Here is a 144,179-nt window from a genome sequence, read left to right as displayed (position 1 = left end):
TAAAAGAATAAATGAATGTGTCAAATCGCAAAATAGATGTGTGCCATAACTGTCATTATGTATGAAAAATTGAAAACAAAATGCTCTTAAAACTTGTTCAATGTTAACCCCTTCAGCTCCGGAAAGTTTTATCCCCCTTCATGAACAGGCCATTTTTTGTAATACTACACTGCGTTACTTTAACTAACTGACAATTGCGCGGTCGTGCGACGCTGTACCCAAACAAAACTGATGTCCTTAGAGCTTTCTTTTGGTGGTATTTGATCACCTCTGGTTTTTATTTTCTGCAACATAAATAAAAAAAGACCAACAAATTTGAAAAAAAAAAAAACAATATTTTTAACTTTTTGGTATAAAAAAAATTCTTCATCAGTTTAGGCCAATGTGTATTCTGCTACATATTTTTGGTAACCCCCCCCCCCCAAATAAGTGTATATTGATTGGTTTGCACAAAATTTATAGCGTCTACAAAATAGGGGATAGATTTATGGCATTTTTATTTATTTATTTTTTACCAGTAATGGCGGCGATCAGCGATTGTTAAGTAAGCAACTAATTTTCTGACAGTGCCCCTCTCGAGACTAGACTCTGGATCCGACCTTGGAAAGAATGGGTTTCATTAGAAGCTGACTTAAGCCCCATTCCTCTTGCATATTCACCTTGGATCCCACGGAATAAATACCCACATATCTTAAAAAGACACCCCATAAAAGGAACCACTCTAGGGATATTAAATATTCTAGCTAAACAAAAAGACATCACCACACCTCCCAGTCTATTAACACCACTGAAGGACAATCCTGACTTTGCACCGGGTGAGCAAAACACAACTCTACAACAGAGTGCCCTCTGAAGACGGAATCCCGAAACGCGTCAGTGCATGACCACGCAAACTACCAGCTAGAGACAAGCAGCGTCATCCCGGGACTCATCGAGGTGGGCGGGCATTCTCAGTTCCGATCAGCGGTGAGCTGATGCTGTACAAGTCAAAGGTTTTTTTTACTTCTATTATGTAAGCGCAATTGCTTAAGGGGGGAATCTCTGTGGGTTTGTTATAAATAAACTGTTTTACACTATGGAAAGTGCTCCCCTTCTATTTTTTCTACATGTTAATACATGATCTTGACTGAGGAGGACTGAGGGAATCTGGAGGTGGAGGAGCTGATCCTTGAGAGAAAAGGAGCTGACAGGCTTGTCTTTATCTTACCTCTGGAGGACTGAGGGAATCTGGTGGTGGAGGAGCTGATCCTAGAGAGAAAAGGAGCTGACAGGCTTGTCTTTGTCTTACCTTTGGTAAGCTCACATCCATAAGGGTTTTTCACACGGTGATGTGGTGATGGTCTAGTTGCTGCACTCCAGAAGAAATATATTCTCTAATTATAATCACTGTCCTCTTCATGCAATGAACTATTCATGTTACGTTTGAGTCTATGCAGCTGGCATAATCAGTGTGTTTTACACTGCTCTGTGTTTTTTATGAACTATCTATTTGGCACTGTGGGTTCTCATACATAGCATTGGACTATATATATATATATATATATATATATATATATATATATATATACCTATAGATATATTTTTCATATGTTTTATGAACATCTACCTCATGTCTACTCTCACCTTCTTGTGAGTTTATATATTACACTGTTAAAGCTCAGTATTAGCGCTGTTAATACTTCCTTTTTATAAGAGAGTATATTGTGCTGTATCATTGTTTTCTTGTTTTTATAACAGCAGCTTTTAATTAGTTTAATTGGACTTTTTCCATCTTGGTTTACTCCATGAGCGCTTGGACCTGAGTTGCTTGACAACTCTGGTATTTGTGTTGTTCACAACTCTACAACCCCTAACTGACAGATCCCCCCTGCTTGCGGGAGACTGTTTCCAGGGAGACAAATTCAAAGATTGGCTATCTATTAAATCAGAGAGTAATCTACCTCTCCTACGTCAATGGACATACTTCCAGATTCGAAGCTACTTAAGCAAATTTAGACACTCTCGAGATATGATCAGACCTCTAACTGGCTTGGAATCGATCTGCCACAGCAAATCCCCACTGGATAGGGCCACTTCAGTTGCTTATACCTGGCTAAAAAATCTGAATGGTATGGAGGAGGATGCACATAGGAGGAGGTGGTCGGAGGACTTGGAGGTGGAGATATCAGAGAAACAATGGAGGTATGCATGCATAATGGCACATAAATGCTCCATGAACACAAAACAACAAGAAATGAGCTACAAATTGCTGATGCACTGGTACAACACACCTGACAGACTTCATAAATGGGATAACCAAAAATCAGAGATGTGCTGGAGATGTCAGCAAGAAATAGGCACTTTGACACACGTTTGGTGCCACTGCAATCTGATTAAAGGCTACTGGACTGACATCCGGAACTTAATCAAATTGATCACAGAAACTAAGCTGAATTTAAATGCAGCATGCTGCCTACTACATGTGACTAACTTCTCACTTAAAATATATAAGCATTCTCTGACCAAACACCTGCTTAATTCCCTTGCACTGGAATTCATCCAGGGTCCCCTCTATCTCAGAATGGTTGCTCAGAGTACGTGATGTTTGTGAGATGGAGGACACCCTGGCCCAGGAAAGGGGCAACGTGGAAAGATTCCATAAGACATGGCAACCATGGTTTAGCTTTAAATATTCTCAAACTTATGGGGAGGTCACGAATATCTACTCCCCATAATGATACCTATGATCTCTGATGCTGGAGTTCTCCTTCGGTCTCTGTGAAGACAACTAGAAACAAATCTAAGACTAATGCCCCGTACACACGGTCGGATTTTCCGATGGACAATGTCCGATCGGAGCGTGTTGTCGGAAATTCCGACCGTGTGTGGGCTCCATCGGACATTTTCCATCGGATTTTCCGACACACAAAGTTGGAGAGCAGGAGATAAAATTTTCCGACAACAAAATCCGATCGCGTCAATTCCGACCGTGTGTGGCCTGTTCCGAAGCACAAAGTTCCACGCATGCTCAGAAGAAATTCCGACACGGAACAGCTCGGTCTGGTAAAATTAGCGTTCGCAATGGATACAACACTTTCGTCACGCTGCAATGTTAAAAATGGTTTAATACAGCGCACTCTCTTCTTCTTTATAATGTGACAAGAATTAAGTAGTTTTGCTGCTCATATTCACACAGACTTCTCACAAAGTTTTATTTGTGTTTTTTTTAGTGAGATTCCCTGAATATATTGTTATTAGTTGTCACATCTGACAGTTTTATATTTTTGTTATTTTTTTTTTTTTGGATTTTCAGCCTTTTTTTTTGTTTTAATGTTTGGATTTTTTCCAAGGCTGATCTTTGTTCAATGTTATTTTTATTTTTACTCCAGAATATTTTTGTCTGTGTTTTGTGTGTCAAGTTACCCCAACACCATTGATATCTTTTATTATTTAATCTCAAGGAGATTGTTTGTTGTTGGTGTCCCTTGTTCATTTCACATTGTATATTTGAAATGTACCTGAATCCTCACAAACCAACTGTCATTTTTGAAGTAAAACACATAGGAGAGTATAATTCAAAACAAAAATCCTTTATTAAGGGATCAGAACCAAACAAAGAGGAAGGCAACACTGGATCAACATGAGAAATTAGCGAAGCCTGGGACCCCCACGGCAGACATCAATTCTTCAACATCAAAATTGGTGGCCTGAGGAGTCCATATCTAAGGGAGGGCAGTCTGGTCCAGAATTCGCAGAGATCCGGATAGCAGCAGCAGCCGACCAGACTGAACCCAGGGCAATCACTGTCTGGTCTTCCTTCCACGCTTCCTTCCGGGCTGTGGCTGTGCAGTTGGAGATGTGGCAGGAGGAGGAGTAGGACCTTGAGGAGGAGGAGGACTGGGGGGACCTGGAGGAGGACTGGGAGGACCTGGAGGAGAGGGAGGAGGAGGAGGAGGACCTGCAGGAGGAGGAGGAGGACCATCCCAAAGATGTGTGTGAGGTGTAATTTGGCCCCTCATACCTTTCTCCAGAGCCTCCGATATGAGGGCCTCACACAAGACTTTTTGGCCCTCCTCCATCCTCTGTATTTTATAGGCTATGAAGGCAGCAATGTTCTCCTGCATGGTGTGGGGTGCTCCCAGGACCTCTGTAGCCCTCCAAAAGAATGATATAGCAGCCTCCTCTAGAGTACTCCTCCTACTGCCACTTTCTGTTTTCAGGGGGGGTGGAGGGACCTTGATATCAGCCAGCTGGCTCGGCCCGGCCACCTCCTGGCTGAGACTTCCCTGTGTATGAAAAAGGGACATAGTTGTAATGTTTTGCATCATCAATCACAATCCTAAATTAGTACTCCCAACTAACATCTAGTTAACATCATTGATTGGACAAGCAGAAATATTTAGAGGAATGCTATACCTGGCTCAATCTGGGATCCTCCACATATCGCCTGGAAGGCCCAGGTTGGGCGTCAGAAGCCTCAGCCGGGGGGGAACGAAGCGTGGAAGGAAGACTGGAGAGGGATGACCTGGGTTCAGTCTGGCCTGCCAGAAAGTGCAGCCTGTCGTAGTACAACATCCTGGGGACATAGATGTCATCTGCTGCTCCGGATCTCTGCGAATCCTGGACTTTCTTGCGCTCCCTCAGATATGTGCTCCTCAGGCCACCAATGAAAATCTTTAAATAAGTGATGTCTGCCGTGGGGATCACCTGCTTCACAATTTCACACAATTGCTCCAGTGCTGCCTTCCTCTTTGCTTGGTTCTTGAAATGGGGGTGGGTAATCTCCCACAGACAGGGCAGCTCACTTAGCATCTCTACGAATACTGACATGAAGTCATTGTCTTTCATTAAGATATCCATGTTCACTGCAAAACACAACACAAGATAAAGCCTAATGTCAGACAAAACTCTCCTAATCTTGTTACAATATAGGCCTCAATCTAGAAGCAGTATAGGCACAAGTTTGTCTCTTACCTTCGTTCTTACGATCGGCGCTCCTCCAATGCTCCTTCCTCCGCTCACAGATCGTACGTAATACGCACGCGTGTTACGCTTTATACACACTGCGCATGCGTGTAACTCCGCCCGCCCCTGACGTTCTTTCTAGTCTATTCCCCGCCCCTTTTCGTTCAGCGCAGTGGGTGAAGAGCATGATGGCGGATTTAGAGCAGGTGTGTGCTAATTATAGCAACGAGGAGGAGGAGGAGGAAAGCCCGGATCCAGGCACGTCCTGATCCAGAAGGAGACGTTTTAAGGCCACAAATATGTCGTTTGGGGAGATGTTGGAGATGGTCGACATCATGAGGAAGTCCGACTATGACGGAAAATATGGGCCTTACCCCAACCCCAACATCTGAAAGGCCAAGATCATGGCGAAAGTGGTCAGGAGTCTTGAGAGGAATTTCGGGGTACGAAGATCGAAAGATCAGCTCAGGAAGCGGTGGTCGGACCTGAAGTTGAGAGAGCCAGAGCAGTACCGAAAGATCCGGAGAGTGCTTCAAAAAAGTAAGTAGTTGTGCTGTGTTCCTATTCTTTCTGTCTTTATTCCGTTCGTTCTGCTCCATATGCTTTTATTAATTGTAACGTTTAAAAGGGCAACTTTAATGTTCATGGGCCCATTATTCGTTCGTAGCAAACATTTTTCTTTCGGCCTCTAGAACACCATTGTTTAGGCCATATGCATTTTCACACATTTTTTGGGGCCTACTTGGATGCCAAATGTTTGTTTGTGTAGATGGGTTTGTTACTAGAATGAAATGCAAACTAGATTGTGTGTAAGGAGAGGACACTGAGCCGCTGTTTTCACATCTGGACACTGGAGCACTAGTGTGGGACCCCAGAACACCATTTTTATTAGGGGGGGCACACAGGTGCTCCAGTGTATACTATAGGGGGGGCTACATCTGTGAAGCTTGTACCAAACAGGTAAAGTATTGCAGCTTGACAAAGGCCAATAAAAAATATACATCTTGGAACTCTGCTAAAATAGACAATTGTACCCCACTTCCAAGCAATGTTTCCTATTTCTAGTTCTGCCATCAAATATCTGTGTGCTAAGTATACCATTTTTGTTTTACATAGGGGAGAAAAGACTCGGAGGACACCCCTCATCCCAGGAGAACACAGACCCCCCACCTCTGGAAGAAGGGGAAATACCGCAAACCCAAGAAGCTGAGCAGGAGGAAGAAGAAGATGTGGTGGAGATTGGCACCACAACAGGTGAGTGTCTGCGACCACAAGCTCAGGTAAAAGAGATGGATGGTGGCAGATTTTTGAGACCTTTTTTTTTGTTCTTTATCTCTTTGTAGGTGATCGTGATGTGAGGGAGAGAGAACGTTTCACATCTGAAAGTGCCCAGATACTGATCGGGGAGATCATGGGGTGTAATCTCGAATTGCACAACATACAGCAACAAATCAGTGATGTTATTAAAAAAAATAATAACATCATTGATGTTTTGGGGCGAATTTAAACCCCACAAAATCACCTGTTTTCTTGTGGTCCAATCTTGCAAAAATTTTTTCAATGTTTAGAAAAGCCAAATTTGGAGGATGCACACAGTGTGCCAACATGTGCTATCTGCCATCACGGGAGATCAATGGACGCGTTTTGGGGGTGCAACCCCTTCCTCAATTATAAAGTCGCGTTGAGGAAGGGCTTGCTCCCCCAAAACACGTCCCTTGATCCCCCCTGATGGCAGATAGCACATGTTGACATTCGTAAATTGGTGTGCATCTTCCAAATTTGGCTTTTCCAGGGGTGATTCCCCCCATCTGAACGCTATATCAAACCCAGTTCCTAAATACTGATGTCTGATATAGCCTTCAGGTTTTACCATATGTGAACTTTGTAAGTTCAAGTTTTTTGGCTTTCTTGTTGGTTTTACACAGGCCTGTTTTATCTGAAATGGATATTTCGATTTTTGATATTGCTACTGCAAAAATTGTTATACAACAAACATGTTGGTTTGTTTTAAAAACCTTTCGTAAATGCACATGTGATTGTGCAGGTATAAAAAAGTGGCTTACTCAAGAATGTGTGGATTATTGTGTCAACACTACAACACTTTTGGGGTGATGTAATTGCTGTTTTATGCAAAAATGGGGGTTATTTCCTAAGGGCAAATACACTTTGCACTACAAGTGCAGGTTCAGTGCAGTTGCAAGTGCACTTGTAGTGAAATGTGTTTTTGCATTTAGGAAGTACCAGTCAACACTGTTTTTTATAAGGTTACCCAATCACGACATTTTCTGCACTCAACACATTTCTGTCAGGGTCAGCTAAAACAAACACAAGCAGTAAATGTCCACAAAGAATTTCTTTTGGTTGTTTTTTATTTGAAAAAGGTTTCACAGATTGTCTGGCATATTGATAGCCCCCCTACCCGCAAAGAACTCCAGGTAGCGTAACCGGACATCACGGGCACTCAGGGAGGGCAAGCCAGGACGGCCACTTTCAAGCGCCGTCAGTGTTGATGGATTTGGGATTCCGGCCTCAGGCCCAACTGAGCCAGCATAGTTGGCTGAATGTTTTCTTAAAAAATTATGGAGAACACAGCAGGCAAGTATTATATGGTTCAGTTTATACTCCGCCATATGGATGGGTGTCAGAAATAATCGGAACCGGCTGGCCAGGATTCCAAATGTGTTCTCCACCACTCTTCGGGCTCTGGCCAGCCGGTAATTAAAAACCCTCTGTTCCGGGGTGAGGGTCCTCATCGGGAACGGCCGCATCAGGTGGTCCCCCAGCGCAAATGCTTCATCAGCAACGAACACAAATGGGAGACCTTCAACATTGTCCTCTGGAGGTGGCAAGTCCAGGCTGCCATTCTGGAGACGCCTGTAGAACTCCGTCTGGGCGATCACTCCACCATCGGACATCTGGCCATTCTTCCCCACGTCCACATACAAGAACTCGTAATTAGCCGACACCACCGCCAACATCACTATACTATTAAACCCCTTGTAATTATAATAGTACGACCCTGAGTTGGGTGGTGGGACGATGTGGACGTGTTTCCCATCAATTGCCCCTCCGCAGTTAGGAAAGTCCCACCGCTGGGCAAAGTGGGAGGCCACAGTCTGCCATTCCTGTGGCGTGGAAGGAAACTGTTGAGGAAAAAACAATAAACATTACTATTTTTTCACAGAAACATGGCAAGTAGATTAGACACAAACATTATGGGGCAACCTCCAGATAGCATTTATTAAGGGGAATTTAACAACAACAAAGTATAAGGTACACCTATCATATTCCCCCTCCCCCCCTCATGGGCCATTTCTAACATTATAGGGGGGGGAACTCTTGGACAGGTAACCCTCTTCACTTCATTGAGAGATGAATGCCTAAATAATGGGTATTACTTAGAACAGACCCTCCTTAGTTACACTATTGGCAGACCACTGGACAGGTAAGAAGTGTCATAATACAAAGATATAAATACACACTGTACACATTTGAGCACATTTGAACATTCTGCTATTACCTATCAAGATAATAATAGGATACAAGAACTTTAAACAGTATCATTGGAAAGTATACAGGCAGGCCCTTGCACTACATGCTTTGGGGAATTCATCCATAAATCTGACCAGTAAAGAGATGGGTATAGTGTGTATGGGATTGGCAAAGTCAGCAGATAGATGATTGAGGATAGAGAATTGGGATCAGCTGACTTAGCAGTTGGGGGAGGGAGGGTTACAAAAAATTTGGGGACACCACAAAAAAAAGCCTCTGCCACTCTGCCTGAATTTAAATAAAAAATAACATTTTAGGGGGTGTTTGGGGTAAAGCACTACTATAGAGCTGATAAAATACATTGTTAAGTGACTACATGAGGTGAATATAGGGCAGGAGACACCATGCTGGAGAGGTTATTGAAGGGCAAATATGTATGAAGGACATAAAATAATAATTACATAAAAATCCAGCATGCATGAGGACAAAGGGGACATTCACAGCATATTACAATCATGGTAATTAGGGAATGAGGAAAGAAATACAATATATTATCAAACATTCAATACAATAAAATGGGATATAAAAGGATAAAAATCTTACCTTCATATATTCCTTCTGCAGGACCTGGATGATGGCAGAACAGGTCTCTGGGATAATGATCCCCAGAGCCTGGGGGGAGATGCCTGTCGAGAACTTGAGGTCCTGCAGGCTTCTCCCTGTGGCCAAATACCGCAAGGTAGCGACCAACCTCTGCTCCGCAGTGATGGCTTACCTCATGCAGGTATCCTGCCTGCTAATATAGGGGGTCAGCGAAGCCAACAAACGGTGAAACACGGGGTCCGTCATCCTGAGAAAGTTCCTGAAATCATCAGGATTATTCTCACGGATCTCACGGAGCAAAGGCATATGACAGAACTGGTTACGCTGAAGCAACCAATTCTTGGTCCATGAACTCCTCCCCACCCTGTTCATGGACTGGACTTGTGTCAAGGTCAGGACCCCAACACCAAGCCCCCGCACAGCAGGAACTCTACGAGGAGTACGCATATGAAACATGGCTAGAAAACGGTCGGCTGCTCAGAACGAAGTAACAGATGGCACTGAAGAACAGCAAGGCCTGTGAAGAGCGACCTGAAAACCAGTAACGAACGAACAAGAATACAATGACTACTTAAAGTCACGCGGAACTTGCTTGCACGCACTGAAGAGCAGATACAAACCCACAAGCACAAACTGAATGGCAGAAAACGATCTGAAAGCCACGAGTCTGAAAAAGCGCGAATCGTCTCTCACCAAACTTTTACTAACACGAGATTAGCAAAAGGAGCCCAAAGGGTGCCGCGCTTGGTTCTGAACCGGCCTTTTCTAGTCTCGTCGTACGTGGTGTACGTGACCGCGTGGTTGTCGATCGGAAATTCCGACAACTTTGTGCGACCGTGTGTAGGCAAAACAAGTTTGAGCCAACATCCGTCGGAAAAAATCCTAGGATTTTGTTGTCGGAATGTCCGAACAAAGTCCGACCGTGTGTACGCCCTATTACACAATACTTCTTCATACCTTTCTACATTTCTTTTCCTTTCCTCGTCTCTCTCTTTACCTACACATCCAGCTATAAGTACTTCAGCAGATGTTAAGAATGTATACCATAAGATACCAGTACAGATACTCTGTAGTCTGTGTCGATGAATAATGTCAATTTAATGAAAAGTGGTCAAACGGATCTTTCATAAGTTTAAACTTGAATTTTATTGACCAAATACACTTAATGTAACCATAGTATAAGCTACACGATTGTAATTGCCTAACGTAAACCTCTGGACTATTTTATGCTTTTTTATGCTGTATTGGTAAAACATACGCAGTTGCATCTGCGATTTACAAAATATGCATGTTATGACCTTCATTTTCTCTTAATAAAACTTTGAATGAGAAAAAAAAAAAAATATCCCAAGCTTTGAACATCTCATGGAGCGCTGTCCAATCCATCATCCGAAAATGGAAAGAGTATGACACAACTATAAACCTACCAAGACATGGCCGTCCACCTAAACTGACAGGCCTGGCAAGGAGAGCATTAATCAGATAAGCAGCCAAGAGGCCCATGGTAACTCTGGAGGAGCTGCAGAGATCCACAGCTCAAGTGGGAGAATTTGTCCACAGGACAACTATTAGTCGTGCACTCCACAAATCTGGCCTTTATGGAAGAGTGGCAAGAAGAAAGCCATTGTTGAAAGAAAGCCATAAGAAGTCCTGTTTGCAGTTTTCGTGAAGCCATGTGGGAGACACAGCAAACATGTGGAAGAAGGTGCTCTGGTCAGATGAGATCAAAATTGAGCTTTTTGGCCTAAAAGCAAAACGCTATGTGTGGCAGAAAACTAACACTGCACTTCACACCATCCCCACCATGAAACATGGTGGTGGCAGCATCATGTTGTGGGGGTGCTTTTCTACAAGACCGGTAATAGACCCCAATTTTTTCAAAAAAGAGTACCTGTCACTACCTATTGCTATCATAGGGGATATTTACATTCCCTGAGATAACAATACAAATTATAAAAAAAAATGAAAGGAACAGTTTAAAAATATAATAAAAAAAGCAAAATAAATAATTAAAAAAAAAAGCACCCCTGTCCCCCCCCGTGCTCACACGCAAAGGTGAATGCAAGCGTCAGTCTGGTGTCATACGTAAACAGCAATTACACCATGCATGTGAGGTTTCACCGCAAAGGTCAGATCGAGGGCAGTCATTTTAGCAGTAGACTTTCTCTGTAGATCTAAAATGGTAACCTGTAAAGGCTTTTAAAGGCTTTTAAAAATATATGTAGTTTGTCCCCGCGCATGTTTGTGCGCAATTTTAAAGCATGTCGCGTTTGGTATCCATGTACTCGACATAAGATCATCTTTTTTATTTCATCAAACATTTGGGCAATATAGTGTGTTTTAGTGCAATAAAATTTAAAAAAGTGTGTTTTTTCCAAAAAAATTGCGTTTGAAAAATCGCTGCGCAAATACTGCGTGAAAAAAAAATTTGCAACACCCACCATTTTAATCTGTAGGGCAGTTGCTTAAAAAAATATATAATGTTTGGGGGTTCAAAGTAATTTTCTTGCAAAAAAAAATTTTTTTCATGTAAACTAAAAAAGCGTCAGAAAGGGCTTTGTTAGTGGTTAGAAGAGTGGGTGATGTGTGAAATAAGCTTCTAAATGTTGTGCATAGAATGCCAGGACAGTTCAAAACCCCCCCAAATGACCTCTTTTTCGAAAGTAGAAACCCCAAGCTATTTGCTGATAGGCATGTTGAGTCCATGGAATATTTTATATTTTGTCACAAGTTTCGGGAAAATTACACTTTATATTGTTCAAACATGGCATGGTTTTATGTGGAATTACACCCAAAAAATGCATTCCGCTGCTTCTCCTGAGTATGGGGATACCTCATGTGTGAGACTTTTTGGGAACCTAGCCGCGTACAGGACCCCAAAAACCAATCACCAGCTTCAGGATTTCGAAGGGTGTAAATTTTTGATTTTACTCCTCACTACCTATCACAGTTTTGAAGGCCATAAAATGCCAAGATAGCACAAACCTCCCCAAAATGACCCCATTTTGGAAAGTAGACACCCCAAGCTATTTGATGAGAGGCATGTTGAGTCCATGGAATATTTTATATTTTGCCACAAGTTGCGGGAAAATGATTTTTTTTTTTGCACAAAGTTGTCACTAAATGATCTATAGCTCAAACATGCCATGGGCATATGTGAAATTAAACCCCAAAATACATTCTGCTGATTTTCCTGAGTATGAGGATACCACATGTGTGAGACTTTTTTGGAGCCTAGCCGTGTACAGGACCCCGAAAACCAATCACCGCCTTCAGGCTTTCCAAGGACGTAAAATGGTGATTTTACTTCCTCACTACCTATCACAGTTACGGAGGCCCTGAAATGTCCAGATAGCACAACCCCCCCGCCCAAATGACCCCATTTTGGAAAGTAGACACCCCAAGGTATTTGCTAAGAGGCATGGTAAGTATTTTGCAAATCTCATTTATTTTTGAAAATGAAGAAAGAAACGAAAAATGTTCTTATTTTTTCTTTTTTCAATTTTCAAAACTTTGTGACAAAAAGTGAAATCTGCAAAATACACAACATGCCTCTCAGCAGATAGCTTGGGGTGTCTACTTTCAAAATGGGGTCATTTGGGGGGGTTTGTGCTAACTGGGCATTTCATGGCCTCCGAAAGGTGATAGGCAGTGAAGAGTGAAATCAAAAATGTACGCCCTTAGAAAGCCTGAAGGCGGTGATTGGTTTTCGGGGTCCTGTATGCGGTTAGACTGCCAAAAAGTTCCAAACGTGGTATCCTTGTACTCAGGAGAAGCAGCAGAATGTATTTTGGGGTGTAATTCCACATATAATCATGCCATGTTTGAACAATATATCACTTAGTGACAACGTTTTGTAAAAAAAAAAAAAAAAATTTTCCTGAAACTTGTGGCAAAATATAAAATATTCCATGGACTCAACATGCCTCTCAGCAAATAGTTTGAAGTGTCTTCTTTCCAAAATGGGGTCATTTGGGGGGTTTTGTGCTATCTTGTCATTTCATGGCCTCCGAAACTGTGACAGGTAGTGAGGAGTGAAATCAAAAATTTACACCCTTAGAAATTCTGAAGGGGGTGATTGGTTTTCGGGGTCCTGTACGCGGCCAGGCTCCCAAAAAGTCTCACACATGTGGTATCCCCATACTCAGGAGAAGCAGCAGAATGTATTTTGGGGTATAATTCCACATATAACCATGCCATGTGTGAGGATTATATCATTTAGTGACAACTTTGTGTAATTTTTTTTTTTTTTGTCATTTTTCAATCACTTGTGAGTCGTGACAAAATATAAAATATTCAATGGGCTCAACATACCTCTCAGCAATTTCCTTGGGGTGTCTACTTTCCAAGATTGGGTCATTTTGGGGGGGGGGGTTGTACTGCCCTGCCATTTTAGCACCTCAAGAAATGAGATAGGCAGTCATAAACTAAAAGCTGCGTAAATTCCAGAAAATGTACCCTAGTTTGTAGATGCTATAACTTTTGCGCAAACCAATAAATATATGTTCATTGACATTTTTTTACCAAAGACATGTGGCTGAATACATTTTGGCCTAAATGTATGACTAAAATTGAGTTTATTAAATTTTTTTTATAACAAAAAGTAGAAAATATCATTTTTTTTCAAAATTTTCGGTCTTTTTCCGTTTATATCGCAAAAAATAAAAATCGCAGAGGCAATCAAATACCATCAAAAGAAAGTTTGAAAATTTGTGGGAAAAAAGGACGCAAATCTCGTCTGGGTACAACATTGCATGACCGCGCAATTACCAGTTAAAGCAACACAGTGCCAAATTGTAAAAAGTCCTCCCGTCATTGAGCTGCCAAATCCTCTGGGGCTGAAGTGGTTAACATATATATATAAGGGATGTGCAGTCAGGGGAGGCAGGTGAGGCAGAGTCATGAACATAAAAAAAAAAAATCGAGCTTCGAGGGTCGTAGCTCGGTGATCTGAGGTCACAGAGACCCCACATTTACCTAAGTCCTACCCCACCACTGGTAAAAATGTAGGGATTCTACGACCTATGGTTACAGAGATGCGGAGCTCCTCTCGCAGTCTGTCATAAGCTCCATACAGAACAGCCAATTTAAATACAAGCTGGCACAATCTGTTTGCAGCAGACTGAGAGGTTGAGCTCACAGTGCCTCTCCTTACTTCTTGTCAGAGGCACTGAGCTCAGTGGACAGCTTGGAGTCTTGGACCAATGGTAAAGTACCATTAGCCCCAGCTGTCCAATAAAAATGCTGCAGTGGAGGCACGCCTCTCACTGCAGTGTCATGGAAGGGGAAATTTGTCTAAAAGACAAATGCTCCCTTCCAGCCCAGCGCTCTTAACTAGAAGGAAAAAACATGTGTTTATGGGTATAAGATTTACCCACCCAAGAGGGGGAATGAGAATCTGCTGCTGCTAAAATGGTACTGTTATAATCAAGCTAAATCATATAGCATTATAATATATGTTATAAGATGATCATTTATTATTTATTTATTTACTGTGAAATTACTTCAGTAATTTTTCCGTTAAGCCACCTGCTTGAGTACAGTTTTTGAAAATATAGTAAATTACCTTAAAAACAATATATAATAATTATTTGGATATTACTTATGGTAATTAACCCCTTGCCACTCAGGCCAATTCTGACACTTCTCCCCTACATGTAATAATCATAATCTTTTGACTAGAAAATTACTCAGAATCCCCAAACATTATGTATATTGTTTTAGCAGACACCCTAGGGAATAAAATGGTGGTTGTTGCAACTTTTTATGTTACATGGTATTTGCGCAGCAATTTTTCAAATGCATTTTTTTTTTGGAGATAAACTGTTTCATGAATATTTAAAAAAAAAAACACTAAAGATAACCCAATTTTTCTTTTTTTTTTTTTTTTTTTTGTATAATGTGAAAGATGATGTTACGCCAAGTAAAAAGATATCTAACATTTCACACTTTAAAATATCGTACACTCGTGGAATGGCACCAAACTTCACTACTTAAAAATTTCCAGTCTAGTGCTAGAATTATTGCTCTTGCTCTAATGATTGTGGCGTATGCGTAACCTATGTGTATCTGGCTCTGATACTAGTCAGTGCCTCACTAGCCACTGACCTCACTGCACATCCCTGATATATATTCACTAATTAGATCCTAACAGGGAGCAGTTGGGTGAGCGCTTCACAATACCTTTTTTTGCTTTTTCATATGTGGCAAAACATTCACTGCTGAGCAGCACCTCTCTAGATATATTTTTTGATTTTGTATTTTAAACTAATTTTACACATGTTCACGTTTATTGCACATAGCAAGTGCAGGTTACCTATAATTCACTGTATAACACACATACCTGCACTGTGTAATGGTTTTGCACAGGGCAGCCTGGACCCTCCTCTTTTTGGGTCCCTAGCTGGAGCTTCTGGCCCCTCCCTCCTGTTGAGTGCCCCTACAGCAAGCAGCTTGCTATGGGGGCACCTGAGCTAAGCTGCAGCTCCGTGTATCCATTCAGATACAGAACCGCAACCCGGCCCTGCCCCCCCTCTCCCGATTGGCTAACTGAGTTTGATTGACAGCAGCAGGAGCCAATGGTGATGGGGCCCTGGTAAGTATTAGGGGGGCTGGGGGCTGCTGCACACAGAAGGCTTTTTATCTTAATGCAAAGAATGCATTAAGATAAAAAAAACCTTCTGCCTTTACAGCCCCTTTAAGAACTATGCCTCTTTAAGGCAAGCCTAGTATTCAGCAAAGCTATTTAACCCTGAATCCTGCACTGGTCCTGTACTGTATGGTCTTCAGCCTTGTCCCTGTGATCTAGTCTTAATGCATATCTGTGGTCCTGTTACCAACCTGGCTTCCCCTCTGACCTTGCTCTTGGATCATTCTTACCGCCTCGCGTTTGCTGTCTGCCCCCCCACAACTGACCCCAGCCTGGACTGCTGACAATGCTTCTGCCTAGATACTCTGTACCTTGCTGCCTGATTGTACCTGACTCTGATTCTGTTTACGTCTTGATGTACGCTAGAGTTGGGCAAACAGTTTGAGCCAAGCAAACTTTCGGCCCAAACATCTCTGTTCGCTCGTTCAGCGAACACCCAAATTTGCAGGGTGCTTGGCAGGATGTTCGCTCGCTGAGCGCCCCACAATGCACTGCCCACTGCACAGTGCATTCTAAGCCCTGATTTTGCAAAGCTTTCCCCTACCCAGGCACAGTGCGGATCCGCAAATATTAACTACAGATGAGTCATCAGCTGTCAACGGGCTTCCCTGCTGACAGCTGAATAAAAACAAAAAAACATTGCTGGCAATAGAAAAATGTTTTAAAAAACGGCGTGGGGGGTCTCCCCCAATCCATACCAGGCTCTTTGGGTCTGGTATGGATTTTGAGGAGAACCCCACACCAAAGTAAAAAAAAATGGTGTAGGGTATCCCCCAAAATCCATACCAGATCCTCATTTGAGTATGCATCCTGGCGGGCCAGAAAAGGAGGGATGAGCGAGCACCCCCCCTCCTGAACCATACCAGGCTACATGCCCTCAACATTGGGGGTGCTTTGGGGCAGGGGGAGCTTTTCCCTACAACCCTGAGCTGTGCTTGTGGGGGTCTGCGGGCAGGGGATTTATCGGAACCTGGAAGCCCACTTTAACAGGGAGGTCCCAAGATCCCCCCCCTCCCATTTGAATGCGTATGGGGTACATTGTGCCCCTACCCATTCTCAAAAAAAGTTTTAAAAAGAAATAAAAACTCAGACACAGTTTTTGACAATTCTCTTCTTAAAAATAAAAAACAATGTCCCCCGATCGTCCATCATCAATCACAATTCCCGCCACCACCGCAGAACCCGAAAAAAGCTCCGCCCATGACAAGGGCTAACTGCCAACTGCAGGCTCCGCTGTTTGACAGTTCTTATGTAAGGGGCGGGGCCTCCTGGTAAAAATGGTACAAAGTAGTAAACGTAGTCAAAACATTGCCAGGGTACGGTAACCAAAGCGGGTAGTCAGAACAAGCCAGTAAATCAGGAAGCCAGAGATCAGCATAATCGGAGGCAGCAGACAGGATCAGGAACCAGAAGAAACATCAGCCAGGTAGGTCTTCAACAGGAACACAGCAGAGAGTCTCCAGATATGTTTGACCAAGGCGAAGGCACAGAAGGAATGAACCAGTTAAGTTTAAATAGACAGAAGGGGCTGGCTGATGAGCAGGAAATGATCACCAGGTGAGCCACTGTGGAACGATGAGTGCTGGCAATTACCCGACAACTGAGCAACGCTTAGCCCAGTCCGACGCCTTAAGAGTTTCCTTCACTGGAACTAAGGGGCCAAGCCCAACCCCACACCATAATCCCCCCTCCACCAAATGATTTGGACCAGTGCACAAGCTGCAAAGGTTGGACCAACTCAATATTGAACTCTACAGACTAAGACTGGGATGCCATCTCATGTGCGTGTAAAGGAAGGTGTCACGATACTTTTGGTAATATAGTGTATTTACAGTACTAACATGTAAGCCTTATTATAGGCTTACCTGTAGGTAAAACATAAACAAATGGATTAAGTAAGTTGCATCAGCTGACTCCTTGGCCACCCTGCTTTAGCAATTGCTAGTTACTACAGCAGCAACAACTCTGTCACATACCTGAAGGGAGCCTGAATTGACGAGGTCAGCCTCTCTTGTATCTCCAGCCCAGGACCCGCTGAGGATGGAACAGAAGGAGCCAAGGGCCAGGAGGAACATGAGTGCCTGCAGATGAAGACCCGGAGACCTGTTGCAGGAAGTCGCAGCTAGTCGCAGGACTGTAGTTGCGGAAGTGCCGAGCCAAGCAGGAGGCAGGAGCGAGGTCATAGGGAAAGCCGGGTTTGTTAACAGACAGGCAGCACAGTAACAGGACATCAGGCAAAGGCAAGATCAGATGAGGAACCAGGATCAGGATCCAGGAATCAAGTAAACACAGTCCAGAAGCAGGGTCAGTGGAGAGCTGGAATCAAAAGCCAGAGATCAGACAAGCAGGATCCAGAAGCAAGGTCAAACAGGAGCCAAGGTCAGTAACGGGTATTCAGACAGGAAATCACAGGTTCAGGGTATCAGGAGCACAGCTGAAAGACCAGTTAGCACAGAACAATGGTCAGGGGACTCCTTAAATAGGCTATCTGGTGCCAATTGGTACCAGGGACGAGCTCCTACGTGTGCACGCGGGTAGCCGCTCATGCGCATAAGCGCGCACGGGTGTTCGCATTTGCCCGTGCGTGTGCGCATACACTTGAATGCGTGCCAGACGATTACCACTGGTTCCCTTACAAACTCGGTCTCAATGATTGGAGCCCCCTACATGTGTATGGGTCGCCCCCCCATTGTGGTTGTCCTGTGGATAGACAACAGTGTATGTGCCTGGATATAAAACTGGTTAAAGAAGCACATCACGAGGGTGGTGATAAATAATGTATCGTCTGAATAGTCTGGGGTTGTAAGTGGAATACCCCAAGGCTCTGTACTGGCACCAGTTCTGCTTTAATTTGTTCATAAATTATATTGAAGTTGATAAATACTTTATTCTCTGTGTTTCCTGATAAAACAAAGCTAAGCAGGGTAATAACTTCACAGCGGGATCTTTACAGGAAGACCATGATAAAATAACAGGGGTGAGCAACTAGATAGCAATTGAGGTTTAATATTGAATAATGTTAGTTAATTCATTTGGGGGCTAAACATTTGAATGCAAATTGCTCGCTGGGGGGTGAACCTCTGGGGGAATCAAAGATGGAAAAGGATCTGGGAGTCCTAGTAGATCAAAGCAATATCATGCAATGCCAAGCTACAGCAAGCAAAGCTAACAGACTATTAGAATACATCAAAACGGGTAGCTATTTAAGAGATGAGACTATATTTTTACCGCTTTACAAAACTCTGGTTCGTCCACATCTCGAGTACGCTGTCCAGTTCTGGCCACCAGTCCTCAGAAAGGATTTCCTTGAACTGGAGTAAGTTCAGAGAAGGCAACAAAGCTGATATGGGCACTGGAAGACCTCACTTAGGAGTGACTACAATCATCAAACGCACTCTCTGGAGAAGAGACGCTTAAGAGGAGGTATGATTGCAATATACAAATATCTAAATGGTGGTTCCAGCATAGGGAGAAAGCTATTTGTTTCCAGATTACTTAAGAAGACACGCGGCCACTCAATGAAGTTGAATGAGAAGCAGTTTAATCTTAAACTGAGTAAAGGGTTATTTACTGTTAGAGCAGAAAGCATAATTCTACAGTTGGTGGTATTAGCAAGAAATTTTTAGATGGGCATCCTAATGAATGCAATACCCAGGGATATTTGAAATGGTAGTGACATAAACATACACACACACACACACACACACACACAAACACAGGATGAACTGTCTTTATTTAACCTTACCAACTATGTAACTATATAACATTTCTTAATGCATTTGGAAGCTGCAGTGCCTGAAATTTTTAGATGGGCATCCTAATGAATGCAATACCCAGGGATATTTGAAATGGTAGTGACATAAACATACACACACACACACACACACAAACACAGGATGAACTGTCTTTATTTAACCTTACCAACTATGTAACTATATAACATTTCTTAATGCATTTGGAAGCTGCAGTGCCTCTTCATGGCCCCGCTGTATAGTGTGGTCCTAAATCTAGTATACGAGAGCCTCAATTTTGAACATGGAAACTGATAAATTAAGGGCACATACATCTGAAGGGAGCCCAGTCTTCCTTAAATTGGGGCAGTCGACATTTTTGTTTAGCTGCTTGGCTGTGTCTGGTTTTAATACTTGTGAATCATGGATCCAGAACAATATGTAGTAAACAAAAGCCACCAAAAATTCTGAATTCCTTCTCTCTACACTTGTACAAAGGCATATACATTGTTAAAGAAAAAGCATAGCTATACAACTAGCAACCTATTAGGAAAAAAAAAAGAATTGGGACAAAAGTATCTTCTACCTTTTACAGCCATTTTTCTTTTTTTACCTATCCTTTGGTAATAAACAAAGGGTTAGGAATATTTAAACAATTCCCCAAAGCTTTGGTGGGCTATTGAAAATGCCACTGAATATAGGCTTGTTTAGAATCTACATAAAACAAGTTGGACTCTTGCACAAGAACAGAGTCCTAATAGCTCTGACAATTGGGTATAAACATATGATGGAAATTACATCATGCAGCTGCTGCACTGGCTTCCATCTATTGCCAGTGTTAGAATTCAGAATTGTGATCAGGAATAATGAAAAAACAGACAAGCTTCAGGTCATAAAGGAAATTCTTTTTCACTGAAATATATTCTTAAAACACTTTTTTGTTCCCAGTAGAGTTACAGGAAGATAATACAGGAAATTAATTAAAAAGCATATGAGATAATGGCATAAATATTTTAAATATTGAAATAAGCCAGAAGTCATATTGAAGTATTCATGGAAAATAGCCAACAGGATATTCTTGGATTGCAATTTATGCATCATGTTTTATGTAAAGCGCTGTCAGAATGCTAGATTTACAGGTTAGCAACAGATTGTTCATTTGAACACACTGTTCAGATAATCGTCAATTCATTTCTGTTCACTGTACAGAAAAAAAAAGCTGAAAACAGAGAATATCTGAGAAGTGATTTGTTTAAATGCAGGAGGCAATAATAATGGTATAATTAAAGCAGTTTAACTGCCTTTTTTTTTTGTCCATTCTGTGCTTGGAATTCAGAGTAACTTTTTTTTCCCTTGTACGCATAGGACCAAATCTGAAAGATCTGGAGAATACCATGAACTTTGAAGCCTATTTAAACTTGCAAAGTCAAATTAGGGAAAGCCTCACTATATGTGTGTTATGTGCCCCCATTCACAAGCATGGCTATTTTTTTTAAATATTTCTTTTCTTTCAGATGTTTCTCAGGAGGGAGTGTATTCCTGACTGCAAGATTTTTTTAATAATGCCTATCCCAAATCTGTCCTCATTACCATACAATGAAATAGCCCATCATTTACACCTTTAACCCTTTGGTAAATCTAATTACACATTTTAATGAAGATCTACCTGCACAATACAGACAGAGTGAATTATGACAAACACAGCTGCCCAGTCCCCTCATAAATAAAGAAAACTACCTAGGATTTTTCCTAGCAGAAGGGTCCAGAATAGAACATCTAAAAAAGGTAAGCTGTAATTATTAACAAAAAAATTAGGTTATTTTATTTTAATTGGAACATAAAACAATTATAAAGTAGGTGTTATCCCTAAGGACGTCAGGATGACAAAACATTTTGGGGCAGAGCTACAGGAAGTGACGTCATCCTGCACAGTACTCCTGGAAGTGACGCGGTACAGCACGTTACTGCATAATATAAGTGGGAATTTTTTTTCATATGTAGTTTTAAAGGGCAAGTTTTAAATAAAGATTTTACACTCCCCCCTTTCTTGTGGTATGAGTTAACTGGCTAAGGAGTGGAGGTGGTTTTGTATGTCTAAATCCTTGGGGATACAAGTTTTTAATGACCCACTGGATGCTAGGGGGTCATGGACATCTGGTAAGCTTTCCAGTGTGAAGGTGGAGGATCAGGTGGGTGTGGAGCACAGAGAGCAACAAAAGTGAATGTTGGAAGAGCACTTCTTGGATATCTTTTAAGCACAGACATAGTTTGAACGCTGTATGTATAGAGCGCTGTATGCATATGTAAAAATTGAGGTAATACACCTTTGTATGTTAAAATACAGCAGCTGATAATTGTATTTAGGATCCTAGCGTGGGTGCATTTGGAATATGTTATCCCAATTTGGACTCAAAAGTGGAAAGACTGAGCAGCTGGAGACAATAATAGTGCCTCTACAAGTGTGACTTGGTCTGCATAGTGATGATCTTCAGGTAATAAATTTGTGAAGAACATGCCGCTCTCTTTCTTTCGGTCAGAGATAGGGATGAGTGAAATTGAGAGTTTTCCATTTCCCATTATGGTGAAGAGCGTCAGAGTCAATAGAGGAGGCACATTGAAGATGTTTTTAGTAATTGTTAAAGTGGCAGCAAGCTTTTAATGGCTCCTGAGGGTTTCAAAAGCTCTTTTCAACTATCTTTGACCTGTTCCTGTGCCAGAAAAAATAGCTCTTCATTAGTCTCATTATTATTATTATTTTTGTAGAAAGAAAAAAACAGACGTTGAAAAAAAGTTAAAATAAAGCATAAATAAAACAAATAAAATAAAACATTTTAAGCCACGGAACACAAATAATGTTTAAATGCACAACAAAGAGAAAAATGCAAATAGAAAGAACACTTTATAAAATAAGATAAAATATTTAAAACAAAATGGACCCTAAATAAAAAAGTCTAGATTTTATTTTCAAGCAAATTTCACCCAATCATCTCAGTCAACGAGTTTGAGTGTTTCTGCTTCAGTGAAATTTTGCTGAAGAAGAAATTGCTATTCCTTAAACAAAACCTGTTTTGTCATGTTCACTCTGCTTATCTTAAGTCAGAGGATTAAATTTTTATGCTTTCCATTTTGCATCCATGATTCCTAAATCAGCTAAGGCATATTTTTTTGTATTTGCAGAAACTGTTCTTAGCCTTAAGATAGAAAACAAATGCAGCCACCATATCTAAGGACTGGCAATATGCAATGTATTACATTTTGTTTTTCAGTTCAGATATCCTTTAAATCACCTGACAGTCACATAAATTCTGTGCAAGAGGTTCAGAAGCAGAGATTTTTGTACTTTTTGAAGTGAGACATGTTGAAGGGTCTGGGCTAATAAATGATTGGATTGACTCAGTATTGTGGTTGATAGATGAAATAGCTGGATTTATTTGAAGAAAGAGCTTTGATACTTAAGTATTAATTTCACTACCCACAGGAACCAATTCACTCTGTTCAAGGTAAACTGGTACAAGACGGATTCTGACTGATTGATACACATTTTTTAAGCTTAAGAATTAGCACGTTAGAATAATGAAGAAAGACTGACAGAGTTCAAATGCAAATTTATTAATAGTGTGGAATTTAACCACGAGGTTTATTACAGTTAGCATGTATTAAGCATCCTTTTTAATGATTTTTCTATAATTTTGTGAGTTTGCTTCTTTTTTACATACAGTATAAAATTGCACATACAGTAACATGCTTAGTTGTAAACCGAAAATAAGAATTACTGAAAACCTAGCGAAGGGTTTAAAGGGATGAGCATGATCAAACAGCCAAAATATAAAGGTGTGAATCAATAAAAGAGATTTACATTTTTGCTGGTGTAGAAAGTACAAGTAAGGAGACTTCTATATTAATATATTTACATAAGTCTCTCCAAAAACACCAAGGATTTCTTGGTGAATGTCATTTTGCACAGAAGAGGTTCTAATTAAACTCTACAGCAGGGGTAGGCAACCTTCGACCCTTGAGCTGTGGTGAAACTACAAATCCCATCATGCCTCTGCCTCTAGGAGTCATGCCTGTGATTGTCAGGGTCTTGCAATGTCTCATGGGACTTGTAGTTTCACCACAGCTGGAGGGCTGAGGTTGTCTACCCCTGCTCTACACCCTCTGATGACTTATTACACCAACACATGGACAATTTTGATTGGGACTACTGGGCTTTATTTGCCCAGGGCTGATGCGGTAGGAGCTATGTACATTGAAACATAGGAACCACCACAAAGATAAAATAATTGGTGTTTCAAATTGAACCTCATTTGATATTTGAAATATTTTTCCCTACTTAAAGAAAAGAATAATAGTTCACTTCAGAGTCCCATGACACTCAGTTTCCTGCTCTTTTTACAGTAATGGAGCACCTGTGTGACCCCTATACTCATATTTTACAATTGAGCGTAATTTATTTCTTAACATAATAGTACTGGATTAGTTATTCAGAGGAGTGAGTCAGGAGTCAACCAGTGCCTTACTTCAAGAGACCTTTAGGGCCTCTATCATACAAATATACATCCAAAGCCACCAGCAATGACTATGACATTGAAGCTAACTGCATTGCTGATGTACAAATGATGCAGGAGATTAGCACATGGGAATTACACATGCCCAATGACATGATGGCTAGAAACCATTTCATGTTTTTTTTTTTTCTGGGGGGGTTGTGTAAATGCTAAAGAAGAGCATTTGACTTGGCAAATGAAAGAATGCTTTGCATTTTCTCAATGAATGCAAAGCATTCTCTGATTGGACAAGGTAGAGAGTTTGATGTCACTGCCCCCACCTCTCCATCTTCTTCAATCAGAGAGTGCTTTACATTGATTGAGAAAATGCAAAACAATCTCCGAATTTCACCCACGCTGAGTGGTCAACTTCCAGCGTCTGCTACAATGATTTCCAGCTTTTAGCAGGATCCCACAGGTATGGTATATAAATACATTGGTCCAAGCTGGACCAATGTAACTGTGTAAAAAATGCCATATCTGGACTTTCTTTCTAAAGCTTCCTGAGCCAACACAACTGAACTAATAGCCAATGCTATTAACTAATACTGATTTTTAAAATACATTGGATATAATTTATGGAATTGTCAGAGTGGATTTACCTCAGTCTCTGTTATCCCCACAGGGATCAATCTAACTACTGGTTAATGTACAATAAAGTGAAACATACTCTCTCAATCAGCATTAACAATTTTTAATCCTTATGCTACTCGCATTAGTAAATAGATAGGAAGTGTAATATATTTACTTGTTTTAAACTTTTTTTTTTTTTTTTTTTTACATTTTTTCAGCTGCTTCCTGAATTCTGGCCTAGGTCAAAATGATGTCATACATCCCAGGGGTCTTTATGGGAATTTTTTCTTTCATCTGGAGGAGAGAAGAAGGGGTTTTCTCAGCTGAGCATAGTCCCTGCTTGACTGAGCTAAGTGTAGATAGATTCCAGGAAGTAAATGATGCATGAATCATCTGCCTTTATTCAGGATGGCCATGGCTAGAAATGCTAGTGAGTATTTTATTAGAAAGTGATTTCTTAACAGGATAAAGCATAGAGACACAAATGGATGGGTGAGTTTGCTTTGAATATTAAAAGTGAATTAAATAGCATTTTCAGTTTGTGGTGCTCAGATAGAGAAAATTGAGTACTGTCCGTGATACTTTTTTTATTTGCACTAACATACAATTTTTCAGGACAAGCTTTCGGGGTATGTCCCCTTCTTCAAGGTCCAAGCAGTACTGATTCACAAATTTTTAAGCAGAATGTTAAAGAAAAAGAAGAAAAAAAAAAAAAAGAGAAAACCAAACACATACAAATCAATGGTAATAAAGATAGCAGCAGAGTTAGTGAGATAAGACAGAGGGAGAGCTAGGGGGGAATGCAGGGGGGGGGAATACTAATCACAGAGCGGTCGTAAAACTTTAGCATTATGTGTAAGGAAACCAATATCTAAATTCAGGCCATTATTCTTCGTGTCAAAAAGAAGTATCTTTCTTAGTTCAAACGTTTTCCTTTCCTGGATAGTTCTGAAATTCCCTTTAAGAACTAAGACATTGAGGTCTTCTATGGTGTGGTCCGATTGTGAGAAATGATGTCCCACAGGTGTGCATAAACTATCTTCTTTGTGTTCTTTGATGGTATGTCTGTGCAAATTCATCCTCGCTTGCAACTTCTGTCCTGTTTCACCAACATAAGATCCTTTGCTGCACCTTTTGCATTGGATGGACTATTCGAACACACATGTCAACTTCCTGGACACTACAGTATACATCAGGGATGACAAGCTACACACGTCAATATACAGAAAACCGACTGACCGATGCAGCTATCTTCATAGTTCCAGTTTTCACCCCCAACACACCAAACGGGCCATCATACACAGCCAGGCCATCAGATACCACCGAATTTGTTCAGACCCAGAAGACAGAGATAAACATCTCAGAACACTGGCAGACTCCTTCCATAAGAAAGGTTACAAAGACAAAACCATAAACAACAGCATAAACACAGCCTTGAAAACCCGAAGAGAAAATCTCCTCCAATACACAGAGAAAAAAACAAATAACCGAGTACCTCTAGTCACCACATACAATCCAGCACTTGAAGGGATCAAAAAGATAATCAAAGATTTACAACCCATTATAACAGAGGATGAAACTCTGAAAGGAATATTCCAACAACCCCCATTATTGGCTTTCAGACAACTACCCAACCTCAGACACAAACTAATCAGCAGGAAACTTCACTCTGATTATGAAGTCAAAAATAATGGTAGCAAACCCTGCAATAAAAAACGCTGCAAACTATGCAACCAGATAAATCTATCCAAAAGTGTTACACACACAAATGGGACCTTCAATATCATGGGATCTTACAGCTGTACCTCAAGTAATGTTGTGTAACTCATCCAATGCAAAAGGTGCAGCAAAGGATCTTATGTTGGTGAAACAGGACAGAAGTTGCAAGCGAGGATGAATTTGCACAGACATACCAACAAAGAACATAAAGAAGACAGTTTATGCACACCTGTGGGACATCATTTCTCACAATCGGACCACACCATAGAAGACCTCAATGTCTTAGTTCTTAAAGGGAATTTTAGAACTATCCAGGAAAGGAAAACGTTTGAACTAAGAATGATACTTCTTTTTGACACGAAGAATAATGGCCTGAATTTAGATATTGGCTTCCTTACACATTATGCTAAAGTTTTACGACCGCTCTGTGATTAGTATCCCCCCCCCTGCATTCCCCCCTAGCTCTCCCTCTGTCTTATCTCACTAACTCTGCTGCTATCTTTATTACCATTGATTTGTATGTGTTTGGTTTTCTCTTTTTTTTTTTTTTTTTTTTTTCTTCTTTTTCTTTAACATTCTGCTTAAAAATTTGTGAATCAGTACTGCTTGGACCTTGAAGAAGGGGACATACCCCGAAAGCTTGTCCTGAAAAATTGTATGTTAGTGCAAATAAAAAAAGTATCACGGACAGTACTCAATTTTCTCTGTCACAATTGCACTAATACGGCTACAACAAATCAAGTATGGTGCTCAGATAAAGTTACTTCTACTTTAAAGACATTTTGAAGATAGTTTTATCTGACTCTGTATTCTAGGAATGGAAAGGATAACATTTGCTTTGTCAACTCACTTGAAAATCTAGTGAGTCACCCAGTTTTTTGTCCTTCTCACCCTGTCAACTTGTGGGATATAAAAATGACTCTGGATTTCTTTGATTCTCCTGACCCAGCCCTCTTCCCTCTATGGCTTCCAGATCTCCTATATTGTAAAAAATAATCCTGGTGTGTAAATATATGTGTAGAATATGTGTATTTCCCTGTTTTGATTACTGTTTCTAAAATGCTGACACTTTTTACATGGCCATTATTTAGTATTACTTATGTTATCCACACTGGATATAATTCTCTGTTTTTTTGTTTTTTGTGTTTTAAATCTAAAAATGCCACAGTACTGCTTCAGATCTTCTGCATGCTGAGTGTAGTTCTCAGTATCTGAGAATATCTCTTTGTATGGATGCTGTTCTGTAGCATTACTATTTTTTTGCATGCTGGGTGTAATTTTCAGTATATGTTATTATTTTAGCATGCACACTACATGGTACCATGGTAAAGAGGACATTCCCCCTCTCCCGTTCTCTACAGAAAATTGCAATAATATATAATACTGTGTACATAAACAAGTACTGTTACCTACTGTATGTCCATGCTGCTTTTGTTTTATTATTGTGCCTTTTTTAGGCTGCATCTGGAAATCCTGTGTCTTTGCTTCCATCCTGCCATTTTGAAAATTGATATCATATTCTGTATGCGTGAGATGGAGTGCATAACGTCATGCACCTTGTCTTGCAAATGTGCCATATGATAATAACTTTGTCTGTTTAAAAAAAAAAGCCTTCCCCTGAGATCTTAAGGGATGCTGGGGGAAATGTTTTTTGTTAAAGGATAAGTAGGGACAAAGCTCCTTTGGCCATACTTCTCTGTGGGTCCCAGGAGTGCACATAGTTCTATACTTCTGTGACCCAGATTTAGCTGACAGAGGGTTATAGTCCGCTGTTGACTGAAATCATTCAGCCAGTCCAGGCTCTAGATGGAACCCAACTTTAATGTCGGGTTCCACCCACATGCCTAAACGGTCCCTGGCTGAGCCCCTCCGCGCATCGTTGAGAGCCTGAGCCAGCTGCTTCCACCTCTCCACAGCCCGGTGCTACAGTGAGTGCTGGAGGGGCAAAGCCAGTGGCTTTTCACTGCTCACTGAAGACCAAGAACAGAGCAATCAGCGGTCTTTGATTGCTCAGTCCTTGGTATAGAGGCAGCAGGGGACAGATGCAGTATTGGGCGAATGCTGCATCCACCTAGGTGAGTATGTACACTATATTACCAAAAGTATTGGGATGCCTGCCTTTACACGCACATGAACTTTAATGGCATCCCAGTCTTAGTCCGTAGGGTTCAATATTGAGTTGGCCCACCTTTTGCAGCTATAACAGCTTCAACTCTTCGGGAAGGTTGTCCCCAAGGTTTAGGAGTGTGCCTATGGGAATGTTTGACCATTCTATCAGAAGCACATTTTTGAGGTCAGGCACTGATGTGGACGAGAAGGCCTGGCTAGCAGTCTCCACTCTAAATCATCCCAAAGGTGTTCTATCGTGTTGAGGTCAGGACTCTGTGCAGGCCAGTCCAGCTCCTCCTCCCCAAACTCACTCGTCCATGTCTTTTACTGGCCCAAATCATTTGGTGGAGGGGGGGTTATGGTGTGGGGTTGTTTTTAAAGACATGGATGAGTGAGTTTTAGGTGGAGGAACTTGACTGGCCTGCACAGAGTCCTGACCTCAGCTCGAACTCAGCCATGAAAACATGAAAAACCACCTAGTTTACATCACTCTTGTACAAATGTACAGAGTGAAACTCTACGCGTTTCAAGATTGTGCGTCAATCCTCTTCATCAGGAGCAAGTGGTTAAAGAGTTTTATGATATCAATTATGTGTGTGGAAACAGATATTTTGAGTTCGAAGACATGGGGTAAAAAGCTAGACATAGAAGAGGAAATGGCTACGCTGAACTCCACGGTGTCCCCAAAGGGATAAAGGCAGGAATGGCCGGGCAACAATGGAAAGGGGAGCAAAAATAGGAAAAGAGGGATCAAGCCCAGTGCCAGAACGTCCGTAGCAGAGATGTGGATAGCCCAAATCTCACTTTAAAGAAAATAATGGACTGAACTTGAGACGTTCAAGTTGGACAGAGGGCAGGAAGAGGGAGGGAAGGGGAAAAGACACGCCCTAACCAAGGAATGAAGATGTAATGACTGATTTGATGATTTGTAGATGGCTGTCGCAGAGATACAATGACCAGTGGGAAAAAGCCCCCCAAAAAGGCGATATAATCACCCAAAACAAGAGATCTTAGAATAAGGGCATAAACCAAAGGTCTGGTTTGGGTGAAAAAATGGTCATCCGTGTCTCACCCTCAACATCGCAGCATGTTAGTGAGATGTGGTACATGGTGTCATGTGCTTCATCTTACGTGTGTGCAATGATGTCATCGACGCATGCGCTGTGAAGAAACGGACCTCTGTGCCGTTTCTTCACTCGCAAGTGCCGTGACTGATGGCTCCCGCGGGAGTGACATCATGCGGCTCCGGCCAGTCACAGAGTCGGAGTCCGCGGCACAGATGGAAGAGGGGCAAGCAGGCATGCGGCCACCAGCGGGGACAGTGCGGGCTTCGTTTGCAGGTAAGTGCCACATAATGGCACTTAATAATTCATACTAGCCCATTATGCTTTTACTTTGCAGGGGAAAAAAGAGGAAGCAAAACCCAACAGGGTTTACTTCCTCTTTAAGTCAAGTCAAACTGATTTCACATCTTCAAGCAGAATTTTAGTAAACGGGGGGAAATGTCAGCTTTCAGTTGATTTTTGGTATCTGTTCACTAAATGCACTGCACAACTTCTAATACCTGTTCAACATCCTTTTTTTACGGTCACCTTTATAAGTTCTCTTTTCACTGAATTTTCACTTTGCAAGGAATTTTCTTTTAGCTTAGTGAACAAGGTGAAGGTTTGCTTCCAACACCCAATCATGTGCAAGCAAAAATACAGAGAAAATGTATTCAAATAACATCATTAAAGTAAACTTTATGAAAAGTTTTTAAATGTTCTACAGTAGAGATACCAAAAATGTGCTGTTGGATTGAATCAGGATGCAAAGAGAAGACTTATGAAATGGTTCAGAGGGGGCAAAATGGCAGGCGGCCACATTAAGGTCTTGAGTCTTTGTGACAAGTTAAGTCTTGCAGCAGAGTAGGTGTAATATTACACAATGAACCTCAGTTATTCCGGTCACATCCAGAATCAAATTTATCAGAATGCAGCAGCTGGCTGTTCAAGCCTGCCCAGGCACACACAGCTCAGCCTAGTCTATAGCATCAAAGGAAATAGAAAAGTAATGAGCAGAATATTACTTCGACAGGGGCCATTATTTGTGAGTCACTCAGCTCCCATGCTTTTAGTTTACCTGATAAAATGAACCCTCAGTGATAATTTTTGGGGGAACATTGTTCAGATGTGAAAGTTTATAAATATTATGAATGATGTGGATTTAACTTTTGTAGTGTACTACGTATCAATTAAAGAAAATGTGTGCACTCTGCAGATTGTTCCACAGAGCATGTAACATCACCAGATGGCGTACTCGGTGAAAAAAAAAACATTGATGAATTACACACGCATGCCATCTAGTGGAACGTTACCAAATTACAGAAGCAAAAACTAGTTTCCTTTCATTTTATATTCATTTTTGGTATAAATTGTTTAACTTTATTGTTTATTGCAAGCTTTTACATTTACAAAACTCCTAATGTGTGTGGTGCCCTTAACATAACTAAAAAATAACAATAGGCAGACTTGAAATCTCACATAAATTGCATGGTTTTACTTGCATATACTTCAATAAGCAAGCACATTGTTTTTTGTCAAAGTGATTGTAAATGTATCTCTTGACAGAAGAGTGTGAATCATTCAGCCTATAAAAAAGTAGCTACTATTATTTTTAATGCACATAACTCATTTCGAATTGGAATTCTACTATCATTCTTGCATATTCCAATAAGGAAATTCTATGTGCTGTGCTTTAGTGTACCAGATACAGCATTTTAATACTATGCAACAATGAATATTAGAAATCACTAGTGATGGAAGAATTTCTCAACATACAAAAGTGTATCTTGGGATGTTTTAGATAAAGGTAATGGAGTTGATTTACTCCATGTAAAGAGACTATTTGCTTTAAGGGAAGTTGAGCCTAATGAACGAGGTGAAGCACTGTTGGCTTCCATCAATCCAATCAGGTGCAATTAAAAAATGCTGTTTTTTTTTTTTTTTTTTTTTATTATTATTCTTTGTTAGGTGAAGTTTCACCTTATTCACTAAGCTCTGGGGAAAACTCCCTTTGCAGAGTGCAACCTTCCTTGCAAAGTGAACAGTCTATTTACATGTAGTAAATTACCCCAATATCTTTGATTGTTCTTGTTTAAGAATTGCAAGATGGGAAGAGCAAGGGGTTCCTGTAACGCTTTGCAACTAATCACAATTTATCATTTAATAGTTAAGTGTTATCAAACAATTAAAAGCTGTTTTTAGTTGGTGCCTGTTACTGTTCACCACTGTTGCTTGCAACAATACAAGCAACATTGCAATTGTATGTGGGGGCCCTTCAGCCCCCACATCCAATCACTGGCTACACCTTGCTGCCTTAACCTCAACATTTCCAGAATTCGCCCCTTTCTGACTAACGACAACACAAAACAACTTATTCACTCCTTGGTTATTTCCCGCCTTGACTACTGTAATTCTCTCCTCAATGGCCTACCCTTACACAGGATATACCCCCTTCAGTCTATTATGAATGCTGCTGCTAGACTAACAGACACTACTAACCTATCTGTGACTGCTGCTTCTCTCTGCCAATCCCTTCACTGGCTTCCACTATCCCACCGTATAAAATTCTAAATCCTAACCACAACATACAAGGCCTTCCACAACCTTGCCCCCCAGCTACATCGCCAACCTCATGTGCAGATATCACCCAAAGCATCCTCTCCACTCCTCCCAAGACCTCCTGCTCTCTAGCTCCCTTATTACCTCTTCCCATGCTCACCTCCAGGACTTCTCCAGAGCCTCTCCCATCTGCTGGACCTCCCTGCCCTAGTATGTCTGGTCAGCCCCTACCCTGTCCTCCTTTAGGCAATCCCTGAAAACGCATTTATTCAGGGAAGACTATCCCACCTCCACCTATGAACTGTACTCGAGCCACCGCCATCAGATCATCCCCCGTAGAAATTAACTTTTGTACCATCTCCCCTTCCTTTAGATTGTAAGCTTGTGATCATGGTCCTCCCATCCTTTCTGTATTGAGCTGTATTGTATTTGTACTGCCACCCCCCCCCCCCCCACACACACACACATTGTAAAGCGTTGTACAAACTGTTCGCACTATATAAATCCTGTATAATAATAATAATAATAATAATATTTTAAAAGCCCTACTGCTGCATGGCAGCATCTTACCATAACACTTAGCTGTTGAAGATTTTGGGGGTTGTTAGGCTGTTCAGTTTGCAAGGGAAGATGCACTGTGCAAGAGAACGTTCTTCAGAGCTTAGTGAATGTGGTCATTTTTTACTTTGCAAAGGATACCAAATCATATGCAAGGACAATAAAAAAAAATTGCATGTATGCTTGCACATGATTGGAGAATGGACTTTAGCAGAGCTTCATCTCATCCATTGAGCTCTGGGGAAAATTCCCTTGCAAAATGCAACTTACCTTGCAATGTGAACTATCTACTTCCTAGTTTGGGTAAAGGTGCCAGGTGTGAAAAAAAAAGAAAAATTAATTTTTAATATTAATATTCAGTGACCTATAAATACGTGACTGGTAAACGGGCTGTTATTCACTTAGCGAAGTGATCCTGCCAGAAACATAGTGAGTGTTTCCTATTGGTAAATATGCTTTAATGTGCAAATCTCCAAGTGTATGCTAGATAACTAGCTACAAATTGCCCGTCCTATATATTAGTACTGGTATAGACCATAATAGAGCACATACCCTCAATTATGAAACGCAGCGCGCTGTTGCTGATTCCACAATCTTTTACCTAGCGTTTTTTGCTGAGTTAGCTGACACACTCTGTACTAGCTGCCCAATAACATTAGTGCCACTGTGTGCAGCCTGTGAGCTACAATTAGGCTATCCAGGATTTTAAAATATATATATTTTTTATACTTTATTTTTAAAAACTGCTATTGTTTGGATCAAGTTGTTGTGTCTTAAATAAAACCCAGCGTTTTTACTACACTATGGGAGCCTATATCTCTTCTTTCCCTCTGTGAGTAGCCAACCATAGAGATAACATCTACAGGAAGGTGAATTACCCCAGACCTTTGGATGAGTTCAGTGCAGCAACCTTGGTGGGCCTAAAGATAAGCGCAGTGCCCCCGTGGGGGCGAGGGGATCCGGTGAGTGGGGACACTTGAGGGGGAGCACGAAGTCACAAGTGGAATTGTCTGAACACCTACAGTCACTGAATTTTTTGAACATTCACAGTCACTGTGTTTATGTCAACGATTATGAATGGAAATTCAATTTACCTGATGAACTATTAGCTACACGCAGCAAGATTTGTTGGAATATTTGCACTTATTAATTTGGGATGTTAACCCCGAGGGGGGTTCCACATATGATTATGGACTATCACTAAGTCTTTATGTAAAAATATCTGTTTGTTTACATTATTTTTTGCACATGTGTTCACTGTATATATATTTCTTTTATGACTCATAATTGAGGGTATGTGCTCTATTATGGTCTATACCAGTACTAATATATAGGACGGGCAATTTGTAGCTAGTTATCTAGCATACACTTGGAGATTTGCACATTAAAGCATAATTACCAATAGGAAACACTCACTATGTTTCTGGCAGGATCACTTCGCTAAGTGAATAACAGCCCGTTTACCAGTCACGTATTTATAGGTCACTGAATATTAATATTAAAAATTAATTTTTCTTTTTTTCTCACACCTGGCACCTTTACTCAAACTAGGAAGCGCCACCACCCCTCTTTATTCATACAATCTGTGGTTATAGACCCCTTTGGGGGACTATATTAGGGGAGGCAGCATACCAAGACAGATCCGTAAGCGCGATCATTTATTCCCTTTATTTGAACTATCTACTTGCCTTTAGTAAATTGACCCCTTTCATTTTATATTGTTTCTTAGAGCTTTCCCTACAAGATTGATATATATGTGTGTATTGAATCACGGTTAGGGATGAGCCGAACACCCCCCTGTTCAGTTCACACCAGAACATGCGAACAGGAAAAAAGTTCGCTTGAACACGCGAACACCGTTAAAGTCTATGGGACACGAACATGAATAATCAAAAGTGCTAATTTTAAAGGCTTATATGCAAGTTATTGTCATAAAAAGTGTTTGGGGACCCGGGTCCTGTCCCAGGGGACATGGATCAATGCAAAAAAAAGTTTTAAAAACGTCCGTTTTTTCAGGAGCAGTGATTTTAATAATGCTTAAAGTCAAAAATAAAAGTGTAATATCCCTTTAAATTTCGTACCTGGGGGGTGTCTATAGTATGCCTGTAAAGGGGCGCATGTTTCCCGTGTTTAGAACAGTCTGACAGCAAAATGACATTTGGAAGGAAAAAAGTCATTTAAAACTACCCGCGGCTATTGCATTGCCGACAATACACATAGAAGTTCATTGATAAAAACGGCATGGGAATTCCCCACAGGGAAACCCCGAACCAAAATTTAAAAAAAAAAAATGACGTGGGAGTCCCCCTAAATTCCATACCAGGCCCTTCAGGTCTGGTATGGATATTAAGGGGAACCCCGGCCAAAATTTAAAAAAAAATGACGTGGGGTTCCCCCTAAATTCCATACCAGACCCTTCAGGTCTGGTATGGGTTTTAAGGGGAACCCCGCGCCAAAAAAAAAAAAAAAACGGCGTGGGGTCCCCCCAAAAATCCATACCAGACCCTTATCCGAGCATGCAACCTGGCAGGCCGCAGGAAAAGAGGGGGGTACGAGAGTGCGCCCCCCTTCCTGAACCGTACCAGGCCACATGCCCTCAACATTGGGAGGGTGCTTTGGGGTAGCCCCCCAAAACACCTTGTCCCCATGTTGATGAGGACAAGGGCCTCATCCCCACAACCCTGGCCGGTGGTTGTGGGGGTCTGCGGGCGGGGGGCTTATCCGAATCTGGAAGCCCCCTTTAACAAGGGGACCCCCAGATCCCGCCCCCCCCCGTGTGAAATGGTAAGGGGGTACTTACCCCTACCGTTTCACTAAAAAACTGTCAAAAATGTTAAAAATGACAAGAGACAGTTTTTGACAATTCCTTTATTTAAATGCTTCTTCTTTCTTCTATCTTCCTTCATCTTCTTCTTCTTCTGGTTCTTCTGGCTCTTCTGGTTCTTCCTCCGGCGTTCTCGTCCAGCATCTCCTCCACGGCGTCTTCTATCTTCTTCTCCTCGGGCCGCTCCGCACCCATGGCATGGGGGGAGGCTTCCGCTCTTCTCTTCATCTTCTTCTTCATCCTCTTCTCTTCTTCCTTCTTCTCTTCTTCTCTTCTTCATTTTCTTCTCCGGGCCGCTCCACACCCATGCTGGCATGGAGGGAGGCTCCCGCTGTGTGACGGCGTCTCCTCGTCTGACGGTTCTTAAATAACGGGGGCGGGGCCACCCGGTGACCCCGCCCCCCTCTGACGCACGGTGACTTGAAGAAGAAGATGAAGAGAAGAGCGGGAGCCTCCCCCCGTGCCATGGGTGCGGAGCGGCCCGAGGAGAAGAAGATAGAAGATGCCGCGGTGGAGATGCTGGACGAGAACGCCGGAGGAAGAACCAGAAGAGCCAGAAGAACCAGAAGAAGAAGAAGATGAAGGAAGATAGAAGAAAGAAGAAGCATTTAAATAAAGGAATTGTCAAAAACTGTCTCTTGTCATTTTTAACATTTTTGAGTTTTTTAGTGAAATGGTAGGGGTAAGTACCCCCTTACCATTTCACACGGGGGGGAGGGATCTGGGGGTCCCCTTGTTAAAGGGGGCTTCCAGATTCCGATAAGCCCCCCGCCCGCAGACCCCCACAACCACTGGCCAGGGTTGTGGGGATGAGGCCCTTGTCCTCATCAACATGGGGACAAGGTGTTTTGGGGGGCTACCCCAAAGCACCCTCCCAATGTTGAGGGCATGTTGCCTGGTACGGTTCAGGGGGGGGGCGCACTCTCATCCCCTCCTCTTTTCCTGCGGCCTGCCAGGTTGCGTGCTCAGATAAGGGTCTGGTATGGATTTTTGGGGGGGCCCCACGCCGTGTTTTTTTTTTTTTTTTTGGCACGGGGTTCCCCTTAAAATCCATACCAGACCTGAAGGGTCTGGTATGGAATTTAGGGGGAACCCCACGTCATTTTTCTTTTTTAATTTTGGCCGTGGTTCCCCTTAATATCCATACCAGACCTGAAGGGCCTGGTATGGAATTTAGGGGGACTCCCATGTCATTTTTTTTTTTTAATTTTGGTTCGGGGTCTCCCTGTGGGGAATTTCCATGCCGTTTTTATCAATGAACTTCTATGTGTATTGTCGGCAATGCAATAGCCGCGGGTAGTTTTAAATGGGTTTTTTCCTTCCAAATGTCATTTTGCTGTCAGACTGTTCTAAACACGGGAAACATGCGCCCCTTTACAGGCATACTATAGACACCCCCCAGGTACGAAATTTAAAGGGATATTACACTTTCATTGTTTGACTTTAAGCATTATTAAAATCACTGCTCCTGAAAAAACGGCCGTTTTTAAAACTTTTTTTTGCATTGATCCATGTCCCCTGGGGCAGGACCCGGGTCCCCAAACACTTTTTATGACAATAACTTGCATATAAGCCTTTAAAATTAGCACTTTTGATTTCTCCCATAGACTTTTAAAGGGTGTTCTGCAGCATTCGAATTTGCCGCGAACACCCCAAATTGTTCGCTGTTCGGTGAATTTGCGAACAGCTAATGTTTGAGTCGAACATGAGTTCGACTCGAACTCGAAGCTCATCCCTAATCACGGTGTATAGCCATAAATTAAAGCAGAAAGATTGGATAGCTTCGCCACATTAACACTCATAAACAATGATGGAGTCTTGTTCCCACTATTATTTTCAAGTCTCTGGTGAATTTTGTTCAAAAAAGAAAAGTCATGCTTAATATAGCACAAATTTGTTTATGCGCTAAAGTTGAAATATCGTATTTACTTGTGGGTAGTGTTGCAAGTGCAGTTGACTTTGTACAATAAATGCATGCATATTTCCCTAAACACCTCCATAAACTTGTTATTTTTACTTCTATTTTGTCTCATCTCCATCCACTGAAGACAGAAAAGCATTAAACCTGGGATTTTGCAAATAGTAATAACCAGAATTAAGGTTAATTTAAGCATCAGACCCTGAAGCCAGTCTGATGAAATGTGGTTCTAGGTGCTTCTGAACTGCTGGAAGTTTGCATTCCAATGGACTCTTATGGAGAAGAAAAGAAGCTTAGACCCAAACAGCAAAAGTTAAAGAGGCTCTATTGGCAACTGTACAAGTCAGTATGAATAAATTCACAACAAAATACAGTATGCAGTAACAGTATAAAAAAAAAAATCTGTGCCTATTAATGATAGGCAGTTCTCAAGAACTGGTCAAGTGATTTAGACTGAGAGGAGCATCCTGAGGTTCGATGAATCATTTTCTCAATTTTTGCTCCCGCTGAGTTGTGTGAGTGTGATTGATTTTTATACTAGTTTAGTACTGATTGAAAGTCAGTAGTGGGAAGCCATGTGTGCACTCTGTAAAAAACATTTATGTTTTACCAGGTACACTTTAAAAGTAATTTAGATAGGCAATTGAAAGCAATCATGTGCTTTACCTTGCTCCCCTACCACTTGAACAGGCATGAGCACAGTTCACTTTGAGCATTTGTACTCTATTTAAAACCTAATTATAATTTTGTTTGGAACGAAAAAAAAAAATACACAGACGAATTATAATAATAGAAATGTAGGCGGTACCATGTTATAATTTATGTTTAATAACACTTACATTACAGTACAAATTAAGATTGGTGAAACAAACCTGGTATAGAGGAACATGATTATTATGCAAAATTAATAAATGCATGGCTGAATAACAGAATTTTGTATTATAGTTCAGCTTAGAAGAAAAAAAAAACATTGAAAAAATACATGTATTAAATGTATGTATGTATGTTACATGGTATATGTTTGCACAAGAAATCAAAAATATGCTCTCTTTGGGTAAAAGAGAAATTTTGCTTCCACAGCTAGCTTAAACAAGTCATTTAGCTTTCAGACAGAGTATAATGTACATATTTACATTACATGGAGATCGTATAAATATACTGATGTAACCACAATAAATATCAATTAAGGAGTTTGTTACAACATGGGAAAATAACTGCACAATGCATACTTTCCTTGAATCCCCACCATAATACACTGTAACCTGATTGTAGAAAACATATTTTTGTAGTTAACATCAAGCCTGTTACTCAAAATATACAACTTTATGTCATACATCCACAGCAAATAAGGGGAGCCAATGACATCCCGTGACTTTAAGTGCTATACTTTCATTATTACCACTAGTTATTTATACAGCTAATATATATATGAAAATAAAAAGCACGCAGATTTATTTGAAACTAAAAGCCCAAACGCTATCAGGGCTAGTAAAATAAAAGTGCCCTAGTGGCTTTATATTTTGTACAGTACAATCGAGTGCATGTATATATCATTAAAATTATCCACTTTTTTGGGAAATCAGTAAAACAAAACATTTTAGGGTAGTCTTTGAGAAGCAAGAATGAGAAATAACCTACATAATGCTGCTTACAAAATAAGACTTTATTCAAACTTCTGACTTTTGGGATTGATTTACTAAAGAGAAATACGCTTTTCCAGGGAATCTGCCCCAGTACTTATTGAATGGGGCAAAGTCTCACTTTTCAAAAAATACTTAATCATGTACAAGGAAAATAAAAAAAAATGCATTTTCGCTTGCATATGATCAGATGATGGAAGTTGTAAAAAGCTTCATCTCATTCACAGCTCTGTTTTTAAATTCCCTTGCAAAGTGCAACTTTTCTTAAAAAGTGAACAGTCAATTGGCTTTAATAAATCAACCCCTCAGTATCTGCAGATGAATGCCAACTGTGGTTTCAAATTCATTTGTGACATGGTAAAAGATGACATATTTAACTGAGTTTGAAAGGGCATAGAGCAAGTACTTTTGTTGCTAACCCCATAACAGCAATGCCCTACTATTTCTAATTCTTACATGGTGAATGGGTTTAGTAGTGCAGGTCTTGCCTGATTACTTGATGTTAAAGACAGTGAAGGGAAAATACATGAAGGGTGACCCTATTTTTCTGCTGCCACTGAAATCTGCCACTTTAGGTTGTCTGCACTGCTTAGAAACAACATATGCATCATTGTCACCTTATCTTATGGTAAGAATGGCCTTGTATAAACCTCAGCACAGCATCAATGTATGAATGGAACCTAATATATTGAAAATACAAAATACATTTCAGAGAGACCTGTTCCATATACTATTGTGGCCAGCAGTCATCCTTCTATACCCTTCTTCAGTTATACCTAATACAAGGCTAATTCAGAAAAGAATTCCAGGTAAAAAACTGTTTTAGTGACTATACAGTATGGTTGGCATATCGTTGTATCATTATTGTCTGCTTTTTGCTCTTAGATAATGAGAAATGTTGCATACTTCATGTACAAAAGTCTTCCACTGACATTGGCTTTCTTAAGGAACAGTAGATACAGCTAGTCAATGTACACTATGGAGTTGATTTACTAAGTAGAGCATATTTACTTTGCAAAGCAAATTTTCAGTTTAGTGAATGAGGTAACGAGAAGTAAAAATTTACTTTGCAAACAATACTAAATTAATAAAACAGGATTTTTGATTAAACATGGTTGGATGGTTGAAGTCAACATAGCTTCACCTCATTAACTAAGTTAAGTGCAAATTCCTGTAGCTTACTGAACATGTTTTACTCCTTAGTATTTTAGTGACACTGGGGGTCTTACAGATGCTTCTCATTGCAAATCAATATACAGCTTTGACTTGCAAATGATGTTTAGCCTCTAGTTACTTTTGAAATGAATTCTTTTTAGCAAATATTAAAAAAAAAAGTCTAAATGCTCATAAGTTTATATGACTTTAACAGTGTTTTTTGCACTGATTGGAAATCAGTCCCAACAGTCTATAAAACACATTGCTACAATAATGTATATGTAGCTTTTCTATCTCAAACTGGTGGATGAATAAAGTCATACTTTAATTATAAACCAACTAAAACATTCTGTATCTCTCTGAGATACATTTAACCTAAGTGTCATATATCTATGTGTAATCTACTTATGTAACATGCAACAGTGCAGGTGTTAGTAAACAATGCATCTGTGGCGACTTTTATTTGTAGCTGTAATATTTAGCATTAAAAACGTAAGCACCTAACAAGTTACATTCTTCTACCATTGTTATTGCATGGTACTGTCCTGTGACAAACTGGAGTTTGCATAAAAAAAACTATTTGTAGTATGCTTATAAATGTGCCCTTTCTGAACTGGACATACATGAAGAATGGCAGAAGTATTAGCTTCAGCTATAGTATTTGGCGGCAAATAAAGTGTTGCTCTACTTAACAGAGCTACTTTTTGCTCTCACCAATATCTTTAGTTATACGCATCACTAGTCAAAAAATGACACTGACAACATAGACAGGAAGCCCCTATTATGGCATATTCATTTTGAATATTACCAGTTCTGAGACCTATTAAAAATTAGTAAATTTGTATTCATGGGTGTTATTAAAAGTTCCTTACATAAATAAACTTTTAATTGATGTTTAATCATTCTTTAATCTGAAAATGGGTTTAACAGTAATAATAATACATTTTGGATTTGAAAATTGGTAAATACGTAAGTGCTTATATCCACTTTGAAGCTATTTTGGCACACATAGAATTGTCCTGATATAACCTTTCTTCTGATGAACATCCACATACAATACATTCATAATAGGCCCAGTATGGTCATCATCATTAAATGAATTGAGTTTTTGGCAACCCTGAGCCACCATTTTTTTGCTTATATAAGCCGATTCTAGTCACATGTGAACACATTCAAAATAAAGGATAAAAACATTCCACTGTATCTTGATCACTTTGTGACCCTGACATGAATTTAAATAACACTGATGAGGGAGCCAAAAAAATGAACCAAAATATAATCACACAAAAATAGACTTTTCTTATTTAAAGATGTCAAAATAAGTCAGTTGCTTTGTAGCCCTGAGCTTCAGATGTCTAATCAAGTCAAAAAAGATTTAGTACTAATAAGATACTGAAAACATCCATAATTCATGATAATACTGTAGCTCACATACTAACCATTCATATGGCTTAAAGGAAATACAGGGACCAGCAACTTTACGTCTTTGTGCAATCATGTATCTGATTGAGCCATCTAGCTTTCACTTGCCCTTATTGGTTGATTGTATTAATAGTGTCAAGAAATATTCAATGTGTGTACAGACAATTGTCACAAACTTAGTTGTCACGTGATCTCAGGACAAAATTAGGCACAGAGAGGTAAGACACATACAGTAGTTAAGGTCCTAGAAAAGTTCTAAAGGCTAAAGCCAGATCCAGAACACAAAAGTCTTATGCCTTCCGGTAACAACCCACAATGCCCTTCACCCTCTCAAACTGTGTGTTCTCAGTCCTGAAACATTATTCAGCTGTCAGTGCTTCATAAGCATTAAAGCCAACCTCTTCATTGAAGAAGAGCTAGTGTGCATTGCCAAGGAAAAAGAATTGCGATTTTATCATCCCCATTATAAGTCTGATTCAGGCATGTCTGGCATATCTGCCATTAGATACCCAATGCCATAACGTCCATTTGGAGCAGTGTCCACTTTTAAAGTTGGTGATCCACTTTGCTTCCGGTAGATGCTATTTCCAATATTTGGAGATGGCATCTCGCTTTGAATCTTCTCATGGATTAGACTGGCATCGTCTTCTTCTATATTGGACAGTTCCTTGATAATGCGTCCTCTTTTATAGGAGACAGAGGCCAAGCTTCCAGTGGTATCATCGATGAGATTAAAGAATCGAACAATAAACACCAGGGGAACTGGCAGAAGAGCGACGACTATAAGTGACACACAAACAACAAGTCCCCAGGTTGGATAACTCAGGCGTTCTTCTGTAGCCTAAAACAGTAAAAAAAAAGAGCAGATTGTGAGGGAATTAGTTATCCATAGCATGTTTTGTATCATATTTTTCATTGTTTATAAAAATGTAAAAATGACCATAAAATTCATTGATGGCACCTGAAACAAACAGTATTCCTTACAACCAGTCAATATTCATGTAATTCATGAATTACAGTAATAGTAGGAGTATAGAAGTCCAACTGTTAAAAACTGTCCTGTAACAAGTATCAGGGCCGTTGAAAAACGTGTAAACCGAGATCCAATAATAATGTAGCTGTAGGCATTTCATATGTATCGCTATACAAACATCACTATTGTATTATAGTCCCTTGCGAGGTTTAGATTGCAGTAAAAGTGCTAAAGCAAAGCAAGCATAGAGCAGGTCTTTGTTACAGATGCAAGCTGCCTTTAATGCAGACAGCTCTTTGGAGTCCATCGTTACCTTTCTGCAGCAATCATCTTCATTTAGCAAGGAAGTGGGCATGGTCTCTACCTCTGCAATAGACTGCAAGTTAATCTGTGCACATCCCTGCCATTTACTGTATAGGCACATAAGTTGGAGATGTGTCAAACGCCTAAAAGGGTACGTGCTTGTAATGTCACTAGTGATTTAGATCAACACATTTTGAAATACCCCAAAAAATGCCACAACCTCATGCTACCTATCCTTGGCCAACCTCATGCTACCTATCCTTGGCTACCTATCCTAGGCCAACCTCATGCTACCTATCCTTGGCCCCAAAAAATGCCACAACCTCATGCTACCTATCCTTGGCACATTTAGTTGCAAACAGGTAATTTATCTATAATGCCGTGTACACACGATCAGAATTTCTGTCAGAAAAAACTTGGATGGTTTTACCGACGGAATTCCGCTCAAGCTTGCCTTGCATACACACGGTCACACAAAAGTTCTCTGAACTTTCGACCGTCAAGAACGCGGTGACGTACAACACTACGACGAGCCGAGAAAATTAAGTTCAATGCTTCCGAGCATGCCTCAAATTGTTTCCGAGCATGCGTGATTTTTTTGCGCGTCCGAATTGCATACAGACGAACTTCTCCCGACCGAAAAATAGAGAACATGCTCTCAATCTTTTGCTGGCTGGAATTCCGCTAGCAAAAGACCGATGGAGCATACACAAGGTCGCATTTTCCGTCAAAAAGCTCTCATCGGAGTTTGGCTGGCGGCATTTCCGATCATGTGTATGCGGCAAAAGGGTATGAAAAACCAAACCCTGCATGAAAAATGTCCCCCAAACAGGTATCTAATGGGAGCCTAGCATTTATTGCTAAAGGGGATCCCCCTCCCACTGATGTCCAAATAAGGTAGTTGGCATATTTCTCAGTAAAATCCTAATAAAAAGGAATGGTATCCTTTTTAAGGACAGTGATTTCAAATGATAAGCATCTTCCCTGGAAAACGAAAAAACGGGGGAGATTGTGATTTTATATGAGGAAATGACTGGTATGTTCATATACATTCATCCCTAGTACATACATGAGAAAAGAGGGAGAAAATTGTGGGACTTTATATGAAGCACACAGCTGGGAATGAACGAACCAATGATTATATAGTAATGCTTGTTTAATATTGCATAGGGGCACACATAACACATAGGAAAGTAATAATATAAAAATAATATATAATAATATATAATACATCTCAGTATAAAACATCTATAAAATTCATGACTTATCTTTATACTACGATTAGGTAAGAGTGGTTGAGATCCCTTGTTGTTCCCCTCTTTTTTTCCTTCCCTTTTTTCATTTACCATCTTACTATTCTGGCATTTATTTTATTTTATTATAGATATTTTCCATCTGCATCTGCTCTTGATGAGTGGCAAGTTGTCCACAAAATGCATTGAGCTTTCCTACGATGCTGTGTCACAGTAGTCATGTGCAACATTTTATGCAATATTTTTTATTATAATGAACTGTTCCCATCAATTATCATGTTTATATGCTACCATGCCTATTGACTCTGGGTACACATACCCTAGGCTCATTTCTATGTTATCACGGTGGAATACTTGTGTAATATATATATAAATTGTATAGATGTTTTATACTAAGATTTATTATATATTATTTTTTACTGTCCTATGTGTTATGTGTGCTCCTATGCAACATTAAACAAGCATTATTATATAATCATTGGTTCGTTCATTCCCAGCTGTGTGCTTCATATAAAGTCCCACAGTTTTTCCCCTCTTTTTTCCTTGGAAAACGGCTTCCCCTTGTGTGTGTGTGTGTGTGTGTGTGTGTGAGTGTGGGAAGGGACTGCATTCTCTTCACTGGAAGTGAACTAGTAGGTGGTCCCTGTATAGGGCACAATGACACAGCTAAATCTTCCTCCCTTCCTTTCTTCCTGGGAAACATGACCTCTAAGTGAATATGATAGATTCTGAGGTGATCTGACTCACACAAATTGATTTGCTCAATTGTACATTTGTAAGCAACCAATATCTCTTATAATGTGGGGGTATAATTTTCAGTAAACATGCACACAGGATATCAAACCTGATTGAGGTTCCATCCCTTCCCCACTGTACTAATATTTTTTATCCCTAATCATGTGATTTTTCCTCACTTCCTGTCTTGGTATTCACCTTGCCACAAGAGATGAAGGAAAACCATGCCCAATGGAGACACAGGCAGTAGTAAAAGCCTGAAAGTGAACCAAACTATCGGTATAAAAAACCTGCTGGAGCAAGTACTGTATATCTAAAGCCCATACTTTAGTTTTTAATGAAGTAAGCTAAGGTTAACAGCTCCTTTTTGCTGTCTATTACTTATTTAAGAGATTTCCTTCACATTCTGTTCCAAAGACACTACATAAAGTTAGGGGAAATCTCAAAGTAAAGTAAATTGCCTCTTTGACAGTTGTCACCAAAACATGTGTCCCCAGTGGAGGATTTCATATCACCTACCGTTCTAGTCATAATTGGAAAAATGTGGATTTCCTATCACTTTCTGTCTTGGTAGAGGTGATCAAGAAGACAAATAAAGGTGAAATACCCCTGTGGGGACACAGATGGCAATAAAATCCATAAAGGGTATCTAACCCTTCCTTACGCCATCCAAAACCTAAAGTTTGGGCTTTAGATACACTTTAATAAAGTTATGCAGATTGCAATGGATAGAGAAAAAGAATCCACAGCAACCAGTTAGCAGTTGGGTTAATGAACAGATTTCTGACCATTTTTTTATGGGTTTCTGCATATTGAAAACAATCATTACCCAGTGCACTAAACTAAACTTTGAATTTTGCACATTCTCACATTAGGAATACAAACTCTTCATTAAATAAGAACATTTCTTCGGTTTCCTGTTCATTTTTTTCACACTCTCAGATTTATTATTTCAGACATGTGCAATTATTTACACGTGTAGCCTGTGAATCACAATCACATTTTCATGGTGCACTGCTTACCTTTTCAGCAATCCATGCATAGTAACCTGGTGGGGTAATTCCCATTTGAACAATACTTGCTATAAGCAAAATAGATAACAGAATTGGAGAGATGTATTTCCACATATAATAATAGTATTTTAAGGGTGTGAATCCAAGCATATCCCTTAAATCATCCATGAATCTGAAAAGATAAAAATGATAAGGTTACATACAATTAAATAGAAACAAGGGACTAAGACTAAAGCTGGATACACACTATACAATTTTCTGTATATTTTTTCCTTCAGATTTACCAAAACCATATCATATGAGGTCAAACCATAAGAGTTTCAATTTGTATGCAATCAGACAGGTTCTTGCACTACATGGTTTTGGTAAATCTAAAGGAAATCAGACAACAAAAGTTGTATAGTGTGTATGGGGTCTTAGATAAAATGGTAAACACTGAATAAAGGCAAGCTGCAAGATAAAAAAAAAATCTATTTAGACAATAACCTGGAGACCTCTTATGGACAATCATGGCACAATACAACAAGAGATCACTATCAACTGTAATGTGGAACTGTATTTGCCATAAGGTACTCATGGGTCAGTGTAGTAAGGTCAAGCAGTCCAATAATAGCACATTTAGGCTCGGTTCACATAGGGGCGACTTGTCAGGCGACCTAGTCGCCTGACAAGTCGCCTCCCGTTCTGTGCTACGGAACTGTTCTAATAGGAGCGACGCAAGTCGCTCCGACTTAGAAAAAGGTTCCTGTACTACTTTGGGGGCGACTTGGGGCGACTTGCATAGACTTCTATACAGAAGTCGTTTTGCAAGTCGCCTCAGAAGTCGTTTGCAGGTCGCCTCGCTGAGGCGACCTGCAAGTCGTGCCGCCCCTGTGTGAACCGGCACTTATTCTTATCTGTGTATTAAATGTATCTGACAATCTCTGGTAACCTGCTGGATACTTACTTTTGTACTACAATTACATCTTTTGAAAATACTTTTACTTTGGTGACAGGGTCATTTTAAAGCCTGACCCCAAGATTGTATGTTTTTGTTGTTAAATATTCAGTGCAGCCCTTTTATCACTACTCACCCTATACACACTCCAGCACTGACCTCTTTGCTTGCTACAGGTCCTCTTCTGAGTTAAATGATGCCCAGTGTCATTCAACCAACTTCCTGTGAGCCTAGTCTGTCATGGACAGGCCTGAGGGTTCTTCTTCATGCAGCTTAAGTTCATAGGTAAATGCAGAAACACTGAAGACTGATTGTAGGCAGGTGCCTACTAGGGTACTACTTCTCATTTGCCATGTTTCTTATGTTTTGTACCTATTCGGTATTGTATACTGTAATTGTATCTTTTGTCTAGTACATTCTGGTTGTTAGGGTGGAGCTCTTGACAGCCTCGTCCCTGATGTTCATGGCCCTGCCAACTTTGGGTGGACAAAAATATCTGGAGAGGCAGGCCTTAAGGACATAAGGACAGTTGTTCTTTTAATGGACATTTACCAGTCAGTCTAATGCCGCGTACACACGAGCAGACTTTACGGCAGACTTTTTCCTGCAGACTTTACGATGGACTTTACGAATGAACGGACTTGCCTACACACAATCAACCAAAGTCCGATGGATTAGTACGTGATGATGTACGACCGGACTAAAACAAGCAGGTTCATAGCCAGTAGCCAATAGCTGCCCTAGCGTCGGTTTTGAAATGTTTCATTTCTAGGTCCATCGAGCTTTTGGGGAAAAAAGTCAGCTAGAGCCCACACACGATCGAATTGTCCGACGGACTCCGGTCCGCCGAACCAAGTATGCCGCAAATTTTGGTCGTGTGTGCGCGGCATAACTTTCCGGATATTAATGAACAGATGACGGAGAAGGGTATCAGGGGCACCAAGGGCAGCACCTCCAGTCTATGTTAAGAGTTGATGATCTACTCGATCTGCATTGTATGAAGAATTCTCCAGAAAAAGTATTAAGTTAAAGTAAAGTCTTTGCCTGGTCTGAGTCTCTAAAGGGGAATGTAATGTCAATAAGTAGTGTTTTTTGGTGTATTCCATCAACATTATACTGAGGGAAAAGGTCACATTAACCCTCTGGATTAGGGAAGGAGAACTCTGTAACAGGAATGTATAGCTAAGTTAACCCTTGTGGGTGGTGTCATAGCGGAAGACATTCAGAAAATATGACTACAGAGACGATAGCAGACAGTCTGTAGGAAAGCAGGTGACTTCATTGGGGTCACGGAGGGCCCTGATACCGAAGAAACCAGTTTTTTTGAGTTTCTTTACTCAACAGCATAGATCCTAACCTGGGGTCAGCTGCAGTAAGGGGCCTTCTTAGAGACCTCGCCTAAGAGTCACGGGTGGGATGCTTTAACCAGTTCCCTACCGCGGTATAGTATAATGACGGCAGCAGCAGGAACCCTTCAGACCTCCGGGCGGGCATCATATGACATCCTCGGCTTCCCGGCAATGTGTGCCGCGCTCGCCGCATCACTGGGGACCGGGTGCGCATGCCCCGCGGCCGCGATGTCTGCCAGGCACCCGCGATTGCTCATCACAGAGCAGGGACGTGGATCTGTGTGTTTAACCACACAGATCCATGTCCTGTCAGGGGAGAGGAGAACTGATCGTATGTTCCTTGTACAGAGGAACACCGATCGGTCTCCTCCCCTCATCAGTCCCCTCCCCCCACAGTTAGAATCACTCCCTAGGACACACATTTAACCCCTTCAGCGCCCCCTAGTGTTAACCCCTTCCCTGCCAGTCACATTTATACAGTAATCAGTGCATTTTCTTTATAGACATGTGCGGCATCAATAAATTTGTTTTGTTTCATTCCGTTTCATATTAGAATTCGTATTTTGTAATTCGTGTCCGAAATTTTGTACGAAATAGGAATTTTTGTTAGATTCATTAACTTTTCGTAACAATTACGAATGTTCGTTATGATGAATTTAAAATTATGAGGAGCTCCCACCATCCCTTTGCTGTGCTGACTTCCTGGGGTTTTAACTTTTAGGTTCCTTAACTTTTCGTAAAAATTACGAATGTCCGTTATAAAGAATTTATCATTATGAGGGGCTCCCACCATCCCTGTGCTGTGCTGACTTCCTGGGTTTTTAACTTTTAGGTTCGTTAACTTTTCGTAACAATTATGAATGTTCGTTATGATGAATTTATCATTATGAGGGGCTCCCACCATCCCTGTGCTGTGCTGACTTCCTGGGTTTTTAACTTTTAGGTTCGTTAACTTTTCGTAACAATTACGAATGTTCGTTATGATGAATTTATCATTATGAGGGGCTCCCACCATCCCTGTGCTGTGCTGACTTCCTGGGTTTTTAACTTTTAGGTTCCTTAACTTTTCGTAACAATTACGAATGTTCGTTATGATGAATTTATCATTATGAGGGGCTCCCACTATCCCTGTGCTGTGCTGACTTCCTGGGTTTTTAACTTTTAGGTTGGTTAACTTTTTGTAACAATTACGAATGTTCGTTAGGAACATGGATCCAAAATTCGTAAACAAAATTTCGTATTTCGTACAGAATTCGGAAGCATAGTATTTCGGATCCTCCCGAATGTACGAATTTACGGAAATTTGTACGACACTAATTGCACATGTCTATTTTTATAGCACTGGTCGCTTTATAAATGTCAATGGTCCCAAAATAGTGTCAAAAGTGTCTCATCTGTCCGCCGCAATGTCATAGTCATGATAAAAAATAAGAGATTGCCGCCATTAGTAGTAAAAAAAAAAAAAATATTAATAAAAATGACAAATCTATCCCCTATTTTGTAGACGCTATAACTTTTGTGCAAACCAATCAATATACGCTTATTGGGATTTTTTTTTTACCAAAAATATGTAGGAGAATACATATCGGCCTAAACTGAGGAAGAAAATTGTTTTTTTAAAAAAGAATTGGGATATTTATTATAGCAAAAAGTAATAAATATTGTGTTTTTTTTCAAAATTGTCACTCTTTTTTTGTTTATAGCGCAAAAAATAAAAACCACAGAGGTGATCAAATACCACCAAAAGAAAGCTCTATTTGTGGGGAAAAAATGATCAAAATTTAATTTGGGTACAATGACCGCACAATTGTCATTCAAAGTGTAACTGCGCTGAAAGCTGAAAATTGGCCTGGGCACGAAGGGAGTGAAAATGCTCTGCATTGAAGTGGTTAAGGAGAAGTACAGTGTTAAGCCTCGTACACACGATCAGATTTTCCACAGACAAGGCCTCGGACTTTTGTCTGAAGGGTGTTGTCCAAAAACTTGTCTTGCATACAAATGGCAAGCAATTGTCAGCCAACAAACACGAACATAGTGACGTATTAGACGAACTACGAGACTACAGAGAGGAAGTTCAATTGTACTGCGTCACCCTTTGGGCTCCTTTTGCTAATTTTGTGTTAGTTTAAGTTTGGTGAGTGTTGATTCGCGCTTTTCATATTGCGCTTTTCAGTACGTTTCTGAACGGCTGTTGTATCTTTGATCTTAAAAACTATGGGATAATAGTGTTGTGGCAACTTGCCCCCCCCCCCAAAAAAAAAAAAAAGCATAATACTATTCTTGATGTCAGTAGAAAAAAAAAAAGCCTTTGAAAATACGTTTGGCAGAACTCCATCTGTATTACCAGCAAAGCAGCTTCATTATTATCACATTAAAGAAGAAGAGAATTGTGCGCTGCATTTCTAGATTTCATAATTTACCACGTCACAAATGTTAATTCTCTATTACTAACACTAGTTTACAAGACTAACCGCGTGTGGTTCGTCCTTGCTTCCGAGCATGTGTGTTTGTACTTTGGACTTTTGTCCGACGGACTTGTCTAGACACGCTCGGAAAATCCGACAAGAGACATTTGTCCGCGGAAAATTTATAATCTTGCCATCCAACATTTGTCCATGGAAAGTTGGCCAACAATTGTCTGATGGAGCATACAAAGGGTCGGATTTTCCACCAACAGCCTGTCATCACACAATTCCCGTCGGAAAATCCGATTGTGTGTACGAGGCTTTAGCTTCCTGGTAATAGGGTCAATCAATGGTGCATTACAGTGTATTCCATCAACATTATTCTGGAGGAAAAGATCACATTAACCCTCTGGGTTAGGGAAGGAGAACTTTGTAGCATGAATATATGCCTAAGTTAACCCTTGTGGGTGGTGTCATAGCTGAAGACATTCAGAAAATATGAATACAGAGAAGATAGTAGACAGCCTGTAGGGAAGCAGGTGACATGGCAGAGAACCCTGATAGTGAAGGGACCAAGGTGTTTAAGATTTCTTCCCTCAACAGCATGTATCCCATCCTGGGATTATCTGCGGTACGGAGCCTTCATAGGGACTTGACCTAAGATTCCCAGGTGGGATGCCTCAAGGAGAACTAGCTATCTGGTAGACCTAATGGCAAATCCTATCAATTGTGGAGAAAAGTGGGTATCAGTAGCATCACTAAGGAAAGTGATTAATAATAAACTGATGACATGTTCTACATTACCATCTCATAATACTACATGTTCAAGTTTCAGGCAAAGAGGAAGATGCTCGCCTGCAATGTCACACAGAAAATGGCATGTGAGGATGTGACAGAGTGTTTGTATACAATTTCTCTCTTGGCCCCAATGGGGCGGAAGATCTCAATAGTGCCTGTTAACATGCTGGTAAAAAGGAGAAGCCCAAAGAAAAGAAAGAAGACCCTTCTTGCCATGAAAGATGACGCCAAGAATTTAGGTACTGTATGTATGCCAGCATTTTTTTATTATTTACTGTGGGGAAATGGGTACTGGGGGGTACCAGAAGTTGCACTATTTGTGCATAAATCAACTATATGTACATCTGCGTTGAACAATACGATTTTCAAAGTACAACATTTATTATAATCATTACTTCAAATATTGTATAGCTAGACATGCAAATAGTTTAGCTTCAACTATAATATATTCTCTTACTTTATTGTGCATTTGAGAAGATGCTTCAGAACAGAGAATGCAGTTTTTATATCATAGATTTGAATCCTCAAAAGAAACATGCCATACAGGTACCTTATTACAGATACTTATCTAGCAACATCAATTTATGCAATGCTTTAATATATATATATATATATATATATATATATATATATATATATATATACAGTATATATACAGTATATATATTGTACATTCACATGAGACTCAAGGAGCTTACAATCTAACGTCCCTAACTCATATTCATACATACACTTACTAGGGCCAACTTAGACAGGAGCAAATTAACCTACCCGCATGTCTTTGGAGTGTGGGAGGAAACAGAAATACCCAAAGGAAACCCACACAAGCACACAGGGAAACATACAAACTCCAGACAGGAAGTGTGGTGATTGGGATTCAAATGGACAACTCTAGTGCTGCTAGGCGAATGTGATCACCACTTAGCCACTGTGCTGCCCAACTTCTATTTTTTTCCAGGTCTACCTGATGACTTCTGATCTATAAAACTCTGCTTGCTATTTCATAGATCAGCAGTATTAGCAGGAGCAATTGATCATAACAAATTTAAGAAAAAATACTGCTAGTCAAAAGATTTCAGCACTTACTTGTCAATTCCATATACCCAGGAAATAGTGATATTCTCCAAGATGACCACAACAAGAAGGGGCAAAGTAGCAGAGTAATCATCAAACATAGTAACAAAGTAGTTTCCTGACCGCTGCACAAAGAGGAGGCCAATGCAGAATGCAAGCAGGCAACATCCAACTTAAGGAAGACAAAAAAGCATAAGCATTAAAATCAAATCTACTGGCGTTGTACTATATGAATCCAACTGTTTGCAGTTTAGTGTTATCTTGAATGTTAAACCTAACATGTATGAGAGTTGGATACATAGCAATTGAAATCATATTACCAATAGTGTGATCATTGCAAATAAATATGTAGTGTTTGTGTAAGTACCTAAAAATAACGTCTTAGCAATGATGAGAGATGGGAAGATTACAATATAGTTTGGCCACACAAGAGTGAACTTTTTCTATTCATCTCTCTTCTGGAAAGCAATTAAATATATAAGGTTTTAGTATCAAGTACAGCCATTTTATTTTGGACATATTTTGGAAAATATTAGAAACCATTTTGGATTTTTAGTGTTATCAAGGAGTTCGTTAGAGAGATTTCTCCTCATTAACTGTCACGCCAGACAGGAACTGAGGAATAAACTGCAAAAGGGACACAGACATGGTTTCTAGATTTCCCAGACTCTACAGATGTCACTCCCTGTATGGTGACAATGTTGTCATCATGACGGTAAGGGTAAATCTCTCTACTAGTGCCCACTTTCCCTCTTTTCCCCACTCTATGCAAAATAAAAAAAGTTTGGGCTGAACAAATATCACAATTTTGACAGGGCACAGCCACAGTCACAGCATGACTGTATTGTAGTGTGTGTGTGTGTATGGACCCTAATAAACGGATAATATGTATGTAAACAGTGATTTTAATAACATCTTAAGTGTATGCTTTGGGATATACATGTGTTCAGTAGTAAACCACTTACACACACTCACAAAATGAAGGTGAACTTACCAGTGAGAGGCTCCTTTCTTATTTTAAATGTGTCCACTAAGGGAGTTGTAATTCCTTCAATTGTTCCAAACATGCTGCCAAGTCCCAAATTTACTAACATGAGGAAAAACATCACTGACCAAAATGGGGATGCTGGAAAATGTGTCATAGCTTCGGTAAATGCAATAAAAGCCAAACCAGTCCCTTGGACAGACTGTAGAGAAAAGAAGGTATTAAGATGGAATATGTTATCCAGTAATTCACAAGTTATGTTGCCAATCAAGTCAAGTAATCTGCACAGAATTCCAATCAAATTCCAATAATCCCCATATGCTAAATATGTTATTTTAACTTTATAATTTAAACTTTGAACATATGAAAATGTTCTCATAAAATGTTCATAAACATGATTAGTACATTTAAAAGTATTAAGTGGATTTTTAAAAACTGTTGGTGTAAGAACCTGATTTCAACTTGGTATCAGCCTTTTCCAATCACTTGTACAGCAGAAATGCCAAAACAAACCCTGCAGCGCTCACACAAAGCCTAAACACAGCAACCAATTAAAAGCAACAGGTATATAAAGTGGCAAGGAAATGTATGTGATCCTGTGAACCCCTTTGAAATTAACTGGTTTTCTTCAGTAATTTGCCGTAAAATATAATCTTATCCTCAGCTGAGTCACAACAATAGACAAACACAATGTGCTTAAGCTGATAAATTAATTACTTCAACGAAATGCAAATTGGAGTCAGTAGTTTGCACGCCTGGGGTCCAATTAATAAAATGAGTCTGGGGGTGTGGTTTAGGGCTACTTTGATTGATAAAACCAGTTAATTCCAAAGGGTCACATACTTTTTCTTGCCAAAGTGTCCTCAGGATATGGTGTGCAGCTTAGGCAGTTTGGGCATCATATCCTGAGGCTATACTTGTCAAACTCCAGAAGGATGCTGCAAGCGGCAACATACAGTGAGTGTTTGATACATTGTCAAAGATTGAATCCAGTTGCGTTTAACTAGTTACTATGTTTAGGCTTTGTATGAGCAATGCAGTATTTATTTTGATAAATCTTTTTTACATTGTCTGTGTGAGGATCCAGGCTGCTTTATGCCTAACGGCTCCACAGACCTGTTAATCATTTGTTGTCTCTGCTATTGCGGTTGTACAAGAAATTGATAGTATCTTGTACACCAGAGATCAGAGTGGAAGAAGGAGAAGCAGCAAAAGGAACCAATGAAGTGTGTTGCAGTGCTCATGTGTTAACAAGGAACATGCTGGTAGTGGGAGGAAGCACGCTGACAGAGAAATTCATGAATCATGGCTGTGGGGTAGGTTGTCAGCCTGGCCTTTCTGTCAAGCATGGTACATTTCTATCAAGGAATAAATGGATAAAAATACAAGGCATCTGGCAAGTAAAACAGCTCTCATATATGTGTTTCATCTACCTATTTAAATTGTCAGAAATTGTTCTAACATTATTCAAACAACTTTGCAGTCAGCCATGATACCCTCTCCTGAGAGACATCTAAAAGTGCTGTGATATGCAAATGTTCTCAAGGTTTACATATAAGGGCATTGGTGTTTCTGAGGAGTGACAGGTTGTTTGTGATGACATCCCATCTCATTCCGTTGGTGCTGTGTTATTTCCTCTGAGTGTCACATGTGTTTTCACCATTATGCTGGCTTATTTGGTAAGCCCCATCTGCTTTCACTAAGGTGGTGGGTTGTGAAGAAATTCCCCTTCTCTCTTTTGGAATTTGCATGCCATTGGACTCTTTTTTTGGGTTTTCTTATGAATGTTTCTGTATATACAGTATCTCACACAAGTAAGTACACCCCTCACATTTATGTAAATATTGTATTATATCTTTTCATGTGACAACACTGAAGAAATGACACTTTGCTGCAATGTAAAGTAGTGAGTGTACAGCTTGTATAACAGTGTAATTAATGTCATTAATGTCTAAACTGCTGGCAACAAAAGTGAGTACACCCCTAAGTGAAAATGTCAAAATTGGGCCCAAAGTGTCAATATTTTGTATGCTAATTTGTAGTCCTGTGAGCCTCCAGGTAATTGACCAAATCTGGGCTCCAAAATAGTATATCTTTGCAAATGATCAGCTGCTAACGTTACGCATGTCTCATAACCATGCAAAATAGTTAAACCAAATTGTACACATGCTGCGCTTATCAAAATAAAAAATAAGAAATTTCCACTAAAATATTAATAAAGTGATATTGTGCTTAACATATACAAAATCTATTAATACTGTAACTATTAATACTATACGTTAATGTGCAATAAATTTCAATGAATGAATAAATAGGTAAAAGTGCTCCAATAAGCCTATGTATTGCAAATTTTCCACAAAGCTTGTGCAATTTTCAAACATTAATAGATAATTCAACACAAACATCCATGCGATTTGGTGTTGCATCCAAGCATATCAGTACTGCATCTATGCAATATGGTGTTAGTGCAATGTTCGAACAATAAAAAGTTAAAAAATACAAAAAACGCATCCATGCGATTTGGTGCTACATCCATGTGATTCTATTCAATTCAGTGCTGTGTTGCTGTGCAATGATTAAATTAACAGTCCGATTTAGTGTTGCATCCATGCATTTCAGTGCTGCATCTATGCAATATGGTGTTAGTGCAATGTTCAAACAATAAAAAGTTAAAAAATACAAAAAAACGCATCCATGCGATTTGGTGTTGTATCCATGTGATTCTATGCAATTCAGTGCTGTGTTGCTGTGCAATGATCAAGTTAACAGTCCACAGATCTTCCACAATCCATTCATGTGTTATGGTGAACACAAACTAAAGTGCTGTGCGCTCATACAAGTGCTCCCTCCCAGGTGATAGCCCCTCACCTTAGGGCGTGCGACCTTGCAATTAAGCTTGGTCAGAATGCGCCTTAGAACCTCTCTGGGTTCGATGTTATATGCAGGGTCCTGGATAGATTTACACTGGTGCCTCTGTTCCTCACAGCAGTCCCGTTTGTACCTCAATATATCAACACAAAAAGGACTTCATGGTGCAGTATGTACTAAATTTATTAAAATCATAAACAAATCCCACAATGGGTACTCACAGTAACAAGGCGCTTAAGGGCGCCACACTAAAACAGCAGAGACGAACGGGCAACAGCGGCCGGTATGGGGTGGCGTGCTAATCTGTCCCAACAGAATGTGTGTATAACTTTCCGTCATGTCCCCTTCCCCTACGCGTGTTCGATACAAGGGGTATTTCGTATCTTCATCAGGGGGTGATGCAAGGTCGCACGCCCTAAGGTGACAGGCTATCACCTGGGGGGGAGCACTTGTATGAGCGCACAGCACTTTAGTTTGTGTTCACCATAACACATGAATGGATTGTGGAAGATCTGTGGACTGTTAATTTGATCATTGCACAGCAACACAGCACTGAATTGCATAGAATCACATGGATGCAACACCAAATCGCATGGATGCTTTTTTTGTATTTTTTTAACTTTTTATTGTTTGAACATTGCACTAACACCATATTGCATAGATGCAACACTGAAATGCATGGATGCAACACTAAATCGGACTGTTAATTTAATCATTGCACAGCAACACAGCACTGAATTGAATAGAATCACATGGATGTAGCACCAAATCGCATGGATGCGTTTTTTGTATTTTTTAACTTTTTATTCGAACATTGCACTAACACCATATTGCATAGATGCAGTACTGATATGCTTGGATGCAACACTAAATCGCATGGATGTTTGTGTTGAATTATCTATTAATGTTTGAAAATTGCACAAGCTTTGTGGAATATTTGCAATACATAGGCTTATTGGAGCACTTTTACTTATTTATTCATTCATTGAAATGTATTGCACATTAACGTATAGTATAGTATTAATAGTTATTAATAGATTTTGTATATGTTAAGCACAATATCACTTTATTAATATTTTAGTGGAAATTTCTTATTTTTTATTTTGATAAGCGCAGCGTGTGTACAATTTGGTTTGTCAATATTTTGTGTGGCCACCATTTTTTTCCAGCACTGCCTTAACCCTTTTGAGCATGGAGTTCACCAGAGCTTCACGGGTTGCCACTGGTGTCCTCTTCCACTCCTCCATGACGACATCACAGAGCTCCTTCACCTTCCGTTTGAGGATGCCCCACAGATTCTTAATAGGGCTGGTTTAGGTCTGGAGACAAGCTCAACTTTACCCTCACCTTCTTTAGCAAGGCAGTGGTTGTCTTGGAGGTGTGTTTGAGGTTGTTATGTTGGAATACTGTCCTGCAGCCCAGTCTCCGAAGGGAGGGAATCATGCTCTGCTTCAGTATGTCAGAGTACATGTTGGCATTCATGGTTCCCTCAATGAACTGTAGCTCCCCAGTGCAGGAAGCACTCAGGCAGCCCCAGACCATAACACTCCCACCACCATGCTTGACTGTAGGCAAGACACACTTGTCTTTGTACTCCTCACCTGGTTGTCGTCACACACGCTTGACACCATCTGAACCACATAAGTTTATCTTGGTCTCATCAGACCACAGGACATGAATCCAGTAATCCATGTCCATAGTCTTCTTGTCGTCAGCAAACTGTTTGCGGGCTTTCTTGCGCATCATCTTTAAAAGAGGCTTCCTTCTGGGATGACAGCCATGCAGACCAATTTGATGCAGCGTGCGGTGTACTGTCTGAGCACTGACAGGCTAACCCCCCCACCCCTTGAACCTTTGCAGCAATACTGGCAGCACTCATATGTCTATTTCCCAAAGACAACTTCTGGATATGACGCTGAGCATGTGCACTCAACTTCTTTGGTCGACCATAATGAGGCCGGTTCTGAGTGGAACCTGTCCTGTTAAACTGCTGTATGGTCTTGACCACCCTGCTGCAGCTCAGTTTCAGGGTCTTGGCAATCTTCTTATAGCCTAGCCATCTTTATGTAGAGCAACAATTCTTTTTTTCAGATCCTCAGAGAGTTCTTTGCCATGAGGTACCATGTTGAACTTCAAGTGACCAGTATGAGAGAGTGAGAGTGATAACACCAAATTTAACACACCTGCTGCCCATTCATACCTAAGACTGTGTAACACTAATGAGTCAGATGACACCGGGGAGGGAAAATGGCTAATTGGGCCCAATTTTGGACATTTTCACTTAGGTGTGTACTCACTTTTGTTGCCAGCAGTTTAGACATGTGTTATTTTGAGGGGACAGCAAATTTACACTGTTATACAAGCTGTACACTCACTACTTTACATTGTAGCAGTGTCATTTCTTAAGTGTTGTAAAGATATAATAAAATATTTACAAAAATGTGAGGGGTGTACTCACTTTTGTGAGATACTGTATATGAAGTGTCACTTTTCATTTATTTATTTATTCATTGCACATGTTAATATGAATTCACCTAATTATTACATATTGAAGTATACACTTTGAGCACTTTATTTTATTAATTTGCACCATTTATTGTATCATGTTGCAGGATTTATTGTAACATTGGATATAGCGCTACACTGTTTGTAAATTGTATGTGCTTTGTATTTGAGTATCTTGTTAGCTGCTTACTATATATTTTTTAGAGCACATTTGGGCCCTAGCACAAATTTCTTTGCTTCTTTATGTAAAATATATTATTCCCATCAGTAACTAACTCCCTTTACCCTTTACCTTGCACCACTTTCCAACAAACATCATCACATTTTCAGCTAATAGTCTTTGAAGAAAACTGAAATCTAAGTATCTACTCGAGTTTAATGATTAAGGAATAAACACAAAATACAAGCAAAGAAAGACAGAAATAGTATTAATGATGGCTTGAATAAGTCTTACCTTGTTTAGTTCATCTTCTATCTGACAAGCAGCCAGTCCAAGGTCATTAAATTCTTCTTCCTTAACCTTCTTAACGATGTCATAAACTAGCTGGTAATCTTGCACTGTGATTCTTGAGAAATTGACATGGTGAGGTATAATATCCCAACTGACATTTCCAGCTTCTAAAAGTCTGACCACCTTCCCAGCATTTCTGCAATAAGAAAGTATTCAAGGGAGAGTTTTAAAAATGATTTGTGCAAGTTAACATTAAAATAACTAAGATCTGGGAATCTTACTCTGTAATACAGCTCTCATTCATAATGTTTGCTTTAAATCCTAACACAGCAAATACGACCAATGTTGCCAAAACCGAAGTGAAAAAGTTGATAAATGAAACCAGAACAGCATCAAAATGACAGTTGTTGTCTCGCTTGTTGTAGCTGGAGAAGGCAATGACCCCACCGAATCCAAGCCCCAGAGCAAAAAACACCTGTGTCGCAGCTTCTCTCCAAACCTTTGGCTCCAGCATTATTTCAAGCTGCAATCAGACATAATAAATACAATAATAAAATGTTAGCTGTATTTATTAAGAATATTGACAATGCAGGTCTGAACTGGCAATCTGACAGCTCTGATATTGGCTAGAAGGCCCACTGTGTTTGATTATAGATTTACTATCAAAGCTTGTACACTCCCCTGACTGAGCTAGCCCTTTTATTAATAAAAGGTCAACATAATTTGCAATATTTTACATTTAGCCCTTAGTATTGTAATTTGAAAGCCGTTGAGCCATTAAATAAAAAAAATAAAGAAATACAAATTTAATTGTAAAAAAGCTTGATCGCACACAACATTGGATGTTTTTTAACTTCCAGGTAACCAATGCTTTCAAGACATGTATTCATATTCACAGCAAACTTTTCACTGTATTATCTGATAGCCCTACACAGCTCTGTAGGAAAATGGCCAACACATAAATAATCAGCTAACTGCAGTTTTCGTACCTGGAATTGAAGCTACATCTGGTAAAGATGTTATTTCTGAAATAGGTTTTCAAGTAACTGTATTTTACATTTTAATTTTAATTAAGAATCATGAGAAGTTGTGCCATATTAGCACATCTCCACTCCTATTAGCATTGCTGAGTAACTCAACAGGATTGATTTACTAAAGGCAAATAGACTGTGCATTTTGCAAGTGCAGCTGCACTAATCAAAGTGCAGTTGCACTCATTTTAAATGTAATGTCGTAAAGTTTCACTTAGTAAAGAATACACAATCGGGGAAAAGGAAAATTAGAAAATAACCTCCCTGGCGGTATGATTATGTCAGATTTTTGATGCTGAAAGTGGTACATTGTTCTGCATAGAAATTTGGCGTTTTATATTGTAGGGCTGTAATTCTTAGGAACAACTCACTTAAATTTGTCCCAATAATAGTCTAGTAGACATTCCGGGTATGATAAAGTTTGAAACATGAAATCATCAATTATAATATAATTAATAACTATAAATAATTATAACAAATAATAATATAATAGTAATAAAATGTATTCAATAATGTAATCAAATCAAAAACACTGAAATTTGCTCAGTTGCAGAATTGTCGCTGACGTTACTTTCAGTGTTTGATGATGAATTTCCCCACAAATCACTATCGCTCAATTCTGCAAGTGATTTTAATTTACTATCGCTGTTTTCTAGCTGGTCTAAAACTGCTTTTGACGTAAAGGGACGCTTTTTGGTTGCTATGGACATTCTCAAGTTTCCAGGCAGAAAGAACAGTATATATAATATAAAACTGCATGCAGGGCACTGGACAAAGCACTAGGGACAAAAGAGATAAGAAATAATTTGATACAGTAAGGTAATCTGTAAGATTACAGTGTACTGTATGTGTAAAGTGTTTTTCACTTTTTGAATTTGGCGCTGGGCTCCGTCCCTGTCCATCGTGACGCTCGCAGGGAATGGAGCCCCTGATAGATCGAGCAGAGGACACAGGTCGCACACATAGCAAGGAGACATTGCAGGATCCTGAGGACAAAGTAAGTAGCTTTGCCTGGATCCTGCGATGCAATCCTGAGTGTGGCTCGGGGTTACCGCTTTTGGTAATGAGAATTCACCCCGAGCCACACTCGGGAATACCACCAGGGAGGTTAAAAAAATGTATTAAAATACTTTTTTTCTTACGCATGATTGGATGATGGAACTCAGCAGAGCTTTACCACATTTACTAAGCTCTAGGGAAAATAAGTGCAATTGCACTTGCAAAGTGCATAGTATATTTGCCTTAAGTAAATCCACCCCAATGTGTTAATCCAGTTTTAAATTGTGTGCAAATATTGTTAAATGAAATATAAAAATGTATACAGATATCAATTTATAAATGGGTAGATGTAAATGAATCTACAGTCATACAAGGCAGACATGCAATTCAAATTTACAACACAAGATGGCATTATATGCATCTCTCAGATGACTTTACCGTTAGAGTAGTAGAAATACCATAACAACATCAATCTGTATGGTAGCTGAGCAAAGAGCTAAGCGGTCATGTCAGCTGTCTCTAGAAACTACCCAGATGTTAGCATTAGAAGCACTAAAAGATTATTTGATTGATTTGCGTGAATCAATAAACATAGATTTTTTTTTCTCATTAAAGAATAAGTTCATCCAAAGTTGTCATTTATGTTACAAGCTGATTCTGGAGAGCCAAATCACACCTTGTATTCTTATATTCCTTTAGGACTCCCTGTCATAGAGTTTTGCTCTTTTCGCAGACAACATTTTTGTATTGTCCAGCACTAGGGTCATCAGTACGAATCCCAAACCACAGAACTAGCTGACTGGAGTTTACATGCTCTGTTTGTGCCTGCGTAGGTTTTCTCCGGGCACTCACATTTCTTCCCACACTCCAAAAACAAGCTGGTAGGTTAATCTTCTGTCTAAATTGGCCCTAGTATAGGTATGCGTGAATGAGAGTTAGGGACCTTAGATTGTAAGCTCCTTGAGGGCAGAGACTGATCTAAATGCACATTATATATATAAAGAGCTGCATAAATTGTCAGCCTTATATAAGTGCCTGTAATAAACAAATAAATAAATAATCATGTAAAAATCCAATATAGTGATAAAAAGTCCTGAAAATGACCTAAACAATTCCCTCGGCGATATATAAAACTATATGTTGTTTCAAAAAATGTAACAATTAGCTTTAATTGGACTAACACTGAAATTATAAAGGTTATATTAGTAAAATAAGAGAGGCAGTTAACGTTATTATCATGCAAAATAATGTAAGAAGGGTGTCCATAGCAACAAGAGTGTTGTTTTCACTTTTCTAATGCAGCTGGGGAAAGAAGAAATAAGCTAATATCCACATATATCCTTACATTCACTTTTATATAATATGCCTAGATAAAAATTGTTAATATATGGAATAATATTTCCATGGGTTCCAAAAGAAAGAAATACAGACTTGACATACACTATATTACCAAAAGTATTGTGACACCTGCCTTTACACGCACATAAACTTTAATAACATCCCAGTCTAATGCCCTGTAGACACGATCGGACATTGATCAGACATTCCAACAACAAAATCCATGGATTTTTTCAGACAGATGTTGGCTCAAACTTGTTTTGCATACACATGGTCGCACAAAGTGGCCGGAAAATCCGATCGTAAAACACGTACGTTGGGACTATAAACGAGGCAGTAGCCAATAGCTTTTGTCTCTTAATTTATTCTGAGCATGCGTGGCACTTTGTGCGTCGGAATTGTCCACACACGGTCGGAATTTACGCAAACAGATTTTGTTGTGGGAAAATTTTATAGCAAGCTCTCAAACTTTGTGTGTCAGAAATTCCGATGGAAAACGTCTGATGGAGCCCACACACGGTCAGAATTTCCGACAACAAGCTCCGATCGCACATATTCCGTCGGAAAGTCTGACCGTGTGTACAGTCCATAGGGTTCAATATTGAGTTGGCCCACTCTTTACAGCTATAACAGCTTCAACTCTTCTGCGAAGGCTGTCCACAAGGTTTAGGAGTGTGTCTATGGGAATGTTTGACCATTCTTCCAGCACATTTGTAAGGTCGGGCACTGATGTGGACGAGAAGGCCTGGCTCGCAGTCTCTGCTCTAATTCATTCCAAAGGTGTTCTATAGGTTTAAGGTCAGAACTCTGCAGGCCAGTCAATTTCCTCCACCCCAAACTCACCATGTCCATGTCCATGTCTTTATGTTTACTTGTCTACTAGTTTGTGCACTGGTGTGCAGTCATGTTGGAACAGGAAGGGACCATCCCCAAACTGTTCCCACAAAGTTGGGAGCATGAAATTGTCCAAAATGTCTTGGAATGCTGACGCCTTAAGAGTTCCCTTCACTGAAACTAAGGGGCCAAGCCCAACCCCTGAAAAACAACCCCACACCATAATCCCCCCTCCACCAAATGATTTGGACCAGTGCACAAAACAAGGTTCATAAAGACATGGATGAGCGAGTTTGGGGTGGAGGAACTTGACTGTGCGTGTAAAGGCAGGTGTTTAATTAAAAATAAAAAAACAATGTCACCCCGATGTAGATCCCTCGCCAATCATTCCTCCCGCCGCACTACGCCAGTACTAGGGGTGGGCGGGAGGGGCATCTGCCCTGAGCGAAATGATTTAACGTGAGAAGAGGGGGCAGTTTGCCGGGGACAACCGTTCCAAGGATACAATATGCTGCCAAATGTAACACAGGCAGAGAGCAGCTTTGTCCTTGCATGTAGATCATAGTACTACACCCGCCCGCCTACCTGCACAGTGCACTGTACTAGTTCTATCCTTCAGTAACAGTAGACTGAAGCAGGCGGGGCACGTGAGGTTGGGAAGGCATTAGCTATCAGTGCTTACAGATTCAGTCTACATGCATACAACTTTCCCTCTCCTAGACAGCAGCTTCTCTCCTCCCTCTTCATTCATTTCTTTATCTCCTGCTTTATCTCTAACTGTCCCAATGTCTGCAGGAGATCCCCACCTTCTCCCATCCTGTACCCCAAATCCTCCTGTTCCTCTCCCTGCTCTATACAATCTCAGAGCCTATTCCTCCCTCTGTATAGTGACCCCCCCTGTGCCCTTCCCTCGGACCCCCTCCTTTCTACCTGCACAGCCAAGCTGAGTGGTGTTCTCTTCTCTGTCTCTGTGCTGCTGAGGGTAACAGGAAACAGTAACATACTTTCAGGCTTCATATAACTGTTAATTGCTGTTATATCGGATTCTATTTTTAGTAAGGGCCCATTCACAAGGGGTGCAAACAATGTGTCTCCTATGCAGGGCTATAGTTTATCAGCACTGGGGTTACATTGGTGTTGTGCGCATCCCAGTGTCAGCACCCCATTCATGTGTACTGGGACATGAGGCTGCATGGACACAGCCTCTGTATCCTAATATGACATGCAGGTGCGGATTCCAATAGAACTGAATGGGAATAGGACGCTGGCACAGGGATATGTACACAATGCCCATACATTCCCGTACTGATAAAAGAGAGCCCTGCACAGGACACACATGTCTGCACCACATGTGAATGTGCCCTACAGAACTCCTGTACATGGAGGCTTAGTGAGCTCCCTACGCATAAGAAAACAGGAGCTACTAAACCTGGCCATAGATGGATGGAAATTCAACTGGTCCAACAAGGACCGGATACATTTCAATCCTTCTATAGTTATTCTTGTTAAAGAGAAGTCAATTTAATGTCCAACTTCTCTCAAACCAGATGAAATGTATCCTTCAATCTGCAGCGATGACATAGATATCTCAGCGGAAAGGATTCCCTCATCCACCTTAGTTGTGTGGATGGGGGGATCCACTCAGTTTTTTTCAATCAGACAGCCTCCAGCTTACCATACATTATGCATTCTGATTGTACAATACCTTTTGGATCTACCACCAACTATGTAGTACAAAGGCCTGCTTGATTGGATACCACTTAAATCAATTGTATAGGTCTGTCCATATATTACAAAGTTTTGGTAAATCTAAAGGAGATTGTGCAGAGATTGTACAATCAGAATGTATAGTGTATGCTATACACACAGTCTAGTGTTCTTGTGCATGAGTACTAACAATGACAAATGTTTTCCCTGTTATCTTTATTCTCATCTTTGCAGATTTGTTTGCCCAGGAGCTTCGTCTTTGAGTCCATTTAACAAGAATAACTATAGAGGGATTGAAACGTATCCGGTTCTTGCTGGACCAGTTGAATTTCCATCCATCTATGGCCAGGTTTAATAGCTCCTGTTTTCTTATGCCTGGGGAGCTCACTAAGCCTCCATGTACAGGAGTTCTGTAGGACACATTGTCTGACTCATTGTCTAATGCCCCGTACACACTAGGGTTGCGCCAATACCTGTTATGTGCCAACAATACTTGTGCTCAAGTACTCGCTGATACCAGTTGCCGATACCTTTGCAGTGGGCTCAAATTGCACTGTAAAGAATCGCATGTGATTTGAACATTAATGTGGTGTGATTCCTGTCTGAATCACATGCGGTTTCCCGCACCACTCCTGTGTGAACCCAGGCTGAAGTCACTATGATAAGCCTGGGTTCACACATGAGTGGTGTGGGAAACCACATGTTATTCAGACAGGAATCACACCACATTAATGTTCAAATCACATGCGATTCTTTACAGTGCGATTTGAGTCAACTCATTTTGTATGAGCTCAAATCGCACGGAAAGTATTGCTTTCAGATATTGGAGCATTTGCACAAGTACAAGTACTCTTGCAAATGCTTAGTATCAGCAACTATATCGGTATCAGTGCAACCCTAGTACACGCTTTTTTTTTTTTTTTCAGCAGGCTGAACAGATCCTTGCATCCACTCAAAACAAAGTGAATGGAGGAATCCCTCTCTGTGCTATTATACTCTGACAATGAACTCCTCCACTGTCAGAATACAATGATCAGCGCTGCAGCCCTCAGATCAAAGGAGGTTTTCAAGCAGGACCAAGATCAGCTTTAGCTAGTTTTAGAGCACCATTTACAATCTTCAGAAATCACCCTTGAACAGCCAGGTTACTCATTACTGGCTGCAAACCAAGCTGTCATAAAAGCAATCCAATTGGCTGTGTGCTTTGTGATAATTGTGATGACCAACCACAAATGTTAATAATAATATTGGTGCACTCTGCACATATGTTTTTGTGTGCTGCAAATGCTTCTACTAGCTCTGACCCCTGCTCTGTGTTGGGGGGGGGGGGGGTTTGGCATCTTTGCCCTGGAATACCTTGTCCCACCACTGGGTGGGGCCTTCTGGTGAAAAAATAAAGGATTTGTCGAAAACTGTGTGTGTTTTTTTTCTTTGAGACACTTTTTTTTTTTTTTTTGGTGAATGAGTAGAGGTACAATGTACCCCTACTCATTCACATAGGGTGTGGGATCTGGAGGCCCCCTTGTTAAAGTGGTCATCTGAATGCAATTTTGTATCCACTCAACAGTTCATCTTGGTGATAAAAGCTGGAAGTATACTGTCAGGTGGGGTATTATGAGTTCTTACAGCTTCCATAAAAGTGTATTATTTAAAACTCACAAATGACAAATTAGCATTTTGTATGCAAAAAAAATACAATGCAAGCCCAAATTGTTTTGCTTGCAATTTATATTTCGTAGTCATAAACTCACAATTATCTGTTTTGTCAGTGAAGGTCAAGGTTCCATCACAGTTACCCATTTATCTTTTCTCTGTTATTTATTTTGAATGCAGAACAGTTTGTGTACTATTATGTCTTCATCATGATTGCTATAAAAATACAACTTCAAGGATTCTTAAAGCAGCCATGATAATATTATTAGAAATGTATATTGCATCCGGTTATGAATACTTCTTGTTTCTTTTTCTTAGTGTAAACAGATTTAATACCTACACACTTAAAAGGCAAAAGGTAGCAGAAAAGGGCACAAGTATTGTATTACAAACAAAAGAGAGAGACAAGTGATAGAAAGGTGAAAAAAAAAAAAAGAAATTCAACCTACAAGCGACAGTTTCTGTCAAAATAGTAAAACAGTTGAATTTGTTGATAATGCGCTGCCGTGATTTGTTTAATTGTCTTTCTACTTGAAATCTGGCTGATAACCGGTAGGCAGGGAAGCAATATTCATGAAAGGTCAACTGTAATATAGACAATGCTAAGTCTGATAAAAGTGCTAGTTATGGAAGTTTCACATGCTGCATTGTTAAATGTGAAATCTATGAAAATTTGGATATAATGGGGTTGATTTGCAAAGTGAATTTTCACTTAGCTATGTGAAGGAGGAGAAGCTAAATTAAAATTTGCTTTAAAAATAAAATTCGTAATAATCAAGTTTAGGGCAAATTGGAACTTGTTCATTCTGGTGCATTACGTTAATGCACACATGTTAATGCACACATGTTAATGCGTGGGTTTTTTTGTGTTAATGTGTGTTGCATTAAGTTGGCCCATTTATATAAAAGGGATCCCATAACACTAGAAAAGTGACATAAAATAAGAAAAAAATGTTAGCAATTACAGTGAAACAAGGTGCCTTCCTCTTTAAGAAAGTGTATCCTCTTAGTGCACAACAGTTCACAAAGTCTGTAAAGAGACTGTAATAAAACTGTGCAATCCAGTGCAGTTCAGCTTGTTCTTCCACCAATGGGATCATACTGTAAATATTCTTAGGGTGCATAAAAAAACAACAGACAAGAAACAGGCAGAATAGATACAAAGGACGAACTCCATAGCTTAATACTGTTAAAATGCACATTGCAACAGGAGCTCCTGTTCCCCTGATGAGGTCTGACATAGGATAAATGTGTAGCGAGGGACTTGGCCTTTGACATCATCTCGCCTGCCAACTGCCAAGAGGGACAGTATTTTCTAGCCTCATGCATTCCTTGCTGTTTGTGTGAGTACCTTTTTATATAAAATAAATATGATGCACATTTAAATAGTATTACACAAAGGAGTTTGTCTCTGTCCTTTTTTATGTGCCCTGAGGATATTTATGATCCCATTGGTGGAAGGATGAGCTGGGTGATACTGCTGCCACACTGAGGATTACGGATTAAGTGCTTGTTTGGAGTTGCTAACTCAGATATCTAATGCTTCGTGTACACTGGATGTTTTTACAACCTCTCCTGAATGATTTAACTTGATAGTAACCAACGTTAAAAACGTCCGTTTTGCCACGTTTACATGCCACGTTTGCTCTTCGAAGCGTTTAAAAAATATATATATATATATATAATGCTTTTAAACTCAACTGCCTAAAAAAGGACTATAAACAACCCTGTGTACATGTACTTACCATCTGGTAAGACACCTGGACACTGGGTATTGTGTGACGTTGGGGAAAGCACTGGATTGCACAGTCTCTTTACAGACTTGTGACAGAGTGAACTGTTGTGCACTAAGAGGATACACTTTCTTAAAAGGGAAGACACCTTGTTTCACTGTATTTGCTAACAATTTAAAACATATAGTTTTATGTCTTTTGTTTTTGAAGGACGTTGGTTTAAAATCTTTTTCAGATTGTGCACTTATTTGTTTCAGCTTTTGATTGCGGTTGCATTTTCAGGCCGACACTGTGCTGCATTTTACTTGTTTATTTATTTAGACACCAAATGCAAAAAAAACAGTTTTTTATTAACACACCAGAACAGACCAAAAATCGGATTTGCATAGGGTTGCCACCTTTTCTTCAAGTCAAACCCGAACACTTTAGCGGCACACAGCAATTTTTTTTGTAATATAAACTATACATATATTTTGCTATTAAATAACATTTCTAATCATATGAAGTTAATAACAAGAGTCCACCTCTACATTAGAGTCCACAGAGTTCCCTTTTTATATCCGAACTCGCAGAGTTCCCTTTCACTGTAAGGGGGGGCTCTGCAGACTCTGATGTAAGGGAGAACTCTAACATAAGGAATGCTCTGGGAACCCTGATTTAAGGGGCAACACTGAGAACTCTGATGTACGGAGAGGACTCTGATTGAAAGGGGAACATTGTGGCCTCTGGTGTAAAGGGGAACTCTGATTTAAGGGGTGCTCTGAGAACCCTAATTTACCTTAGTGTACTCAGAGACAGGAGAGAGAAGGGGGAGACTTCAGTTACAGACAGAGATGGATGGCGAGCTCACTGATCCCTTGGCAGTCAGCACCTCTCATCCAGATGTATCTAAGGCTGCTGGACTTCAAATTTCCGGCCCGCACTTTTCTTTTCTAAGGAGTGTGGGCAGACCCAGAGGGGTAGGGCCAGGAGGAAGAGGTGCAGATTGAGCCCTTTCTCCTCTCCCATCTGTGTGTGTGTTTGGGGGGGGTTGTTAGTGCTGGCTTTGGGTAGCATGAAAGAGAATGTAACAGACAACTGCAGCCAGCAACCCTGCTGGGAAGCCATAGTCCAGTCTGAATAATGTGTCTGGGTTTCAGGCAGTCTGAAACCTGGCCACATGATTCCAAACCCAAACTGTCCGGGTGAATCCCGCACTGGTGGCAACTCTAGATTTGCACCATTTGTTCTGAATCAGCACACCAAAACGCACAGTAATCCTGCATTGGGTTTATACATAGGGTGCTAGTGACAATAAATGATTAATGCAGCAAAGAGCAGTATGTAGAGTGCCCTCACTGATAACAACAGTATAAAACATGTTTTAGAGTTCTGACTTCAGTAAGAAGTAAATTTACTAACTGACTTCCAGATACTATCAGAAAGCTACTAATTATTTCATTGCAAATCATATGTTTAGACAGTTTCTTTCTGTGTACGTGACTACAAATTGTGTTAACACAACGTTTTATACTTTTGCTCTATATTGTTTTAATACATTTTGATTATTTTGCTTTAAAATTGAATTTCTTAGTTCTTACCTTTGGTGTGAACATGTGACGGATGCCATCAATGGAGCCATTCAAAAGCAAAGCCCGCACAAGGAAACAGGTGAGGACCACATATGGAAAAAGAGAGCTGAAGTACATGACCTTGGGGAAAACACATGGAACAATCTCTAGATATATGCCAAGATTTCATAGGTATAAAAGTATAGTAATGATCAATAGATAAATATACATTCTCATGCTTCTTATAATCTATCATTAATAAGCTCACAACACATTACAATCTGACTGTATAATCTCCTTTAGATCTACCAACAGCTATGTAAGTGCAAGGGCCCATATATTTGGTATTTTTATTGCTTGATCTTGTTTAAAATACTTTTCCAAATAGCATAACATTTTAAATACACGTAGCTGAACTGCAGCCTTACCTTTCTTCTTGCACAGTTTTACAGACTTCTCTCTTGTAATAACATTGCTCATTCCAATTTCAATGCACACTTTGAGCTTTTCACAGGGTACATTAGAAGCTGCAGCAAGTTAGAGAGAGCCTGCCTCATTTGCTGGCTGGGGGACACCCAGCATCATCTAGCACTTTCCTTGCCTGCTGAACTGTTCCTGGCCCACCCTTTTCATTTATTGGAGGCTCAGTATTACATGTGAGAGTTAGCACAGCTTCCTGATTTCAGGAAGCTATATACAGCACCCTACTGGCCGCTCATACCACACATGATCTGCCTGCATTGCATAGAGAAGCACAGTGACCTAGCAAGAATGTCACTGGGTCCAAAATAAGGCATGTGATGAAAACAGAAATGTCCTACCTAATAATATCAGTATCATGTTGATGAGAGGGAAAGGAAGAAAAATATAAGCAGATCAAACCTCAGCTTTAAAGTACAGCATATAATTTGTATATGTGACCTAATATATATATATATATATATATATATATATATATATATATATATATATATATATACACAGTTTATATTAAACTTTGCATGCATTTAAAATGCTAATATATACAAACCTTGCCAGAAGACTGAATGCCTTTAATCATGGCAAGGCATACAAATATCCAAGCAACAAGTAAACAAAGAGTCATTTTCCAGTTCAGTCCTCCGCCTTCTGTGATTGAGTCGGATATATTTAAGGCTTCTCTGTACCAGTAATAAGTAGTTGCAGAACTTTTCTCACATTCCGGCTCAACAACTAGACAATTAATAATAAAACACTTGTAAAATGAACAGCTAATATGAAAGTAAAGTCACCGTTAACTTCAAGTATTGATATACAGCAAATGACTGTGTAAATGACCATTACAAATATACTGTAAGTTATTATTTTTTTAGTAAAAAACAATTGCAACTAGGGTGCACTGTAGACTTTTATAGAGGCTTTTCAACATTTACTATTAACTAGGTGCATAACTACAAACCATGAGGACCAATAGCAAAATTTTGATAGGGTATCCCCCTAGCGGCCTCTCTCTGAGGACCAAACTGCTCTGCTTATTTTCATCCCTCTTCCCCACCTTAAAATGCTGAAAAAAACAAAAGTGATTAACATCTGTAAGAGAAAAAAGTTAGGTATTATGTTTACCATAATAAAATGTTGTATATGCCTGCCTGAAAACAACAATGCTCTGCGCCTAGTACGATATATCCCACAGAATATGTGCAGCACAAAAATAAATGAATAAATCAATAAATCAATAGCAGCTACTTAAATAACAGTCAAAAAAATTGATAATGGGCAATAAAGAACAAATTAAATAAATAAAGTCATTTCAATATTGCAGCAGCGCTTGTGCGCCCCCAAATCAATAGGGTCCGCTTCACAGTGACCCTGTTGATTTGGGGGTGCACAAGCGCTGCTGCAATATTGAAATGACTTTATTTATTTAATTTGTTCTTTAATGGCCATTATCAGTTATGTTTACCATACCCTAGCTTATACCTAGGTGAGGGTGACGTCACTATTAGGTATTAGGTTCAGAACGAACTGTGTCTGTTTGGCTCCTGTTCATATAGATGCTCAAATATATCTGTTCATATATACACTATCATATATAGAAGGGGTATTTCTACCCCTAATATATATTTGACAGCTTCTCACTGTCAATGACTGTATCCCTAGCAACTGCTGCCATTACCAGGAATCCCAGTCACATAAGCAAAAGGGCAAGAATAGCAGAGATATCACCACACAAACATGGTCACTGGCCATATTTGAGCAATGCAATTGACCAGTTATGGCCATAACAATATTTGATCAATGATGTCACTACTATCCCCAACTCTTCCCCTATATAGATCCCAAATATTTTGGGATTTCTTTGGAGGGGTCTATGTGGCTTTTAAGAAAATAGAAACCAGAAGGGAAATGTCAATTACAGGCAATTTAACCTCACTGGTGGTAATTCCGAGTGTGGCTCGGGGTTACATTTAAGTACCATTAGCGGTAACCCTGAGCCACATTCGGGATTGCATTGCAGAATCCTGGTACAGCTTACTTACCTTGTCACCAGGATCGTGCGATGTCCCTCCACTGTATCTGCGGGCTGTGTCCTCCACCTGAAGCTCTGTGTTCTGGGCTCCGTTCCCTGTGAGCATTGCGACTCATGGGGGCGGAGCCCGGTGGTAAATTCAAAAAGTACACAAAACATAACAAATACAGTACACTGCAATCTTACAGTATTGATACATTACTGTATCAAATCATTTCACATCCCTTTTGTCCGTAGTGCTTTGACCAGTGCCCTGCATGCAGTTTTAGATTATATATACTGTTCTTTCTGCCTTTAAACTTGATTGTCCATGGCAACCAAAAAGTTTCCATTTACATCAAAAGTGGTTTTAGACCAGCTAGAAAATAACGATAATAAATTAGAATCACTTGCAGAATTGAGCGATAGTGATTCGTGGGGAAATTCATTTTATTATTATTTATTATTTCTTATAATTATTTATAGTTATTTATTATATTATAATTTATGATTTTGCGTTTCAAACTTTATCATACCCGGATGTCTACTATACTCTTGTTTGGACAGATTTAAGTGTGTTATTACTAAGAATTACAATATAAAACGCCAAATTTCTATGCAAAACAATGTACCGCTCTGAGACGCAAAAATCTGACATAATTATGCCACCAGGGTGGCTGCAAAATTACTGGCCCAGGCCAAATAGAATTTGTAAAGAATTGTTTTGCACTGGTTTTGCCTATATGCCCAGAAAATGGGCATTTTCAATTTGACATACGCACCTCCCATTGATTTCAATGGGTTCGACGTCCGAACTCTTTACAGAACACTGTCTGAACCGATCCAAGGGCGCTTCGGCAGCGCTGCTTTGCGGGTGCTTTTAATCCTTTATTCGGCCGCTAGCGAGGGTTAAAAGCACCCCGCTAGTGGCTGAAAAACGCTGCCAAAACTAGCGACGCTTTATTGCTAACGTCCCGCACCCCAGTGTGAAAGTAGCCTTGCACAGATTTTGACAGATTTGTGAACAATATTTGAGAGAAATAGGCCTTTTGTGTACATAGAAAAAGTCATAGATCTTTAAGTTCAGCTCATGATAAATAGGGGCAAACACAAAAGTGTTGCGTGTATAACTTTGCTCAGTGTAAGTCCAGGAAAACTTTCCCCCTACAGGTGTTTCCCCTTTTTTTGCAGCAACAGTTTGAAGTGCTTAAAGGGCAAGGTTCATGGTAAAATAAAATATGTATAAATTAAAAACAGGTAGCAGAATAACTGTCACCATGATCAGTACATTCTTTGGGATCAGTGCTGTGGACAGAAGCTGCCAGAGAAGAGAGGGCAGCAGAGCCGGAAATTAACATTTTACTGTAATTTTCCATCTAACTATTCTGCCCTCCTCAGCTCACAAGGCTTTTTTCAACATCAAATGATGTATTGGATCTCAGGACTTGCGGCATATTGCATTTTCATCACCGCCTATGCTTTTTCATCACCGCTGAGCATTGTGGTTTAGTGTTCCTGCACACAATTACTCTATAATCATAAAACAAATGTATTTAAATTGTTAATCTTCAACTGTATTGCCAGTTTGTAGCTGAGAAAACACGGCTGGATTTTTTTTACAGCCCCAGGTAGACTAAGTTAGGTATACAGGGTTCATTTTAGAGTGCCTGGATAGGCCGTGACAGAAGCCAATTATTCTACTCCTGGGGGAGGACTAGATTTTGTTTCGTAGCCATTACAGCCTTGGGTAGGCTATACACAGTGCACATTTCTTTCCTGCAACATGATTCCCACATCAACACAGACAGTGCTGACAGGAAAATCCCTCCTGCCGAGCCATTGTCTGCTTGGCAGAAGACATAGATTATCTCTAGCGGCTATAGCAGCCGCTAGTGATAATCGTAAGAGAACATGGCAGGTTGGTTGTACCCAAGTTGATTGATCGGTCAACTTGGTACATTCAGCTTGCGCATTAACAGTTCGAAACTTGACCATTTCAGCATTCGTACTGTGTATGGCTGGCCTTAGGCTCCATGCGCACTGGGCTTAAAAAAAAAGCCAGTTCCCTTGACAGAAAAAAAAAAACGCTCACATAGAGCGTTTTTGTACACAGTGTGGGCGAGCTTAGGATAATTTCTGCCAGAAAGCTCCAATCAGAAACACAAACAAGAAGGGTTTTTTCCAGCTTCTAAACGCTGAGCTCAAAATATGTCTGTAATCACCCTAATGTTCATGGATACATAGGATAACATTGAGCTTCTTCCACAGGCAAAACACAAAACTGCTGTAGAAGCAGCGATTTTTAAGCCAGTGTGCATGAAGCCCAAAAGCCATTCCAGCAACTAAATAACTGCTCTTTGCTACACAGAGAAAACATGGGAGTGCCATGACTAGTAGATATCCTTAAGACTCTTCCTGTGCATCTGTCGTCAACTTTTCTTGACTGAAGATTTCACAGAGAGTCAGAGTCAAGTTGCATTCTAAACCAGGTAAATTAATATGCTTATCTCTAGTTCTGGACTTTGCACAAAGGATGGTGTAACATTATAGTGCTGCCTTTGGCAACAAAACCCAGATGAATACAATGGTGCCAGCATATGTTTGTTCATCTTTGCTGAGAAGTCATTTGGGGTTGCCTTTTCATTATAATACATGGTGAAGCACCTAGGTTAAAAGTGGTAACACGAGGCTCACTGAAAATTACTACCTCTCATATGAACCTATCAATATGTTTTCACTCAGGCTTAAGGCTAATAGCAGTAAATAAGTGAAAAACGAAAATAATATCTAGACACCACCCCTTAATTAGACTGTGCTGGAGGGTTCAGTCAGGCACTACCCTGTTCCCCAATCTTTTGGAACGTAATACTTTGTTATGTCTCTTCAAACATTAATCTAAATCCTAACACACTTTACTGTGACTATATTTTTACTTTATCTGAAATAAAATTATAAGTAGGTATTATATTTAAAGCTCACAGGTGTTAGAACCATTTTTCACCAAAGGGCACTGATCCCAGGGGAGCGGATGCTGGAAGGACTGCGAAAAATAAAACAGACTCCATCCAATGATGACATTGTAGTAAAGTGCCACAAACAAACAAACCTGTAAAACAAAAACAAAAAAGCTAGTGAGTCAGCATTAAGCTAGGCAAACAGTATTTGGAGACAGTTCAGCAATTTTAGTCCCTATGCTTCTCATGACAGGTTTCATTGAAATTTTTAATGAGCATATCTGAGCTCCAAAAGGCCAGTAAGGCTGCTAATCATATTGATGGTTAGAAAGTATAGAAGACAAGAGGATCAGGCTAGCTATTAGTGAAATTAAAAGTGAAAATAATTGCAAACTGCAGTGCCCTGTACATACAAATGCCACTAAGTGCCTGCACTGTTGTCCTGTATCTGGCTTAAAATATTTCTATATCATAATTTCTATTTCTAATTCTATTTGTATATCTTCTAGAAATAAAAATCATTAAATAGATATGCAGTTATAGGTTTTAATACTGAGTGGTTAATCAAAAAATCTAACTTCTCAGGTTTTTGTAGTAGATTAGATAGCAAAATAACAGAAAAGCCAACACTAAATCAACTCAGACTAATACAGCTATATAAAATAAATGAACATTTAACAAAATAAGTATTCATTTTAGTTTTAGAAAGTTTATTATGGTCCCCTTGTTAGCTATTATATGCTCTTATAAATGAATGTGCTTCAAGTCCGTTTTAATGTTCTTTATGCGTGTGACAATCAATTTACATAGCATATGGCTTTTGCAAATAAGTTCCAGGAAAATAACTACTGGCCAGATGCTTCTATTTAAATAATACAGCAGATACAGATTTTTACATCAATTAATGATGACACCATGTTATCACACAAAATCAACACATTTTAAAAGTATCTTACTGCTACCAATTAAAGCAATTATACTTTAGCAAGCAATGGCCTTAATTTCATAATGATGTACAAGATGAGGTTGTATAACTGTAGCCCCTATTATATCAAATGGTGGCTTTAAAACACCAGCTCCAAAAGAAGAATTGAAATTTAAGATCTGATAAATGGTCAAATGAGACAAATCATGAAATTCCTGAGCTATGTTGAAATGAAAGTACTTGCATATTTATTGATACTGTTCTATATTAGCAAGAGTGCACACATATGATGACTTACAATACAGCTTGAAAATCCAATTCCACCCATTTTAGGGCTAATGTAATTCCAAACACCAATACTTCCTCTTCGTATTCTCTGTCCTACAGACAGCTCCAAGAAAAACAGTGGAATTCCAATAACCAGAAGGAGGATTAAATATGGCACCAGATATGCACCTAAAATGAATACATTAGGTTTAGTATAACTTAATAACTTCAGCCATATCCCTGAAAGGTCATAGCTAATGGAAAAGACAAGGAAGAATTATCATCTAATTTTCTACAAATATACCCACCAGAAGAACCCATCCTATTGTATAGTTTATTTTCCTTATAACTGATTAGCTGAATATAGACTACTACGTTTTTACCAGATTTTTTTATTTCTGAAGAACTACAATACTACTCTAATAATAAAAGAAAAACTATGGTACATGTGCCATATTAACAGAATTCAAGTGAACCTTTCAGCCATTTTACAGATTTATCATTAAAACTAATTCTTAAAAGTAGATATCTTTTTTTAGTCAGAAACCCCTTCCTTTGAGCGAATCTTTCAATTTGTTCCAGGAGTTTGACATTTCCGACTTCTGACAAACAACCTCATCTGCCTGCTCCCTATTTAATAGGAAAGTCCTTAATGACCAATGAAGTGCTTCCAATGATCCTGGTAATGGGAATTTGTCATGGCCTAGCTCTAAGGCCACACTTCTATACCAAGGTAAAACGAAATCAGAGAGGCATGCAGAGGCAAACGTTTCTATGCATATCTAATGCCGCGTACACACGGTCGGACTTTTCACCTGCAAAAGTCCGACGGACGCCGCCGGACAAAGTCCGACGGAAAGTCCGACCGTGTGTGGTCTCCATCGGACTTCCGACGGACCGTTTCGGTCGGATTTTTGCGGAAATCCGACGTACTTTAGATTTGAAGCCTGCTTCAAATCTTTACGTCGTACCTCCGCTGGACTCAGTTCCTGACGGAAAGCCCGTTCGTCTGTATGCTAGTCCGAAGGACCAGATACGACGGAGGAGCAGGTTGCTGCATCTCGCGCTCGCTGCAATAGGAAAAACAAATCTTCCTATTGCGGCGAGCGCGGGGCATACCAGGCCCTTAGGTCTGGTATGGATTATAAAGGGGAACCCCTACGCCGAAAAAACGGCGTGGGGTCCCCCTAAAATCCATACCAGACCCCGATCCGAGCACGCAGCCTGGCCGGTCAGGACAGGGGGTGGGGACGAGCGAGCGCCCCCCCCTCCTGAACCGTACCAGGCCGCATGCCCTCAACATGGGGGGTGGGTGCTTTGGGGGAGGGGGGCGCCCTGCGCCCCCCCCCCCAAAGCACCTTGTCCCCATGTTGATGAGGACAAGGGCCTCTTCCCGACAACCCTGGCCGTTGGTTGTCGGGGTCTGCGGGCGGGGGCTTATCGGAATCTGGGAGCCCCCTTTAATAAGGGGGCCCCCAGATCCCGGCCCCCCACCCTATGTAAATGAGTATGGGGTACATGGTACCCCTACCCATTTACCTAGGTAAAAAGTGTCAGTAATAAAACACAACACAGGTTTTTAAAATAATTTATTAAACAGCTCCGGGGGGGTCTTCTTCCGTCTTCGGGGGTCCCTCCGGTTCATCTTCTCCCGGCGTCCGGTTGGTTCTTCTCCGCTCTCCGGCCTCTTCTCCCGGTGTCCCAGGTCTTCGGCCGGCCCCTCCGCTATCTTCAGGTAGCTCTATTGCTAGCGGAGGTCCGGACTTCTGGGCTTCTTGGCTTCTTGGCTTCTTGTGTTCTCTTCTCTTCTCTTCCCCCAGATGTTGACACGACGCTCTCTCCGGCTGGACTGGTCTCTGAGGGCTGCGTTGTGACTTATATAGGCGGAGACCCCGCCCCCATATGATGTCACAGTCCCTGGGCATGCTGGGACTGTGACGTTTTAGGGGGCGTGGTCGACCACGCCCCCTAAAACGTCACAGTCCCAGCATGCCCAGGGACTGTGACATCATATGGGGGCGGGGTCTCCGCCTATATAAGTCACAACGCAGCCCTCAGAGACCAGTCCAGCCGGAGAGAGCGTCGTGTCAACATCTGGGGGAAGAGAAGAGAAGAGAACACAAGAAGCCAAGAAGCCAAGAAGCCAAGAAGCCAAGAAGCCCAGAAGTCCGGACCTCCGCTAGCAATAGAGCTACCTGAAGATAGCGGAGGGGCCGGCCGAAGACTTGGGACACCGGGAGAAGAGGCCGGAGAGCGGAGAAGAACCAACCGGACGCCGGGAGAAGATGAACCGGAGGGACCCCCGAAGACGGAAGAAGACCCCCCCGGAGCTGTTTAATAAATTATTTTAAAAACCTGTGTTGTGTTTTATTACTGACACTTTTTACCTAGGTAAATGGGTAGGGGTACCATGTACCCCATACTCATTTACATAGGGTGGGGGGCCGGGATCTGGGGGCCCCCTTATTAAAGGGGGCTCCCAGATTCCGATAAGCCCCCGCCCGCAGACCCCGACAACCAACGGCCAGGGTTGTCGGGAAGAGGCCCTTGTCCTCATCAACATGGGGACAAGGTGCTTTGGGGGGGGGGGGCGCAGGGCGCCCCCCTCCCCCAAAGCACCCACCCCCCATGTTGAGGGCATGCGGCCTGGTACGGTTCAGGAGGGGGGGGCGCTCGCTCGTCCCCACCCCCTGTCCTGACCGGCCAGGCTGCGTGCTCGGATCGGGGTCTGGTATGGATTTTAGGGGGACCCCACGCCGTTTTTTCGGCGTAGGGGTTCCCCTTTATAATCCATACCAGACCTAAGGGCCTGCGACGGGGCTCGCAAGGTTTCAATCTCGCCAAAAAAAGCGGCGAGATTGAATTCCTTTTCTAGTCCCGTCGTACCAAAGTTAGGTTCAAAATGAACGGACTTGTCCGTGTGTGGGAAAGTCCGTTCGTTCTGAAAGTCCGGCGGAAGTCCGTCGGGAAGACCGGATTCCGGAAAGTCCGGCCGTGTGTAGGCAAGTCCGGCCGTTCAGAAAGTCCGGCGGTAGTCCGCCGGAAGTCTGGCGGCAAGTACGTCGGACCTAGCTTTCTAGAAAGTCCGACCGTGTGTACGCGGCATAAATCTGATCTATTAGAACTATTTTGAATGAATACTGAATGTGTACAGAAGCTTCAATGCAAATACTGCCGTGTGACATAAACATGTTAGGAGTAGAATAGAGGCCCTGACAATTTTCTGTACAGAGGCTCTTTGCAATCTGTCTGTTGCTGTGTTAGGTTCACACACTTGAGCACTACATTTCTATATGAGCCTTAAGCCTCGTACACAACTGACAGCTCAGGTTGGAGATGCTGTTTTAACAATCCAATGTTAGTACAGCAATCTCCCCTGCTGAGCTATTGTGTTCTGACAGGGGAACAGCCCCCCTGCCGGATCACTCTGGACAGCACCATCAGCCACTGGGAGCTCTTCGGCAGACCGTTTTCGGTCACGAGCCTTCGGGCAGCTTCTGACGGACTAGCTGCCTTAAAGCGGAGTTCCACCCAGAAGTGGAACTTCCACTCATTTGTCTCCTCCTGTGCCACAATTGGAACCTTTCGGTGGGGAGGGGGAACAGGATACCTGTCTTTGACAGATATCCTATTCCCACTTCCGGGAGTCTGGGCCACGGCCCATGACATCACCGTGGGGCTCCCCCTACTCCTCTCCCTGTCAGCTGGACCAGTAGGAGAGAGGAGCGAAGCCTCATGCATGCGCAGTAGGGTTCCCGGCATGAAGCCATAAGGCTACACTGCCGTGTACCCTTACCCGCAATGGCGGCAGCAGCACCCGACAGCTGATGGAAACATCAGCTGCAGTGCCAACATTGCTGGACTCCAGGACAGGTAAGTGTCCTATTGTTAAAAGCCAGCAGCTGCAGTATGTGTAGCTGCTGACTTTTATTTTATTTTTTGGGGGCAGAATACTGCTTTAAACATGGGCCGAATGCTGGCCAATTTCTATTGAACTGGCCGATGCGGGCCGACATTCGGCCCGTGTGTACTAAGCTATAATTATGCAGTAATTGTCTTTTAAACATCCACAGCAGCGGATATTTATTTTTTTAGCCAGTAATTGCTTTAAAGTATTGGCATGGACTCATTTTTCTGGCAATATACAGTATCTGACAAAAGTGAGTACACCCCTCACATTTTTGTAAATTTTTTTTACATCTTTTCATGTGGCAACACTGAAGAAATGGTACTTTGCTACAATGTAAAGTAGTGAGTGTACAGCTTGTATAACAGTGTAAATTTGCTTTCCACTCAAAATAACTCAACACATTAATGTCTAAACTGCTGGCAACAAAAGTGACTACACACCTAAGTGAAAATGTCCAAATTGGGCCCAAAGTATTAATATTTTGTGTGGCCATCATTATTTTCCAGCACTGCCTTAACCCTCCTGGGCATGGAGTTTATCAGAGCTTCACAGGTTGCCACTCGAGTCCTCTTCCACTATTCCATGGCGACATCACAAAGCTGGTGGATGTTAGCGACCTTGCGCTCCTCCACCTTTCAATTAAGGATGCCCGACAGATGTTCAATAGGTTTTAGGTATGGAGACATGCTTGACCAGTCCATCACCTTTACCCTCAGCTTCTTTAGCAAGGCAGTGGTCGTCTTGGAGGTGTGTTTGGGGTCGTTATCGTGTTGGAATACTGCCCTGCAGCCCAGTCTCCAAAGGGAGAGGATCATGCTCTGCTTCAGTATGTCACATTACATGTTGGCATTCATGGTTCCCTCAATGAACTATAGCTCCCCAGTTCCGGAAGCACTCATGCAGCCCCAGACCATGACACTCCCACCACCATGCTTGACTGTAAGCAAGACACTTGTCTTTGTACTCCTCACCTGGTTGCCGCCACACACGCTTGACACCATCTGAACCAAATAAGTTTATCTTGGTCTCAAGAGACCACAGAACATGGTTCCAGTAATCCATGTCCTTAGTCTGCTTGTCTTAAGTAAACTATTTGCGGGCTTTCTTATGCATCATCTTTAGAAGAGGCTTCCTTCTGGAACGACAGCCATGCAGACCAATTTAATGCAGTGTTCAGTGTCTGAGTACTGTCTGGCTGACCCCCCACCCCTTCAACCTCTGCAGCAATGCTGGCAGCACTCATACATCTATTTCCCAAAGACAACCTCTGGATATGACTCTGAGCACATGCACCCAACTTTTTTGGTCGACCATGCCGAGACCTGTTCTGAGTGGAACCTGTCCTGTTAAACCGCTGTATGGTCTTGGCCACCGTGCTGCAGCTCAGTTTCAGGGTCTTGGCAATCTTCCTTTAGGTTAGGCCATCTTTATGTAGAGCAACAATTCTTTTTTCAGATCCTCAGAGAGTTCTTTGCCATGAGGTGCCATGTTGAACTTCCAGTGACCAGTATGAGAGTGAGAGCGATAATACCAAATTTAACACACCTGGTTCCCATTCACACCTGAGACTTTGTAACACTAACGAGTCACATGGCACCAGGGAGGGAAAATGGCTAATTGGGCCCAATTTGGACATTTTCACTTAGGGGTGTACTCACTTTTGTTGCCAGCGGTTTAGACATTAATGGCTGTGTGTTGAGTTATTTTGAGGGGACAGAAAATTTACACCTTTATACAAGCTGTACACTCACTACTTTACATTGTAACAATGTGTCATTTCTTCAGTGTTGTCACATGAAAAGATATAATAAAATATTTACAAAAATGTGAGGGGTGCACTCACTTTTGTGAGATACTATATATTGCTGCTTGAATAAGTGATTACAATATGCATGTTTGATTTTAAAATGAATGCTTAGTACTCCTGTAAATATTTTCTTTATTATGGTCAGGACTATCAAATAGTTTTTAAAAATACATATTTTTTTTAGCTATGGAAATATGATAATATAGCATATTAATATTCAATACTCCTCTATCCAGCCAGCAGTGGAGCTCTAGTCTCCTGTTTCTATATTTAGCATGACTACATTTCAGCTTTGCTGAAAAAAGGCCCATTTATTTAGAGAGCTTGAATGACTCATCATAGCAAAGACTCATCCCTTATTAGATGGCTCAGTTCAATAATTTAACTTGACAAAGGGGGCTAAGAAGCAAGCCTTATCTGCTGTGCTGTGTCTTTATCTAACCTATTGTGCTTTAAGAATTATTTGTTACATGTTAAATGTTTATTTGTAAAACAAAGTTTATACGTTGTATGTATTGTAAACGGTACTGGCAGCAGTAAACCATGGATGAGAAAGCAACATCCAGGAATAGTCCAAGCAGCTTTGTCCTGCACTTCTATTCAGTAAAACAGAGTTTCAATGCAGGAGGACTTTGCACAGCAAAGCATACAACAAACAAATCATCTGCCCATCTGAGCCACTAACTTAACCTCCCTGTCGGTATGATTATTTCAGATTTTTGATGCTCAAAACGGTACAATTCTTTTGCATGGAAATTTGACGTTTTATATTGTAGGCCTGTAATTCTTAGGAATAACTCACTTAAATCTGTCCAAACAAGAGTCTAGTAGACAGCCCGGGTATGATAAAATTTGAAACATGAAATCATAATTTATAATATAATAAATAACTAGAAATAATTATAACAAATAATAATATAATAATAATAAAAAATATTCAATAATGTAATCAAATCAAAAACACTGAAATTTGCTCAGTTACAGAATTGTCGCTGTCGTTACTTTCAGTGTTTGATGACAAATTTCCCCACAAATCACTTATTTCTGCAAGTGATTCTAATTTATTATCACTGTTTTCTAGCTGGTCTAAAACCGCTTTTGATGTAAAGGGACGGTTTTGGTTGCTATGGACAATCTTCAGTTTCCAGACAGAAAGAACAGTATTTATAATGTAAAAGTGCATGCAAGGCACTGGACAAACCACTAGGGACAAAAGGGATGTGAAATTATTTGATACAGTAATGTAATCTGTAAGAGTACAGTGTACTGTATGTATTATGTGTGTTTCACTTTTTGAATTTGGCACCGTTCTCCGTCCCCGTGTGTCAGAACGTTCGCAGGGAATGGAGCCCGGTGCTGTGATACATCGAGCGGAGATACAGCTGCCGCACACTTTGGGAAGACATCGCAGGATCCTGGGGACAAGGTAAGTAAATTCCTGCAATGCGACCCCGAGTGTGGCTTGGGGTTACCGCTTTTGATACTGAAAATCCACCCCAAGGCACACTCGGGAATACCGTCAGGGAGGTTAAAGGAGTTGTAAACCCTCATGTTTTTTCACCTTAATGCATCGTATGCATTAAGGTGAAAAAAATTCTGGCACTCCCCGGCCCTTCAGCCCCCCCACCCCCATTTTACTTACCTGAGCTGTCCATTTTTGCACGGGGTCCCGGCTCTTGATTGGATAGATTGCTAGCAGCGCAGCCATTGGCTCCCGTTGCTGTCAATCAAATCCAATAACGTGGGCGCTGGGGTGGGGCTGAGTCCGGCATGCTTGTCTATGGACGCAGAATGCTGGACTCGGGAGCGCGTCCGCAAGGTAACCCCCTGGGAGCACACTTCTCCTAGGGGTTTATCTGAAGTGAAGAAGAGCTGCCAAGGGACCCTAGAAGTCGAAGATCGGGGCCATTCTGTGCAAAACGAACTGCACAGTGGAAGTAAGTATGACATGTTTGTTATTTAAAAAAACAATAGCCTTTACAATCACTTAACTCAGGTCAGTTCCTGATTAACAGGGAGCCCCCTAAGGGGTTCAGCAATACAAATAAGCATCACGTGTACCTTTTTAAGTATTTTGTCAGCAGTCAGCCTTTTCACCAGCAGGCTACCACAGCAGAGAGAACAAGAGAGAGTGTCCATGACATCAGTCAGCTCATATTTATAAATTCCTATAGACTTCTAAGACTAATAATTAGGTCTGGCTACCAGGTAATCTGTGGACCTAGGAATGGAGGCTTTATCTCACCCAGGACCAAATGTATTAAAGTGTTTGTTAACCTAAAAAAATGAAAAAATAAAGATCCTGTTCCTTTAAAGCATGTTATAAAGCACAGTGCTTGTGCTGTGTCATTTGGCCTCCTGTATCACTACCTGGTTCTGCCCTCCCCTTTGTAAACTGACCACAGTATATCATGGCTGCTAAGCACTGACACCGTGGTCAGTTTACGTGCCTCCATCATCCGCTGTGTCTCCTGTCTCTCCTCTGTGCTCTCCCCCCTTCCTTCCCTGACTGTCAGCTCCATGTCCGTGCCCTCCCCCTCCCCCTCCCCTCCTGCTGCTCAAATTAGGGCTAAATTTATGATATCCTCTCATTGATTCATGTATTGTCCCCCCTGTGACTGTGCTTTATAAAAAAATGCAGCTATTTACCTGTTTACAGAGTGCAGAACAACGCACATGTAATCCGCTGCCGCTCTCCCCTCCCCACAGTCGACTGCTGTGCTCTGAGGAAGGGGGACTTACCCCTCGAAATGCATCAGAGGCAGTGATTTCTGTGTTTTCCTCCATGACCTCTGGAAAATTGTTCATGTCCAACTGATTGCTGCTACACGATGACCATTTACTGCGATCACATTATTTATGTCTTGTAAGTAGGCTTTTTTATCTTCTTAATAAACTTTTATCCAAAGATAATGCACTAGGCTGGTGCGCCCTCTCGTTTCTCTTTTATTTTTGACTATTAGGATTTCCCCATCCTTGAGGGCAGCAAGGCCTATGTCATTGCATGATTGTCTGGGTATCCACTTGTGCGCAGGAGCGTTTTTTCTCTGCTATCAAAATTGCAGCAGGAGAGAGAGGAGAGAGCCGGTGGGTCACGTGAGTGCTAATCTGTGCTCTGTAAAAAGGGATATAGTTGCATTTTTTTTTAAAAGCGCAGTCTTAGGGGGGACATTACATGAATCAACTGAGAGGATAATGTAAATTTAAACTTGTGGGTTAACAACCACTTTAAGATGTAATTAAACAAAGGTTTTTTTCCCCACATGAGCTATGTTGCAGTATAATGAGTTTATTTGAAATATCCAGTAACAGATGTAGATAATATTTTATTTATGAGTATATTTTAGTTAAAGGTGAATCCATGTGGGTCTTCTTATATGTCCCTGAAAATAGTTGAGAATGCTTTCATCTAAATGTGAGCTGCCAAAAGGAGTCTTCTATTATTTACCAGTCATACTGTATGTGAGAAGGCTTATCACCAGACAATTTAGGACCAGGTTAATTTATCTGAACAGTGGGATGTAAATTTCTTTGTTTTACATATATCCACTTCAAAGGATCCCTCAAAATGATATTCAATGAGGGTGGCCATTCTTTCATGAATACTTATTTTTCCCTCCAAAAAGGTCGGGAACTTACATACTTAATTTTCCTTCCAAAAAGATTGTGCTAAGGGGGATGATTTATGCTAAATATAGGTGCTTGTGAAATTGGCCAATCTGGTTTGTTGTATGCAATTTTATGGAAGAGAGGCCTATTTCAGTCTAGACACCTGAGAGAAGTTAAAATAAGAAATTAGGAGAAGCTTTTGGAACACCAGATAACAGAATGAGACCCTCACAAACAGTTTAATGGGAATTATGGAATATATCCCTGGCGATGATCTATTGTCATATGTCTATTCTTTCTTACTGTTTGTATTTAGTACTGTTAGAGCTCACTAATTAAATTGTATAATATACAGATTTTGGTTAACAGCCATAAACTCTGGAGCCCCACACCATGTGAGAAACCTGGGTGACATAATCTCATTTTCCACAATACTGCTACCCAATCTCTCTCTTTCATTGCCTCTATTCTCAGACATGTGGGAGGAAACATATATTGCCAACATACAGTAGACATGTGACAGTTCATCACCATTCCTTAGCTTGGTCTCTGGACTGTGTTTTTTAGAGGTAGAAATCATCTTGTGACTCTTGCATTATTATCTTTGTTCCAAGCCATCACTTGAAGAGGTGAATGGTCTGGAATCAACTGGAATTAATTGCCCAAGGTATCACTTCTCAATCACTCTCTGGCCTTGACATTATGGAACTGTTCCTCCGTTGAGGAATTACCGTAATTTCAGTTTCCACCATCCACAATCCTGCCAGCCAGTGCCTCACAATATATATATATATATATATATATATATATATATATATATATATATATATATATATATATATATATATATATATATATGAAATATGAACCAACTGATTAAAAATGTATGAACTTAAAAAAAAAAAAAAAGCTAAGTAAAAATAACCCAAACCCAGTTTCTTACCTCCTCCATTTTTCTGGCATAGATATGGGAATCTCCACACATTTCCCAAGCCAACTGAAAATCCCACTTGTGCAAGAATGTACTGGAGTTTGCTGTTCCATGCAGGTCTCTCATCTTCAATATCGGAGCCTTCTTCAATGTCTTGGTCTTTATCTATCTCATCTTGGACCATTAACTCACTCTTTTTGAAATTTTCTTCACATGAATCCTCATTGGATAGCAAATCTTTAACTGATTCCACAACATCATCGTCCAGCTCTCTCTTTGCTACTTTACTGTTCTTAGGCATCTGAAGTAATGAGACAGTTTCTGAGTTTGCTTAAGATATTAAGTTTTGAAGTCCTCAAGAACCACTTTCTATCACCAAAGTCAATTTTGGTAAAGAAGTGTTGTAAAAATGTTCACTGCTGCTTTCACTTCTAAAGTGTCACCAAAAATATATTTTTTTTAGAGATCCATAGTAACTGGGAACCTAGAAAAGAAGAATATATTTCATCACTTTGAAAAAGATCTTGAAAATGTTTAACAACAACTATATTCTTACAGTGCATTGGGGTCGATTTACTAAAAAATTATAGGCTGCTCACTTAGTAAAGTGACCTTTACCTTGCTTAGTAGGTAAATTTAAGCTGTGTTCACTTCTATCATCTAATTGTGTGCAAGCAAAAATCAATTTTTTTTAGTCCTAGGACATCCAGCATATGCTCTGTACATTTGCTCGGTAGGTCAGCAGGGCGGTTGCGGCTCGGCCTCATTCACATGAATGGATCAAGCTCGACAGCAGTACCGCCCACTTAATGCAACATGCCTTTTGATTTTTGCTTCAGCCACACCATGGGTACAGCCCTGAGTGGCTGAATTTCTGTTTAAGTGGGTGGTCCGGGGGACCTCCTGCTTTTACCACCCCCTGGCCATCCATGTGAACGAACCCTTACTGTCAATATAAGCTGGAATCACACTCATACATGTGGGTATAATAGTGTGAGTGAGCTATATTAATGGATGGAGTCAGTCTATCATGGAAAATAACTAGAAGCAGGACAAAAGTTCTCATTGTTGCATGAAGGGAAGATAAAAAATGTTCAGTGTTAAAGCATAGATGATTTTGAAGCAGGACTCCCAATATAAGTTAAACATGGAGAACCTAATCATAAACCTGCTTAAAGTCATTTACCAGCTTTAACGCCTTTACAGTAATCATGAAAACATACTGCACAGAATATTTATTAACTACTTGGTAAATTCCAAGCATGGGATTAAAGCGAATGTAATTTTGGTGAGGGAGGATTATTTTACTTTAACTCATTCATTGTGAAAAGCATAAATCCTTTATTCACCAGACACCCCCCTTACTCTAGAACATCTTAGGTAGTGGAATATGCTGAATTCTTCCACAGCATGATGTAGCTAAACCTTATGCGTTACTTTAGAACTATACATTCAGCACGGGTTTACCACAAAGTGAATTCAACCCTTAATATTTTCCAAGTGTTTAATCAGATCATACTCAATAATTACATGTAGGCATCCACTGTAATTTTACTATTATTTTCCTTGATGTTTTATATTTGAAGAGAACCAGCCATAAATGGTCCAATGCAAAAATCAAAATATTTAGTGTTATTACTTTTCAACAGGAGTGCATGTGAAAGTTTTATACTTACCCCCCCCCCCCCCCATATAGCCTAATTTATGTTAGCTGAGAATGAGTCTTGGAACTAGGATTCATGATGATGACACATACTGTCTCCAAGCTTCTAAATAACCTTATCAGCATAATACAAAGCTATCCAGCTCTTTACATTTCTTATAAAAGTGTTATTCATACTTCTATTTAAATCCGTTTCTGTATATCCTTATATACAAATGTATTTTCAGCCAAATGTCTGAGACACTTTCCCTCTGCTAGGATTTCCTAAATTTCAGAGAACAAAAAGATTGCAGAACCCCACAGCTATAGCACTTAGCAGTCAGAGTCGTAGAATATACAAGATAAAAACATGCTGTCAAGTGTGGAAAGGAATTGTAGGGCTGTTAAAAAACCTTTAAGTCAAGTGGCCTTAGGCTGACCGTACATTATACAATCACCTTGAATAATTTTCCTTTAGATTTACCCCATAATATGAGGTCAAACCTAAACACTTTCAATTTGTATGCAATAAGGCAGGTCTTGGAACTACATAGTCAATGGTAAATCTAAAGCAAAATAAATAAGAAAATTGTATAATGTATGGGCAGCTTTGGGTGCTTCCGGTTCAGGAGGTCTGTGGTGCAGGCAGAAGTAGAATAATGCTTACACATCACAGCTCTTCAGCCTCTATTCAGAAGAACTTTTAAATCCAAGTCCTGATATTGGAGATGAAAAGGAGGAAATTCAAACATGCACACATTTCATCTGATGGCAAATGGCTTTTTGTAAGAACCCTAAGCCTGCGGTCGCAAGTGAGTAGAGCGTATTTCAGGTAATGTCTGTAGCATTTTTTTAGATGTTTTACAGATATTCTATAGGTATATACTAGATGTTTTACAAGTGTGTTTGCAATGTTTAAAATCAGCAATTTGCTTCCTGAGCTGGGCAATGGGAGGAGAGCAATTTTAGGAGATGAGGCTTCCTCAGAGGTAAAAATGCATGCTAAAACAGGAGTAATGTGCATTTACTGACACCTCTATTGAAGTCTATTAGGCTCAAAAAAACTGAACACACTCCACAAAACACTCCTGTACCATTTTGAACATAGGATGTACAGCGTAAAGTGACTGAGCATACAAGTGTGAAGAGGGACTATTGGAAAGGATGGAATTCTGCATGTTAAATATAGTCAGGTATAATCATGTATTTGAATAGGGTCTAAGGTCAATGATCTCTATATGAGCTTATTTCTTCTCTCCATCCACTTTCATCTGTGAAGCAAAAACAGAGCAGATCAATAAAAAGCAATTGTGCATAAGACCAAACTTTGCTTCTGAGGTTAATAAACTGATTATACAAATAAAATTGGTTAGACTATTATAAGTTTTTCTCTACACTCTACATTCCTTAACACATTTCTTCACAGAAGATTAGCCTAATACTTTTATAACATTTACCAAAACTTTTCCTTTGACATGAGCACACATCTCATATCTTCTGCTTCAAAAGTGATTTAAAAGAGAAAATAATTTGAAAAGACAAAGTATTCTGAATAATCATAAATATCTTATTCACATGACATTTCCAAAAAGAACTTCAAAGCTATCGATACAGTTGTCTGAGAAGCCTGCCAAAAAACGGAACAGTCCTGGTGTTCCCATCATGTGACAGCAATCTTTGGAGGATTAGACCAAAAACATCTTAATTATTTTATATGACTTCTACAGTAGCCATAGCAATGTGCTGCCAGTGCTTACATTCCATGGCAGAGTTTTATCAACCATTTAATACTAGTTTTTTTTGTTTGTTTTTTTGTCTTAACTATTAACTATAAGCATTCCTTGCTAATTTAATATTGTCCTTTAGATGGTCCACGCTCTTTAACCTTCCATCTGAGCTTTACTTTACAATATATTCTAGACTTTTAGATATTTTGTAGCATCATGTAAGCTACTGGTAAGTAATAACAATAATAATAATATTAATTATTATTAATATGTATTTATTAGCTATTTTAGGTATTTATAACACACAGACAATTTACACAGCACCTTACATATACAGTATATTGTACATTCATATTATTATTACATATTAGTATTATTATTATTATTTATATTATACCACTACTTTCACTAATATCACTACTTCTGCTACCACAACTACTTCTACTTCAACTACCTATACTATACTACTACTTCTACCACTTCTATGGATAACAATAATAATCACAATAACACTCCCAATATGCTAGCTATTTCAATAATGTCTTCTGTGGGAATTAATAATAATGTCTCATTTTCAGTTGGAATTTGAAGCCTTTTCCTAAATCAGTAAACACAGCCAAGGGTTTAGCACAGATTCATTACATTTTGACCTACTCAGTAATATTTAATATAAACCCTTCATAAAGCTCATGTGCAAGTTAAAGAATTTGCTATTAATTATGATTTCTCTACATTTAGTGCAGCTCACAAGGAGTTGCTCCGACTCCATATAGCTCTGCTTTTTTTTGTACTAAGGTTCCGTAAAACAAACCCACAAAAGGGTGTGCTTACTAGATGGTGCCTAAAATTAATAACAAAATACTTAAGAGGTACCCATGAATGTGGCAACTTTTCCTTGCAGCTCTGTGTATGGTATCCCAGGGTAAGTACTACATCAGTACATCTCAAACATAAAACCAAGAGAAGGAAGCCTCAAACATGTTGAGTTTAGTGTTTACATGAGCAGAAACATATAACTAGCCAATCAGCTTGCTTGCATTCATGTTTGAATGAAGTTGCTGGCTGGAGGTTTTATCTCCTACATGCCATGGGCACCTTTTTCCTAGCTGTCCATGTGGGAGATTCTTTCTATTAAAGATATTATTAAGGCTGATTTTCTATTGCTCGTTACAATATGTTGCAATATTTGCAGTTTACAAGTGCAATATATATATTTTTTTATTTACATTATTACATTGCTACAGGGGGAAGGAGAGAGCTCCAACAATGACTAGTAAAGCCTGAAGTGATGACATCCCCCATAGACTTTAATGGTCCATCCATTGTCAGAACTCCCTCCAGTCCCCTGCGCATGTCTGGACTGGAGCGGCCTGAAAATACGTACGTATGTACATCTTTCTTACTTAGTAAGCATGGGTGTTAGGCAGGGGGAGGGGACAGTTTTAAGAGTTGTTGGGGTTAAGCTGGATGTCTATTTTAAGGAAGCCCCTTTCCACTGACCTTCAATGTAAAGAGAGCCCTTTTATACTGACTGTGCTCTGGGTGTCAAAAACACTAAGTATACTACATTATTTATTTTTTATTTACTATAGCTAAATTTTACTGATTACTCTAATTTACAGTGAGCTTTAGAAACAATCATTTGTAGCAGTGGTTCAAACCCCCTTCAAAAGTACTTTGATGGACATATTTATTTATTTATGTAATTATTTATATCTGATTAAACCTTTTTTTTATGATCATAGAAGTCAACCAACTTCTGAGTAAACTCTTTATAAAAAGACTTTATGAACTGCAGTTTAAATGGCTTGTAGACCGTAGAAAGGATTAAAATCAGTGAGGCTTAGTGGTTGGACAGCATGTTGTCAGTGGTTAATGCTGTTGTCTTGTAGTTGTGGGGTCTTGAATTTTATTACCAAACTCAGCAGGGATTGTATTTTTCCATGTGTTTGTGTGGCTTCCTCAAGATTTCTGGTTTTCCGCTAAATTCCGAAGGCTTACTGGTGGTGATGAATATGTCAGTGTTATATAAATGAAAAAGAAATACATAAAAAAAGTTTAAAAACCACATTCACGATTAAAATGTTGTTCCTTCAAGAAAGATTTTCCATCGTGCTCTTATAAGTTGGGTTGTTTTGTCATTGTTGGTAAAAATGAGAGTCTATTTCACCTCACCAAATATTAGAAAATTGAACAAACTTTCTAAAAATAAAACTTTTCACACACACTTCTACTGGTGTATGGCCAGCTTTGGTCTCTACACTGGCCCAATATCTTAACGCCGAACACTAGGAAGCAGAACTCAAGCAGCCATTCATGTTTTACTCTTCTTATACAGCAGTGGACAGTTGTGGGAAGGCCTTATGGGGCTTCAAGTCCTAAACCAAGTATAAGTATCACAAGAAGTCCACCACACTCTCAAAAAAAAAAAGAGCACTGGATGTGTTTTTTTTTTTTAAATCAATCTGTTTAATCAATCTGCATTCTTTGTATGATGCTATTTTATAAATAAATTTTATAAATAAATTTACTTCAATCAGACTAGAATCTGCAGCTCTCCAACTCGTGTCTATTGGATGAATGGTCCTGATGTAAATAATGGTGATTCTTGTTGTGAATTGGTGATGGTTTTGTAATTATCCCTTTTTGCAGTGTGATGCAAAAGCATAACAGTCAAGGATATATATCAGCCTTTTTCAATCGGGTTGCTGTTTGGGTTCTTCAGGGGTAGCATGGCAAAATGCCTAAAAATTGCTCCAAATTGCCCAAAAATTGTCAACTAGTAAATGGATAATGCCTTTATTATTTTCATTAACCACTTCAGCTCTGGAAGATTTTACCCCCTGCATGACCAGGCCATTTTAAGCACTGTGCTATTATAACTGGTAATTGTGTGGTCATGCAACGCTGTCCCCAAACAAAATGTATATAATTTGTTTCACACAAATAGAGCTTTAAATTTTAGACTGAAAACTTTGAAAAAAAAAAACATTATTTTTTACTTTCTGCTACAAGAAAGATTATAACCATCTTCTGAAATTTGAAGAAAATAGCAAAGAATAGAATTTAAAAAATACTAGAATAGAACAGAATAGAAATAATATATCAATTTCCCAAAATTCAATTTGAATTTGAATAGAATAGAAAATAATAGATTAGAATAGAAATGAATAAATACAACCATCTTCCGAAATTCAAATTTTGAATAGAATAAGTTTGAATAGAAAAGAAAAGAATAGAAAATAAAATAATAGAATAGAATAAACAAATAGAAAAAGAATACAATTAAAAAAATTGAATAGAATAGAAAGAATATAACCATTTCCCAAAATTCAAAAAGAATCAATTTGAATTTGAATACAATAGAAATGAATAGATTAATATAGATTAGATTAATATAGGAAGATGGTTATATTCATTCTATTCTATTCTGTTGTTTTTTTCTATACTATTGTGTTGTGTTATTTTCTATTCTATTCTACTCTAGTCTTTTCTATTCTATTCAAATTCAAATTGATTCTATTTGAATTTTGGAAAATGGTTATATTACTTCTAATCTATTCTATTCTATTCTGTTTTTTAAAATTCTATTCTTTTCTTTTCGAATTTCAGAAGATGGTTATAATCTTTCTATTTAATCCTATTCTTTTTTTTTTTATTATTTTCTATTGCTTTCCATTCAGTTCTATTCCATTCTATTCTGTTTTTTTATTTTCTATCCTATTTTGTTCTGTTTTACTTTTACTATTATATTATATTCTTTTATTTTCTGTTATATTCTTTTCTATTGTATTATTGTTTTCTACTCTATTCCTTTATCTTCTATTCTATTTTATTCTCTTTGGAAATTGGAAAACTATTTGAATTTCAAAGAATATTTGAATTTGAAAACTTTTCAAAACTGATTTGAAAACTTTTTGAATCGATCCAAACTCAAATTCGAATATTTAAATCAATTAGAATACGAATAAATGAAACAAATTCTGAAAAAGAATTAAATGAATTAAACAAATTTAGCTAAACGAATTATGTAAATAACAAATCAAACGAAACAAATCAAAACCCATTTTTTAGTTCTGCACATGTCTAAATGGTAATCAGCCTATAATGGGACTGCCATAGTGCGATGGGCAGTCTGACACTAACTACCACTGGAGGGAACTGACATCACCAGTGACATTAATACAGTGATCAGTGATAATACTATACCAGTGGAGGCTGGTGCTCAAATTTTTTTGGGGGGCGCAAACAAACGGAAAAATACTGAACCCCCCAATCAATTGCAGCCTCACTGTGCCCATCAATTGCAGCCACTGTGCCCATCAAACGCAGCCACTTGTGCCCATCATATGCCATCACTTGTGCCCATCAAATGCAGCCACTTGTGCCCATCATATGCAGCCACTTGTTCCAATCATATGCAGCCACTGTGCCCATCAAACGCAGCCACTGTGCCCATCATATGCAGCCACTTGTGCCCATCATATGCAGCCACTTGTGCCCATCATATACAGCCACTGTGCCCATCAAACGCAGCCACTGTGCCCATCAAATGCAGCTACTGTGCCCATCAAATGCAGCCACCCTGTGCCCGTCAAATGCAGCCACCCTGTGCCCAGTATATGCAGCCACTTGTGCCCATCATATGCAGCCACTTGTGCTGATCAAATGCAGCCACTTGTGCCAATCAAATGCAGCCACTTGTGCCCAGTATATGCAGCCACTTGTGCCCAGTATATGCAGCTATTTGTGCCCATTAAATGCAGCCACTTGTGCCCATAAAATGCAGCCACTTGTGCCCAATATATGCAGCCACTTGTGCCCAGTATATGCAGCCACTTGTGCCCATCATATGCAGCCACTGTGCCCACGACCCCCCTCGTGGCTCTCACAGCCCCCCCACTCACGGCTCTGATGGCTTTCCCCGCAGGTGGTCCGGCACTTACTGCCAGTCCTGAGTCCACCAGAGCATCCATGGCGGTGGGGATGTCCATCCTCATGTCTCCTCTGTGTCACCTCTTCCTAAGCGCCAGGCATCCAATAGGATGCCCTGGCGCCTTGGCCAATCGTGAAACAGGTCTGAGGAGCGTTAGTGTAAAAATAGCAAAAATTCATTTGCTATCATCACACAATTGGGTGGGATCAGGGCGCACTATCTGTGCCCCGGGCCAACCCCATGTGTCTGGCTCTAATAAGATGCTTCAAAAAAGTACCACCCGCCCTGCCATAGGAATCCATGCGTCCGGCGTCCTGAAAGGGGCCGGGTGCATGGATGGGGGGCAGCGCTCATGCGCCCACAATGCACGGGCCCCCGTGTTACACTGTTACTGTACTAATGACACTGGTTGGGAAGGGGCTAACATCTAGGGCAAAGAAGGGGTTAAATGTGTGTCTAACTATGTGTGATGTGTGATGTGTGCAAAGTGTGCTGCTTTTACTAATAGATCTCTAAGTTTCTCCTCTCTACTTTGCAGGGATGAGAAACAGAGAGAGCGTACCCTCTGTACATAGCTCTGTTATTTGTCAACACAGAGCTCTGGGCTGTCATTGTACACAGCCGCTCAGCAGGTCCCAGCCGTGAATCATTGGCCAGGACTTGCTGACAGGCTACCGCTGTGATTGTACATATGCGTGCACCCCAAATCCAGGATCAGGCAGCAACGCACGGATAGGTCGCTTTACCTGTGCAGGCCACAGTACATTGTGGGCAGGCGGTCCACATTGGCTAAACAACGCCACAAATTTTTTTAGCATCATTACAACCTTGGGCACCATGTAGGCCAGCCACTGGTGTCCTAACAGCCAATGACATCATCAGTTGATAAGGAGCATGTTGGGCACCTATACAGTATCCTTGTTTGCCCCTCAGCTTTGTGAGGGAGAGAGAAACTGAGAGAAATGCTGGGATACTAGTCAGTAGCAACGTGTAAAGGTATATTTGCTTTGAAAAAACAAATCACTACTAATGTTGGATGTATTACATGTGTGGATGTTGCTGTGTTATGTAAAACTATTAGTTGAATTTTTTACATTTTAGAATGGGGTGCCTTGACTGCAAAAAAGGTTTAGAAACACTGGATTGTATACATTGACTTGAGATGCATGAACTGCTGATGCTACTAGACTTCAGCACAAGTATAAATCATGAAACACCAGCAAAGCATTGCATCAGTCTGGTTTGTGCCTTGCTGCCAATTACCCTTATTTTAACACAATTAATCAGTCACTGCGAAAAGTAGGCTTTATATAAGGACTGCAATACAGCATGTCCTACCCCAAACTGCAAAACATTATAATTTATTCTACAACCAATTTACTTTTGCATTCAAATACTTTTGTAAGCACAATTTATACAGTTTATGAATTTAAGCGGCTGCTACTTTTTGGAAATATTGGAAATATTTATATGCTTTAAAGTTTGAGGTTCCATAAGCGCCAAGGTAGTGGATATAGGCCTATTTTCACGTTTTTTATATACAATTGGATACATGTTACTGAATTAATAATCAAAGCAATAACTGAAAAATAAATATATGAAAAGATTATTGCATGTGTATTATGTATTAAAGCATAAAGCTTATTAGATCACTAAATTCCAAGCCTCTTTGCTTAAACTCATTACACGTTCAAGATTGCACTGTCACCTACTCCATGCAAAGCTATATGGAATGTTTAAAATACTATTATGCAGTGTTGTTATGAATATCAACCTATATTGTTACACAAGTTTATACATTATTATGAATAGTGTTATTTGTTGAAGTGGTTGTAACAAATTCCTCCTAAACTAGCACATTTTTGGAGATATTCACTGTATACGCATGTGCCGACGTCATTGGCCCATGTTCACTGATTGGCCGGCCAAACACAGCGCCCGTGAACCGGGAAGTAACATTCCGGAGATATGTCGCCCGTCAAAAGCAGTGTAAGGGGACCGCTGCAACAGCATCATTCTAAGGTAAGTATTTCATAATGAGCTAGTATGCGATGCATACTAGCTCATTATGCTTTTGTGCTGCAGGTTGTTTTTTTTTTTTTTGCAGAGTTTATAACCACTTTAATACAGTTCACAGGTGTGTGTTTTTTTATGTTATCTTATTTTATTACGAACATTTCAAGTAACAAAACATACGTAGACACACTGGATAACTGCTATAACATGTAAGTAAAGGTGAAACTATGAAAATGGGGGGCTATTAGTACAAAATCAAAATTAATATTTTTCTTTATTTCTGTGATTTCATGTGGGCTTTAGCCTCACCCTACCCAGTCAGAGGTCTCAAACTGGCGGCCCTCCAGCTGTTGCGAAACTACAAGTCCCATCATGCTTCTGCCTGTGGGAGTCATGCTTGTAACTGTCAGCCTTGCAATGCCTCATGGGACTTGTAGTTTCGCAACAGCTGGAGGGCCGCCAGTTTGAGACCCCTGCTAGATGCATTCACACATAAGCATTTTGAATCGCGGGCAGAATCACCGTCATTCTGCCCGCAATTTCAAACGTCCAGGTGTGAATGACAAATCACACAACGCACGTTTCAGATGCCATTCATTTGCATAGCACCTAAAAACGCAGTGCAGCTTTGCCGTGATTAACGCTGCAATCACGGCAAACCGCATTGCATTAAGCTTGTCACCCCAAAAAAGTTTCTTTCTTTATCATACGACAATCACAGCAGACCGTTTTTTTGGTGCTTTTCAAATGAATGGCATCTGAAATGTGCGTTGTGCGATTTGTGATTCACACCTGGGCGTTTTGTAATTGCGGGGAGAATCACGGCGATTCTGCCCACAATTCAAAATGCCTATGTGTGAATGCAGCCTTAAACTGTATGCCTAGCCAAAACATTTATTTTCTTAGTTTTAGACAGAATAGGAGAACCCTTGTTAAGTTTTTGCCACTACCTGGGTCTTTATTGGTAAGAATTGCCCTGGCTTCCTGTCCTGCCATCAACATTTTACCAGACAGGGAGTGAAGGGAATTTTACAATATCTCCAACACTGACAGAAGTAAACCTGATTTTCTTTATTAGGGAAGGAAAATAATAGAAACCTTATCAGAATTTTTTTTGTCTGTGCCCCTGTTGCAGATTTTTGCTTATTTCCTGTTTGGTAAAACCATTGTCAGCAGGACAGGAAGTGAATCTCTGTAACAGAGTCCTGGACAACAGTAAAAACCAATCAGTAGATCTCATCCTTCTGCACTCTATCCAAAGGAGAAAAAAAAAGGTTTTTTTGGATTGGCATACATTTTAATCTTTAACCTAATTCTTACAGTTTTATACTCCAAAAATAATCCATACATCTCCACTACTTAATTGCCCTGTAAATTTTATTTCATGAAATTGTTTCTTAGAGCCCTTGCACACTGGGGCGGTTTGCAGGCGCTATTGCGCTAATAATAGCGCCTGCAAACCGCCCCGAAAGTGCCGCTGCTGTCATCCCAGTGTGCAAGCCCCGAGGGCTTGCACACTGGAGCGATGCGCTGGCAGGACGGTAAAAAAAGTCCTGTCAGCAGCATCTTCGGAGCGGTGAAGGAGCGGTGTGTATACCGCTCCTTTACCGCTCCTGCCCATTGAAATCAATGGGACGGCGCGGCTATACCGCCGGCAATGCGCCTCTGCAGAGGCGCTTTGCGGTGGTATTTAACCCTTTCTCGGCCGCTAGCGGGGGTAAAACCGCCCCGCTAGCGGCCGCAAACAGACGGTAAAACGCCACTAATAATAGCGGCGTTTTACCGCCGACGCCGCCCCCCGCCCCAGTGTGCAAGGGCTCTTACTGTGTTTTTCTTCCTCCTTTTAATATCTACAGTGAGCATTCAAACTTCTCCTTTTCCCCCCTCACTTCCTTTTGTTTGGAGTGAACAGTGCAGGTTAGTTGCGGTTATGTGTACTGCTCTATGCACACTACACATCCCATAGTCCATAGTGCCTATGTTATTTGAGAGCCAGCAAGAGAGGTTGACTACATCCTTACACACTGTACAGTGAGACCATAGAGAATGAACATAGCCACACTCTAACAGAAAGGCAGATCACAACAGCAGCAAAAAAATCAGGAGATTTGCAGGAGGCTGAGAGCAAGAGAAGGGGCTTTTTTTTTAGCTAAGAATACATATTTGAATATTTGTTTAAACCAGTTTAGTAGGGATGAGCCAAACACCCCCCCGGTTCGATTCGCATCAGAACATGCGAACAGGCAAAAAATTCATTCGAACACACGAACACCGTTAAAGGGACACGAACGTGAAAAATCAAAAAGTGCTATTTTTAAGGGTTAATATGCAAGTTATTTTCATAAAAAGTGTTTGAGGACCTGCCCCAGGGGACATGGATCAATGCAAAAAAAAAGTTTTAAAAACAGCCGTTTTTTCGGGAACAGTGATTTTAATAATGCTTAAAGTGAAACAATAAAAGTGAAATGTTCCTTTAAATTTCCAACCTGGGGGGTGTCTATAGTTTGCTTGTAAAGTGGCGCATTTTTCCTGTGTTTAGAACAGTCCTTGCACAAAATGACATTTCTAAAGGAAAAAAAGTCATTTAAAACTACTTGTGTCTATAATGAATTGTCAGGTCTTGGCAATACAGGTAAAAGTCATTGAAAAAAATGGCATGGGCGTCCCCTCATAAATCCATACCAGGCCATTCAGGTCTGGTATAGATATTAAGGGGAACCCTGCGCCAAATTAAAAAAAAATGGCGTAGGGGTCCCCCTCAAAATCCATATCAGACCCAACCTGGCAGGTTGGGTCTGAGAGAGAGCGCCCCCCCCTCCTGAACCATACCAGGCCACATGCCCTCAACATGGGGAGGGTGCTTTGGGGTAGCCCCCCAAAGCACCTTGTCCCCATGTTGATGGGGATAAGGGCCTCATCCCCACAAGCCTTGCCTGGTGGTTGTGGGGGTCTGCAGGCGGGGGGCTTATCGGAATCTGGAAGCCCCCTTTCACAAGGGGACCCCCAGATCCCACCCCCCATTTGAAATAGTAATGGGTACATTGTACCCCTACCATTTCACCAAAAAAGTGTCAAAATATTAAAAAACCACAAGACACATCTTGGGACAAGTCCTTTATTAAAAAATAAAAATGTTCAACGGAGTCCATTCATCTTCTTCTCTCACTCCGCCGATGGACCAAAGAAAAAAACCCGTTACCATTTTAAACGGGGGGCTGGGATCTGGATGTTCCCTTGTTAAAAGGGGCTTCCAGATTCCGATAAGCCCCCCACTCACAGACCCCCACAACCACGGGCAAAGGTTGTGGGGATAAGGCCCTTGTCACCATCAACATGGGGATAAGGTGCTTTGGGGGGCTACCCCAAAGCACCCTCCCCATGTTTAGGGCATGTGGCCTGGTACAGTTCAGGAGGGGGGCGCTCTCTCTCCCCCCCTCTTTTCCTGCGGCCTGCCAAGTTGTGTGCTCTGATAAGGGTCTGGTATGGATTTATGGGGGGATCCATTGAAAAAATCCTTCCAATATAGTGCCTGGGGGGTCCCCTTAGTCTACCTGTAAAGTGGCAGATCTGTACCATGTCTAGAATCTGCTGCAGCAATAATTGCATTTATAAAGCCAAAAAAATAAATTTTCCCTGCAAGCTGCCTATATTTTGCTCAGCAACAGCTGGGGAGCTGGTGTGTATGATGAGGCCACAATGTAGTACACTTGGAACAAGATTTGAGATTTTGTGGATACATTCTGGTGTCACTTTGATTTTGGATAGAAGTAACAGGTGCATAAAAATTGGTCTTTAGGTATCAGTGGCGCCTTCCCACCGTACCCTATAGAGGTACTCTTGATGAAAGCAAGAATTGGCCTTGCTGTAAAAAATTGGAATGATATGCACCTGTCAAACAGGTGCAGAAAAATTACTCTTTGGGTGTCGGTGGCGCCTTCCCACTGTAACCCTATAGAGGTACTCTTGATGAGAGCAAGAATTGGCCTTGCTGTAAAAAATTGCAATGATATGCACCTGTCAAACAGGTGCTGAATAATTGGTCTTTGGGTGTTAATTATGCCCATGAAACCTATACCAAAAACATTCTTCAAGATGAAGATCCCAAAAAGACTTACCGTATTTATCGGCGTATAACACATACTTTTTTCCCCTTTATATCGGGGGAAAATCGTGGGTGCGTGTTATATGCTGATCTCCCGCTGATTGTGAGCGGAGGAGCGAGCCGCCGAGATACACATAGCCCAGTGTACTCGGCTAGACTCGGCTCCGCTCACAGTCACGCCCAGTCCCGCCCTATGATGGACATAACATAGGGACTGGGCGTGACTGTGAGTGGAGCTATGATCTCGGCGGCTCTTGGCTACTCTCAGCTCCGTTCACAGTCACGCCCGGTCCCACCATTAGACCTGTGTTATGTCCATCATAGGGCGGGACTGGGCGGGACTGCGAGAGGAGCCGAGAGCGGCCGAGAGCGGCCGAGAGCCGCCGAGATACACAGGACATCCGGCGCCATTTTTAAACTGGAAGGCTGCAATGACACTGGAGCAAGGCTACACTGACAAGTCTGCAAATGACACTGGGGCAAGGCTACACTGAGAAGGCTACACTGACACTGACAAGGCTGCAATGACAAGGCTGCAAATGGCACTGGACAAGGCTTCAGATGGAAACTGATGAGGCTGCATTGATGGGCATTTAAATGTAAGTTTTTTTCCTTAAACTTCCCTCCTAAAAGTTTTTTTCCTTAAAATTCCCTCCTAAACTTGGGGTGCGTGTTATATGCCGGTGCCTGTTATATGCCGATAAATACGGTAATCCGTGACATCGGCATCAGGGGATTCATAGCTGGTATTCCAGGGCTGATTCATTTTTATAACAGTCAAACAGTCCATGCAGTCTGTGGACAGATGCGTTCTATGATGATCAGTAACGAAACCTCCTGCAGCACTAAATGCCCGTTCTGAAAGCACGCTGGATGCAGGGCAGCCCAACAACTAAATAGCATACTGGGCAAGTTCTGGCCAGTGGTCTATTCTCATGACCCAGTAAGTCAGTGGATCGTCATCTGGAAAGCTCTCCATCTCTGTTTTGGCCTTAGGGTAATCGTCCACCATGTGATGCAGACACTGTCGATGGGATGTGGGACAGCTCTGGGCGGCAAGGACTAAAAAAATTCTGAAATGCCACACTCAGGCAGACGCCTTCTCCAACGCTCCTCTCTTGACCAACAGAAGACTCAAAACTACATTTTCCACGACACTGTAACCTACTGGAGTCAGGAAAATTGTTCAATACAATCCTCTTTAACGTGTCCTCAAGAGATTTTATCTTCTGCACTCTCTGTGAGGACGGATGAGTCCTGAGACCTTCCCCTTATAATGGTGGTCAAGAAGGGTTGCCAACCAGTAATCGTCCTTCTCCTTTATGTCACGTATTCTTGGGTCCTTTCGCAGGCTCTGAAGCATGCGGTTGGATATGCGCCTCAAATTTGCCGAGGCTTGAGAAGCAGACTCCTCGGGGTCACTCAGGATGACAGCATCTGGAACTTCCTCCTCCCAGCCACGTACTACTCCCAAGGGTCCTGGGGTTGGAAGGTCATCGCTTACAGATTGACACATGTCTTCCTCTTCTTCTAAGCCTATGAAAGTGCCTCCTCCTCCCCTCTCTCCTCCTGTGTGTTCTGCGACATAGGAATGATGGTGTCTGGATAAAGTGGGCCTTGAGAGGAAAGGAAGTCCTCCTCTTCCTCCTGCTGCTCTCCCTCCAGTGCCCTGTCCATAATGCCATGCAGAGTCTGCTCCAGCAGGAACACAACAGGGATTGTGTCACTGATGCATGCACTGTCACTGCTCACCATCCTTGTGGCCTCCTCAAATGGTGACAATACAGTGCATGCATCCTTAATGATCAGCCATTGGCGTGGGGAAAAAAAGCCAAGGCGGACTGAGCCTGTCATACTGTACCAGCACAGGTACTCATTGATGGCCCTCTGATGCATGTATAGCCGCTGCAGCATTGCCAAAGTTGAGTTCCACCTGGTGGGCATATTCCCGCTGAATTTCAGCCAACTGAGCACTGGCTGTGTATGACTGCCTGAAATGGCTACAGACTCTTCTGGCCTGCTTTAGTACATCATGCAACCCTGGGTATGTAATTAGGAAATGTTGCACTACCAAATTGAGGACACGTACCAGACATGGCACATGTGTCAACTTTCCCTGTCTAAGGGTGGACAGGAGGTTTGAGCCATTATCGGACACCACCATTCCTGGCTCAAGCTGGCGTGGTGTGAACCACCTCTGGGCCTGTCCCTTCAGAGCTGTCCCCTAAACACTCCAGCTGAAGCACTGCCCTTTGAACGCTTAGGGGGTACCTGATGTTCATAGAACAATTCTGCAGAGGAGGGCATGGAGGTGGTGGAGGAGGAGGAGGAGGGGGTAAAGCTCACAGGTCTGGCATCATCAACAGCTGTATGGAGAAGTGGGAGCACAACAAGCTGCAGCAGCGAGCCGTCTCCTGCATCCTTTCGAGTTGCAAGCAGCCTTACCCAGTGTGCTGTGAACTAAATATATCATCCCTGCCCATGTTTGCTGGACCACGTGTCAGCAGTAAGGTGGATTTTACGGCTGACTGCCTTGCCCAACGATGCCAGAACATTCCCTTCCACATGATGGTAGAGAGATGGAATGGCCTTACGTGAAAAGTAGTAGCGACTGGGAATCTGCCATTGTGGTACAGCACATTGTTACGAATTCACGGAAGGGGGCAGAATCCACCAGGCTGAAAGGCAGAAGTTGGAGAGCCAACAGATTTGACAAGTTTGCATTCAGACGCTGGGCATGTGGGTGGCAGGGACTGTATTTTTTTTTCTTCTGCAGCAGATGGGGCAGAGAAATTTGCCGGCTACAGTCTACAGCTGGTGGTGTGCTTCTGGCAGATGTGCTGCTAGGACTTGGGACACCCTGTGCTATCATCCCTGTCAGTGGAGGCTGCTGAAAGGTAACGACTCGGTATCGCAGGAGCAGACTGAAGTGGGTAAGGAGGAGGGTCAGATTTGTGCCCCTTTTGTGTGGCTGTTAGGTGCTCTTGCCCACGGGCTGAGTGGTTGGATGTTAAATGCCTTGTTAAGCATGTGGTACCCAAATGGTTGGTGTTTTTGCCACGCTTGATGTGCCTGAGACACAGTTTTCAGATAGCAACAGTGTGATCTGCTGCAGATGTGCTGAAAAAGGCCCATACAGCTGAGCTTTGGGGAGTGGGCTGGGAGATAACAGCTGCAGAATGTGATGGAATAGGGTGGCTGCTCTCTACTCTTTCTTGATGTCGGCCTCCTTGGGGTTGTGGGTCCTCACCTTCAGTTTCCTCCTCTGCTCTATCTGGCACCCAAGTTGCATCAGTGACCTCATCATCATCATCATCATCTCCATCTCCTCCATCTTCATCATCATCATTACCACTGGAGACAACTTGGCAATATGCTGCGGCTGGGGAAACACGAATGCCAATTTGTCTACCAGTGTTCTCCCCTCTCTCTAGGCTCATGTTCCTGTCATCCTTAACCTCAGAACCAACATCTGAATCCAGTAATGGCTGGGCATCATCAAGGAGCAAGTGGCTGAGGCTGTGGTCAAATAACTCCTCCATGGCTGATGTTGGGGCTATGGCAGAAATAGTTGTGGACAAGGAGGCAGGTTTATCCACTTTGGCAACTGCAGGGGACTGCACACTTGTCTCTGCTTGTGTGACAGAGGATGAGGAGGATGAGGAAGGTTTAGTAAGCCAGTCCACCACCTCCTCTGCATGCTGTGGCTGGATAGCACAGGCAAACTCACTAAACAGAGGAAATGATGCCCTGCCTGAGCTTCCACCTTTGCCTGTGGACATATTTGTTGCTGGCCCCCTTACAGTGCCAAGGGAATGTCTGCTTCTCCTTGTTGTCCTCCCAGACATTATTGGGAGGGAGGGGGGGGGGGCGGTGCTTATAAGCAAGTGTAAAGTAGAAGTTGAAATCTGTACGTAGATGCACTTTAATCAATGTAAAGTGGTAAATAGAAAAAAAAATGCACTACTCAACAGTGACAAAAAAGCTGCAAGCTCTAGGTAGAATACACACCTCAAATAACAAATTGAAAAAAGGAGCTACACTAACAATACTGTATAAGTGAAATAATGAAAGTGCTTAAAAAAACATAAAAAGTCTTAGTGTTGAACATAGTCCAATAAACAGTATAAAAAATAACTTGATAGTTGAAATAAGTGAAAAAATCTAGCACCTCTACCACACAGAATGCATGCTTACCAGAAGGCAAGCAATATTCACTTGCCTCTATCAACCCAGCCAGGGCCTTTATCCCGGAAATGTAAAGTGTTTGGTGCACTTTAATTTGAGTACTCACACTACACAGACACACTCCACGGATACACTATAATATACTGCAATATAATGCACCAAATGTACAGTGACACACAGAAGTAAATGGCATTTTACTGGCAGTAATGCACACAAAACTATATGGCGTTAAATTGGCAGTAACGCACACAGAAGTAAATGGCATTTTACTGGCAGTAATGCACAAAACTATATGGCGTTAAACTAGCAGTAATGCACACAGAACTATAAGGTGTTAAACTGGCAGTAACGCACACAGAACTATATGGCGTTAAACTGGCAGTAACGCACGCAAAACTATATGGCGTTAAACTGGCAGTACCACACACAAAACAATATTGCGTTAAACTGGCAGTAATGCATACAGAACTATATGGCGTTAAACTTGCAGTAACGCACGCAAAACTATATGGCGTTAAACTGGCAGTAATGCACACAGAAGTAAATGGCGTTAAACTGGTAGTAACGCACAATACTATATGGCGTTAAACTGGCAGTAACGCACACAGAAGTAAATGGCGTTAAACTGGTAGTAACGCACAAAATTATATATGGCATTAAACTGGCAGTAATGCACACAAAACTATGCAAAGCTGAATGATGGTCCTCCTCACTACACTCACACTATCCTTAGACCGACACTAAACTAATATTCTACACTGACAATTGAAGCAAAATAGCACAGTATAGCACACTAACTAATAGCACTGAACAGAGCTCTATTCTATCTCTCTCCATGCCGAAATCACACTGAAAATGGCTGCCATTGAAAGAATACTTTTATACTGTGGGGCGGGAATGAGCCATGATTGGATAAAGTCATGATGACAGTGTCCAATCATGACAGTGTGTAATGCAAACATAGGATGCAATAAGGTGAAAAAACACAAGGGTTTACAACCTCTTTAACATCGGCCGCTTCAGCAGAAACAGGCCAACATTCAGTCAGTGTGTACAGCGGCCTTTCTGACAGAAGTTGGTCTATTACTGGCTTTTGTCGAAGGGACATGCTGGATAACCAGCATCCTATCAGTGCTTGCAGCCAATGTGTGTTCTGGCAGTGGGGCAGTTCCCCTGTCAGAGCACAAAGGCACAGTGGGTGAGATCACCGCACTAACAACGCTTAGTTATTACCGTATTGCTTAACATGTGTACCCAGCTTTACATTTTATCCCTAAGAACCGGAATTACCTTTTTGTGAGCTAAACATATTAGAGCTGAATCCATGAAGACCCATACCACACACTACTAGCACCCAATTCCCAGCACAAAAGTCAACTCATTTCTGGAGGTAAGAGGTTATATTTGCAAAATAGTTTGGTATCCCTGGCTATATTTAAAGAACCAATGTGTTTTATAAAAAATATGGTATGTTTTAATTAAATGTCTGAATACACTATTTATAGTGAACAATATGAACAGTTATATACAGTAAGGTTGAACCGTATGTCCCGTCTACAGCAATGGACCAAGCAGCTTAATCTTTAAAAGATTTTGGATCTGCATATGCATGTATGGACATGTATCTCCTAAATCAGATTTCTAGGCAATGCCTGGAACAATAAAAGCAAAATCATGATAATGCTGCATATGGGTGCACAAATTTTCCATCTAGCTTGGCCCTGTTCTATAAACTCCTTGATACATTCTGAATGTCTTAAGCTGGCTATACACTATACACGAATCAAGCTAAAGTCTGATCAGTGGGTGGCAGTTCGTCCTCGCACAAGAGTTGATTGTTTGATTGACTTCTGTTTAAGGGACATGCTGGAAAACCTTGTCTACTGTGCATGGTAGCCAATCAGCTTCTAACTTGAGCTTGTTCAATTAAGCTTTGGCAATAAAACTTGGAAGCTGATTGGGTTCTATGCAGAGCTGCACCAGATTTTGCACTCTCCAGTTTTAGTAAATAAATCCCACAGGGGATTCCACTGTCCACCTCATTTGTGTGGATGGATAATTCTGTTTTTATCCTATTCAGTCCGCTGGCTGAATGAGAAAAAAAACAAACCATGTATAGCCAGCTTTAGGCTGATGTCTAATGAGGAATTCTGCTGCTAGCGATCCTATCATTGCCAATTTGTTCAAATCACCAGTGGCAGGATTGCTAAGAGGTTGTCTGTTTTTCTCTGTAGAATGACTCCCTCTGTAACTGAGGCAGCTAATTTCACTCCCATCACTAGCGATCAAAGTCATTGTAAAAAAAAAACATATTATACTTACCGGCTCTGTGCAGTGGATTTGCACAGAGCAGCCCCGATCCTCCTCTTCTCGGGTCCCCTGCCGGCACTCTGGGTCCCTCCCCCTTGTCGAGTGCCCCAATAGCAAGCCTCTTGCTGTGGGGGCACTTGTGTGTGCTCGCTCTTGAGCTGCCTCCACAGAAAGTGTGGCTCAGCCCCACCCCTGCTGGCTGTTATTGACAGCACGGAGCCAATGGCTCCTGCTGCTGTATCTCAGCCAATCACTGGGGAGAGACTCGAGAGAGCCTCGAGTCTCATGCACATCGCTGGATCGAGATTGGGCTTAGGTAAGTTCGGAGCGTATTACATCCACCCAGGTAAGTATAAATCTAAAAAAAAAAGCCCAAACCCATGTTTGACGCCTCCGTTCTTAAAGTGGAGGGCCACCCTGGAAAAAAAAAATCCACCAAAAATCCTAAAAAAATAATAAAAAAAAACATTTAGAAAAAAAAATTCTTTATACTTACCTAAACCCTTGTTGCTAGGCAGTCTTCCTAATCTGCCTCTTCCTATTCCGCTGCGTGTTCTGCTCCTCGGTGAGCGGCCCCGTTGTCTTCTGGGAACTCTGTGTGTTCCCAGAACACCACGGGGCCATTCACAGATCGCCGCGCCGCTTGCGCGTGCGCAGTGGGAAACTGGCAGTGAAGCCGCAAGGCTCCACTGCCTGTTTCCCTTACCGAGGATGGCGGTGCCGGGACCCGAGAGCCGAGGGACAGGTTGGCCTCGGGCAGCCGATATTGCGGGCACCCAGGACAGGTAAGTCTACTTATTTAAAGTCAGCAGCTACAGTGTTTGTTAGCTGGCTGGAATCCCGCTTTAAGTACAAGTTGTATGTAAGCTGGGGACTGCCTGTATAAATATTCTTTATGCCAATAAAACCTACCTAAAGACAGCCATAGATGGAGCGATTTTCTTTCCTGCAACCACGGGTTACAGAAAAGAAAATCTCTCAATTCCCCCATCAACACTGACTGTGTTGATGGGAGAATCCCTTCTGCAGAGCCATTGTGTTCTCCCAGTAGGGAGGCGGGGGAAACTGTCCCTCCAGGGGGAAAACACAGGGATTATTGCTAGTGGCCCTTGGCAATAATCACATGGAAAATCCAACAGGCTGGTTGTACCCAAGTTGATAGATCGATCAGTTTGGGTAATATCAGCCTGCCCATACATGGTTGAAATCTCGGTCGGTCCCTGCTGAACTGGCCGAGATGCGAACCCTCTATGGCTGGCGCGATGTAAAATCCTTACACTTGTATTCAGGGGCGAACCTACAGCATTTGGCACCCGGGGCGGATCCTATATCTGGCAACAAGCCCCCCCAACTTTAGATTTTGATACAAGAGATGGTCAGATACTGCGGATATGATACAGGATATGGTCAGAGACTGCGGGCATGTTACAGGAGATGGTCAGAGACTGTAAAGAGATGGTCAAAGATTGCCGTTCCAGGCTGCCTCTTATAAAAGATCACTCTGATCTTATGCTGGCTTAGTAGGTTTTAACTCACAGGGAAGAGAACACCTGTAGATCAATTCTGATTTAGAAGTTTTTTGTATACACATACATGTGTTATTTTCCTGCCCCAACCCAGTCTGTGTCACAGATTTTGGTTTTCAAAGTCAGTGTGACAGGGTCCAGGGCAAAGCTGCAGAACACTTAGTTATTCCAATGGTAGAGCAGCCCACACTGTGACTCCTGAGTCCCACCGCTCTGTGACATCACTGTGCGCCCTGCCCCCTGTTCAAGCCCTTGTTAAGCCTGCCCAACTTCCAAGTCCTGCCCAACAAGTCTGTCTGAGTCCAGCCTGCAGTTCCAAAGTTGGCGCGCGGCCATATTTTTTAAGGGCGGCCACTGCTCCACCTGCAGATACCAGACCGGTAGCTGCCCAGCAACTCCGGCCCACCAGGCAAGTGCCCGGGGTGCCCTATGGCCAGTCCCAGCCTGCCTAACACCCCTAAGTGGTGCCAGTGTAGCAGCAAGATTGGTATCCCGTGAAAGAGGGTATCCCTAGCCCCTGCTGCAAATGCGCAAGCGCCGGTTTGAGGCAAAACAAGCTGACCCCAGAGCTGCTGCAGCCGAGGTAACACAGCTGAAGTAAATAAACCCCTTACATGCTGAGTGATTGGCTGGATCATAGAGACACAGTGAGACACATGCTGGTTGGGAGGAGGGGACAGCAACAAGCTGTATCGGCGAGACACAGGCTGCATCAGAAGAGACAGGGGGACACAGGCTGGATGACAGGGGGGACAGGCTGGATGACATGGCGGCACATATTGGATCACAGGGAACACAGGCTGGATGACAGTGGTCACAGGCTGGATGACAGGGGGCACAGGCTGGATGACAGTGGACACAGGCTGCCTGACAGGGGGCACAGGCTGGATGACAGTGGACACAGGCTGCATGACAGGGGGCACAGGCTGGATGACAGGGGGACACAGGCTGGATAACAGGGGGACACAGGCTGGATGACAGGGGGACACAGGCTGGATGACAGGGAGACACAGGCTGGATGACAGGGGGACACAGGCTGGATGACAGGGGGACACAGGCTGGATGACAGAGATACATAGGCTGGATGACAGGGGGACACAGGCTGGATGACAGGGGGACACAGGCTGGATGACAGGGGGACACAGGCTGGATGACAGGGGGACACAGGCTGGATGACAGAGATACATAGGCTGGATGACAGGGGGACACAGGCTGGATGACAGGGGGACACAGGGTGGATGACAGGGGGACACAGGCTGGATGACAGGGGGACACAGGCTGGATGACAGGGGGACACAGGCTGGATGACAGAGATACATAGGCTGGATGACAGTGGACACAGGCTGGATGACAGGGAGACACAGGCTGGATGACAGAGATACATAGGCTGGATGACAGGGGGACACAGGCTGGATGACAGGGGGACACAGGGTGGATGACAGGGCGACATGGGCTGGATGACAGGGGGACACGGCTGGACGACAGGGGGACACGGGCTGGATGACAGGGGGACACGGGCCGGATGACAGGGGGACACGGGTCGGATGACAGGGGGGCACAGGCTGGATGACAGGGGGCACGGTCTGGATGACAAGGGGCACAGGCTGGATGACAGGGTGACATGGGCTGGATGACAGGGGGGCACAGGTTGGATAACAGGGGGCACAGTTTGAATGACAGGGAGCACAGGCTGGATGACAGGGGACACAAGCTGGATGACATTTTCAGGCATCACCCAGGGTCAAAATCTACATTCTGGAATGAGATGCTGGCTCAGAGATGACATGGGCATGTAATTCCTGGCTGAGATCCTACATTTCTGACAAAGATCAGCCCCCGCTGCAGTCTCTCACCTTGTGGCTTACTACAAAATTACGATGTTGCAATCTAGTCACTCAGAGGAGACTGGGGAAATGCTTTTACTGCCTGCAGCATATTGATTACATAATCCCAGCCTATGCAAATTCACTGGACAGGAGTCAAGCATGGCTCACATCATTGTATTGACACCCATGCCTTTTGTTTACCTTACTGCTGGGCAGCTCAGACTAGCATACTTATGTTGGTTTGCAGAGTGTGAGTTTTACCTACGCATGGCACGTCAAAGTCAATGGAACCGCACCGCAACAGCAAGAAAGCACAGCTATGGCAGATGCCGCTATTTTTTTAAATGAAAATTCTCCCTTGGTGTCAAAAATTAGGTGTTCAGGATGCAACATTATCACCTCCTGCCGGCTTGTTAGCGAGTAATCGCAGCATGCTTTACAGAGACTGACGCCTGCGTGGTACAAGCCAAAAGGCTGAGATTTAATCAGACATGACACTTGCTTTTTATTGTTACATGTCAGTAATTGATACTTGCAGACTTTTAAAGTTACTGACAGGTCCATTTTTGGTTAGACTTCATCTGAAACCTCTTAAAAGCAGAAACAAAATGATTTTCTGTTTTAAGAATACTCTCCTTAAAGTCTTATGCCCCGTACACACGGTCGGATTTTCCGACGGAAAATGTGTGATAGGACCTTGTTGGGCTCCATCACACATTTTCCATTGGATTTTTTGACACACAAAGTTTGAGAGCAGGATATAAAATTTTCTGACAACAAAATCCGTTGTCGGAATTTCCGATCGTGTGTACACAAATCCAACGCTCAGAATAAATAAAGAGATGAAAGCTATTGGCTACTGCCCCGTTTATAGTCCCAACGTACGTGTTTTACGTCACCGCGTTCAGAACGATCGGATTTTCCGACAACTTTGTGTGACCGTGTGTATGCAAGACAAGTTTGAGCCAACATCCTTCGGAAAAAATCCTAGGATTTTGTTGTCGGAATGTCCGATCAATGTCCGACCGTGTGTATGGGGCATTAAAGTTGAATGTTTTGTGAAAGTTCCTTGTCTTCACCTACTTGTTGAATGTCTGAAAATGTGGTCAATAAGTTCATGGGTGATTCATAGTCTATCCAAACTGCATTATCCAACGGCAATAGTGAACCTGACATAAAACCCCAGGGCATGCACGCTGCTAAACTCAAGTATATCATGTATGCAGCTAAGCCTAGTGTATTGATGTCTAATCAATTCTAATTATATGTGTGTACCGTATGGCTTGAGTCATCACTTACCACAAACAGAACAAATAGTTTGCACTGAGAAAGAATATGTATGGTTATATTTATTTACATTGCATACGCCTACAAATTAACTCGTTTTCAGACTGATTGAGGCTCGGTTCACACTGCAGCGATGCAGGAAACCTGCGAATCCACTGAGGGTTCCCACATTGCATGTCTCCCGGCGGCAGTTCACACTGCCCTAAGCGAACTGCTGAGAGTGTCAATTAAAAGTTAATCACAACCCCAATTCAGTTTGCATATCGCATTGCGATCTGCAAATTACGCCTATGCGATCCAATTCTGCTGCGGACCAAAAAAAAGGGTCTTGTGCGAGTTTGGTCCAAATGGCATGCGAATTCAGCCATACTATCTGTATGGCTGAATTTGCATCGCATGGACATCGCATGTGATTTGCACTGCAGTGCAGTGTGAATTACATGCGATCTCACACCACGGAGCAGTGTGAACCAGCCCTTAAACTGAAAATTGATTTCTAAATAAAAGCATTAAGTGGAAAGACTGTATTACAGATTTGTGTGTGCATAGAAGAAGTGAGGTACTACCCAGAGCATTTGCAGCGGTGGTTGTGTGGCTCCCCATTGGTATGGAACTCATAAGATAGGTGTGTATAAAACTTTGAGGGGGGGTATAGGGAGTGGTAGACTGAAGGAGTAATTCCACTTTAGTTTAGTAAAAAAGCAATCCCCTCAGGGCGATCATTGTACATTGTAAGGATTTTGACAAACTTTGCTATAGATTCCTACCTGTTTTTGCTCTGAAGAAATGTCTGTTTGTTTGACCTCTTATGTCCTGTACAGGCTGATTCTGAATGGTAGGAACTGGCTCATTGTAATCAGCTGGTGCACTCCAGTTTTCTGATTAGAAAAATTGCAAGTGTCTGCATCTCTTTGGAAGTAGTTAACTGAGTATCTCATCAAAAAAGAAATTTATGTTGCAAAGAATGCCTAAAATGTGACCTGTATCTTAATGCAGACTTCTGTGAAAATCAGCAAGCTAATCAAACAAGCAGTAAATTACTATTTGGAGGCAATCTGTATACAAGAGAATTTTAAGGTTGCCATATTACATTGAGCGGTGTACAGAATGCCTCCAGGTTCTCATATTACACTGAATTCTGAAATTACAGCAGCGGCTGATTGAAATAGAAAGGTAATTTTTAATAACATTAAAGTACAGTATGGCTTTACTAGCAATTGTATATGTTAAATTATTATTTTTTTATTTGCTATATTTTTTTTCCCCACAAAAGTAGGATTACCTTTTAGACCCCGTTCACAGCATCGAGCGTTCCCACTGTGCGATTTTGTGGAGCGACATGCATGCGATTTTGCGTATCACATAGAGCCAGCCCTTTCACTTGAATGACCTGCCCTACGCTCCTTTGTCCCCCCATAAAGAAGCTCCTGCACTTATTAGGGCGACACACAATTTTGAAAGGTGCAATTTGCCATAATTGCCGTGCAGTCCTGTCACGTGATTATCGCAGCACGTTTGGGGTGTCATTAAGGGATAATGGCACCCAAGTACGCATTGCATGTTGTACAGCAATCACCACATGATTTGGAATAACAGGCAGATCTGTGGTGATTCTACCCGCAATTCCAAAATCGCAAAGTGTGAATGGAGACTTAAAGCGGAGTTCCACCCAAACATGGAACTTCTGCTTTAAGTGCAGGTGACCCCCTGACACGCCACATTTGGCATGTCATTTTTTTGGGGGGGAAGGGGGAGCAGATACCCTCTTTTTAGAGGCATCCAGCTTCCACTTCCTCCCAGGGCTCCGCGAAGCGATGAAAGGAAGTTCACCTCTCCCCCTACCCTGCAATCTTCTGGGACATGTAACAGGTCCCAGAAGTTTGCCCGTCCATGCACAGCAAGCAGCGCGGCTCGCGCATGCGCAGTGCATGCCCGGCTGTGAAGCCATAGCCGGGCACCCACAGTAAGAATGGAAAAAGGAGGGGGAGAGGAGAGGGGCTTCGTATGCCCGCATCGCTGGACCACGGGACAGGTGAGTGTCCGATTATTAAAAGTCAGCAGCTACACTTTTTGTAGCTGCTGACTTTAATTTTTTTTTTTTCCCAGCGGAACTCCGCTTTAAAGGATGTCTATACAAAATGATGGGTATTCTCTATGAATCGTACCCCCAGTCTATTCCATGCCCATTGTTTTTCTTAGGTATGTATTTGGATGACAACCCTAGTGGAGTTTAACACTTACCTTGTGCAATGATAAAATAGCCTATGCTGTGCAAAATTGCTAGCAATATGAAATTGGGTTCTTTGTAGCCAATAAAGCTTTAGCATTGGAACAACAAACAAAGCTGATGGAAAAGAATGAATTATAGTAATGCCGTGTACACACGAGCGGACTTTTCATCATCAAAGGTCCGATGGTCTTTCCGACAGGCTTTCGACGGAGTTACTACGGACTTGCCCACACACGAACGAACTAAAGTCCATTCAAAAGTCCGTTGGTTTGAACGTGATGCCGTACGAAGGGACTAGAATAAGTAAGTTCATAGCCAGTAGCCAATAGCTGCCCTTGCGTCGTTTTTTTGTCTGTCAGACTAGCATACAGACGAACTGATTTTTCGACCGGACTCGAGTTGGTCGGAAAGATTTGAAACATGTTCTAAATCTAAAGCCCGTCTGATTTTTCGACAGCAAAGGTCCGATGAAGCCCACACATGATCGAATTGTCCGGCGGATTTGTTCCGTCGGACCTTTGCTGTCGAAAAGTCCGCTCATGTGTACACGGCATAACTCCATTTTTTTCTTTATAGTTTCAAGAATATAACTTTCTTTTCCTTCTTACTTTAATGATATATATTTTAACAAGTTAGGCAAGGCAATGCAGTAAATGTAATAACCCCACTTTAGATGTTTCCTTTTTTCTTAAGTAGGCAAATGTTGACCTGCTGAAGTTCTAGTGCAGCAGAGTTCATGTTTTAAAGATGACAAGGATACAATGATCTGGGGCGTTGCACTCCAGATAAAAGGGGCCTACCCTTGTCATTGAAGAGAATACAGACTCACAGAAGTAGGAGGAGGGATGGGCGCTGTGAGTATTACAAAGCACACAGCTGCCTCGGTGCAGCACCAGCCAGGCTGGGTTTTACTCTACCGTAGTTTACATGGAGGAAGGGGGGCACAGGCTGCCCTTGGACACAAATCCACTACCTACAAGCATGGCCACCGTGCTGAGCATGCTTGTTACGAGCTTCCCTACATTCCTAAATGACCGCACACATGACAAAGAAAATAAAAGCCATTTACTAGCGTACGTTTATTACAATTATTGGGAGATGAAGAAGGTGGATGTTGCAGCAGGAGCACCACCTTCATTCCTTCATCCGCCCTGTCAGCTTATAAGATTAGGTCCTGAATCATTCTAATGAGATTTAAGGCCATCCGAAGGGGTAATGGCATCAAGATTTAACCACATTTCTGCGTTCTGACCTTCACACGCTCCCTCAGTAAAGAGCGATTCGTACACATTACGCAGTGTAATTGCTTGCCAGTATTATATATCTTTTATTGGGAGAAAGCTTATTACTAAACACAAGCGGCTGAAATTAACACATTCATTATATGATGGCACAGTCAGTTCCTTCATCTTATTTGTAAATTCTTCACCTATATCTAAAGATAAGTATATGCCAACTAACTTCCATTTTTTTTTTTTTAATAAATACACAGTGCTTTTTAATGCAGGTGTTCAGCAGCATAATATGATCTATTACCAGAGCTGGAGGCTTATCAGCGGAAATCTTTCATTTGTATGGCTAAAGGAAGTGTGCCTCTGTGTTATTTCCCCTTAGATGCCAAGCATGCTGTCTACACCGATACTGGCAAGCTGATATGTGGTGTAACACGATGCCAAGAGGCGCACACATGCCCTGGGCTCAAACTATCCTCCATCCTCTGTTATAATTTATGCCCAGCTAGGTATACAGTCACATGAGCATCAGACAGGCCTGCGGTGCTGTGCTGGAAGGAGCATGCACCAAGCATCATCCTTACAGACACAAAAAAATGCCTTTTCACAGCTAACCACAAATATCAGCTAAACATCAATTAAATGATAGGGCACAATCAATGCTGCTTACCTCTCGCCATAAAAAAAAAAGATGAAGATCCTCGGTGATGTGATGAGAGAGCACGCCTGCTGTGTGTACACTGTGTAATGATGACGGCTTTGCACATGCAAGAGCTGGGTTAAGAGGAGGAATGGGTGGGAGGAGACTGTAGTCTGTGTGTCTGATACCAATCCACCTCTGTACAAGCTGGAGCAAGCTGTATGCATCATCCTGGTCCAGGGAGTGGTCCATACACTCTACATCTACAGCCTTATTGCCATGATCTCATTAAAATATGACGTTAGGAGGAATCAACTGAAAGAAAGAAAAAAAATCTCCTTCTTTTGTTATTATAAAGGAGGTTTACGCTTACATAATTTTATATACTGAGCTTTAGAAACTTTACCTGTTCAGTACAGGACTGTGCATATACACAGAAATCGCAGGTCTGAAAGGTTCTGGGAGGCTGCGTATTTTTTAATATGGATTTTTATAGCTGAGAGATTGCGTATTTATTAAAGCGGTAGTAAACTTTAGTAAACAAAAAAAAAATATCCTCCTGCAAGGTGATAACAAGAAGGTTGATTTACTAAAACAGGAGAGTGTAAAATCTGATGCAGCTGTGCATGTTAGCCAATCAACTTCTAACTTCAGCTTGTTCAATTAAAGCGATTGTAAACCCTCTTTTTTTTTTTTTTAAATAACAAACATGTCATACTAACCTCCACTGTGCAGCTTGTTTTGCACAGAATGGCCCCGATCCACCTCTTCTAGGGGCCCCCGGTGGCTCTCGTGGCTCCTCCTCTTATCAGATAACCCCCTATGAGAAGTGCGCTCCCGAGTCCAGCATTCGGCTTCCATAGACACAAATGCCAGACTCGGCCCCATGCCCCGGCGCCCGTGTCATTGGATTTGATTGACAGCAGCAGGAGCCAATGCCAATCTATCGAATCTATCCAATCAAGAGCCGGGACCCCGTGCAGAGAGGGACAGCGTGTCTCCACCAAGGGAAATACGGGGCTCAGGTAAGTAAAACGGGGGGGCTGGGGGGGGGCAGTGACTGCCAGACGTTTTTTCACCTTAATGCATAGGATGCATTAAGGTGAAAAAACACAAGGGTTTACAACCCCTTTAAGCTTTCACAATAAAACCTGGAAGCTGATTGGTTACCAGTGGCGGCTGGTGCTCAAAATTTTTTTTTGGGGGGGGGGGGCGCAAATAAACTGAAAAATTCTGAAAAAAACCCCATCAATTACAAGCACTGTACCATCAATCGCAGCCACTGTGCCATCAATCGTAGCCACTGTGCCATCAAACGTTGCCAGTGTGCCATCAAACACAGCCACTGTGCCATCAAATGCAGCCACTTAGTCCCATAAAATGTAGCTACTGTGCCCATCAAACGCAGCCACTGTGCCCATCAATTGCCGCCACTGTGCCATTAAACACAGCCACTGTGCCATCAAACGCAGCCACTGTGCCCATCTATTGCCGCCACTATGCCCATCAATTGCCGCCACTGTGCCATCAAATGCAGCCACTGTGCCATCAAACGCAGCCACTGTGCCCATCAATTGCTGCCACTGTGTCAATCAATTGCCACCACTGTGCCCATCAATTGTTCCCACTGTGCCCATCAATTGCCACCACTGTGCCCATCAATTGCTCCCACTGTGCCCATCAATTGCCGCCACTGTGCCCATCAGTTGCCGCCACTGTGCCCATCAATTGCTCCCACTGTGCCCATCAATTGCCGTCACTGTGCCCATCAATTGCCGCCACTGTGCCACATCAATTGCTCCCACTGTGCCCCATCAAACGCAGCCACTGTACCATATAAAATGCTGCCAATGTGCCCCCCCGCCGGCCTGCTGTCTGCACTTACCTGTCTCGTTGGGACAGCTCCTCGATGTCTTCTCCCATCCTCTGCTATGATTGGACGCCTGGCATCCAATCACAGCGCCTGTCGTTTCAGGTGATGGGTAACAGATCTGAGGACCTGATTGGCGGAGAGGCGGTTTAGTGTTAGGAAGGCGAATATTCATTCACTTTTCTAACACAGCTGAGTGACCTGCAAGCCCCCAGCATGGCGCTCGCAGGTCACCTTTTTTGATGCCTATTAGAGCCCATGGCTCTAATCAGGTGCTTCAAAACCAACCTCTGCCCCGGCCGCTGTAATTCAGGTGCCCTGCACCCGAAAAGGGGCCGGGCGCCTGAATAGGGGGTGGCAGCGGCGGCTTGAGATAGATTTATGCAATGCATGAATCTATCTATTGGTGCTAGTGGGGGATGGCAGGAGAGAGGGGGCGGTGCCCGTGCGCCCCTTAATGCACGGGCCGTCACTGTTGGTTACTATGCAGAGCTGCACCAGATTTTGCATTTTTCAGTTTTAGTAAATCAACCCCAGAATGTGCTCCAATTTACAATAGAGATTGTTCTCTCTTAGTTTCTGAAGCACACGACAGACATCTGTGTGGTGGCTCTCCAGCGACTTGGAAAATATGAGGATATCGTCAAGATAAACCTCCACACATAACTGCAACAAATCTTGGAAGACATCATACGTCCGGTGTGGAGGCAAATTACCGGCTTGACCTTTGTCAAACACATTGCTAAAATCGCGGCTCTCCTCCAGCAGGGAGGAGTGTAAAGAGGTGCACAGGACCTTGGCTACCTTCTGGAAGCATGTCTTACTGCATTGTGGTGACCAGGAGAGAACCTCAGCACGGAGCCAATCAAAAGAGGGGTTGTGCCTCCTGTAACCAAGGATAACTAATAACCAGTGGAAACTTAGGTGAGGACATAACTTGGAATTGGATTGTCTCATGGTGAACAGTCTCATGAGTCCCATGGGCAGGCTGTAGAGGTCTCCTGTCAAGAGCCTCAATGGCAAGTAGAGTGTCACGCAGCTGCAGAGGAATCGAGTGCTTTGATACAAAGACAGCGTCAATGAACAGGCCTGCAGCCCCAGAGTCAGTGGATGACTCAGCCCAAGAAAGGGTAACCGAAACCAGGACCTCACGGTTCGGGCATTCCCTGGATGGGTAAGAAAATACTTCAAAAAGTGATCTGCCTGATCTGCACAATCTCTCCCTCCTCCTAAGGGTTCTCTCATCTGCAGAGAGATGCGTGAAGCCCAAGTGCATGGGTTCATCTTCACTGACCAACTCAGTACCAGGAGGCATAGGAGATGAGGGAGGCAAGGGTGGGACTGCAAAGCTCGGAGACAAATGTACAGGAGCTCCTTAAAAGAGAGTCTTTCTCTGAGTCTGGAGTCAATGAGGATGGCAAATGTGATCAACTTCTCCAGCTCAGTGGGTATTTCTCGGGGTGCAATCTCATCCTTGATGGTATATGAGAGACCATGAGGAAAAGAAGCCATGAAGGCCTCATTGTTTAACGCAACCTCTGCTACCAGTGTACGGAATTCAGTGGCATGATCGGCAAAATTTCTCGTACTCTGATGGACATGAGGCACTTGGCAGCAGAAGCGGAGCGTGCGGGAATGTCAAATACCCTTTTAAAAGAAGCCACAAACTCAGGGTAGCTCAAGACAACAGGTTTTTGCATCTCCCATAGAGGGTTTGCCCGGGCCAAGGCTCTCTCAGAAAGCAAAGACATCACGAAACCTACTTTGCTTCTATCCGTGGGAAACAACTGGGGCAGTATCTCAAAGTATATCTCAACCTTGTTAAGAAACCCTCTGCATTGAATTGGATCGCCCCCAAATCACTGGGGAAGCAGAGCGGAACCAGACATACCTCTTATGGAGGTAATACTTGAGGCGGGAGCCTGCACAGAGACTGGAGCAGAAGCAGGGACGGCCTGCAACACAGGTTGTACCGGAGCAGCCACAGTGGGAGATTCCAGGTGAACCGTGCAACTCAGGAGCATTTGTAACACCATGGCAAACTGATCCATGCAGTTATCCTGCTCATCCAATCTGCAGAAAATATTAGCAACTTCTGAATTCATGGCCTTCGCCTACTGTCAGAAACCATGAATGAGACTGAGACAGAAGTACAGTTAAATCACACTTGTTTAATAATGATAAAAACGGTAAACAGAGTAAACGTAGTCAAAACATAGCCAGAGTTCAGGAACCAAAACGGATAGTCAGACAAGCCAAAATGATAGGGAGCCAGAGAACAGAGTAGTAGAACAGCAAGCAGGATCTGGAGCCAGAAGGAATGACAGCCAAGCAAGTCTTTAACAGGAACACAGGAGAGCGTCTCTAGAGATGTGACCAAGATGAAGGCAGAGATCATCTGGACGGCTTAAGTAGGCAGGACTGACGAGCAGGGTATCATCAACAGGTGAGTCACTGTGGAGAGATAGGAGCTGGCAATTAGCCAACAGCTGAGCAGCCAGCTCAGAGAAGGAAGGGCTGAGCCCAGCCGTGACACGCTAATCCCCAGTTGACCATTGCCAGAGATTGGAAACCTATTACGGTTTCCGAATTTAAGACCTTCCTGGGCCTATCCCTCCTCATAGGCATAACTGAAAAAGTGGGTTGCAGTCATATTGGTCCACTGACCCAATTCATCATATGCCAGTGTTCTCTGCCTCCATGAACAGGATGCCATATGAGCAGATCTTGCGGTTCATGCATTTTAATGACAATAATGGCAATGAACTCTGTCGTCCTCAGGGTGACCTTGGATATGATCAGCTCTACAAAATTCGGCCCCTTGTAAACCGCTTCAACCAACAGTTTGCAGCCTTGTTTACTCTTGATCAAGTTGTCTGTGTTGATGAGGCCCTGAATACATTTTCTGTCCGCTTATCTATCAAACAGTATCTTCCCAGCAAGCGTGCCAAATATGGGGTCAAGATGTATAAGCTCTGTGACAGGGCAACAGGCTATACATATAGTTTTATGGTTTACGAGGGAAGAGATAGTCACGTGGAGCCGGAGAACTTCCCAGACTACATAGGGATAGGGAGCGCTGATAAGATTGTGTGGGACTTGGTGTCACCCTTATTTGGAAAGGGATACCACTTGAACATGGACAATTATTACACAAGCGTGCCACTTTTTAGTCACCTTTTTGATTGTGGAATTGGCGCATGTGGCACCGTGCAATCTAATCGCCGGAGCTTCCCCCAACAGCTTGTGGAATCCTGACTTAGACGGGGGGAGAGAGCCTGCTTGAAATGTAATAATTTGCTCACAGTGAAGTGGAGGGATACACAGAATGTTTTCGTTCTCTCCCCCCTTCACGCAGATACGTCAAAATTCCAACGGCGACTGGTGTTGTGGAGAAACACCTGTCCACGAATACAACCTTAACATGAAAGGGGTGGACCTCAATGACCATATGTTGACACCGTACTTAATTGCCCGTAATCCCAGACGCTGGTACAAAATAGTGTCTGTATATTTATTCCAAATGGCTTATGTGCTATACAAAGCTTCAGGACGAACTGGATCCTTCCTAAAATTCCAGGAAGAGATCATCACAGCCCTTCTGTTTCCAGATGGTGCTGTGTCTCACCTTCTCTAACGCAAATGCAGTGAGCCGGCTGCATGAGAGCAATTTTTCGTATGTCCTCCCTGGTACCCCTGCCCAAAGAACACCCCAAAGAAGATGTTGTGTCTGTAGAGAACGCGGATTTAGGCATGACATTCACTTTTATTGTCCCTCCTGTCCTGACCAACCTGGTCTCTGCATCGGTGACTGTTTCAAACACTACCACACACTAGTGGAGTATTAGCGTAGGGTACAGCACTGCACAGTCCTAGGGCACACTTACACAGGGTCTCGAAAGAGGAGATGGCCATCACATTTTGAGAGACCCTAATCTGGAACGTTTACAGTTACAGTTTACAGTTTATTTAAAAGTGCAAAAAATAAATAAAAAAACCCCACAAAAATAAATAAATAAAAAAGCCAAAAATAGTTGTCATTTTATTTTTCTTCTCTCTCCATTGTTCTCTCTCTTATGTTCATGGTCTATTGTCCACTCTATTGTTCGCTCTCTATTGTTACTGTATTTTAGAACTGTAATGTTTTATTTTTACTGTGTTTTATTGTATTTGCTTTGCAGGTATGGTATGTCTAACTGTTATACTGTAATGTTACTTTGTTTTATTGTTAACCATTTTTTGCTTAACAGGTACACCATTCAGCTACAGCACGGGTTTATTTATTCTGACAGCAACAGCGTTTGCTCCCACGATACGTAAAACCGTGACTCCATCGCTGTAGGAGGTGATTTCACCACCACAGTTAAAAAAAAAGAGCATATATAAAAAAAAAAAAACATATATGCCGAAGCATGAGGCGGGGCGGAGGGGCAATTTGCTCCTAACATTAGGGGTGAATTGCCCCAATGCTTCAGCATATATTTTTTAGGTACAGATTGCAATAAAAAATAAGTTGTTTTATTGAGGTAATGTTTTATTGTTACCATTGTTTTCTTTTCAGGTACGCCATTCAGCTGCAGCACTGATTTATTTATCTTGACAGCAACAGCGTTTGCTCTCACAATGCTTAAATCAGCAACTCCAGCACTATATAGGGGATTTAACCACCACAGTTAAAAAAAAAAAATGGTGCATGTATGCCCATTATTAGAAGTGGGTGGATGAAGGGTGGTATTCTAATGGTGGGCATACCCATTGATCAATCTCTTTTTTTCGTTCAGCCCACAGACTGCATGAAAGTTTACAATGTATGCCCAACAAGACCAGAAACGTACTGGTATGTTGCTGGACTTTTAGTGGTTATACCAGAATGATGCCTGCAGGTTTAGGTATCATCTTGGTATCATTCTTTTCAGCCAGCGGTCAGCTTTCATGTAAAAGCAATCCTAGCAGCTAATTAGTCTCTAGACTGCTTTTACAAGCAGTGGGAGGGAACATCCCCCCTCCCTCCCATCTTCTATGGTTTTCTCTGGCTCCCCTGTCCCACCAGGGACCGCAAGAATGCAGCCGGTTCCGCCAGCTGACCATAGAGCTGATCGAAGACCAGAATGGCTCCAATCATCTCTATGGCCTAAGAAACCGGAAGCTACGAGAATTCCATGACTTAGGTTTTGACGGATATAAACAGCATCATTGGGAAATTGAGAAAGCACTTTGTGTGGTCAGATGCTTTAAGGATAGATGAGAGATCTAGGATCTAATATACCCCATTTTTTTCAAAAATGAGTACCTGTCACTACCTATTGCTATCATAGGGGATATTTACATTCCCTGAGATAACAATAAAAATGATTAATAAAAACGATTAAAAACAAAAATGAAAGGAACAGTTTAAAATGAAAATAGCAAAATAAACAATAATACAAAAAAAAAAAAAGCACCCTTGTCCCCCCGTGCTCACGCGCAAAGGCGAACGCAAGCGTAGGTCTCATGTCGTATGTAAATAGCAATTGCATCATGCATGTGAGGTATCACCGCAAACGTCAGATCGAGTGCAGGAATTTTAGCAGTAGATCTCCTCTGTAAATCTAAAGTGATAACCTGTAAAGGCTTTTTGGGTGTTCAAAGTAATTTTCTAGCAAAAAAAAAAAATATGTAAACACAAAATGTCAGAAAGGGCTTTGTCTTCAAGTGGTTAGAAGAGTGGGTGATGTTGTGTGACATAAGCTTCTAATGTTGTGCATAAAATGCCGGGACAGTTCAACCCCCCCCTCCAAATGACCCCTTTTTGGAAGGTAGACACCCCAAGCTATTTGCTGATAGGCATGTTGAGTCCATGGAAAGTAGACACTTCAAGCTATTTGCTGAGAGGCATGTTGAGTCCATGGAATATTTTATATTTTGCCACAAGTTTTGGGAAAATTAAATATTTTTTTTTTTACACAAAGTTGTCACTAAATGATATATTGTTCAAACATGACATGGTTGTATGTGGAATTGCACCCCAAAATACATTCTGCTTATTCACCTGAGTACAGGGATACCACATGTATGGGGCTTTTGGGAGCCTAGCCGCTAGCAACCAATCACAAGCTGGTTACCAGGAAAGTTGTCCAAATCCCGCCCTCATTCTGGGGCTGTCCTGCTTCCGATGTCAGCCTCCTGCCTCCCGCTGTCCATGAGGAGCTGTCAACTCTAGACTTATGTGCCTCCCACCTTGTGTAGGTAGGGCATTAAAGAGAACTATCACTGCTCTGAATGATGTATAGGAAGACGAGGATGATGTGAAGGGGGGCCGAGGACAGAAATCTAAAGGGGAGGGGGTAAGGACAGGAATATAAAGGGGGACTGAGGATGGGAATGTAAAGGGGGAGTGGGGGTGAGGACAGGAGTGTAAAAGGGGGCTTAGGATAGGAATGTAAGAGGGTGGGGGGAAGGGGAGGACAAGAATGTAAAGGGGTAGTGGGGGTGAGGGCAGGAATGTAAAGAGGTAGTAGGGGTGAGGGCAGGAATGTAAAGAGGTAGTGGGGGTGAGGAGAGGAATGTAAAGGGGGGGTAAAGACAGGAATGTAAAGGGGTTGGGGTGGGGCTGAGGACAGGAATGTAAAGGGGTGGGGCGGAAATGTAAAGAGGTAGTAGAGGTGAGGGTAGGAATGTAAAGAGGTAGTAGAGGTGAGGACAGGAATGTAAAGAGGGAGGGGTGTGGACTGTGATGGGTGGCTGAGGACAGAAATGTGAAGGAGGAAGGGGATGATATAAAGGGGGCTGAGGACAGAAAAAGGGGAGGGAGGAGGGAGATTATATAAAGGGGGCTGAGGACAGGAATGTGAAAGAGGAGGGAGGTGATATAAAGGGGGCTGAGGAAAGGAATGTGAAGGGGGACTGACGACATAAATGTGAAGTAGGAGGGTGGTGATATAAAGGGGGCTGAGGACAAGAATGTGAAGGGGGCCTGAGGACAGGAATGTAAAGGGGGGCTGAGGACAGGAATGTGAAGGAGGAAGGGGTGATATAAAGGGGGCTGAGGACAGAAAAAGGGGAGGGAGGAGGGAGGTGACATAAAGGGGGCTGAGGACAGGAATGTGAAAGAGGAGGGAGGTGATATAAAGAGGGCTGAGGACAGGAATGTGAAGGGGGGCTGATGACAGAAATGTGAAGTGTGAGGGTGGTGATATAAAGGGGGCTGAGGACAGGAATGTGAAAGAGGAGGGAGGTGATATAAAGAGGGCTGAGGACAGGAATGTGAAGGGGGGCTGAGAACAGAAATGTGAAGTATGAGGGTGGTGATATAAAGGGGACTGAAGACAAAAATGTGAAGGGGCCTGAGGACAGGAATGTGAAGGGGGGTTGAGGACAGGAATGTGAAGAAGGAGAGGCGTGATATAAAGAGGGCTGAGGACAGGAATGTGAAGGGGGGCTGAGGACAGAAATGTGAAGGAGGAAGGGGGTGATATAAAGGGGGCTGAAGACAGAAAAAGGGGAGGGAGGAGGGAGGTGATATAAAGGGGGCTGAGGACAGGAATGTGAAAGAGGAGGGAGGTGATAAAAGGGGGCTGAGGACAGGAATGTGAAAGAGGAGGGAGGTGATATAAGGGGGGCTGAGGACAGGAATGTGAAGGGGGGCTGAGGACAGAAATGTGAAGTAGGAGGTTGGTGATATAAAGGGGGCTGAGGACAAAAATGTGAAGGGGGCCTGAGGACAGGAATGTGAAGGGGGGTTGAGGACAGGAATATAAAGAAGGAGAGGCGTGATATAAAGAGGGCTGAGGACAGGAATGAGAAGGGGGGCTGAGGACAGGAATGTGAAGGAGGAGAGGGTGATATGAAGAGGACTGAGGACAGGAGTGTGAAGGGGGCCTGAGGACAAGAATGTGAAGGCGGAGGGAGGTGAAATAAAGGGGGCTGAGGACAGGAATGTGAAGGAGGAGGGGCATTATATAAAGAGGACTGAGGACAGAAAAGTGAAGGAGGAGGGACATGATATAAAGGGGGCTGAGGACAGGAATGTGAAGGAGGAGGGGCCTGATAAAAAGGGGGTTAAGGATAGTAATGTAAGGGGGGGTGACGACAGGGATGTGAGGGGAGGGGGGGTGATCTGAAGGGGGTCTGAGGACAGCAATCTGAAGGGATGGCTGTGATGTAAAGGGGAGGTTGTGATGTGCAGGGGGGGCTGAGAACACTGCTGTAATGACGGGATTGTGATGTGAAGGAGGCTAGATATCCAGGTCAGGACAGACCAAGGCCCAAGCCTGAGAGAGAGACAGTCTATGAGAGATGGAGTAGCTGAGAAGCTGCAGGAAAGCCAAGCTGACAGAGGTACAGTGTGTGAGGCATGAGCACTAGGGAGTGAGTTTGACAGTCAGGAGGACCAAGGCAAAAGGGGGCTGAGGACAGGAATGTGAAGGGGGACTGACGACATAAATGTGAAGTAGGAGGGTGGTGATATAAAGGGGGCTGAGGACAAGAATGTGAAGGGGGCCTGAGGACAGGAATGTGAAGGGGGGCTGAGGACATGAATGTGAAGGGGGAAGGGGTGATTTAAAGGGGGCTGAGGACAGAAAAAGGGGAGGGAGGAGGGAGGTGACATAAAAGGGGCTGAGGACAGGAATGTGAAAGAGGAGGGAGGTGATATAAAGGGGGCTGAGGACAGGAATGTGAATGGAGGCTGAGGACAGAAATGTGAAGTAGGAGGGTGGTGATATAAAGGGGGCGGAGGACAGGAATGTGAAGGAGGGTTGAGGACAGGAATGTGAAGAAGGAGAGGCGTGATGTAAAGAGGGCTGAGGACAGGAATGTGAAGGGGGGCTGAGGACAGAAATGTGAAGGAGGAAGGGGGTGATATAATGGGGGCTGAGGACAGAAAAAGGGGAGGGAGGAGGGAGGTGATATAAAGGGGACTGAGGACAGGAATGTGAAAGAGGAGGGAGGTGATATAAGGGGGGCTGAGGACAGGAATGTGAAGGGGGCTGAGGACAGAAATGTGAAGTAGGAGGGTGGTGATATAAAGGGGGCTGAGGACAAGAATGTGAAGGGGGCCTGAGGACAGGAATGTGAAGGGGGTTGAGGACAGGAATGTGAAGAAGGAGAGGCGTGATATAAAGAGGGCTGAGGACAGAAATATGAAGGGGGGGCTGAGGACAGGAATGTGAAGGAGGAGAGGGGTGATATAAAGAGGACTGAGGACAGGAATGTGAAGGGGGCCTGAGGACAAGAATGTGAAGGCAGAGAGGGGTGATATAAAGGGGGCTGAGGACAAGAATGTGAAGGAGGGGGGCCCGATATAAAGAGGACTGAGGACAGAAAAGTGAAGGAGGAGGGATGTGATATAAAGGGGGCTGAGGACAGGAATGTGAAGGAGGAGGGGCCTGATAAAAAGGGGGGGTAAGGATAGTAATGTATGGGGGGGTGATGACAGGGATGTGAGGGGAGGGGGGTGATATGAAGGGGGGCTGAGGACAGCAATCTGAAGGGAGGGCTGTGATGTAGAGGGGAGGTTGTGATATGCAGGGGGGCTGAGAACACTGTTGTAATGACGGGATTGTGATGTGAAGGAGGCTAGATATCCAGGTCAGGACAGACCAAGGCCCAAGCCTGAGAAAGTCTATGAGAGATGGAGTAGCTGGGAAGATGCAGGAAAGCCAAGCTGACAGAGGTACAGCGTGTGGGGCACGAGCACTAGGGAGTGAGTTTGACAGTCAGGAGGACCAAGGCAAAAGGCCTGAGCTGCAGGGCTGATAAAGAGCTGGGAGGTGGAATTCTATGTTTTGTTGCATTGATGGTGAGAACCCCCTGCGTGGGAAGATGTAAATTTGTGAACTTTTATTTTGTTTAAATAAAAGTGGGCAGAAAAAGCCCAGAAAAGGCACTTTTGGTGTGACGTAAACTCACAGTTTGCCACTACCACTTAGCTACAAAACCCCCAACTTGTCACAATTGGTGGAGGAATGCCGGGGGGGGCAGAAAACTGTCTTCATCCTTACAAGCCAAAAACAGTGAGCTGCCAGAGACTTGTTGCTAATACCCTGCAGCAGGTGGTGTGCTTGTAAAGAAATGTGTATTGTCTTGTAAGCCTTAAGGAGACAGTATGCCAAAAAAATTTCAGAGGAACTGTGTTATTAATCTATTGTGTGCCTGACTGCAGAGATGGCACAGTCGGAGCACAAAGAGGAAAGCAAGCAACCCCTCAGTGCAAGGAGAGAGATGGGTGCCTATGCTGCCTTTTGATCTTATTAAGGACTTTTTGACTGAGTTTGAGAATGTTGCTCCTTTCAAAACGTGTCCCAGAGGCCGCTGGGCTGAGTTGGTGCACCCTTTTCTGACAGTGGAGTTGTCATAGGGAAATGCACCAGAGAAAGTGGTGCAGAGGAACGGTACATGAAGTGACGCATGCAAAGGAAGACTGCAACACCTGCCAACTGGAGTGGTAAGACTGCTGCTGATAAAAATGTGAAAGAGACTGAGTATGTGTTTAATACTGGTGAAGTGGCAGCAAGTCCAGTGAGAAAATTTGCTTCCAAGAAAGACTTGCTGCTATGTAGTAACCTGTTTAGTGGGGAAACACACAATATAATGAAGGGTGTAGTGTGTCTTGTGATGACAGACATTCTAAAAAAAATGTTAGAATCATGGAATGTACAGCCAATATATGTATTGCCGGCTTTTCCTGGGTCAGGAGAACTCCTACCATGGGGTACTTCTAATTTAATCTGGATGTTACAGGCTATACTGGATAAAAGTGACAAGTGTTGGGCGAGCGGTTTGACCTGAGCATGAGTTCGGCCTGAACATTGGCTGTTCACCCGTTCGGTGAAAATCTGAATTGTTGAGGCATTCGACCATTTGTTCGGCCTGCCAAATGAACACAATGCACTGTGCCGTTGCATAGGGATGGGCGAACGGTTCGTTCGACCGTTTGTTCGGCCCCCGAACCGACCACAATGCATTGTGGCATTGAACAGTGCATTGCAAGCCCTGATTGCCTGAAGCAGTGAAAGCTTCAGCCAATCAGGGCACAGAGCACTGTCAGAGTCATGATTGGACACTGTCATCATGACTTTATCCAATCATGGCTCATTCCCACCCCACAGTATAAAAGTATTCTTTCAGTGGCAGCCATTTTCAGTGTGATTTTGGTGTGGAGAGAGAAAGAACAGGGCTCTGTTCAGTGCTATTAGTGTGCTATACTGTGCTAATTTGCTTCAATTGCCAGTGTAAAATATTAGTTTAGTGCCAGTCTAGGCATAGTGTGAGTGTAGTGAAGAGGACCATCATTAAGCTTTTCATAGTGTGCAGCTAGAGTAGGGACAGCTCAGATAGTTTTAGTGTAATGTAGTGAGACCGTGCCAGTAATCTTGACATTAGTATATAGCTAGAGTAGGGACAGTTCAGATAGCTTCAGTGTAGTGACGGTTGAACACCGTCTATTTGATTGCTTTACTGCCATTTCAGCGCCCTCTTTACATTGATTAAAGTGCATCTACGTACAGATTTCAACTTCTGCTTTACATTTGCTTATAAGCACCGCCCCCTCCCTCCCAATAATGTCTGGGAGAACAAGGCGAGGCAGACATTCCCTTGGCACTGTAAGGGGACCAGCAACAAATGTGTCCACAGGCAAAGGTGGACGTGGTGGTCAGTCCACAGGCAGGCATAATTTCCTCTGTTTAGTGAGTTTGCCCATGCTATCCAGCCACAGCATGCAGAGGAGGTGGTGAACTGGCTTATTAAACCTTCCTCATCCTCCTCATCCTCTGTCATGCAAGCAGAGACAAGTGTGGAGTCCCCTGCAGTTGCCAGAGTGGATAAACCTGCCTCCTTGTCCACATCTATTCCTGCCATAGCCCTAACATCAGCCATTGAGGAGTCAGCTGAGTTATTTGACCACAGCGTCAGCCACTTGCCCCTTGATTATGCTCAGCCATTACTGGATTCAGATGCTGGTTCTGAGGTTGAGGATGACAGAGACATGAGCCTAGAGAGAGGGAGGAACACTGGTAGACAAATTGGCATTCGTGTTCCCCAAGCTGCAGCGTATTGCCAAGTTGTCTCCAGTGGTAATGATGAAGATGGAAGAGATGGAGATGATGATGAGGTCGCTGATGTTACTTCGGTGCCAGATAGAGCAGAGGAGGAAACTGAAGGTGAGGCAGCACAACCCCAAGGAGGTCGGCATCAAGAAAGAATAAAGAGCAGCCACCCTATTCCATCACATTCTGCAGCTGTTATCTCCCGGCCCACACCCCACAGCTCAGCTGTCTGGGCCTTTTTCAGCACAACTGCAGCAGATCTCACTGTTGCTATCTGTAAACTGTGTCACAGGCACATCAAAGGTGGCAAAAACACCAACCATTTGTGTACCACATACCTAACAAGGCATTTAACATCCAACCACTCAGCCCATTGGCAAGAGCACCTAAAAGCCACACAAAAGGAGCACAAATCTGTCCCTCCTCCTCCTCCTTACCCACTTCAGTCTGCCCCTGCGATACCGAGTCATTACCTTTCAGTAGCCTCCACTGACAGGGATGATGGTATAGCATAGTGTGTCCAAGGTCCTAGTAGCTCATCTACCAGCAGCACACCACCAGCTGTAGACTGTAGCCGGCAAATTTCTCTGCCCCATCTTGTGCAGCGGAAAAAAAAATACAGTCCCTGCCACCCACATTCTTGCTTTCATCAGGATTATCTCTATAGGGTTACGGTGGGAAGGCGCCACTGATACCCAAAGACCAATTTTACCGCACCCGTTACTTCTATCCAAAGTCAAAGTGACACCAGAATGTATCCAAAAAATCTCTAATCTTGTTCCCAGTGCACTACATTGTGGCCTCATCATACACACTGGCTCCCCAGCTGTTGCTGAGCAAAATAAAGGCAGCTTGCAGGAAAAATTTATTTTTTTGGCTTTATAAATTCAATTATTGCTGCAGCAGATTCTAGACATGGTACAGATCTGCCACTTTACAGTTAGACTAAGGGGACCCCCCTGGCACTGTATTGGAAGAAATGTTTCATTTTTAGGCTTTCACTTTAAAAATAAAAAAAAATCACTGCTCATTTAAAAATGACCTTTTTCACAAACTTTTTTTTTTATTGATCCATGTCCCCCAGGGCAGGACCAAGACCCCTATAACCATAGCATGCCTAATTACTTGCATTTAAGCCTTCAAAATGGGCACTTTTGATATTTAATGTTCAGGTCCCATTGATTTTAATGGGGTTCGTTATTCGGGTCCGAACATTGGCGGTGTTCGGAAGTTCTGGTCTGAACCGAACAGGGGTCTGTTCGGCCCATCCCTACCGCTGTACAGTGCATTGGAAGCCCTGATTGACTGAAGCAATGAAAGCGTTGCCCAATCAGAGCACATAGCACTGTCAGAGCCATGACTGGACATTGTCATGATGACTATCCAATGATGGCTCATTGCTCTTAGTCCTACCACACATTATAAAAATATTCTTCCGATATCGGTCATTTTCAGTGTAATATTGGCGTGGAGAGAGGTAGAATAGGGCTCTGTTCAGTGCTACTAGTGAGCTAGTGTGCTATAGTCTACTATTGTGATTCTATTGTGAGTATAAAGTATCAGTTTAGTGTGAATCTAGTGATAGTGCAGTATGAGTGTAGTGCGACCATTCATTTTTACTTTAGTGTCAGTTTAGTGTGAACCTTGTGATAGTGCAATGTGCTGTCTATTATGGATTTGTCTATAGGATTGTCATTTTGAGGACACCTGGTGGTTGCCTGTTGCAATTGCAGTACAGTTCCTCACAGATACAGTAGGTGACCGCGATATTGTGTCAATCTCGCCGATAACATCGGCGAGATTTGACACCTGCGAGCCCCGTCGCGGGAGCCAGCGTCAAGCTGGCTCGCTGATCGGGAAAGGAAAACTTTTTTTCCTTTCACGATGAGCGACAGGCAGTGCTGACAGCTGTCTGGTATGAATCATGAGGGGGAAAATTTTAAATGAAAAAAACCAGCGTGAGTTCCCCCCCAGGGGCATACCAGGCCCTTAGGTCTGGTATGGATCTTAAGGGGAACCCCCTACGCCGAAAAATCGGCGTGGAGGTCCCCCCCAAAATCCATACCAGACCCTTATCTGAGCACGCAGCCCGGCCGGTCAGGAAAGGGGGTGGGGACGAGCGAGTGCCCCTCCCCCCTCCTGAACCGTACCAGGCCGCATGCCCTTAACATGGGGGGTGGGTGCTTTGGGGGAGGGGGGCGCCCTGTGGGCCCCCTCACCCCAAAGCACCTTGTCCCCATGTTGATGAGGACAAGGGCCTCTTCCCGACAACCCTGGCCATTGGTTGTCGGGGTCTGCGGGCGGAGGGCTTATCGGAATCCGGGAGCCCCCTTTAATATGCCCAGATTCTTGCAACTCTACAGGGGCAGGCCCAGAGGTGGTTCACGCCACACCAGCTGGAATCAGGAATGGTGGTGTGCAATAATGGACAGGGAAAGTTGACACATGTGCCATGTCCTCCCCAGAGGACACTGACCCATCTTACCCTCATGCTGCTATTACAACCACAGGCCCTGCAAAGCCCTCTCTCTCACAAATCATGGAGGCTATACAGCACAGCCATGCTTCCCTTACCACTCAGATGGACTCAGTTAAAACTGACTTATCCTTTCTAAAGCATGATGCATAGAATCTGAGGCACAGAGTACAAAACGCTGAACAACATATAGGGGATTTAGAGGATGAAACACATCCTTTGCAGGGCTCTGTCAGGGAGCTGCGCCAGGCCCAAGATTACACATCTGATAAGCTCACAGACATGGAGGACTGCCTGAGATAACCTCTACTTTCTAGGCTTCCCGGAAGGTTCAGAGGGCAAGGCTCCAGAAATGTTCATGGAACACTGGCTGACATCCACATTTGGTGCCAATACATTTTCAGCTATGTTTGCCATTGAGAGAGCGCATAGGGTCCCATTACGCTCCCTACCCCCTGGGGCAACGCCACGCGTCATGCTTTTTAAACTGCTGCACTTCGGAGACAGGGAGGCTATTATCAGGGCAGGCAGAGAAAAAGGATGCCTGCTCTTTAATGGCATTGGCATTCACCATCTTTCCTGAATTTTCAGTAGCCACTCAAAATTAACATGCCACCTTCTTAGCGATTAAACGGCGATTACGTGATCTTCAATTGCCATACACCAGCTATACCCAGCGCATCTGCGGGTCATCCACCAGGGCAAGGCACACTTCTTCACTGATCCTAAAGAAGCAGCTCACTGGGCAGACACACTAGGTCCCTTGGAACAGAGGAACCAGCAATGGAGATCCCCTCCTCGCTGACCAGCACAACGCCCCATCGAACGCATACCAACAGAATTTTTCCTTTCTTGATATCTTGACGCCACTACCTGTTGTTGTTGACAGGAGAGACTAGGGGTCAACACATAGAATCCGGCATACCCACACTTGCACTTCCCCACCTACAGGAAGGTTGAAACACTTGATAATGATCCAAAGGAGACCGCGCTACCATTATCCTTTATGGCTGACTATCCCCATCACTGCCATGCTGGCTTAAGTTGTGAACATCCTTCAGCCAATCTGGAAAATAATTTGTCATGGCCGGGCTACTAACTATCCAGTCCAGTAAGCGCACATGGACGGTAGCTTACATCCACAGTCCCTCCCTTTATTATCTAGGGTTTGTTGGCTGCGGGATTACTTTAAAAACCCCCTTGCTTCGCAGTTCTAGTTCAGGGAACAAAGCTCTCATATGTTTGGGTATGGGAGCCGGGAGGGTTAGGGTGGCTTGGGAGGGTCGGGGAATTTTCCCTATTCTGTTGTTACATGACTGTTATCTTATACCATTTGTTTACAGTTTCACAGGCCTAACAGGCCATCAGGGTACTCAGGTATTATTGAATGGAAGCACAGTGTTCCCTTATAATATATGTATTTATCAGGATTCGCCCCCACCTCTCGAGATGCACAGAGTTTCAAGGTTTGGTTGACTCTGGAGCATCGCAAGAGATGGATGCGCATATCTTTGACCAACACCCACACATGGCTGATTTGCGCCTAATTTCGTGGAATGTTAGGGGGCTTAATTCTAAAGTGAAATGCTCTATAATGTTTGACTATTTAGCACAGCACAAACCGCATGTAATCCTTCTCCAGGAAACCCATCTCCAGGGCTCCAGGGTTATGGCCCTTAAAAGAGCTAAAATAGTGTACGCTCTTCATTCTACTTATTCCACATATGCTCGAGGGACGTCTATTCTTATAGCCAAATCAGCACCAATCTCAATTAAACACATTAAACTTGACCCTAATGGCTGCTTTGTAGTCCTGCTGCTGGAAATTCTGGGTAAAACTTATACAGTGACAAATATATATGTCCCACCACCTTTTACCAAGAAATTTTTTGAGAAGGTGATGGGCACCATACTGGGGATTGCTGAAGGCCCCTTAACCACTTCAGCCCCAGAAGGATTTACCCCCTTCCTGACCAGAGCACTTTTTACAAATTGGCACTGCATCGCTTTAACTGCTAATTGCGCAGTCATGCAATGCTCACCCAAACGAAATTTGCATCCTTTTCTTCCCACAAATAGAGTTTTCTTTTGATGGTATTTGATCACCTCTGTGGTTTTTATTTTTTGCGCTATAAATGGAAAAAGACTGAAAATGTTGAAAAAAAATGATATTTTCTACTTTTTGTTTTAAAAAAAAATCCAATAAACTCAATTTTAGTCATACATTTAGGCCAAAATGTATTCGGCCACATGTCTTTGGTAAAAAAAAAATGTCAATAAGCGTATATTTATTGGTTTGCGCAAAAGTTATAGCGTCTACAAACTAGGGTACATTTTCTGGAATTTACACAGCTTTTAGTTTATGACTGCCTATCTCATTTCTTGAGGTGCTAAAATGGCAGGGCAGTACAAAACCCCCCCAAATGACCCCAAGTAGACACCCCAAGGAAATTGCTGAGAGGCATGATGAGCCCATTGAATATTCATTTTTTTTGTCCCAAGTGATTGAATAATGACAAAAAAAAAAGAAATTTCAAAAAGTTGTCACTAAATGATATATTGCTCACACAGGCCATGGGCATATGTGGAATTGCACCCCAAAATACATTTATCTGCTTCTCCTGAGTATGGGGATACCACATGTGTGGGACTTTTTGGGAGCCTAGCCGCATACAGGGCCCCGAAAACCAAGCACCGCCTTCAGGATTCCTAAGGGCGTAAATTTTTGATTTCACTCCTCACTACCTATCACAATTTTGAAGGCCATAAAATGCCAAGATGGCACAAAACCCCCCAAATGACCCCATTTTGGAAAGTAGACACCCCAAGCTATTTGCTGAGAGGCATGTTGAGTCCATGAAATATTTTATATTTTGACACAAGTTGCTGGAAAATTACAAACTTTTTTTTTGCACAAAGTTGTCACTAAATGATATATTGCTCAAACACGCCATGGGTATATGTGGAATTACACCCCAAAATACATTCTGCTGCTTCTCCTGAGTATGGGGATACCACATGTGTGGGACTTTTTGGGAGCCTAGCCGCGTACCGGACCCCCGAAACCAAGCACCGCCTTCAGGATTTCTAAGGGCGTAAATTTTTGATTTCACTCCTCACTACCTGTAAGAGAACTGTTACGTCCCGGGTTCACCCGCGGGTACACTCGTTCGTAAAGGACTCTTTACGCACGCATGCGTTCGGGAAGGTCGCTTCGGATCGCAGACGTGCTAATGCGCGTGCGCAAAGGAATGGGCGCACCCGCGGGAGCGCGTCCGCGCGGCCCTTTGGCGCCAGACGGCCTATTTAAAGGACACACTGACTGTGACAGGTGCTGACTGATCTTCAGCTGTTCCTGTATCTGTATCCTGTGTTACCTGCCTGCTTGATATCCGTTGCTGAACCTTGGCTCCCCTGACCTTGTCTCTGGACTCTCCCATATCCTGATTCACTGGTTCCTGACTTCGGCTTCCTACGTTGACTCTGCTTCTGCCTGATGATTTGGTACCTTGCTGTCCGCCTGCTTCCGAACCCGGCTATTCCTGTGACTCCGTTCCTGTCTCCTGTCTGGCTCCAAGCTGCCTGTCAAGTTCCTGCATCTCGGCTCCTGCGATCTGCTGCGACTTCCTGCCTACCTAAAGTCGCATCATCTGCCTCAAGATTCCTGGGTTACTTCTACAGGCACTCGTGTTCCTCCTTTCCTTGGGGTCCCTCTGTTCCCACTCTCAGCGGGACCCGGGTTGGAGATACAAGGGAGGCCGACCTCGTCACTTCAGACTCCGATCACGTACGTGACAGTATCAGTCAGCCACAAATGGAGTCTGAAAGGGAGGCCTCACCTGTTATGGACATTTGCCGGGCAATTTCTGCACTAGCCCATACCGTACGAAATCTCCAAGAAGACTTGGGCCAGATGCAAGATCGTCTACCGAATCTGCTTGGTGTCTCATCTGCAGCTACTCTCCTTGCACTTGTAAATACGTCTGTACAGACTGACTTCTGCCTGCTCAACGAAACCTCTCTGCCTCCTGAACCTAGAGTACCTTTGCCAGAGCATTTTTCAGGGGATCGCAAATTGTTTCGCACTTTTCAAAATGCCTGTGAACTTTATTTTTCCTTGTTACCACGAACCTTCTCATCCGAGCATGTTAAAGTGGGATTTATCATTACACTCCTACGAAATGAACCACTCTCCTGGGCTCATCATCTTAGAGAACACCATGATCCGGCCTTGTCTACCGCTGACTCCTTCTTTTCAGCCATGTCCCAGCTGTATGCTGACCCTTTCCTCCAACAGACTGCTGAATTTACACTGGGAAAACTCCAACAAGGCTTGAGATCCGTGGAGGACTATGTAACAGATTTCCGTGTCTGGAGTTTAGATACGCAGTGGAATAAAGCCGCTTTACATCATCAATTTCGTCTTGGACTCTCTGACCAATTAAAAGACGAACTTGCCCGAACAGGAGTGCCCTCATCCCTGGAAGATCTGATCCATCTTGTTATCCAAATTGACCGTCGATTGCGTGAAAGGCAATCTGAGAAAGCTAGTACCAAGCCAGCGTCTCTCTCAAGAAGTTTTGCTCCTGTCTCCACAATCACGTCCAGATTACCTAAGGGTCACTCCAAGAATAAGGAGCCTCCTGAGCTTCCCCGCAGAAGCTTTTCAAGACCACCACTATCTTCCTCTGAACGCCTCCGGCGAGTACATGACGGACTATGTTTTTACTGCGGAGGAGCGGGCCATTTCATCCAAGCTTGCCCCATAAGACCTGCCAAGCCCACTTCTACGCCTCCTTACATGTTGCATCTTCCTGGGAGGGATCTGCTACACCTCCCTCTTTCGCTCCAGTTTCATTTGCCAGGGAGGACTATTTCTGTAACCGCAATTATAGACTCTGGAGCTTGCAGTTGTTTTGTGGACTCAGCCTTTGTCACCTTACATCAACTTCCTGTATGTACCAAGAGGCAGGAATTTACTGTGCATCTGACAGATGGCTCTGGTCTCAAGTCTGGGCCTGTTACACAAGAGACTGTACCCATTCTTTGCCAAGTCTCTTCGGAACATCAGGAGCTGCTCCGTTTGGACGTCATAACGTCCCCCATGTTTCCTGTTATCCTGGGGCTACCCTGGTTAAGGGCCCATAACCCTCATATTGACTGGCTTACCGGAGATATCTCATTTTCCTCTAATTATTGTCAGAAACATTGTTACCCAAAAAAGTTTGTTAATCCTGCTCCTCTCCTCAGCATCCACTCGGACCCTGAAACTCTGAAATTAGTACCCACAGTCTATCATGAATTCTTGGACGTATTTAATAAAAAGAGTGCAGAGAGCTTACCTCCCCACCGGACTTACGATTGTCCCATTGAACTCCTACCAGGGGCAGAAATTCCCTTCGGCCGAATTTACCCTCTCTCGGAACCTGAACTAGAGGCCTTACGCAAATACATTGATGAAAGCCTAGAAAAAGGGTTTATTCGAGCCTCTTCCTCCCCAGCAGGAGCTGGTATCTTTTTTGTGGAGAAAAAAGATCACTCCCTGAGGCCCTGTATTGACTATCGTGATCTTAATAAAATAACTATCAAGAACCGGTACCCACTTCCCTTAACTCCCGAGTTATTTCAGAGACTGCGTGGAGCACGAGTTTTTTCCAAGCTAGATCTAAGAGGTGCCTACAATTTGGTGCGAATCAGAAAGGGGGATGAATGGAAGACTGCCTTCAGGTCACGCTTTGGGCATTTTGAATACCTAGTTATGCCCTTCGGTCTCTGCAACGCCCCAGCCACCTTTCAGCATCTGGTAAATGATGTTTTTCGGGACTTTCTTGACCTGTTTCTCATTGTCTATCTCGATGATATTCTTATCTTCTCTGACTCAATCGAGATCCACCGTACCCATGTGAAAAAAGTTTTGAGTAAACTTCGTGAACATCATCTCTATGTCAAGGCTGAAAAATGCGACTTTGAAAAACATACAATTCAATTCCTGGGACTTGTCATCTCCGCTGATGGGATCTCCAATCGAGATCCACCGTACCCATGTGAAAAAAGTTTTGAGTAAACTTCGTGAACATCATCTCTATGTCAAGGCTGAAAAATGCGACTTTGAAAAACATACAATTCAATTCCTGGGACTTGTCATCTCCGCTGATGGGATCTCCATGGATCCCCAGAAAGTCGCTGCTGTTTTGGAATGGCCAGCTCCTACAGATCGAAAGGCGGTACAAAGGTTTGTGGGATTCGCTAATTTCTACAGGAAATTTATTAAGAACTTTTCTGGTATTATTTCTGCTATCACCCTTTTGACCAAACAGCATGTTCCCTTCCCAAGATTTATCTCTTCAACTCAAAGACGGGCTGTATTACCATAAGGAACAGGTCTTTGTCCCGGAGCAGTTCAGGGTTTCTGTCCTCAAGCGTTGCCACGATCATCCTTTGGCAGGCCATTTTGGGATTCACAAAAGTATCAACCTAATTTCCCGTTCTTTCTGGTGGCCAGACTTGATTCAAGACTGTAAAAGATACGTCAAATCCCGTGTGACCTGTCAACGCAATAAGACTGACCGAGCCAAGACTTGGGGCCTATTAGAATGTCTTCCTGTGCCTAAGAAACCATGGAGCATGATATCCATGGATTTCATTGTGGAACTTCCCCCGTCTGAAGACTTTACCACCATATTTGTCGTGGTTGATCGCTTGACTAAGATGGCACACTTTTTACCCATGCAAGGAACCCCGTCTGCCGCTGAGACTGCTTCCATGTTCATCCGAGAGATAGTGAGACTACATGGTATTCCCGATAATATCACTTCTGATCGAGGGGTACAGTTCACGTCCAGATTCTGGAGATCTCTCTGTGAAGTCTTGAACATCGAGCTCCGTCTGTCCTCTGCCTACCATCCTCAAACTAATGGACAGACGGAGAGAACCAACCAGACGCTGGAGCAATATTTGCGTTGCTTCTCCTCTTTTTCACAGGACGATTGGTCACCTCTGCTTCCGCTAGCGGAATTTGCATACAATAATTCCATCCACTCTGCTACCAAGCAAACCCCCTTTTTCGCCAATTATGGATATCACCCTTCCTTTTTGCCTGAATTACCCGTGGATTCTGCTGTGCCTGCTGTTCAAGACAGACTGAGTTGGTTCATCTCCAATAATAAAGTGCTTCAGGACACCATCTCTAAGGCCCAGGCCAATAACAAAAGATTTTTTGACAGGAAAAGGAGGGGTAACTTGAATCTGAATCCAGGAGACAAGGTCTGGCTATCCACTGCTAATTTAAAACTGAAGTGTCCCTCCAAGAAACTTGGTCCAAAATACCTGGGGCCCTTTGCTGTAAAAAGGAGGATCAACTCTGTGGCTTTTGAACTTATCCTACCAAGGAATCTCAAAATTCACCCTGTTTTTCATATTTCTTTGTTGAAGACATCAGTACCCAATCCCTTTTCTAACCGGGATCCAGAAAACCCTCCTCCACTGCTCGTTGAGGGCAGTGAAGAATTTGAGGTAGAAGCCGTTCTCGACTGCAGAACCAGGAATGGCCTAACACAGTTTCTGATTAAATGGAAGGGCTACGGCCCTGAGGACAATTCCTGGGAACCAGCTTCTAACGTACATGCCCCGCAAAAGGTACGAGCATTTTTTCAGCACCATCCAGAGAAGAAGCCCCTGAGGGGCATCCGGAGGCTGCCCGTAAGGAGGGGGCAATGTAAGAGAACTGTTACGTCCCGGGTTCACCCGCGGGTACACTCGTTCGTAAAGGACTCTTTACGCACGCATGCGTTCGGGAAGGTCGCTTCGGATCGCAGACGTGCTAATGCGCGTGCGCAAAGGAATGGGCGCACCCGCGGGAGCGCGTCCGCGCGGCCCTTTGGCGCCAGACGGCCTATTTAAAGGACACACTGACTGTGACAGGTGCTGACTGATCTTCAGCTGTTCCTGTATCTGTATCCTGTGTTACCTGCCTGCTTGATATCCGTTGCTGAACCTTGGCTCCCCTGACCTTGTCTCTGGACTCTCCCATATCCTGATTCACTGGTTCCTGACTTCGGCTTCCTACGTTGACTCTGCTTCTGCCTGATGATTTGGTACCTTGCTGTCCGCCTGCTTCCGAACCCGGCTATTCCTGTGACTCCGTTCCTGTCTCCTGTCTGGCTCCAAGCTGCCTGTCAAGTTCCTGCATCTCGGCTCCTGCGATCTGCTGCGACTTCCTGCCTACCTAAAGTCGCATCATCTGCCTCAAGATTCCTGGGTTACTTCTACAGGCACTCGTGTTCCTCCTTTCCTTGGGGTCCCTCTGTTCCCACTCTCAGCGGGACCCGGGTTGGAGATACAAGGGAGGCCGACCTCGTCACTTCAGACTCCGATCACGTACGTGACACTACCTATCACAGTTTCGAAGACCATAAAACCTGTGTCACAATATAAAATATTCCATGGACTCGACATGCCTCTCAGCAAATAGCTTGGGGTGTCTACTTTCCAAAATGGGGTCATTTGGGGGGTTTTGAACTGTCCTGGCATTTTATGCACAACATTTAGAAGCTTATGTCACACATCACCCACTCTTCTAACCACTTGAAGACAAAGCCCTTTCTGACACTTTTTGTTTACATGAAAAAATTATTTTTTTTGCAAGAAAATTACTTTGAACCCCCAAAAATTATATATTTTTTTAAAGCAAATGCCCTACAGATTAAAATGGTGGGTGTTTCATTTTTTTTTTCACACAGTATTTGCGCAGCGATTTCAAGCGCATTTTTTGGGGAAAAAACACACTTTTTAAAATTTTAATGCACTAAAACACACTATATTGCCCAAATGTTTGATGAAATAAAAAAGATAATCTTAGGCCGAGTACATGGATACCAAACAAGACATGCTTTAAAATTGCGCACAAACGTGCAGTGGCGACAAACTAGATACATTTTTAAAAACCTTTAAAAGCCTTTACAGGTTACCACTTTAGATTTACAGAGGAGGTCTACTGCTAAAATTACTGCCCTCGATCTGACCTTCGTGGTGATACCTCACATGCATGGTGCAATTGCTGTTTACATTTGACGCCAGACCGATGCTTGCGTTCTCCTTTGCCCGAGAGCAGGGGGGACAGGGGTGCTTTTTTTTTTTTTTTCTTCTTTATTATTTTTTTGCTTTTTTATCTTATTTTTAAACTGTTCCTTTCATTATTTTTTTTAAATCATTTTTATTGTTATCTCAAGGAATGCAAATATCCTCTATGATAGCAATAGGTAGTGACAGGTGATCTTTTTTGAAAAAATTGGGATCTATTAAACCCTAGATCTCTCCTCTGCCCTCAAAGCATCTGACCACACCAAGGTTGGTGTGATAAAATGCTTTCCCAATTTCCCAATGGCGCTGTTTACATCCAGCGAGATCTAAGTCATGAAATGCTCGTAGCTTCCGATTTCTTAGGCCATAGAGATGTTTGGAGACACTCTGGTCTCTGATCAGCTCTAGGGTAAGCTGGCTGAATCACCGGCTGCATTCTCAGGTTCCCTGTTGGGACAGGAGAGCCAGAGAAAAATATGGAAGACAGTGGGGGGGGCATTCCCTCCCACTGCTTGTAAAAGCAGTCTAAAGGCTAATTAGCCACTAGGATAGCTTTTACATGAAAGCTGACCGCTGGCTGAAAATAACGATACCAAGATGATACCTAAACCTGCAGGCATCATTCTGGTATAACACTCAAAGTCCAGCAACATACCAGTACGTTTCTGGTCTTGTTGGGCATACATTGTAAACTTTTTTTCATGCAGTCTGTGGGCTGAACGAAAAAAAGAGATTGATCGGTGGGTATGCCCACCATTAGAATACCTCCCTTCATCCACCCACTTCTAATGATGGGCATACATGCACCATTTATATATGCCGAAGCATGGGGGCATACTCCCACAAAAGTTAGAAGCAAATCACTCCTCCGCCCACTGCTGCCCCCATGCTCCGGCATATATGCTGAAGTATGTAACTGTGGTGGTGGCTTTATGTATTGTGGGAGAAAACACTGTTGCTGTCAAGATAAATAAATCCGCGCTGCAACTGAATGGCGTACCTGCTAAGCAAATGATGGTTAACAATAAAACAAAGTAACATTACAGTATAAAAGTAAGACTTACCATAGCTGCAAAGCAAATACAAAAAAAAAATAGTAAAAAATAAAACATTTAACGCAACCTGTGCCTAAAATATATATATGCCGAAGCATGGGGGCATCCTCCCGCAAAAGGTAGGAGCAAATCGCTCCTCCACCCACTGCTGCCCCATGCTTCGGCATATATGCTGAAGTATGTAACTGTGGTGGTGAAATCACCTCCGTCAGCGCTGGAGTCACGGCTTTATGTATCGTGGGAGCAAACGCTGTTGCTGTCAAGATAAATAAATCCGCGCTGCAACTGAATGGCGTACCTGCTAAGCAAATGATGGTTAACAATAAAACAAAGTAACATTACAGTATAACAGTTATGCCCTGTACACACGGTCGGACATTGCTCGGACATTCCGACAACAAAATCCTAGGATTTTTTCCGACGGATGTTGGCTCAAACTTGTCTTGCATACACACGGTCACACAAAGTTGTCGGAAAATCCGATCATTCTGAACGCGGTGACGTAAAACATGTACGTCGGGACTATAAACGAGGCAGTAGCCAATAGCTTTCCTCTCTTTATTTATTCTGAGCATGCGTGGCACTTTGTGCATCGGATTTGTGTACACACGATCGGAAATTCCGACAACGGATTTTGTTGTCGGAAAATTTTATAGCCTGCTCTCAAACTTTGTGTGTTGGAAAATCCGATGGAAAATGTGTGATGAAGCCTACACACGGTCGGGATTTCCGACAACAAGGTCCTATCACACATTTTCCGTCGGAAAATCCGACCGTGTGTACGGGGCATAAGACTTACCATACCTGCAAAGCAAATACAAAAAAAAATAGTAAAAATAAAACATTTAACGCAACCTGTGCCTAAAATATATATGTGCCGAAGCATGGGGGCATCCTCCCGCAAAAGGTAGGAGCAAATCGCTCCTCCACCCACTGCTGCCCCCACGCTTCAGCATATCTGCTGAAGTATGTAACTGTGGTGGTGAAATCACCTTCGCAAGTGCTGGAGTCACAGCTTTATGTATCATGGGAGCAAACGCTGTTGCTGTCAAGATAAATAAATCCGCGCTGCAACTGAATGGCGTACCTGCTAAGCAAATGATGGTTAACAATAAAACAAAGTAACATTACAGTATAACAG

At 42.2% G+C, this 144,179-nt stretch overlaps 1 protein-coding gene across 1 annotated transcript; it reads right to left on the bottom strand.

The window, feature by feature from the left end:
- Positions 1-38,077: 38,077 nt before the first annotated feature.
- SLC6A15 (solute carrier family 6 member 15) lies at positions 38,078-116,781 on the bottom strand. Its single transcript, XM_073620216.1, has 12 exons — positions 116,564-116,781; positions 86,884-87,355; positions 76,646-76,803; positions 75,448-75,574; positions 71,011-71,192; positions 70,011-70,121; positions 59,417-59,658; positions 59,139-59,331; positions 53,321-53,513; positions 52,339-52,498; positions 45,773-45,935; positions 38,078-42,327 (listed from the first exon to the last, which is right to left on the bottom strand). Exons 2-12 carry the CDS (start codon positions 87,170-87,172, stop codon positions 41,950-41,952), a joined length of 2,196 nt encoding a protein of 731 aa, XP_073476317.1. The 5' UTR covers positions 87,173-87,355; positions 116,564-116,781; the 3' UTR covers positions 38,078-41,949.
- Between the last annotated feature and the right edge of the window lie 27,398 nt (positions 116,782-144,179).

This window comes from Aquarana catesbeiana, linkage group LG03 (genome assembly GCF_042186555.1).
Source record: "Aquarana catesbeiana isolate 2022-GZ linkage group LG03, ASM4218655v1, whole genome shotgun sequence".
In the NCBI taxonomy this organism is placed as follows: domain Eukaryota; kingdom Metazoa; phylum Chordata; class Amphibia; order Anura; family Ranidae; genus Aquarana; species Aquarana catesbeiana.
This window is presented reverse-complemented; position numbering and strand designations above follow the sequence as displayed.

Excerpts from the sequence above, each read along its gene's own strand:
- SLC6A15 (XM_073620216.1), bottom strand. The coding sequence starts at position 87,172 with ATGCCTAAGAACAGTAAAGTAGCAAAGAGAGAGCTGGACGATGATGTT. Across the intron at positions 59,659-70,010 it reads GTCACATGTTCACACCAAAG|CTTGAAATAATGCTGGAGCC; the intron begins GTAAGAACTAAG and ends GTCTGATTGCAG. Across the intron at positions 42,328-45,772 it reads ATGCATGGATTGCTGAAAAG|GCTACAGAAGAACGCCTGAG; the intron begins GTAAGCAGTGCA and ends TTACTGTTTTAG.